Raw genomic sequence first — 144,179 nt, 5'->3', positions numbered from 1 at the left:
TGCTGGCGATGGCAAAGTAATCCAAATTCAAACTTCTACCAAACTTCACTTTGGACAGTGGTACATATCCATTCATAAATCAGAGCTGGCAAACCATTTTTATGGTAGGGGGCATTGTCTACCTAAAACTGTGTAACTGGGTGCTGGGGGAGGGGGGGTAGCAGTTCAGGTATAAAAGATAGATCTCAGCAATGGATATTTTTGTCGATGTCATAGATTTGACCAGGTTATTTTTCACTGTTGAGCATTAGCACTATTTTCGTTCACTTGTTTTTCTCTGAAAGGCCCATGAGCATGCTGGAAAATCATGTGACCAATTAATTTGGGATTATTTGATGGAAGGATCAATCAGCAAGAAACAACTCTTGGAGCTTAGGAAAGATATGGGAATTTTCCCAAAAAAGCACTGGAATGTAAGGGTTTCACAAGATTATCCACTGTGAAAAATAGGCTTTTCATCATGCCAGATTGGCTAATTGTGCAATCATTCTGTTTTTCTGCATGTAATTCAGTATTATAATGGCAATAAATCAAAAAAGTTTCATTGAATTCATCTTTTGTACTTTGACACCAGAGCAAGACCACTAACGGGGGATTTTTTGGCGACCATCTTGAAAAAATGGCCACCATATTGAATTTTTTGGGGGGCTAGCACTTTTAGCTGATAACATGACCTACACAGAACATTATTGCCAAATTTCATGTTCATATCATAATTTGCACTGTGTTTTTTTAGCAAAACCACAAAACAGGGACACGTCTGGCGGCCATCTTGAAAAAATGGCCGCCATATTGAATTTTTTTCGTGGCTAGCACTTTTTTCTGAAAAAGTGACCTATCAGCAACAATCGTGCCAAATTTCATGCTTATATCACAAAGTGCACGATTTGGAGCAAAATCTGCCTTAACCTGCTCCACTAATAGAAAACATTTGGCGCATCATAAAACAGAAGATACGACAAAAAAGACCTAATACAGTTGAGCAACTAGAATCCTACATTAGACAAGAATGGGTTAACATTCCTATCCCTAAACTTGAGCAACTTGTCTCCTCAGTCCCCAGATGTTTACAGACTGTTGTAAAGAGAAAAGGGGATGTCTCACAGTGGTAAACATGGCCTTGTCCCAACTTTTTTGAGATGTGTTGTTGTCATGAAATTCAAAATCACCTAATTTTTCCCTTTAAATGATACATTTTCTCAGTTTAAACATTTGATATGTCATCTATGTTCTATTCTGAATAAAATATGGAATTTTGAAACGTCCACATCATTGCATTCCATTTTTATTTACAATTTGTACTTTGTCCCAACTTTTTTGGAATCAGGGTTGTAATTCAGAATTCATTGTTCCATCAATAATGCCAAGCTGTCCTGGCCCAGATGCACCAAAACAGGCCCAAACCATGATACTACCATCACCATGTTTCACAGATGGGATAAGGTTCTTATGCTGGAATGCAGTGTTTTCTTCAAACATAATGCTTCTTATTTAAACCAAAAAGTTCTATTTTGGTCTCATCCATCCATAAAACATTTTTCCAATAGCCTTTTGACTTGTCCACGTGATCTTTAGCAAACTGCAGACAAGCAGCAATTTTCTTTTTGGAGAGCAGTGGCTTTCTCCTTGCAACCCTGCCATGCACATGAATGTTGTTCAGTGTTCTCCTGATGGTGGAATCATGAACATTGGCTAATGTTAACGTGAGAGAGGCCCTCAATTGCTTAGAAGTTACCCTGGGGTCCTTTGTGACTTGCTGACTATTCCACGCCTTGCTATTGGAGTGATCTTTGTTGTCGACCACTCCTGGGGAGGGCCCGGTCTTGAATTTTCTCCATTTGTACACAATCTGTCTGACTGTGGATTGGTGGAGTCCAAACACTTTAGAGATGGTTTTGTAACCTTTTCCAGCCTGATGAGCATCAACAAAACTTTCTCTGAGGTCCTCGGAAATCTCCTTTGTTCATGCCATGATCCACTTCCACAAATGTGTTGTGAAGATCAGACTTTGATAGATCCCTCTTCTTTAAATAAAACAGGGTGCCCACTCACACCTGATTGTCATCCCATTGATTGAAAACACCTGACTCTAAATTCACCTTCAAATTAACTACTAATCCTAGAGGTTCACATACTTTTGCCATTCACAGATATGTAATATTGGATCATTTTCCTCAATAAATAAATGACCAAGTATAATACTTTTGTCTCATTTGTTTAACTGGGTTCTCTTTATCTAGGTCAAGGATTACTCCTGAGGAGTTTAATCACGTATGAACTTACTTGGAACTTCTGTGGCAGCACGCATACAACAACTGCATCTCTGTCTGTTAATCTCCCTCTAGTGTTCACCCCCCGTATGCATCACAGTATATGTGCACACACATTTCAACTACCGTACATGACATCTCCCACTTAAAATAGGGTTTCCCCCTTGACACAAACCAACCTCAACACAGTTGTGTCATGACATCTCCCCCTTCTACACAGAGCATGTATACTTAACACACATCACCTGACCTTTATATAAATCTGGCCAATAAACTTTCTTTTACAACATAAATCAGCATTGTCAACATTAATGCCATTTCAATACATTTCTTTTTTTTTCACATTTCTTACTTCCCCCCCCTTTTTTATTATTCCCCCCAAAGGCCATATGCTCAATCTACAGGTCAAGCCTGTTGACTGGATCGCACACCCGTCCAGATCTGGTCACAGTCTGACTGGGCATAGGGCTTGCTGATGTAGCCTCTCTCTGACTGGTGGGAACAGTTTCTAACGTATCAGAGTTTGTCCCTGTGTTCTCGCTGGTTGCTGCTGAGGAAGACTGAGGAACCTGATCAGGTTGAAGGTGACGGCGATTCCGCCGAAGCTCAGCTCCCTGCTGTGTCTTGATGATGAAAGATCTCAGAGTGATGCTTTCACTTGATATTACCACTGGTAATGACCATGATTTCTCATGGTCCAACTTGGACCTCACCACATCACCTGGCTGCAGGACAAGTAAGAGTCATGCTCTGTGGCGGCGACTGTAGTAGTAGGCCTGCTTAGCCTTCTCTCTCATCCTTCTCCTTCACTGCTGATCTGCTGGGCCATTTCGGTTGAAGATTCTTCTCCAAGGTAGGGAGTGTTGTCCTAATCTTTCTCCCCATTAACAGCTCTGCAGGGCTGTAGCCAGTGGAGGAGCACGAGGTGGACCTATAAATCATTAGGGCCATCACAGGATCAGCTTGCTTGAGGATCTTCTTGGCCATCTGAACAGCTTTTTCTGGATGCCCATTACCCTGCGGATGATGGGGGCTGGACGTGCAGTGCCTGAAGTCAAGCTGCCTCGCAAACTCCTGAAACTCAGAGCTAGAAAACTGCGGCCTGTTATCAGTCACCACCTCGTCTGGAATGCCAAACCTGGCGAAAATGGCCTTCAGCTTGAGTATGATATGTGCACTAGTTGTTGAGGGCATGTGCAGTATTTCTATAAATCTGGAGTAATAGTCTGAGATAACCAGGTAGTTTTGGTGATTGTACTCACAGAGATCCATTGCGATTCTCTTCCAGGGACGATCAGGGAGTGGCGTAGGAATAAGAGGCTCTTTTTGTTGTGTTCTTTTCAGTTCAAGGCACACCTGGCATGAGGTCACGAGGTTGCTTATCTCTGTAGAGAGTCCAGGCCATCACACTGATGAGCGTGCCCTTTCCCTACATTTAGCTAGGCCTTGGTGACCTTCGTGGATTTTCTGGAGAATCTCATTTCTCATTGGCTGTGGAACTACAATTCTGTATCCTCTGAGGACAAGGCCATTGTGCTCTGACAGCTCTGCTTTAACCTGAACATATTCTCTTATACTCACAGGCACTTTGCTGATGTGTTCTGGCCATCCAGTGTGTATGAACTTAATGACTGACTGCAGATTGGCATCCAACGCAGTAGCCATTTTGAGCTCATCCATTCTGCTCTGGCTAGCAGGGATTCCCCCCACTACACTAGTAACATAACATGCCACATCGCTCTGAGTGTCCGTCTCAGTACACGTGTTGGACAGTGGACTACGGGACAGGGTGTCTGCGACAATCAGAGTTTTCCCAGGAGCATACTCTGCCATGGGGTTGAATCTCATCAGCCTCATGAGAGGACGCTGACACCGCAGTGGTACATTGTCCAGGCTACGGCTGTTGATGAGCGGCACTAGAGGCTTGTGGTCAGTTATCAGTTTAAACTGCTCCAGTCCAGTGAGATCTGTCAAACTTCTCACATGCCCACACACCCGCCAGACATTCTTTTTCAATCTGGGCGTAACGTGTTTCAGCTTTGGTGAGGCGTCTGGAGCAATATGGGTTTCCATTGTAGCCAATGGAGCTGAAGGAGTACACCCCCCCAGTCCATAACTACCAGCGTCTGCTGACACGGCTGTAGGCTTGCCCACGTCGTAGTAAGCAAGGACTGGTGCTGTCGTCAGTAGCTCTTTTGTGTGTCTGAAAGCTTCTTGTTGTGCATGACCCCATGTCCATATGTTCTTTTGTTTCAGGAGCTCGTACAGTGGCTGTCCCACCGTGGACAGGTTGGGGATACATCTTCCCAGATAATTCACCATTCCCAGAATCCTTTTCAGTTCCTGTACATTTGTTGGTGGTGGTAGCTGCTGTATAGCTTGAACTTTGTTGAGGTCGGGCCAAATCCCATCCTTATCGATGAGGTGCCCTAGGAATCGCAGCTGGTTTTGCCTGATGGAGCACTTTTCACGGTTGAGCTTCAATCCAGCTGTCTCATGCGCTGCATGGCTTTCTCTAGCCGCTGGTCGTGTTCGCCCACTGTGGCGCCATACACAAGCACATCGTCCATAAAGATCTCTACCCCTTCAAGCCCCTGCATGGTCTCCATCATCTTTCTCTGAAAAATTTCAGGAGCGCTCATTATCCCAAACGAGAGTCTCTTGAAGTTAAATCTGCCAAACGGCATAATAAAGGTAGTGAGCTTACAACTGTTTGGGTGGAGTGGTATTTGGAAAAACCCACTGGCCGCATTGAGTGACCAGAAGACTGTGGCCCCACTTAGCTTTGCTATTATCTCATCAGTGGTCGGCAGGATGTACTGTTCTCTCTTAACAGCCTCGTTCAGCCTTTTAAGGTCTACACAGATGCGAGCTTTACCTGTGCTCTTCTTTAAGACTGGCACCATGGGTGCACACCAGTCAGTGGGCTGTGTCACCCTCTCAATGATGCCATTTCGCTCCATTCTCTGGAGTTCCTCTTGAACCTTTTGCAGCATGGGGAGTGGCACGCATCTAGCTGTGTGGATGGCGTACGGCTGAGCATTATCTTTCAGCTGTATTCTTACAGGTTCAGTCTTTAGTGTCCCCATGCTCACCATATGCCTGTAGGTGTCCTTTGCTGCACACTGTTTCCTCCACTCTCCTCACTAGGTTCATCTTCACTGACAGTGGCCTGCTGAGAAGATTGCTGACTGAGCGCCCACGAATAACGTAAGCTGTGAGTGGATGTGTCTTTCCTTTGTAGGCTACAGTGCTCTGGAACTGCAACTCTCCACCAGGGCTATCCAATGGGATGTCTGCAGGCTCCAGTGGTGTTTTGGGTCTGAGTGAGTGGTAGGTTTCCTCCCGGATGATGTTCACGTCAGCCCCTGTGTCGATTTTGAACTCAACCGGAGTGGAGCCTACCAGCAGCTTGACAGCCCATTGCTCTGATGAACTGTCTGCGGCTTTACTCACTGCCCCTAGGAAGTATGATGGTTGCTGCTCAGTAACCTCACTCACTGCTTTCTTATTCCTGCACACTCTACTCCAATGCCCAACTTTGTTGCATGTGGATTCACGCGCAGGGCAGTTTTCGTCCTTGTTATGACGTACTTTCCTGCACTTTCCACACTTTTCATTTACATTATTCCTTTTCCCCCCTTTTTGCTTACCGTGGTATTTCGCGTTCTTGTTGAACTTGTGACTAACTTCGTGCACAACTCGAGTTGCCTCTCCTTGCATGCTAACTTGTGAAGCGACCTCCTCCAACTGCCTGACTGTTTCTATGGTAACGGCCAGTGTCAGATCCTTCATTAGCTGGAGTTTTCGTGAAAGCTCTTTGTCGAGTATTCCAACAACGATTTGGTCGCGAATATTTTCTTCTCGATTCGCACCGAAGTCATAATGTTCTGAAAGTTCATACAAAGCCCTGATAAAAGTCTCTGCTTTTTCTTCTGGTCTTTGCAGACGTTGGTGAAAACATGCTCGTTCATGAATCACATTCCTCCGCAGCACAAAGTACTCATCAAAATTTGCCAGTACGATATCAAAATCATCCATGTCTTCATTCTCCGCAAACAAGAATGAATGAAAAACATTCTCTGACTCACTTCCCATTGCATAAATCAGACTGCTCACCTGCACCGCGCCTTCTTCTTTATTAAGTTCGGTAGCAGTTCTGAACCTCACAAAACGCTGCTTCCAATCTGGCCACTCTGCAGGTTCATTGAATGAAAAGTTCGTCGGGGGGTTGAATTTCGCCATGACTCTCTTAGTCTTGCGCTTCTGACACCATGTCAAGGATTACTCCTGAGGCGTTTAATCACGTATGAACTTTACTCGGAACTTCTGTGGCAGCACACATACAACAACTGCATCTCTGTCTGTTAATCTCCCTCTAGTGTTCACCCCCCGTATACATCGCAGTATATGTGCACACACATTTCAACTACCGTACATGACAATCTACTTTTAGGACTTGTGTGAAAATCTGATGTTGTTTTAGGTCATATTTATGCAGAAATATAGAAAATTCTAAAGGGTTCACAAACTTTCAAGCACCACTGTATTTAATAATTAACTTGATGTACTTGCATTGTACAAGAAAAATAAATGAACAAGGACAGCAGATTCAACACCAGTTTCCGCCTGTTGACTGTGAGAGCCCCTCGGAGGCGCAGCGAATTCTGTGTATTCAGCTGTGAGCAAGTTGCTCTTTGTTTTAAACCAGTGGTCCAGGTCTTTTGTAAATTCTGAGCAAACTAATGCCGCTTTTCCACTACAAACGCGGCTGAGTCGGGCTGAGCCGTGCCGTGCTGAGTCGGGCTGAGCGGGGCTGTTGGAGTTGCATTTCGACTACAACCGCGCTGAACCGTGCTGGCTGGAAGTGGGTGGACACATTGGGTGGAGTTAGCGAAAGTGGGTGGACGTCAGGCGATGTCGTTAAGCAGCGCAAACAGTGACATCAGTGAGCTTTTAAGCAGTAGTCTCACGACCCGAATAGTAAACAATAAACATGGAGGACATGGAGTCGTTAGTGTTGCTGGTCTTGGTGCTGTGGCTTGTTGTCACCGACAACGCGGACAGATACTGGCAAGAGCGTATAGATGAGGCGAGGCGCATAAGGCTTCAGAAATTCTCGTAATTCTTCTTCTTCCGGGTTTACGGTGTTTACAGATCCCAGCGCGCTCGCGGGGCGTGTGTGGGCATGTGAGGACACTCCTCCAAACCAATCAGTGCACAGGGGAGTGTCTGCTCATGCCCCCAACCTCACTTGGCTCGCTTTGGCTCGCTTCAGCCCCACTCCAAAATGGTGCGAGTTTTAGGGGCTAAGCAGGGCTGAAGCGAGCCGAGTCGTGCTGGTTTTTGGTAGTCGAAACGCGAGCCGTGTCGGGCTGAAGTGAGCTGAAGCGAGCTGAAGTGAGCTGAAAAAAGGTAGTGGAAAAGGGCCATAAATGACTACTTGGGCTACGATGTTTTTCGTGAAAACCATGTTAGCTTGACGATGGATCTTAAGAAGTAATTTAAGACTCCCTTGGCCTTAAGAAGCTTTTGGGAAACCCACCCCTACTCAATGTTCCAATTCCAGGAACACTAGGTGTGAGGCGGGAATACACCCCAGATGGAAAACCAGTGAACTGCAGAGCATTGAGGACACACCTATTTACACAATAATTCATGCCTAGGTGCAATTTGGAACAGGCATTCCACTATGTTTTAGGAGGTCAGAGGAAACCAGAAAACCAAAAGGAAACCCATGCAGACCTGGGGAGAACATAGGGTCTGTTTTCAGTCCAGATGAATTCTTGATTGAAAATAAATCCTTTTCACTGCAGTACTGCGTTTCATCTTTTTTTTTCAAGAGGTTGAGGAGGTATAGAAGTACATACTGTACATAAATAAAATCCTTATTTGTGTTTGTTTTATGATGGACACATACACACTTCCTCTATCTTTATTTATAGGAAACCATTACTTTTTTCTGAACATTTGTTTTCTGAATTAACTGGATTAATTTAATGAAAGCCACATTTCTTTGGTAAATACTCATGTGAACAATACATTAATTCATATCCAGCTTGATAATAACAGGGTACTTTTTCATAATTCTGTTCTTAAATCTGCATTGCTCATGACACAACAGTATCTCATTATGTTCCTCTGCTTGTTTTTTGGTGTCTGGGCTTCTGGGTGAACATGTTTTTGTCTGAAACGCACAGGAATGCAGTCCAGTCTCATGTGGCATGACAGTCTTGTTCCATCTGCTCTATTTCCTCTGCTTTTGGTTTTTGTGTTCTGGGTGAAACTTGCTTCTCTTTTGAAAAGCTTCTCTGAGATGTTTCTTTTCTGGCTGGCACAATTGCACCCCAGTGGTGTGGAAACCCCAGTGGTTTTCTACCATAAGATGGTAGAAAATAAAACAAATAAATTATACATGAAGATAAAAAATAAAAATATTTAAATTTTGTACATATCTTAACTCTATTATATGGAAAAATCATGTGCAATAAAAGGTTGATATAAAGTTTAATGTATTTTCATAAGCAATAACAATATACGAATGTATTCTGCCTCATGCTAATAATGTTATGAATGTGTTCATTACAGCCTTCATCAAAATTGCAAACTGGCACATATGTAATGATCTGTTGCTTCATATGCTTATTTGATCAATATTTCACTGATATAATGCAAGCAAATATACTACTTCACATGTGTTAACTGACTTTCAATATTTAAAGCTGAATCCATGCCTGTTAACCCTACCCATCACTCCAACCTTAAACATTCATGCTATATGTCTGAATTAGATGCATGTAGATTTGTTTCTAATGATTTTAACAATTTCAAATGCACAGAAAGAGTCCTGCACACATGGGGTTATGGCAGAACACCCATAAAAGGTGTAGACATGTGCAGCATGATCATTCTCCCCAGAGATTTAGCTAATAAAGGGACAGTATTTATAGAAGGTCTTTTCAATGCATCCTGTTAATCTATGACTATCCAACTCTACGCCTGGACACCACACACACTCCACATAGTGCAAGACCAACTCTGAACATTACTGAAGGTATGGTGTCATCAATATCTGTTCTTTATTATCAAATCATTGTGTTGCACTAGGCATCTACACATAACTAACCTGCTTGCAATAGCATGCAACTAATTTATTGCACTTTGCTGAATATACTTAGAAGTAATGATTTTCCTGCCTCTCTTTTCACAAACAGCAATGTCTACAGAACGATTTGATTGCCATTACTGCAAAGATTCACTGCTTGGAAAAAAATACATCCTAAAAGAAGACACGCAGTACTGCACCAAGTGTTATGAAAACCTCTTTGCTAACTGTTGCGAGAGTTGCTCCTTACCAATTGGGTGCAACAACAAGGTATGAAAGGGATTTCCATTTGTATTTCCCATTTTAGCACTTTATGTTTCCCAAAGTTGAGCAAAATTTCACTCATCTTCACAGATGTCAGATTTTTACCAGGACATTTGCAAAATTTTTCCATTTACAAACAGTATTACCATGAATAAATGAGTTAGTAAGAGTTATGCAGGACGTCATAAAATACATTTAAACCACTATATCTATCATAGTCTGATAAGCAAATTAACACAAGAAGCCAACATACATGCTAACCTATCTCGAAACTACCCTGTTGACTAACTTGGCTAATAAGAGTTACACAAAATTTTTGTTGATAGGGTGACATTATACAGTATTTTGACAGGCTGCTCATGAATGTTAAATGAATATGTCAAAATCTGGTAATGCAATTTAAGACTCAGTTACTGCATGAAACATTTGTGAGCTAGTGCACTAGAAGTTAACTAGATTGTCTGTCTGCTGTGTGCCAACATTGCACAACATACAATGGCTAATCTTTTGTCTCTACATGGCAGGATCTCTCCTACAAGGATCGCCACTGGCATGAGAACTGTTTTAAGTGCGGCAAATGCGGCCGCTCCTTAGCGGAGAAAGCATTTGCTGCTAAAGATGACCTTCTGCTCTGCACCGAGTGCTACTCCAATGAGTACTCAGCCAAGTGCACTAACTGCACAAAAACTATCCTGCCAGGTAAGACACAAAACAAGTTTCCACAACATTAAATGCAACTATAAAAAGTACACATTGTTCCTTAATAAATTAAAGACTGTAATCTTTGGCAATTTGTTGTGTTATAAGAGAGGGAAATAAACTCACTTTTTTTTTTAGAACATACTGTTTTTGGAAAATCATCAATTTCAAGGTGGTAGGGGGTAACTCCAGTTCACTTTGGGCAACACCACACTGTTGTTTATTATCCTATAACAGAATGCCCCAAGTGTTTTATTCCTTATGAAGGTGCCTGACTATATAGTTCCACATTAAATTACATAATTGACAAACTAGGGACAAGTACATACATATTCAGGAAAATACCATTTTATTCCAGTGTTACTGCAATGCTGGGGTCTCCTGAAGCAGAAACAGATGCACATTTTGGATCCAAATTCCTACTCAGTTAGTGGATTTTGAATGTCACGTCATGCCCACTTTTGCACAGCTCAATAACTGATGTGAAAAAATTGGTGAACCAAAATAGCACAATGCTGACTTCACCCAGCAAATTGTGAATCCAATACACATAATTAAACAGATGGTATTTGTGTGAAAGGACAACTTCAATTACAATACAGTAATCACTCGAGGCATTATGGGTAATGACAGATGATGCACTAACTTTAAAGAACAGCAGGAACAGTATCAAAATAAACCAAAAAGAGAGCAAAAAGCAAGCACATTTATGGCTGACTATACTGTAAAAAGCAAGTGTGTCCTATCTGCTGGTAAAAATATCTCTTCTGTTTGTCTTTGCATTAGGCTCACGGAAAATGGAGTACAAGGGGAACAGCTGGCACGAGACCTGCTTTCTGTGTCAGCGCTGCCAGCAGCCGATAGGAACCAAGTCCTTCATCCCCAAAGATAATAGCTACTTCTGTGTCCCCTGTTTCGAGAAGCAGTTCGCCTATCAGTGCTGCTCCTGCAAGAAAGTGAGTCATACAACTTTATAGACACTAAGATCATCCTCTTTCTTTTCAGTGGCTTTCACTGGAATTGGATATCAGTGTTTAAAGTCATATTACAGGACATTATGAGGAATGCACTTTAGATAACAGGTATTCCTGGACACCACTTTCACACATTCTACTATTTGAAAAATAATTACCATAAAGTCACAACCCCAAAATGAAAAGTTACTATTTGACAGATTATAAGCCAATGTTCAATTGACTTGCTTGCCTTTCCAGGATTTTCACTATCCCCAATTTACAGTGGTGCTTGAAAGTTTGTGAACCCTTTAGAATTTTTTATATTTCTGCATAAATATGACCTAAAACGTCATCAGATTTTCACACAAGTCCTAAAAGTAGATAAAGAGAACCCAGTTAAACAAATGAGACAAAAATATTATACTTGGTCATTTATTTATTGAGGAAAATGATCCAATATTACATATCTGTGAGTGGCAAAAGTATGTGAACCTTTGCTTTCAGTATCTGGTGTGACCCCCTTGTGCAGCAATAACTGCAACTAAACGCTTCCAGTAACTGTTGATCAGTCCTGCACACCGGCTTGGAGGAATTTTAGCCCATTCCTCTGTACAGAACAGCTTCAACTCTGGGATGTTGGTGGGTTTTCTCACATGAACTGCTCGCTTCAGGTCCTTCCACAACATTTCGATTGGATTAAGGTCAGGACTTTGACTTGGCCATTCCAAAACATTTACTTTATTCTTCTTTAACCATTCTTTGGTAGAACGAACTGTGTGCTTAGGATCGTTGTCTTGCTGCATGACCTGGCTTATCTTGAGACTCAGTTCATGGACAGATGTCCTGACATTTTCCTTTAGAATTCGTTGGTATAGTTCAGAATTCATTGTTCCATCAATGATGGCAAGCCGTCCTGGCCCAGATTCAGCAAAACAGTCCCAAACCATGATACTACCACAATCATGTTTCACAGATGGGATAAGGTTCTTATGCTGGAATGCAGTGTTTTCCTTTCTCCAAACATAACGCTTCTCATTTAAACCAAAAATTCTATTTTGGTCTCATCCATCCACAAAACATTTTCCAATAGCCTTCTGGCTTGTCCACGTGATCTTTAGCAAACTGCAAACGTGCAGCAATGTTCTGTTTGGAGAGCAGTGGCTTTCTCCTTGCAACCCTGCCATGCACACCATTGTTGTTCAGTGTTCTCCTGATGGTGGACTCATGAACATTAACATTAGCCAATGTGAGAGAGGCCTTCAGTTGCTTACAAGTTACCCTGGGGTCCTTTGTGACCTCGCCGACGATTATACACCTTGCTCTTGGAGTGATCTTTGTTGGTCGACCACTCCTGGGGAGGGTAACAATGGTCTTGAATTTTCTCCATTTGTACACAATCTGTCTGACTGTGGATTGGTGGAGTCCAAACTCTTTAGAGATGGTTTTGTAACCTTTTCCAGGCTGATGAGCATCAACAACACTTTTTCTGAGGTCCTCAGAAATCTCCTTTCTTCATGCCATGATACACTTCCACAAACATGTGTTGTGAAGATCAGACTTTGATAGATCCCTGTTCCTTACATAAAACAGGGTGCCCACTCACACCTGATTGTCATCCCACTGATTGAAAACACCTGACTCTAATTTCACCTTCAAATTAACTGCTAATCCTAGAGGTTCACATACTTTTGCCCCGTGGCCGGCGAGGGCCTTTCTGTGCGGAGTTTGCATGTTCTCCCCGTGTCCGCGTGGGTTTCCTCCGGGTGCTCCGGTTTCCCCCACAGTCCAAAGACATGCAGGTTAGGTTAACTGGTGACTCTAAATTGACCGTAGGTGTGAATGTGAGTGTGAATGGTTGTCTGTGTCTATGTGTCAGCCCTGTGATGACCTGGCGACTTGTCCAGGGTGTACCCCACCTTTCGCCCGTAGTCAGCTGGGATAGGCTCCAGCTTGCCTGCGACCCTGTAGAACAGGATAAAGCGGCTAGAGATAATGAGATGAGATGAGATGAATAAATGACCAAGTATAATATTTTTGTCTCATTTGTTTAACTGGGTTCTTTTTATCTACTTTTAGGACTTGTGTGAAAATCTGATGATGTTTTAGGTCATATTTATGCAGAAATATAGAAAATTCTAAAGGGTTCACAAACTTTCAAGCACCACTGTATCTCCAGTCATTATTGAACCTAGTGGTCAGAAATGGGCACTGCAGCATGCATTAATAAAGACCCATTTGGACAAGAATCATGTTGCCCCAATGCTCACTCTATGAATATTTTTAGTAGAGGAGGAGCAACAAACAGGATAATTAATAACAGGGTTGCCAGGTTTGTATTTTTAATGCTGAATTGGAAAAATTTAAAAGTACTATAGGGTTGCGAAGAACTTGGATTTATAGCAAATAATCTGAATTAAATCTTGTGAATGTCCACAAAAAGCACACGTTTATTGTAGGGATGCAACGATACCACTTTTTTTCAAACCAATACGATACCGATACTTGGATGAGTACTTGCCGATACCGAGTACTGATGCCGATACTTCTACCACAAAAAAATGCAATGAATTGGAAGACAGGTTTTATTTTCTTCTCTGCTTGTTACAACAAACGATGATGAATTAGATAAAAAATAAAATATTAATAAAAATGACTATAAAACTAAAATTTAAAGTGAAAAACATTTTCTGTGAAATTATTGCAGAGTTTCCACATTTTTCTCATCTCATCTCATCTCATCTCATCTCATCTCATCTCATCTCATCTCATTATCTCTTGCCGCTTTATCCTTCTACAGGGTCGCAGGCAAGCTGGAGCCTATCCCAGCTGACTACGGGCGAAAGGCGGGGTACACCCTGGACAAGTCGCCAGGTCATCACAGGGCTGACACATAGACACAGACAACCATTCACACTCACATTCACACCTACGGTCAATTTAGAGTCACCAGTTAACCTAACCTGCATGTCTTTGGGCTGTGGGGGAAACCGGAGCACCCGGAGGAAACCCACGCGGACACGGGGAGAACATGCAAACTCCACACAGAAAGGCCCTCGCCGGCCACGGGGCTCGAATCCAGGACCTTCTTGCTGTGAGGCGACAGCGCTAACCACTACACCACCGTGCCGCCTCCACATTTTTATCAAACAAAATATCAATTAACTATTTGGCACTGTCTCCACCTTTCAGATTGACAAAACATTAATGAACCTATTGCAGTGTCCACATTTGAATCAAACAAAATATCAAACTTCAGTCAGCATGCAATGGTGTGGTCTCTGAGGTCTCTCTAAGCTTTTTTTGGGAAAGTGAGATGCAGGTTCTTTTTGATGAAAAGAATCATCTCTGCATGATCAGCTGTGAGGTTGTTTCTGCTTTCACTCACAATGTGTGACACTGAGCTGAACAGCCTTTCACGGTCAACACTAGTGCAAGGTGCTGAAAGGTATCTGCCCGCCAGTTTAGCCAGAGTTGGGAACCACACTTTAACCATCCAGTATTGTATTGGTTTGTCTTCTCGTGAAATTGCGGCCTCTCCAAGATACGTCTCTAACTGCACACTAGAACCTACTGCAGTTCTGCCCGCTGATGCTGATGCAATTTCATCAAATATGCTGTCTAGACTACTAGTGGGCTGGTCACTGCATGGTTTTCTTGAAGGTGGTTCATTCAGGTCATCATCCTCCTGCTTGTCCGCTTCTCCAGGCAACCTTAGCAGCTCAAGTTTCAGCATCTCTTTGGCATTTGCAGCAGTGGTGGTGCTGGAGGAAAAAAAAAAGATTTGTATACCTAAAAAACAGAGAAAGAAAAGATGTAGCTGACAATAAGCATGCTTGCCATTTTAACTCAGTCACACACAGTCACAGTCACACACACAGTCACAGTCACACAGTCACAGAGTTACAGTCACAGTTACACACACCTGGGATCGAGTAGTGTGGCGATGCTGTAGAGTGGGTTTTCCTCCACATCAGTGAATCGCTTCCTGACAGCTGCAGCCAAGGTTCCCTTCATTGCTTTGATCCCATGGTCCTCATCAGTCTCCCTTGTTAGAAATCTGTGCAGCACAGTGACTGCTGGAATGACGTCTGCGGCCATGGCATCCGAAGAGCTAACTTTGAGTTAAGTCCTCGAACGGATCCAGAACAGATAGCACCTTCTACAGCAGTATCCGCTGGTGAGCCGTGAGAGTATCAGGGAGTCCATATTCAGACACGAATATTCCCAGAGGCTGTTTCTGCTCAAATCAATGACTGTATCATATAAAAAGTGCTATTCCAGCGGGTCTGTATGTCTTGCTGGAGCCGCTTTGCAGGCTGATTGATCTCTAATTGAATGTCCTCGAGGCGGGAGTTGGCCAGAGCAGAATGTTTAAAATGCTCAACTATTTTGCAGCCGACTGCCACCGCATCAGCAACACTCCTCCGTGACAGAAGGCCCTCATGAACCACCAGCTGGAGAGTGTGAGCAGTGCAAGGTAGGCTGGGCAGCTCAGCATCACTCATGGCCTTTATCATATTTCTTGCGTTGTCTCGGAGCACTACATGGACAGACGTCTTCGGTATGTCCCAGGTCTGGAGCATGCTATCGAAAGCACCTGCGATGGTTTGGCTGGTGTGCGAGCCCCGGAATGACTTTGCATGTAGTGTGACTTGATGACAAACAAACTCCATCAATCCACTGCGCCGTTAAACTGAGCAGTGACATCGGGCACACACTGCTTGTCCAAATGTCCGTAGTGAAACTTAAGGCTGAAACTTCATTCACCAGGTTGCGCACGTGTTTTTTTACCACGTCAAAAAGTTTTGGCACCATAACGTCCGTGATGTAGGTGTGGCTGGGAATCTCATACCGCGGCTCAAGTGTGCTGAGAAGATGGCGAAATCCTACGTTTTCCACAACCGACAGTGGCTGGTCATCCAGACCAATAAAATAAGTCAGAGCCTCTGTTATTTTAACTGCCCGTGGATTTTCTCTTGACATTTTTTCTTGCTTTTCCAAAACCTGAGCTAAAAGTTGGCTGTTGTGGTTTTGCATTAGCCTTAATAAACTCAGTGTACTCAGGGTTATGATGTGTCCTCAGATGTTTTATCAAATTGCTCGTATTGAACGATGTACTCTCCTTCCCTCCCCTGGACACCTTACCAGTACACAATTTGCACTCTGCCTTGCGTCTGTCATTGTCGCATATTTTGAAGTGAGTCCACACTGCTGACATGCTGTTTAGCCTACTGCAGCCGGTCTCACTTGCCTAACTACACTGTTCCTGATTAGCTCGACATCTCCCCTAGCCGCCAATCTAAAAAAATACAACAAAATGACAAGCCACGCTCTGATCGCAGTGTTCATGCAAAGCAATTGCATGCAATAAATTGGTATCGGTTTATGGTATCGATTAACTTTAATGAGCACGAGTATATTAGAATAGTATCGGCCCGATACCAGTATCGGTGTATCCCTAGTTTATTGTAAAATAAGTAGGAATGGGGAGGGAAAGGGGGAATATAGAGTGGATGATGTGCATACTGAAATGCATGTGCACCACCAAAAAGGAGACACTTCATTTCTATTTTTCCTCTGTTCCAATTTTCTGGGATAGTTTCAGGTGTTTTGTGTGGTTTTTGTGATGGCGCTGGGTTGGAAATTGCGCTGAAACCTGGCAACCCTGATTAATGATCTTACCTCTAACACAGTTGAACAAAAGGTACATCTAAACAAGTTGCTACACTGTATGTTCCATGACTGTATGGTATCAAATCTCAACCAGGCTACTCGAAAATTAACTAGTAGTCAATAGCATAAGTCTATAGCAGGAGTCTTCAGTCTTATCCACAAAGGGCTGGCATGGCTGCAGACTTTCATTCACACCATGCAGAAGCCTTGAATTAAGAACCTGCTTCTACATGCTTAATCAGTTCATCTTGGTCTCCAATCAAGTATCAAGTGTGCCTCTTATTTTGCTGTAATAAAAGTGGGTTTCCTCCGGGTGCTCCAGTTTTCTGCACAGTTCAAACACATGCAAATTTGGTAAAATACCCAGCCACTGGGGTTGTACAAGCCAGTGCATTCTTAGTGCCGGTCCCAAGCCTGGAAAGATTGGGGAGGGTTGTGTCAGGAAGGGCATCCGGTGTAAAAACCTATGCCAAATCAAATATGCAGAATAGATCCTCTGTGGTGACCCCTAATGGGAGCAGCTGAAAGAAGAAGCAGAAAATCTGCAGCTACACCGGCCCTTTGCAGATAAGACTGAAGACCCCAGGTCTACAGCACAAGTCATGTGTTTTATTATCATATTCAGAAATATGACAGAATCCAAAAACAGTAAAAAGTGGCTTAGTATTGCAGTGGTAAAAAAGGGCAAGAAGGTGCTTCAGTAACAGTAACCTCTGGTGGTGGGGGAGTGTAATTTGTTTTGAGTAAAAAAAAAAAAAATTCTGTTTTCTGAAGGCCATCACCACTGGTGGGGTGACCTACAATGATAAGCCATGGCACCGCGAATGTTTTACTTGCATCGGCTGTAAGAAACAGCTGGCAGGGCAACGCTTCACCTCCCGAGAGAACTACCCCTACTGTCTGGAGTGCTTCAGCAACCTGTATGCTAAGAAATGTGTTGGCTGCACCAAAACTATAACAAGTAAGTCTGAAAAATATAGTATATATGTACTACTGTATTATTTATAGTAAAATACCTAATATATATTTCTCATCTCAGTTATGCGAAATAAGTATATGGAAATGGATCCCCAAAGCCCTCCCTATTTCCTATGTTCCATCATTTTTGTATTCTCTACTTACCATGATTTCTAGTTCCCATGTTCTCCATGTCCTACCTTCAGTAGTCCCAGTGAGACCTCATGCCTGTTTCCTTATTGATTTTTCCCCTTCTTATATACCCTGGTTTTCTTTGCATGAGCTCTAGTTTCTACCTTGTTTATTCTCAGATTCCCTACCTCCTGTGTTCCTAGCTCACAAATTCCTAGAATCCTAGTTTCCACATTTCATGTGTTCCTTCATTTCATGTCTTGTAGGTCGCATGGTTCCTAATTGTGATCTTCTCCATAGTTCCATCATTCCCAAATTGTTTCATATTACCTAGTTCCTGCATCTCCTAGCAACCTAGTTTCCTAGAACCCATGTTTCGTCATTCCTTGCTGCCAAATTTTTGTTGTGCTCAATATACAGAATATATCCAGTGTTTCCCACAGAAATTTTGGAGACTATGGGGGCAGCCCATGGGTGGGGTGTGTGTGTGTGTGGGGGGGGGTGCATGGGCGTGGCGTGCGTGTCCAGTTGAATTGCAGGGGTGCGCGGGGGGTTGTTTAGCGCGTGGCCGGTTGAATTGCAGGGGTGCGCAGGGGGTTGTTTAGCCTACTAATACTACTAAACTAAGACTAACAAAGAACAAATTCATTGGTATTGGTTATGCACCTTGTATTTTATTTTAGCATGTTGCTACAGAGGGCAGTCCTACAAGAAGAACATATTACAGATAGCAACCAAACCAAACATCCTATTATACTTCACACCCTGAACTCCTACAAAAAGTCCTACAAAACAAGGACTTCTAGCTCTGCTGCTTAACGCCGTTAAGGCTACTAGCACTAATTCTCAAAAGTGGCATCAAAGTTCGCGCTCTGTTAGAATAGACTACTTTTCCCTTTTAACATGTACATGCAGACCTAGATTAGTTTATCACTGCTGTCACTTCATGTCTCCATCACTTGGATAGACTGCGCACATACAATGTCAAGCAGGAAGCACTTCGCCGGTGAATTTGGAAACGACCTGATCCTGGTAGGATGATAAAGTTAATTTGACGAATTAGATAACTATGTAGGGCTAACTAATATTGCCTCAAAATAGCCTACTATTGCCTTACAGAAAAGGTAGGTTTGCCAGTACGAAATGGACAAAGTAATTTTACTGAAACAATGCACTTAACGTCATCCATCAATGCGCTGTCCATACGCCTATAAAGCACAATAGACCCCTTTCACATGACGTCACCGCGCCGCGAGATTTTGTTAGGCGCCATATTGGAAGACCAAGTACATGCACTCACAATATAAAACAAAGTACGAGCGAGAGTAAAGTGACACGATGGATGATAATTCTGGTTATGTGAGTACATTACCAGTTGCAGAAAGGGCACGGTATGTGGAGAAACTGGCTGTGATTGATGGGTTTGACCCATATGATAAGACTTGGGGCAAGGGAGAATGGAAACATAAGGAGGACCGGACACCAATTCTGCCATCTGTTTGCTACCCAGACATTGTAAACTATTTGTTGTTTACACCCAGTGCCTACACTCAGTGTTCGAACTATGCCAATATTTTCGGGGGGCCCCTTTTTTTCCCTTGGGGGTGTGTGTGCTTGCGCTTGTCTTGGAGCGCGGATCTCCAAACACATGAGAAGCCTATCTTACGCACATATCACGCGGACTCCACACCTCCACACACGCATCGCGTCTGAAGTCATAACTCATCAGGGGAAATCGTGTCCGCATTGGCATGTTCAAAAAACAACCTCACGTCAACAATGATACCACATGCAAGAAAAAAAAAACAGTCAGGCTACTCAACAACCAACCTGGCAGCAGCGAGCAAGCCCCAAACCATCCTAAATTATTATTATTATTATTAAATTGTAGAAGTCTGGGAGGCTTGCTCCTCATACAGTTATCAACTTGGGGCCAATTTAGCATGTTTTAAATCTGAATTTCTTGCGTTTGCTTACCTCAAAGTGTCCGCAGATCATGCACAGACTTATCCATTATATCCACAGTTTTTTGCCAAGTCTCACACAGGTTTCTTTCAAGTCTACTGTTGGGCCAATAAATCATAAATAAAACAGCTCAGATTTGTTTGTTTAAGTCGTTTGCCACTCCACTTTATTCTCGTGGGTTCACATACCGCTGCTGTTATTATCCCCTTATCACGAGTTTGTTGGTCTTCCAAAATGGCGCAGGGTCTGTTTACTTCCGGTTTCGGGTGACGTCAGTGAAAGGGGTCTATAGCGTAGCCTAAATGTCACCTTCTCAATTGTGTCAAAGGCTACATAAAGTTGTATAAACTTACCTTAACATGTAGATGCAGGCAGGATGTAGCTTATCAGAGTTGTCTCCTCACGCTGTCTCAAATAGGCAACGCAAGCAATGTCAGGCCAGGTGCGTCAGTGTCGCCGTGCGTGCGTGTGGGCGGGCACAGACTGAGACTATGGCGGCCCAAATTAGACTGTGGCGGGGCGCCATAGTCTCGTCAATGTGTGGGAAACACTGATATCATCATATTAATTTTTTTTCACATTCATGAGGAAGAAACCCAAGCACATACTGTAAGGGTTGATACTGGAGAACGCATTATGGTTAATAATGAGAGCAAATTTATTTGTCACATGGTGATAGGGAAAGAATACAGGGCAAAGCCCCATTTGATTTTCAACTCCTTTGGTATAGTTTTTTTTTTTTTTAAACACCAGATGCCCTTCCTGATGCAACCCTCACCAATCTTTCGAGGCTTGGGACCAGCACTATTTATACACTGGCTTATACAACCCCAGTGGCTGGGTATTTTTACCTAATCTGCATGTCTTTGAGCTATGGGGGAAACTAGAACAAACCCACACAGACATGGGGTGGACATGCAAACTCCACACAGAAAGGCCCCCATCAGCCATGGGGTTCAAACCCAGAACCTTCTTGTTGTGAGACACCAGTGTTAACCACTACACCACCATGCTGCCCAACAATTCTGTGAATAAGTGGTGTGTTTATGTGTTTTAGGTTTGGCAGGAGCGAAGTATGTGTCATTTGAGGAGCGTCAGTGGCACAGTGAGTGTTTCACATGCATGCAGTGCTCCGTGTCACTCGTGGGCCGTGGTTTCCTCACACAGCGTGACGACATTCTGTGCACCGACTGTGGACGTGAGAAGTGAAGTCGCGAATGGGGAAAAAAAAAAACAGATTTTGATCGGTGATGTGTTCTTATATTATTCTTTGTCTGCATGTCTTCATTATTTGCATATGGTTGAATTCCAGTGCCATTTTAAGCCCTATTTGGATGGGATTTGTTTTACAGATGGAGGAGGGAGAAAATGCATGCATAACATTTCTCACAGATTCATCACAGTAAAAATCACTCTTGCTCATTCTACTTCATAAAAAATACAGTATACTGTGATCAATTCTTTCATCAGATCAAGGGTTTATGGTTATTTAGCACAAAAGTATTTTAGTACAAGTCTTTTAGAACAAATTCTAAAGTCTCTTAGCACAACTCTAAGTTCTTCAGCACAAGAGCCAAGAACACTTACTTCCACACTATGGTGGATATTCTAGGATACATCCATTTATGTTCATCGAGTGCTCAATTAAAAGAAAACAATAGGATTATCCATAGCCAATTATCCTGTGCAGGGTAGCAGGCAAGCTGGGCCTATCCCAGCTGACTACAGGCAAGAGGCAGGGTACACCCTGGATAAGTCACCAGGTCATTGCAGGGCTGACACATACAGTAGAGACAAACAAACATTCACACCTATGGTCAATTTAGCCTAACCTGCATATCTTTGGAATGTGAGGGAAACCAGAGCACCTGGAGGAAACCCACGCAGACATGGGAGAACATGTAAACTCCACATAGAAAGGCTCTTGTCGGCCACTGGGCTCAAACCCAGGACATTCTTGCTGTGAGGTGACAGTGCTAACCACTACACCACCATGCCACCCCAATAGGATTAGAGAAGTGAAAATTTTTGCCATCTATCCAGAGACTCAGGCTACATCCACACAACAACGGCAACAAGATGTTATTTTAAAAAATATTGCGTCCACATGGGCAACGATCAGTAAAATATCAGGTCCATATGGCAACGCAATGCTTGCTGAAAACGATGCAATACACATGCCACACCTCTAGGGGCGCTGTAAGACGATCCCTTCGGAGACACCAGAACAATAGAAGAAGTAAGGACGCATGCGCATAAACTATTATGCGCGAGACTTCATATTAGCCACAAAGTCAGAAAAATCTGTTCATAAAATTACATTATAATGACCAAATACAATGAAAAGTATTTTTCCAGTCTCACCTGTGAAAGGTAATCCCATGTGATCTCGTTTGGACGGTAAACCTGTTGGTACAGTTAAACGCAGCACATGAATGAGGCATCTTTATTCTCCGCTTTGACCCATCCAATATGGCGGCGAGGATGACGTATGATTCTACGCGGAAGGCGGCGTCTTTAATGGTCCGGAATAAATTGAATGCTACACGTTGATGGATTAATTTGTTCTTCTACGCCCTTTTTGAGGAATGTATTGTAGGACTTAAACCAACATCTGAAGAGGTGAGATCGCTCCTTTTTTTCCTCATTTTTGCTTGCGGGATTGACTCTGCCCTAAGGGCTATTCTCTCTCTCTCTCTCTCTCTCTCTCTCTCTCTCTCTCTCTCTCACTTTGCACCATTGCAGAATAAATATTCACAGTGAAAATATTTTGTAAGCGCGTTTCATGAACCAAGTTATAGGATTTGTTGACAACTCGCATCGAGTTCGTTACACTTCTACCCGGCGTGAAGCACTCACAGTCATGTGGTTGTGACGTCATTGTAAACAAATCCGTTCTACTCATCCAGACGACTTCGCAATGGCAACGTTGCCAGATCTTTCCACTCTGGAACCCGTTCTCAAAAGATTGCGTTTTGGGGCACCCAAAACGCCGGTGCCGTGTGGATGCCAGGCCTAAACGATAAACAATTGTATCGGATTCACCTGAATCCGTTGTCTTGTGGACAGGGCCTCAGATTGTTTTGCAGATCAAGGGGCCCACAGGGCCCCTCCTGGGAAAACACAGGGGGCCATTTCTACAATGGGGGGGCCCAGTGATTATCCTTCAGTTGAAGCGAACCTAGTGAGCAAAGCGAGCCCAATGAACAGCTGGGGCAGCCCAGGGGCTGTTTTTTTCTTTTCAATTCTGTTTTTTTTTTTGTTATTAGAAGCCATATGAAGGAATGTAGATGACAAAAATCAATGCTTCAACCAAATATATTGAGATATTGTTTAATCAGTGGCAATATTTTGGAATTCAACCACAGGCCACTATATCACATCTATATTATCTCTTCCTTGTAAATTATAATTCATTTTATTAACTTGTTTTCAGTTTGGTGTAGGTCTATAGTAGTAGTAGTAGTAGTCACCAGTGGTAGTGGCAGTGGTAGTAGTGGTTGCTGTTGTAGTAGTTGATGTTGCAGTAGTTGTTGTAAATCTAGTATGACTAATTACCTTGGGCATCAGTTTTTTCAGGTGAATGTACTCTCTTTCTGCCGAAGAATGACAAAATAGATGTATTTTTCTTTTTTTTCTTATCCACGTTTTCTTGTCTCTTTTGAATATTCGTACATAGACCATAAGATGCCACCTAACAAAAGACTTGGATCAGGTTTTACTCGCTTGGGATGCTACAAATGGGCCGGCATAGATACACGAACGGGTCCGACATATATCAATATGGCGGCAGTCAAAACAAATTCATCCGATGCTGAAATCTGTTGAATATCCAGATAATTATGTTGGAAGTTGCATATTTGTGCAAGATTTTCGATATTGAGACCATGAAGTCAATTAATACCAGTCCCCCCAGGATTCCACGGGCCTTTTTTGTGATTGTTGTGGGCTAAAATGTCTGATGTTGCGGGGGGTTTTCCAAAAAATTGCGATGAAAGTTGCGGTGTTTTTTAGGTTTTTGTTGCGATTACATTGCAGGAGGAAGTGAAAGTTGCGAGAAATTGTTGTGATTTTCTCTTTTTGTGATTAAAATTGAGTGACATGTTAAATATTAAGTTATTACTGAAAAACTATTGATTAAAAAAAAACAAAGACACTGAGAAATGGTCCTATAAGCAACTTTACCAATATAAAAGATTACCAGGAATACAAAAATGCAGAAAAATAGGCTTTACTTATCCAAATGCACCTGTTGGTTCAAAAGTTAAAGTGCATAGAACCTCACAGCACAACATGAAGTTACCTTAAAATATAATATAAATGCCTCAGCTTTCATGTAAGAAAAAAACCCTATTAATACTAGTACTGTGTGTAGACAGTCTCTCCTGAAGACTAAAACAATAATTATAAACTAATAAAATAAATGGCTCAGGCTTCATAGAAGGAAAAATACAATTTGAACAGAATCTCACAGTATGATGCTGAAGCTGCCTAAACAATGGAAAATAAACTAGCATTTTGGCAAAAATGTTGGCATCCATTAATTTCTTGTATTAAGTAAAAAAAATAATGTAAAGTGCACACAGTCCTTCACTGTAAACATAACACACTTTCAGTAACAGAATTTAAGCCTATATAAACACTGACTCGCACATGCTGCTTCTCTTGAACGGAAACACGGAAGTAAGCAGTGTTGCCAGATACTGCTGACGTTTTCCAGCCCAAAATATGTTCAAAACCTGCCAAAATGCACTTGAAACCCCCCAACTGGGCGGGAAACCGCCCAAGCTGGCAACACTGGAAGTAAGGCGGAAGGTAGTTTGTCGACGTCACCTCAAGACGACACCAACGATTGGTCAAATTTGCGGGAAAGTTGCGGTGATTGGATATAATTGCAAACAACGCCCTGAATTCGCGGGGATTGGTTGAATTTGCATTGAAGTTGCAAATCGCAACATCGTGAAATCCTGGAGGGTCCGTAATATACCACGAAATGGTCCAAATAAGGTATAAAATGCTCGCGTCCATATTGGCCCCTGCCCCTCTCAACAATGCTTTCATTATTCAAAATAGTGCGTCTTAGATGCAGGCGTGCCAACAATCTGAGGCTACGTTTACACTAGACCGTATCTGTCTCGTTTTCTTCGCGGATGCACTGTCCGTTTACATTAACCCCCCTGAAAAAGCGGGGAAACGGGAATCCGCCAGCGTCCACGTATTCAATCTAGATCGTATCAGCTCCGGTGCTGTGTAAACATTGAGAATACACGAATACGCTGTGCTGAGCTCTAGCTGGCGTCTCATTGGACAACGTCACTGTGACATCCACCTTCCTGATTCGCTGGCGTTGGTCATGTGACGCGACTGCTGAAAAATGGCGCAGACTTCCGCCTTGTATCACCTTTCATTAAAGAGTATAAAAGTATGAAAATACTGCAAATACTGATGCAAATACTGCCCATTGTGTAGTTATGATTGTCTTTAGGCTTGCCATCCTTCCACTTGCAAGTAATAAGTGATATGCGCTGGGATCTCACACACAGCGGCTCAGTCCCGAATCGTGGCTTGTTCACTTCACTCGCGCGCTCTGTGAGCTGCGCAGGGCCGGAGTGCGCACCCTCCAGAGGGCACTCGCTGTTCAGGGCGGAGTGATTTGGAGCGCAGGATGCCTGCGGAGCCGAGCGTATCCGCGTATTGGTGTTGCTGTGTGCACGGCTAACGGTTTTAGTGTAAACGCGAATCGTTTTAAGAACGTTAATCTGATGATCCGCTGATTCGACGTAATGTAAACGTAGCCTGAGTCTCTGTCTATCCCATTGTTATTTCAACGACAGGTTTAAAAGAATGACGCAAAAACACAATAGACTTTATTATTATTCAAATAAAGTGTAAGCTGTTCTTGATCTGATTGACTTGTGTAAATTGTCTAATCTGTGCACTGCAGTTTTTTCATACAATCTACAAATGAGTGTTTGTGGTTTGATTTGATAATTGAGTGTGAAATAAAATTTTTAGTGGTTGATAGCATTGAACAAAAAAAAATTGAAATCAAATATAAACATGCTGCAACAAAGTGAATTTCCCTGTAAACTAGCCACGGCTTTGAGACTTGTCTTGATGATCAAACAACCCTTACATCTTAGCGGAATCTCTTCTTTATCTTCTTCTTGCTTCATGATTGCTGTATTATAAACAATTGATATATTAACTTTAGTTATTTTGTCATTCCTGAACGTTTATATTGCACTTTTATTTAATTGCCATTTATTCTAGGATGCTTTAGTGGAAGTTTCTTTCATTTGTTTACATATCGCAACTGTTCATTACTAAGGAGACATGATTCTCATTTTTCTCATTGAAATTGGTCTTTTTTCAATTAAAGACTTTGTAGCTTTTAGTCAAATACATATGAAAACAGTAATGTGTGATATCAAATGGACTTTTAATAATTTGAATAAGTTTTTAGGGATAGATTCTGTTCTTAGTCAGCAAAACACATGATGTCAAGCAGGGCAAGAGACATAATCCCCTGGTTAATTAATTTGGCAAACGCGTCATTATTGACAGTCAGTTGAATTTGTGATATGATCAGAAGTGACTGAAGTTATCTATGAAGGTGCCCACAATTCAAGATTTGTTATGACTTAACTACAAATATCCAAAGACTCAAAAGAATCTGATTTTCAGTCCATGTTTCAGGGATCAACAACCGATCCTTAACGTGCACAGCAGCAGAAATTCCGGCTTCTAGTCCCCAAGCAATTATAATAAACCCCTTCCTATATCAAGATGAGTATTTTTTTTTCAATTATTGTGACCATAATCCAGAGTTGTGCTAAAGAACAGAGTTGTGCTAAGAGACTTTAGAACTTGTGCTAAAAGACTTGTGTGCTAAATAACCAGATACCAGATCAAGTGAAGCTCATTAGCTAGATGTTAGATGAGGGATGAAATCAGCATCTCTCTCACCCTAAAATCAGTGAGCAAAGAGTCTTACAAACATCTGAATTTCATAAACATTGAAATTTCCTTAAATGGGAAGTAGAGCTGTTTTGAAATATTTGTAAGTAAAATAACTGCATGTTCATGTGTTTTAACTGGGTTAGGAATGAACGGGAGATAATATTAATATGTCACGATAAACTCTGATTGAGCCTGGGCCTAAATAACATCCACAAATCAGTGTTAGTTTGATGTTTGTTTTTATGGTACAGTTTTAACAGAAATGGCTTAATAGGTTAAAAATCTTAACCAAATAGTGATATTCGATCTTATGTGACAATAAATGGAAACTAAATGTGAACAACAGTTGATGTGTATTCTATACTCATAGAAATATTCATATGCAGAAGCAGTTTTTTTTCTCACATTAAGCCACATTGTAGTTCTGCTCTGTAGCTTTTGGATGCACAATATTTCCACTCCTGTGTCACAAGTACAGTTGTGATGAGTATGTTCTGAAAGATTTGCACAATAAAAAAAAAAAAATCTGCTGAATTGATGAGTGATTATTTGATCAGTGTCAAAAACATCATTCTGGAGAAAAAAAACAAGCTATACAAGAAAGCATGTGTGTGGCAGCAGGGGTGTGGCCGAGCGTCAGTTTGTGAATGGAGGGCAGGGCCAGGGAAGGTGAGTGGCAAAGTCAATGCACCTACTGTATGTCTAATTAATGTGTGTTTGTGTTGCAGTGACAGAGGATAGAAAAGGAGGGAGAGCGCAGAGAGAGGGGAGCTCTCCCGACCAGAACACGTGTGTGTGTGTGTGTGTGTGTGTGTGTGTGTGTGTGTGTGTGTGTGTGTGTGAGAGAGAGAGAGAGAGAGAGTGTGTGACTGGGAGAGTGTGAGTGTGTGATGCTGAAAAGCGGAAAATAAATGAAAATAAAAAAAGGTGTGTGTACATCAATTCCTGCCTGCCATGCTTCTGTACTCCACCCTCATCAAGGAACTATTACAGTGGTGCTGAAACCTGGGACGTACAGAAGGGAACCACCACATGGAGTCCTCCCCATTCCAAGAGCTCATCCATGCCCTCCCTACCACCCAGCAGAACCAGCATCAAGTGCTGATCGCCCTCCGGAAGGAGCAACACTTCGAAGCCTTGATGCTGGCCCAGCAGGAAGATCGCCAGGCATTCCAGCATCTGCTCACATCAGCGGGGGCTTTGACCAGTACCATGGCAGACCCTCATGCCACCCTCACGAAGATGGGCCCGCAGGATGATCCGGAAGCTTTCCTCACTCTTTTCGAGCAAACGGCAGAAACATGGGGGTGGCCGTTCGAGCAGTGCGTGGTGTGGCTCCTCCCGCTTCAGACTGGTGACCTGCTGACAGCTGGCTTAGGTACACTGACCTGAAGAGAGCCATCCTGCAGCGTTCGCACTTGGCCAGCAACTCCAGGACGCCTGCTGGCGGTGGCCAAGGGCAGAAGACTGCGAGGCTGACAGGATCATCGATCTGGTGGCACTGGAACAGTTTATCTCTCAACTTCTGGAAGGAATGGTGGAATGGGTCCAGTGTCAGTGGAACGAGCCATCGAGTTGGTGGAGGGCCATCTGAAGGCGGTTCCGATGGCAGGTGGATGAGGAACCTCTCCTCATGTTCTTTCTCTCCCTCTCCTTTGTCCCTCCTATCCCCCCCTCCCTCTCACCCGGTTCCCCTACCGTGGAGGTAACCCTAACCCTCCCCAGCTGGCCCGTTGCACCTGTGGAGTCCTCCCATCTCCCTCTTCCATGTCTGTGTCTTCTCCCCCTCAGGTGAGTGATGCCCATAACGCCAGTGCAGAGGGAAAGCCTGGGCCAGTGTGCTGGCGTGGCGGGGAGCATCTCTCGAGCCCGGGCTCTGCAACGGAGGTGGGAGCTGTGATCTGCATCCCCAATGCACCAGAGACCGCCCCCAATTGGGCCGGAACGTATCGCATACCGGTAAGTATTCAAGGGGATACATATCACGCGTTGGTGGATTCTGGTTGTAATCAGACCTCAATCCACCAAAGCCTGGTGCAAGGTGAAGCACTGGGGAGAGCACAAGCGGTGAAGGTGTGTGTGCATGGGGATGTTCAGAACTACCCTCTAGTGTCTGTCCATATTCTATTTTGGGGCCAAAAACAGAGTTAAGGCAGCAGTTAATCCCTGTCTCATCCACTCACTGATTTGGGGAACAGATTGGCCAGGGTTTCAAATGCTATTGGAACACATAGTAGGGAGTGTGTCCTGCCATAAAATGTCATGGGGGGGATCCTGGTGTGGCATTGACTGGAGAAGCTGTCACAGAGCTGTCCATGTCATAACTGCATCAGGACGATACGAGGAGTGAAGAGCAGCTCTCCCCTCCTCCCGCCCTTGGGGATTCCCTCGGGGATTTCCCCTTAGAGCAGTCACATGATGAGACTCTGTGGCATGCGTTTGACCAAGTGAAAGTAATCAATGGTCAAACTCTCCAGCCAAATGTGGCACCCGTCTTCCCGTACTTTGCAATTAAAGATAGACTGTATCGAGTGATGCAGGACACTCAAACTGGTGAACAAATAACCCAGTTGTTAATCCCTAAGAGCCGCAGGGAACTAGTCTTCCATGCAGCTCACTTTAATCCCATGGCCAGACACTTAGGGCAGGATAAAACACTAGCCCGAATAATGGCCCGGTTCTATTGGCCAGAGATTCACGGAGATGTTTGTCTGTGGTGTGCGGCGTGCCATGAATGCCAATTAGTAAATCCCGCAGCTACTCCAAAAGCGCCTTTGTGCCCTCTCCCTTTAATCAAGACCCCATTTGAAAGAGTTGGTATAGATCTCGTCGGGCCATTAGTTCGGTCAGCACGAGGATATCGCTTTATTTTAGTTCTGGTGGACTATGCAACACGATATCCAGAAGCAGTGCTTCTCCGCAATATCTCAGCATGCAGTATTGAGGAAGCGCTCTTCCGTATTATCTCCCGGGTCAGGATTCCTAAAGAAATCCTGACAGACCAAGGCACTTCGTTTATGTCACGCACACTGCACGAGCTGTATGGGTTATTGGGGATTAAATCCATCCACACCAGCATTTATTACCCACAAAACAGATGGTTTAATAGAGAGATTTAATCAACCTCTTAAAAATCTCATTCGGAAATCTGTAAGTGAAGACGGACGTAACTGGGATAAATGGCTCGAGCCCGTTATTTGCAGTACGAGAGGTCCTGCTAGCCTCCATGGGATTTTCTCCATTTGAATTATTATATGGGTGAAAGCCACGTGGCATCTTGGATGTGCTACGGGAAAATTGGGAGGAGGGACCTTCACCTAGTAAAAATGAAATTCAATACATTCTCGACCTGCGCACCAAACTCCACACACTCACGCACTTAACCCAGGAGAATTTACGGCAGGCACAAGAACATCAAGCCTGGCTGTACGACAGGGGCACATGCCTTAGAGAGCTCACTCCGGGAGACAAAGTACTTGTATTATTGCACACATCGAGTTCCAAATTAGTCGCCAAGTGGCAAGGGCCCTTCAAGGTCACACGGCGAGTTGGGGACGTTGACTACGAGGTGAGGTGAATGGATAGGGGCGAGGCTCTACAAATATACCACCTCAACCTAGTAAGTGTTGGAATGAAGGGGTCCCTGTGGCATTGGCGTCGGTAGTTCCAGAGGAGGCAGAGCTGGGGCCAGAGGTAAAAATAACCAAAACCACAACCCGAACCACTCCGGTCCCTTGTGGAGACCACCTCTCACCAGCTCAACTCACGGAGGTAGCCAAGTTGCAGGAGGAATTTTCTGATGTGTTCTCGCCCCTTCCCGCCAGCCCCCACCTCATAGAACACCATATTCAAATGCCCCAGGGGAGGTGGTGCGTAGCCACCCATACTGCTTACCCGAACACACAAAAAAAAGGTGGTTCGGGACGAACTCAAGGCCATGCTTGATATGGGCATAATCAAGAAGTCACACAGTGACTGGAGCAGCCCGGTGGTCCTGGTACCCAAGGCCGACTGGTCGGTCCGGTTCTGAGTGGACTATCGAAAAGTCAACGTGGTGTCTAAATTTGATGCATACCCAATGCCTCACATTGAGGAGTTGCTTGATCGGTTAGGCGCGGCTCGCTTTTATTTTACACTGGATTTGATGAAGGGATATTGGCAGATCCCCTTGACTCCTCTATCCCAAGAGAAAATGGCTTTTTCCACACCGTTTGAATTACACCAGTTTGTCAAACTTCCTTTTGGGTTGTTTGGGGCTCCTGCTATGTTCCAGTGGCTCATGGGCAAGATCCTTCGCCCTCACGCCACCTATGCGGCAGCCTATTTAGATGACAATTATATACAGCAGTGTAGGTGCATTTGGGTAATTGAGTGATCAATCTCATTAAATCTGAAGGTTAATAATTAAAATTGAATCAGTCTCATTTGAATCGTTTTCAGTGAATCATTTTCATTGAATCAGTCTCATATCATTAAATCACTCATGGAATCAGTCTCATTAAATAATACCATTAATTTTGGTGCTTAATAATAAATTACCAAACAGCTAAATTATAGTATATTCCAAATTATTATGATCACTTACCATATTACATAAATCATATGCACCTTTTAGAATTCTTTGGAGATTGGGGACTTCAAAGATATTGGAACACAAATAAACACACAGTTTCAATAATAAATGAATTTATTATAACAAAGATAAAAATGGATAATGGCAGTTGAAATATATACAAACAGTGAGATGTGTGTGGGTGTGAGATGTGTGTGTGTGTGTGTGTGTGAGTGAAAGGCCCTATGGCCTGAGCAGAAGGCTAGCGTGGGATGCTAGCTAGGTATGTTCGTGTGTGTCCACGTGGTGTAGGGATCACCATGTGGGATTTGAGGAGAACAAAGGAATTAGCCTTGTATGGCTAAGCTAAGACAAAGGGAAGCTAGCTAAGGTGTGTTTGTGTGTGGGGGGAGAGAGAGGCCTTGTGTGTGGCCTACAAAAAGGATTAGCTCTGGTAGCTAACTCCACGTGTGTTTGTGGGGGAGGAGTTGACCACGTGGTAAGGCCTATGGCCTAGCAAAAGAAAGAAGCTAGCATGGGATGCTAACTGAGGTGTATTTGTGAGGCCAGGTGAGGCCGGTGACCACATGTTTGTGTGTGTGTGTCAGGCCTGGTGACCAAGTGTTCGTGTAGGCCTAGATTCAAATCAAATCAAATCAAATCAAGTTTATTTGTACAGCGCTTTTAACAATAAACATTGTCGCAAAGCAGCTTTACAGAATTTGAACGACTTAAAACATGAGCTAATTTTATCCCTAATCTATCCCCAATGAGCAAGCCTGTGGCGACGGTGGCAAGGAAAAACTCCCTCAGACGACATGAGGAAGAAACCTCGAGAGGAACCAGACTCAAAAGGGAACCCATCCTCATTTGGGCAACAACAGACAGCCTGACTATAATATTAACAGTTTTAACAGGTATAACCCTCAACTGTCCTCATGGGGCCGTCCTTCACAGGAGTGGGGCGATAAAACTCCGACCAGACACAGGGCACCAGGATGGATCAAGCAGGTCCGAGGGGCAGAAGAGGCCAGCATCTCAATCCCAGGATCAACATGTAACTCAGAGGGACAGATGGGGGGGGGGGGGGGGGGAGAGAGAGAGAGAGAAAGAAAACACGTTGTTAGGTATGCCCTAAAAATGACAAGTATTAAATCTGTGTGGTAGGCTCGCAGAGACGAGAGTCTTTACATCAGGCATGACGCACAATGGCATGTTAATATGGTAAAAAATATATCATGACCTGCTCTGGCTGGATGCTTGATTGGGTGATGGGAGCACACTCCTCAGCAATGATGAGATGCAGATGGGACCCTTAGGCCTGGCCAAGACAATTCAGTTACATTTCACCGGGTCTGGGACATGCGACAGAATGTCTGACGGCCGATTCCCTGCAGGCTACGATAGCCAGTCGAGGTCCCCACCGTCTCCACCAAAAGATTTCCTGTTGACTCCATGTAACTCAGAGGGACAGATTTGGGGTGGGGGGGTGGGGGGGGGAGAGAAAGAAAACACAGGTGGTTAGGTATGCCCAATGTCACCTGAATAAGTAGGAACAGTATACATATTGCACCGAGTACAAGCAGGGACTCCGGCAACTAACTATGACAGCATAACTAAAAGGAGAGAGCCAGAAGGTAACACAGGCATGAGGGAGCCCCGGGACATAAAGCAGCCAGCCACTGCACCGTCAACAAACTCGAGTGAGCAAGCGAGTGGGGACTGACAGCATCCATACATCCCAGTTTACCAAAACACTCTATGTCTGAGGACCCTCCAGATCTACTCCTTTACCTCATAAACACCATTAACAAAAGGCTTGACTAAACAGATATGTTTTCAGCCTAGACTTAAATGCTGAGACTGTGTCTGATTCCCGAACATTACTTGGAAGGCTGTTCCATAACAGTGGGGCTTTGTAAGAAAAGGCTCTGCCCCCTGATGTAGCCTTCACTATACGAGGTACCAGCAGATAGCCTGCACCTTTTGATCTAAGTAGGCGTGGCGGGTCATAGAGGAGCAGAAGTTCACTCAGGTACTGTGGTGCGAGACCATTTAGTGCTTTAAAGGTCAATAGTAGTATTTTATAATCAATACGAAATTTGATTGGGAGCCAATGCAGTGTGGATAAGACAGGCGTGATGTGGTCATATTTTCTAGTTCTAGTAAGGACTCTTGCTGCGGCATTTTGAACTAACTGGAGCTTGTTTATGCACTTATTGGAACATCCAGACAGTAAGGCATTACAATAATCCAACCTGGAGGTAACGAAAGCATGGACTAGTTTTTCTGCATCATGCAATGACATTAAATTTCTTATCTTTGCAATATTTCTGAGATGAAAGAAAGCTATCCGGGTGATGTTATCAATGTGAGTTTCGAATGAAAGACTGGGGTCAATAATCACTCCGAGGTCTTTTACTGCTGCACGTGAAGAAACAGAAAGGCCATCCAGAGTTACTGTGTAATCAGAAAACTTACTTCTAGCTGTATGTGGTCCTAGCACAAGTACTTCAGTCTTGTCAGAGTTAAGCAGAAGGAAATTTATAAGCATCCAGTGTCTAATGTCCTTAACACATTCCTCAATTTTATTAAGCTGGTGTCTCTCATCAGGTTTTGCAGAGACATACAACTGTGTGTCATCAGCATAACAGTGGAAACTAATACAATGTTTACGAATAATATCGCCCAGAGGTAACATATATAGAGAAAAAAGCAGTGGACCCAAGACAGAACCTTGTGGAACACCAAACTTTACCTCGGTACGTCTAGAAATATCACCATTTATATCGACATACTGATAACGATCAGTTAGATAAGACCTGAGCCAGGAGAGGGCCATTCCCTTAACTCCCACAACATTTTCTAGTCTATCCAGAAGAATGGAATGATCAATGGTATCAAATGCTGCACTAAGGTCAAGCAACACAAGTAGCGAGACACAGCCCTGATCAGACGCCAACAGTAGGTCGTTTACTACTTTAACCAGTGCTATCTCTGTGCTATGATGAGGTCTAAATCCTGACTGATACATTTCATGGATGTTATTCCTATGTAAATATGAGCATAACTGCTGTGCCACAGCTTTTTCAAGGATCTTGGAGATAAAGGGGAGGTTTGATATTGGCCGATAATTGGACAGCTGACAGGGATCAAGGTCAGGTTTTTTAATCAGGGGTTTGATAACTGCTAGTTTAAAGGATTTGGGTACATAGCCAATCATAAGAGAAGAATTTATTATTTTTAGAAGCGGTTCAATTACTCCAGGCATTATCTGTTTGAATAGATGTGTCGGTAAGGGATCTAGTATGCAAGTTGAGGCTTTTGATGTAGAGATTAATGAAAGTAATTCAGTTTCTTTTAGGGGAGTAAAACATTCTAACTGATGATCTGATACAGTTATATTGTTAACTACAAGGTCACTTTCATTGTCTAACCTTAAATTAGTAGTTTGAATTTTTTGTCGGATATTCTCAATTTTGTCATTAAAAAAATTCATGAAGTCGTTGCTACTACATACTGCAGGTGTGCATGTGTTGATAGTGGACTTATTCGTGGTTAATTTTGCTACAGTATTAAATAGGAATCTAGGATTATTTTTGTTATCTTCTATTAGGGAGGAGAGATATGTTGATCTCGCAGCACTAAGAGCTTTTCTATACTTCAGGAAGCTCTCCTTCCACGCCAATTTGAACACTACCAATTTTGTTTGACGCCATTTACGTTCCAATTTTCGAGTGGTCTGTTTTAATGTGCGAGTGTCATCATTATACCAGGGTGCTAATTTTTTGTCTCTGACCATTTTCCTTTTTAGAGGAGCTACATTATCTAAAGTATGGCGGAATGTTGACTCTAAGCATTCAGTTGCCTGATCGAGTTCTGCAGGGGCTGACAGTGACCCAATCAAAGTTGACAGCTCTGGGAGATCATTTATAAAGCTCTGTGCAGTAGTTGACGTGAAAGTACGTTTAATACAGTAGCGTGGTGAGGTGCATATATTATTACTCAGACATATTTTGAATGAGATGAGACAATGATCTGAGATAACTTCAGACTGTGGAAGTATGACTATATTGTCTACGTTTAATCTGAATGTTAGTATTAGATCAAGGGTGTGACCACCATTATGGGTCGGTCCTATGACATTCTGCTTAATCCCAACTGAATCTAAGATGGACACAAACGCTGTTTTTAAAGGGTCTTCTGGGTTATCAAAGTGAATATTAAAATCTCCGACAACTAAAGCTTTGTCTAAGGAAATAACCAGATCTGAGATAAAATCTGCAAATTCAGAAAGAAACTCAGAATACGGCCCCGGGGGCCTGTAAATAATAAGCACTGGAATTAACTGGGTAGACTTATTTTTCGAGGCTACATACATTATATGAGTATGAAGAACTTCAAATGTATTAAATTTATAACCAGGTTTGTGTGTTACACCTAGATAATCGTTATAAATAACCGCGACGCCTCCTCCTCTGCCAGTTAGACGAGGCTGGTGTATATAACTGTATCCAGGAGGACTCGCTTCATTTAATGCTATATATTCATTTGGCTTAATCCATGTTTCTGTTAAACACAGTACATTAAACTCCTGATCAGTAATGAGTTCATTAACCATTAGCGCTTTAGATGTAAGAGATCTAATATTTAATAGCCCCACCTTTAGATCAAAGGTGCTGGCAGCAGCTGTACAGTCAGTCTGATCTAATTTTATATTGATTAGGTTACTGGAACAAACTCTCTGAAAATTTCTACCTTTTTGTTGAGCTCGGGGAACAGACACAGTCTCGATGTAGTGGGCCCTGAGTGACGACTCTGTGCAGCTAGCAGACAGTCGGTTTAGCCTGTTCGTCTGCTCCCTGGCCTTGGCTCTGGATTGTCAGAAATTAACTAGGCCTGTTCTGAGACTATGACCTATGCTGCAGGAAATGAGAGCAGCACCTTCCCGAGTGGGATGGATACCGTCCCGCCCTAACAGGCCAGCAGTGCCCTCAAAATTAGCCCAATTATCTATAAAGCCCACACTGTTTTCAGAGCACCACCTGGACAGCCAGCAGTTCAGCGACCATAACCTGCTGTAAGCTACATCGCCACGCCGCATTGGGATGGGGCCAGAGCATACTACAGCATCGGACATCGCCTTCGCTAATTTAAACACCTCTACAAAGTTACTCTTAGTAACCTCAGACTGACGAAGGCGTATATCATTAGCTCCTGCATGGATAACTATCTTTGAGAACCTGTGCTTGCCTAGGACCCTAAGATTACCTGCTATGTCCGGCGCCCTGGCTCCCGGTATACACCTGACTAAAGCTGCTGGTGCCCCTAAAGGCTGAGCTAATTTCACATGCCGTATGATAGAGTCCCCTATAACCAGAGCTCTTTCAGGTTTTTCAGTGGGTGCATCACTAAGGAGAGCAAACCTGTTCGACACGTGACGCGGAGAGGAGTGGTGCTCCCGTGGGCGAGCCTCAGCGGTAGCTTTGGCTCTACGCTTATGCCGCCGAGCCGTCACCCATTCGCCCCGCTGTAAGGGCTCTAATGCCGGAGTTGGGGGATTGCTAACTCCACCTAGGGCGTCCAGACTTTCCCTAACAGAAACTACACTGTTCTCACGCTCACTAACCTGCTCTAAAGCCTGGACACGCGCTTCTAGCACTGAAATCTTCTCCGTCAGAGAGCTAACTAATCTGCACTTATCACAAGTAAAGCTAATAGAGCTATCGCTAGTGACGGAGGAAGAATGACTAAACATCCTGCACTCGGCACACTGAACAGGCTGAAGGTGTGCCATGATGAAAAGATTCACGTACCTTAAATGAAGATCTGTTGATATTAAAGCAGATCAGATGGCCTCCGCTTGTGGACTTTACACAGGAGGAGAAAAAAAGAAAGCTTCCGGTCTCGGCGTTCTTCCGAAAAAAGAAAGAGAAAAAACCGGGAAAAAAAACCGGAAAAAGGAAAGCGAAAGTGAAAAGTACAAAAATGAAAGCGACAGTATAATAAAAATGAAGACGATACTGGAAATTTATTTATAGAAAAAAAAGTTAAAAAAGGATTAGTAATTAACGCCGGCACTCGCGGGAAAAAGGACTCGGCGCGAACAACTCAGGAAACAGATTAACCTCGTGTGGCTAAGCTAAGACAAAGGGAAGCTAGCTAAGGTGTGTTTGTGTGTGGGGGAGGACCGCTACGTGTTTCTAAGACAATACACTTAGCTTTGGATGCTAATGGGACAAAAGGAATTAGCCGTAGGCTAATTTCACTAGCTTATAACAGTACTGAATCCACTGAAACCTTAATAAGGTCAAAATGTGTGATAAGGAAATTAAAGTGTTAGTCAGGAATAAAGAGAAGCATGCACAGCCTATCTATTAAAACAACTGAGAGATTAAAACAAAACAATAAATAATTTCAACATGCTGCGTGTTTACAGTGTAACAAACCGTTCCTGAGGTAAATTCACATTACTTCAATAAAAGCTAATTCCTAAGACTAGGTTTTTGATTATGCCCCAAAATGCCAGTCTTACACGAGATTATGAGAAGATGTCCCGAAACTTTTGGAGTTTTTCACCGTGGTGGAGATCTCCGTGAAGCACAGGGGATTTCTGGGAGAGGTTGAGTTCACAGGAGCCCATAGAGACTTCTGTAGAAAAACAAAGAATCCTTGATCCGATGCTTCGTAGCGTGTGGGAAGAAAATCTTTGTAGAACAATGTGCACAGAGCTTCAGTTAAAAAAGGGGTCCAGCCGCTCTCTTAACTTTGAAATAAACTGCTTTTGGGTGGTAGTCGTGACGTCACTTCTAATACGAATAAAACCGGTTGTAACTCAAGCTGAGTTTAAAAATCGTGTGACTCTGGAGTCTACCTTGGCCAAGGGTAAGAAAGAAATCGCGCTAAATCGTGGATCTTGCAAGAAAGAGTTTTTTTCTGGTTTGCTCGGGTGGAGCGAGCAATTCCTCCTTGTGTCCAGGTGGCTGCTCTGGACGGAAACAGGAGGAAGCGGAAGCGTGTTCCGTTACTTATGCTTTCCTGTAGGATGTGACGTTGGTGATCCCGCCCCCGCATGACGCAGGTCAATGCGGAAGTTGGCTGATGGGAAATGTAGTTTCTTAAAAGGGACTGTACCTACAGCAGTGACTGGCCATGGCACATAGAACACCTTAGGGCTGTTCTGGAGTCACTGAGGCAGGTGGATCTCACAGCCAACCCCAAAAATTGTGTAATTGGGAGGGTGGAAATATGGTATCTGGGTTTCCACTTGGGTGCAGGTGCATCCCCAAATTGACAAGACAGCAGCGATTGCGGCCTGCCAGAGGCCTAAGACCAAAAGGGGGTGAGACAGTTCCAGGGGCTGGCTGGCTACTATCGTAATAAGTTAAATTTATATAGCACCTTTCACAAACCCAAGGACACTTTACACAGGAGTTACCAAAAAAAAAAGTCACACTAGGAAGAGTAGTCTGAGGTAAAGAGAAAAACTTTTCAAGTTAACTTTGAAGAAAGAGAGAGTGGAACCATCACGAAGTGATTGTGGTAACGAATTCCAAAGTTTAAGAGCAGCAACACTGAATGATCTGCCACCTATAGATGCCAGTTTAAAATGTGGAACAGTCAGAAGTCCACAAAAGAGAAGATCTGAGGGAGTGGGAGGGACAGTACAAAGGAATTAGCTCACAGAGATAGGAAGGGGTGAAACCATGAAGAGCTTTATAGGTTAAAAGCAAGATTTTGTATTTGATCCAAGAAATAACTGGCAACCAATGCAGTTGCTTTAAAACAGGAGTAATATGAGCAGTGCGCTTGGTGAGTGTGAGGACTTTAACTGCTGAGTTTTGGATGTACTGCAGGTGATTGAGCAATGTGGCAAGGAGACCATAAATGTTTACAGAGATTTCTCCAGATTCTCTGAATCCTTTAATGATATTATGGACCATAGATGATTTGATCCCCAAATTCTTTGCAATTTTACATTGAGGAACGTTATTCTTAAATTGTTGCACTGTTTGCCCATGCAGTCCTTCACAGAGAGGTGAACCCCTCCCTGTCTTTACTTCTGAGAGACTCAGCCTCTCTGGGATGCTCTATTTATACCCAATCATGTTACTGACCTGTTGCCAATTAACCAAATTTGTTTTTTTTTTTAGCATTACACAACTTTTTCAGTCATCTGTTGCCCCTGTCCCAGCTTTTCTGAAACATGTTGCTGACATCAAATTCAAAATGAGCATATATTTTTCAAAACCAATAAAATCTCAGTTTCAACATTTGATATGTTGTTCTTGTACTATTTTCAAAGAAATATAGGGTTTCCATGATTTACAAATCTTCACATTCTGTTTTTATGTACAGTTTACACAGTGTCCCAACTTTTTTGGAATTGGGGTTATATGTGAACCTCGAAGATTAGCAGTTAATTTGAAGGTGAAATTAGAGTCAGGTGTTTTCAATCAATGAGATGACAATCAGGTGTGAGTGGGCACCCGGTTTTATTTAAAGAACAGGGATCTATCAAAGTCTGATCTTCACAACACGTTTGTGGAAGTGTATCATGGCACGAACAAAGGAGATTTCTGAGGACCTCAGAAAAAGCGTTGTTGATGCTCATCAGGCTGGAAAACATTACAAAACCATCTCTAAAGAGTTTGGACTCCACCAATCCACAGTCAGACAGATTGTGTACAAATGGAGGAAATTCAAGACCATTGTTACCCTCCTGTGGTCGACCAACAAAGATCACTCCAAGAGCAAGGCATGTAATAGTCGGCGAGGTCACAAAGGAGCCCAGGGTAACTTCTAAGCAACTGAAGGCCTCCCTCACATTGGCTAATGTTCATGAGTCCACCATCAGGAGAACACTGAACAACAATGGTGTGCATGGCAGGGTTGCAAGGAGAAAACCACTGCTCTCCAAAAAGAACATTGCTGCTCATCTGCAGTTTGCTAAAGATCACATGGACAAGCCAAAAGGCTATTGTAAAAATGTTTTGTGGATGGATGAGACCAAAATAGAATCTGATGATGTTTTATGTCATATTTATGCAGAAATATAGAAAATTCTAAAGGGTTCACAAACTTTCAAGCACCAGGTGCTTGAAAGTTTGTGAACCCTTTAGAATTTTCTATATTTCTGTATAAATAAGACCTAAAACATCATCAGATTTTCACACAAGTCCTAAAAGTAGATAAAGAGAACCCACTTAAACAAATGAGACAAAAATATTATACTTGGTCATTTATTTATTGAGGAAAATGATCCAATATTATATATCTGTGAGTGGCAAAAGTATGTGAACCTTTGCTTTCAGTATCTGGTGTGATCCCCTTGTGCAGCAATAACTGCAACTAAACGTTTGCGGTAACTGTTGATCAGTCCTGCACACCGGCTTGGAGGAATTTTAGCCCATTCCTCTGTACAGAACAGCTTCAACTCTGGGATGTTGGTGGGTTTCCTCACATGAACTGCTCGCTTCAGGTCCTTCCACAACATTCCGATTGGATTAAGGTCAGGACTTTGACTTGGCCATTCCAAAACATTAACTTTATTCTTCTTTAACCATTCTTTGGTAGAACGACTTGTGTGCTTAGGGTCGTTGTCTTGCTGCATGACACACCTTCTCTTGAGATTCAGTTCATGGACAGATGTCCTGACATTTTCCTTTAGAATTTGCTGGTATAATTCAGAATTCATTGTTCCATCAATGATGGCAAGCCGTCCTGGCCCAGATGCAGCAAAACAGGCCCAAACCATGATACTACCACCACCATATTTCACAGATGGGATAAGGTTCTTATGCTGGAATGCAGCATTTTCCTTTCTCCAAACATAACGCTTCTCATTTAAACCAAAAAGTTCTATTTTGGTCTCATCCATCCACAAAACATGTTTCCAATAGCCTTCTGGCTTGTCCACGTGATCTTTAACAAACTGCAGACGAGCAGCAATGTTCTTTTTGGAGAGCAGTGGCTTTCTCCTTGCAGCCCTGCCATGCACACCATTGTTGTTCAGTGTTCTCCTGATGGTGGACTCATGAACATTAACATTAGCCAATGTGAGAGAGGCCTTCAGTTGCTTAGAAGTTACCCTGGCGTCCTTTGTGACCTCGCTGACTATTACACGCCTTGCTCTTGGAGTGATCTTTGTTGGTCGACCACTCCTGGGGAGGGTAACAATGGTCTTGAATTTCCTCCATTTATACACAATCTGTCTGACTGTGGATTGGTGGAGTCTAAACTCTTTAGAGATGGTTTTGTAACCTTTCCCAGCCTGATGAGCATCAGCAACGCTTTTTCTGAGGTCCTCAGAAATCTCCTTTGTTCGTGCCATGATACACTTCCACAAACATGTGTTGTGAAGATCAGACTTTGATAGATCCCTGTTCTTTAAATAAAACAGGGTGCCCACTCACACCTGATTGTCACCCAATTGATTAAAAACACCTGACTCTAATTTCACCTTCAAATTAACTGCTAATCCTAGAGATTCACATACTTTTGCCACTCACAGATATGTAATATTGGATCATTTTCCTCAATAAATAAATGACCAAGTATAATATTTTTGTCTCATTTGTTTAACTGGGTTCTCTTTATCTACTTTTAGGACTTGTGTGAAAATCTGATGATGTTTAAGGTCATATTTATGCAGAAATATAGAAAATTCTAAAGGGTTCACAAACTTTCAAGCACCACTGTACATGATACAATAGATGGTCCAAAAACAATCATATTCATTGGCTGAAATCAATGACATCAAGCAAAATATAAGGATGTTGTGGTTAGATTATACAGAAGTGCGGGCTGCAGGCTGATTTGAAAACCATTTCCCGAAGTTAATGAACACACAGTTGACTTTGTGCAGCTTTCTACTTTGAGAGTGAGTAAAGTGCTGACACTAGCTTCCTCTCAGGATGAGTCACATGGCAGGGTCAAAATACACTCACAGAAGAGTGAGATACTGCTGCAGAGGTTTGAGAATTACTTATCAAATCATTCAAGCTGAAACTTTATATTTAATGTGTTAAAGGGGATACACTCAAGGCGTTTCTGCATTCAAGGCATTTATCATCTGAATTTCCTGTCAAAAAAAACAAACAAACAAAAAAACAACAGACAATTATGAACATCTTTAGTTCCACAGTGGTCTTTGAAAAGGTGCCGGTTACCAAAGGCAAAGATAAATCTCTTATTCAGTGTATGGAATGTTCCTGTGATAACTTCTACATTGGAAGTAAAGATGGAGTCATCCAGCATTTCATTACAAGCTCAAAGAATGGGATCGGAGAACATCAGACACTTCGAGAGGTAACGAAAAGACAGATGGGCCGAGGTGGAGAAATCAGCCAGCTGAAGGCAGTCCCAGTCCTGAACCACCTTCTTGTGCTTTGGGACAACTCCATCACAGCGTTAAACATGTTCTGCCTGGAGCCCATAGCAGCCCTGAAGAAGATCCAGAACATTTCTTTGTTTTGCCTCGGTGAACCCGCAGTTCACACACAGCAGGTTTTCGTAGAGCTCTTCGCCGCCTCCACCAAAAGGAAAGCAGTGAGCATATACAAGGTGTGTGTGGACAGATGGGAGTATGTAGGGAACGTGGCTCTGACTCAGGACCCTGTGGCTTTGGCTGTGCATGAGACTTGCTTGTGTGTGGCTACAAGTGACAGATATATTCTCCATGATTACCAGACTCAGAGTGAGCTTGAGCTCTTCACACACAACCTGGGAAAGCAAAATGTTCTCGCAAAGGGAAGTGTGAAAGGAGAGTTTCTTCTCAGCGGCCCAGGGAACTTGGGTGAGGCTCTGATTGCACAATGTTCAAAAGTCTAACTTAAATGACATCCATTTATAGTGTAAAAAAAAAAGTGGCCCTATTTAAACTACAATGTATAATAATAATAATAATAATAATAATAATAATAATAATAATAAAAGTGAATATAAGATAACTGAATCAAATACAAACATTATTAATTCATAATATTTAATTAATAAAATAGCATTCATATTTTATTAAATCAGATAAATATTAAACACAAATTAACTCTTACAAAATTTTAATATATGTACAGTTGTGGTCAGAAGTTTACATACAATGACATGAATGTCATTTTGGATATGAATGTCATGCCAGTATTTGGGTTTTCAGTAATTTCTTTGAACTGTTCTTTTTCTGTGGCAGAATGTACAGCATACATCTTTAACTTAAAGGTCTCCTTGCATCATTTTTTTCATTAATTGTGCGGTGGTCTCTAGTATGAATGAATGCTCTGTAAGCCGGTTTTGGTGAAAAAATGCTGTGGTTCTCCTGTTTCAGGCTGTTCTAGTTTGCTGGAGGAGTGGGTGGCAGGAGAACGACAGGATTTCAGCTCTTACTCATTAATATTCATGACATGTAAATGTTTTACCTCTGATTGGCTAACAGCACTGTGACGCTACCTCCAGTGAGTCAGAACAAGCGGATATGGGTGTCTTGCTATGGCGAGAGAGAAGGAACAAACCGCGAAGGGAAAAATACCGCGCGCTGATGTCATTGAGGTGCGACGCGAGGAAATAAGAAAAATTCAACAAATGTTTGGGTTTTTACTGAACAAACGAATAAAATGAACGAGTGACTTAAAAAAAGAATGTGGGTGTCTTTGTAAAAACTGTTTTGATTGGCTATTATGGTCTTGACGTCGATGTTTTGACCAATAACGATGTAGATAACACGAATTTTACATCACATTCAATGAGGTTTAAACGAGACTAAAGATGCCGACTTACAAATAATGTGTAAACATCGTTGGAGTTAATAAAGTTTGAACAGCATGAAGGAACATACCTCAACCCCCCCCCCCCGAAATTAATAAAAAAAATTCTCAACGGATTTGGCATAATATAAAAAGGTCGTTTTTTACTCAGAAAAAGCGGAAAACTCTCAGCCCTGCCTAGCTTGTGATCATGTCATGCATGCTAACGTGGAGAATATGAACATGCTATTTTGTAACAAAAACCTTCAAACAAAAAGTTCATGTTTTACTTACAGCTTGTGAGCTGGTGGTCGATCGTCTTGACAGCACAGATCCAGGGATTAAATGCAACCTCGAAGCAAAACCACTACTGAAGGCACCGAAGTTTGAAAAGTTACTGTGATTGAAATGATCAGAACACAGTACTAACGCTGCATTATACTTCGCTGGTGGTGTTCCAAAGATAAATTCCAACCATTTATTCTTCACCTCTTCTATCTTGGGCAAGAAATGCAACGTTGATGTCTTACTGCCACAAATAACACAGGCAGGAACTTGTTCAGACATGTTTTCAACTTGCTGTTAGGTCCTCTTCGTTAGCTACTAACGAAATGAGCTCTGCTCAGTGTTGTCAGATACTGCTGACGTTTTCCAGCCCAAAATATGTTCAAATCCGCCAAAATACACTTAAAACCGCCCAACCTAGCAACACTGGCTCTGCTATCTCTCCTCGCGCTTAAATCCGAACTTTCTTCCCGTGGGTGGTCGCAAGCCAAAGTGGGCGAGGCCATGAATACTAATTTACGCAGTGATGTAAGATCGTATGGCTTTTTCAGATCCGCTCGTTTTTCCGACTGTTTTCTTTTATAAGCTAATACAGGGAATGGGGGTAGAACGCTGGTTACAAATGTAACCATGGTTCTATGACTAAATGGAAGACCACCAGGGCGGTGCTGAAAGCACTAGTGGAAGGATCTTTGTGTCCGTGCGTTTCGAGAGTCGCATACAAAAGTTGTCATCTCATGACGTATGACGTGCCTGCCTATATAAGGCAACATCCCACGTCATTTGGCCTCAAGATCATTCTCGCGCAATCCAAGTGACCAAAGACCCTGGCGGTCTTCCACTTAGTCATAGAACCACGGTTACATTCGTAACCAGTGTTCTATTTCCTTCACTCCAGACCGCCAGGGTGGTGCTGAAAGCACTAGTGGAAGACGAATACCAACCCAGTCACGAGGAATTCAGAAGAGCATCACCACCTTCTGGAAGAACAGCTGCACACAGCAATGGCATGGATGTAACATTTAGCCTGTAGTACCGGGCAAATGTACATGTATTGGACCAAGTTGCAGCAGCACAAATGTCAGAGAGTGGTACACCCCAGAGAGCTGCCCATGATGTTGCCTGAGCATGCGTTGAATGGCAGCAAACAGGAGAGGGCACAGTACGTCCCATAGATTCATAGGCATGGGTGATTGCCTCCACAACCCAACGGGTGAGCCGCTGCTTGGACAGAGGCCTTCCTCTTGGAGCGCCACCAAAACAAACAAACAATTGGTCTGTCGTACGAAAGGCTGGCGTCCTATCAAAATAAAACCTCAGAGCCCTGACAGGGCACAACTCAGCACGCAAGTCCGTCCTGTCCGCCGGTATAGCAGTCAGCAAAATCAGCTGGTTGCTAAACTGGGGAGATAAGACTTTTGGGAGGAAAGCTGGGTTAGGCCACAATGAAACACTGTCAAACATAGGGCCCCAACAAAAACAAGCAGTACTCACTGAGAGGGCATTTAGCTCACTCACACACCGGGCTGTTGTGATGGCAAGGAGAAAAGCTGTTTTAACAGATAGCCACTTAATGTCAGCTGCTGCCAGGGGCTCATAAGGAGGCAAGCAAAGGGATTTGAGCATCCATGACGGACTCTGCACAAAATGAGGAGGATTAAAATGAACTGCCCCTCTCAAAAAGGCTACCACCAGCCGGTGGGACCCAAGTGAAACACCTCCAACCTCTGAACGGTGGGCTGTTAGTGCTGCAACATACACCTTAAGTGTAGATGCAGCCCTGCCAAGCTCTAAAAGGTGCTGCAGGAAATCTAAAATCTGTGGAACAAAGCAGCTTAGGGGGTCGATGTTGCGTTCTGCACACCAATCACAGAACACCTTCCACTTGCCTGCATACAAGCGTCGGGTAGATTCTGCACGTGCGTTCACCACAGTGTTCCTGGTCCCTTCTGAACACTCCAGTAATAGCCCCAGGGCCCCAAGGGCCACACCCAGAGCTTCAGGCATTCGGGACATGGGTGTTGAATCCTGCCCTCGATCTGCGTCAGCAAGTCGGGCCTGCTGGGCAGCTGACAAGGGGGTCCCACTAGTAGTGACAGCAGGAGCTGGAACCATGGCCTGGATGGCCAATGAGGAGCTATCAATAGAACATGGTGACCATAATCGTGCACACGGCAGAGAGTCCTCCACAACAGTGGTAGAGGGGGAAAGGCATAAAGGATGGACCTCAGCCAGTCATGGGCCAGAGCATCCTGGCCCAATGCTGCCGTTTCTTCTCCCAGGGAAAACCATGTCGGACAATGAGTTGTCTGACTGCTCGCAAACAGGTCCACAGTTGCTCTCCCATAGGTTTTCCAGATCTGTTCCACCATGTCTGGATGCAGTTTCCAATCCCCTTGAGACACCTTGCCGCGTGACAGAGCATCTGCCACACTGTTTAGGCATCCAGGTAGATAAGATGCCCTTATGGAAAGGAGGTTGTCCTGAGCCCATACTAGGAGACTGTGAGCCACCTGAAGCGCAGCTACAGACCCCCCGATGATTGATATAGAAAACAGTTGCCACATTGTCTGCATGTACCAATACATGTTTGCCCTGCAGCACTTCCTGAAAGTGGCGCAACATCAGAAACACCGCCATCAACTCCAGTGTGTTGATGTGGGACGTGCGCCACGGAGCAGACCAGGTGCCGTTCACACCTTGCCGATGCCAGACTCCACCGCAACCCATGAGGGAAGCATCTGTCCGGATAACCTCCCACCGTCCCGGTGGGGGACCAAGTGGAACTCCACGAGTGAGAAAGTGTGCCTGGGACCAAGGTCTTAGCGTGAGCATGCAACGGTGTGTTATTCTCACCCTCATGTGCCTGTCTCACACTGGACACAGACACAGTTGAAGAAGCCATCTCTGAAAAGCCCTTAGCCACAGAAGACCCAGAGAAATGACTACTGAGGCCGCTGTGAGTTTCCCCAACAGCTGAAGGAGAGAAACATAACGCTGAGTTCCCCCGACACGAAGGTGGTTCACGCCAGTGAGAATTGAACTTATTCTGTCTGGTGTGGGACTGGCCAGCATAGTGTTCAAATCCAGGGCAAGGCCGATGAAACGTGTTGCCTGGACTGGGACCAGTTTGCACTTCCTCTGGTTCACCCTGAACCCCAGAGCCGTAATGTGTAGTAGCAACCGGTGAGCATGTTCCCTGGCCTGTTCGGGCAATGCCGCACAAAGAAGCCAGTCGTCCCAAGTAAGGGAGCACTCTTATGCCCTCCTTCTGAAGGGGTTCTAGTGCTACTTGGACGCATTTCGAGAACACCCTTGGCGCCAGAGAAAGTCCAAAGGGGAGAACTCTGAACTGAAAAATCTTTCCCATGAATGAAAAACGAAGGAAATGAAAAACGAAGGAAGTGCCTGTGGTCCACGGCAATGGGTATGTGAAAATAGGCGTCCTCGAGATCTACGGTCACAAACCAGTCCTGGTTTATGACCACTTGCAGTACATCTGTTGTTCGTAGCATTCGAAAAGGAAGCACCTTCAAGAAACAGTTTAACCTTCTTAAATCTAAAATTAGAAGGGATGGGGGGGCAACGATGGCGGGGAGGACCTGTCTGTCAAAAAGGGTGACAACTCACGTGTGGCTGAGTGCCACCCTGCCTGGCCGAGGGAGATGGGGAATTGAGGGCCTGCTGCTGGGGTCGATGGGGAGACCTTTGTGCAGCTCTAGGGGTCACATGCCTAAAGCGTGAGGCAGAAGGGTTTGGCGGAGCTCTGAAGGTGGGTGCTATGCCCACATGACGGGAGCGAGACTCTGTAACAGACACACGTCTGTCAAAGGCCTCTTGTGCTGCTGGCCCAAAGACCTGTCCAGGTGCCAGTGGGAGGTGCCTCAGGTTGTTCCTGCATACTTCTGGCACAGGCGATTGAGCCAGCCACACTTGTCGACGGGCTTGCAGCAAGGTGCCCAAGGTAGTGCCACACTGGTTGGCAATGACACCCATAGCCTGCAGTGCAAGTTCCAATACCTCAGCCACCAGTGGGTCTGCCGATGATGTGTTGAGTGTTGAGTGCAGCATATCAAGTATGTGTGCCAGCGAGTTAGACACCCTGCCAAGAAAGGCAGTAGAGTTGTAAGCACAAGAAAGTAGTTCGTCTGTGCGGCGGCACTCAGCGTTAGGGCAATGCACCTGCTCCCGAAGTGCTTCATTGGGAGACACAATGAGCAAAGCAATGCTTGATTCGACTACTGGCATGCTACCCAAGCCAACAGCACTGGGGTACTGCATCGCCACAAGCATGCGAGACATCTGGTCTGGACGGGCAGGTTTCGTAGCAGCCTCCAGGGCAGAGGCCACCACAGAAGTAAAGTCACGATACTGTGGAATTACCAGAGAGGCACGCTGAACATGGTGCAGGAACATGTTCTCAGATCCGGTAGGAGGAGCTGGGGTGTCCAACTGCAAACGTGCAAGCAAAGCCTTCAGTGTGGCCTCCACTGAACCCACCACTGAGGCAGACTCCCCAGATCACCCAGAGGTAACATCACTGCCCGAATCACGGGGCTCAACACCTGGCAGGACTTCGCTTGGTGGCTGCACCGAGGAAGAAGGCTGACTGAAAAAGGTGTCTGAGGCAGCCACAGACATCACTTCCTCTTGGTCAGGTGGCTGAGAACATGAGCCAATGGGTGACAAGGAGGCAGGCGGTGCAGGCTGTTCCTCTACAGTACCTACCTGTGCCCCTGCTGTGTGGGGGGGGGGCCTTGCAAGCAGAGGCAGCAGACACTCCACTGTAGATGAGAGCAGTTCCACTTTACACTCTAACTCAGAAGACTTAGATTTTTTGTGCTGTTTTGCATGCACTGGTGGTGAAAGCTTACGCTTACACTGTGTCTGAGAATCCGAGAGCAGAAAACTGCTAGACGCACGTTCCACACCAGCCAACCGCGCCTGTCTAACAGTAAGCGGCATTAACGCACAGGAAGGGCATGGATCAGACATTGCCTCCCTTAGATGTTGCATGCCAAGGCACTCCACGCAGCGATCATGTGCATCCAGCACCTCCATTAGATTGGGGCAAGTGGAACACCTCACTGAATCCATCTCAGTGTCTACTCACCCATGATTTTTTTTTTTTTTAGAAAAGAAGCAAGGTGTAGCACTGCTTGTTAGCCTGGCAACCAAAGCTAGTGAGTTTGCAAGCGCAACTTTACCGCTACAGACAACGATTTACTAGCAACCAGAAAACCGATGCTCACGTAAAGTTGTAAGTACACATTAACGTTATTGGCAACCAATTCGCTAACTCACTCAACACTGATAAACCTGCCAGCAACCGAGCAGTTTGTGACAAGACCGATATAATAGCCGCCCCTGAAAACTTGGCAGCCAAGATTCAGTGACGATCGATGCATAAAACAAGTTACCTTAGCGACCAAACAGCTTGCGTGGACTCGAGTCCCACTGGAGTCCTCTTCAGTCACGAGCTGCACTGTAGATTGTCGCAGGTATTCCCACAGTTAACTGATAGCACACACACAATTCCAATAGAAAAGATGCGATTCCAATGCGAGAAAAAAAGAAGAGGCCAAATGACGTGGGATGTTGCCTTATATAGGCAGGCACGTCATACGTCATGAGATGACAACTTTTGTATGCGACTCTCGAAACGCGCGGATGCAAAGATCCTTCCATGAGTGCTTTCAGCACCGCCCTGGCGGTCTGGAGTGAAGGAAATAGAATTACATTTTCACATGCAGCATGCATATGCAACTCGAAGTGAACTATGGTATTTCAAAAAGAGCCAGTATTAAACGTTTTTGGTGGAAGGGCACCTTTAAATAAAAACACTAGAATTTGGTGCACAAGTTTTAATTTTCTTTGGGTTTTCTGAAATCAACACAGGGTCAAAATTATACAAACAGAGTCAAAAATATACATACAGCACACCTAATATTTGAGTAAAGCGTTTCTTCGCAAGATTCACCTTGACCAAACATTTTTGTTTGCCATGAACAAGCTTCTGGCAGAATTCTGGTTGGATATTTCACAACTCTTCATGATAGAATTGGTAGAGTTCGATCAGATTTGTTTTTTTGTTTTTTTTCTTGGCATGGACTCGACTTATAAGCACGGTCCATATATTTTCAATAGGGTTGAAGTCAGGACTTGTTTTAAGCTTAATATTAGCCTGCTTTATCCTCCACAACCAGCTCTGATGTGTGTTTGGGTTCATTGTCCTGTTGTAACTCTCAAGTCGTCTTCAAGTTTCTGATGGTTTATGCTGAAGAATTCTGAGGTAGTCCTCCTTCATTATTCCATTCACTTTGTGCATTGAACCAGTTCCACTGACAGCAAAACAGGCCCAGAGCATGATTATCCTACCACCACCACCAGCTGGTACAGTGTCCCTCTGTACATGGTGGTCATTGTGCCCATTGTGCCCAAACAACTTGATCTTTGTATCATCTGGCCATACAACTATCCTCCAGAAGGCTTTTTCCATGTGGTCAGCTTTAAACTTTAGTTAAACTTGAAGGTGTCAGTTTTGGAGCAGGGGGTTATTTCTTGGAAAGCAGCCTCTTAGTCTATGGTGATCTGAACTGTAGACAGTGATCCATCAGCTTCTAGTTCATGGCAGGGCTGTGCCATGGTGGTTCCCAGATTGCTCCTGACCATCCAAACCAATTTCCTTTCAGCTGAGGGTGACAGTTTGGGTTTTCTTGAAGCAAAGTGGCTTGGCAAAGTGACTTCACCTCACAGTAACTTGGATACAATTGCTTGAACTGATCTTGGAATTTGCAGTTGTTTAGAAATGGCTCCCAGAGACATTCTGGAGTTGTGTATATCTGCGATCCTCTTTCTCAGATCTGCACTGAGCTCCTTGGACTTTCCCATTCTAATGTGTGTTGGTTAATCCAATGATTGCTGTAAACAAACCCTTTTTATAAAGGCACAGAGAAGCTACCAGCTGCAGTCAATCATGATCACTAACAGGATGTTAAGAGACCTCGACCTTGGCAAGATAAGAGACATTTTGGAAGTTTCAGCAACTTTGAATTAATAATCTAAGTGAGCGTATGTAAATTTTTGGCCCTGTATGTATAATTTTGACCCTGTGTTGTTTTCAGAAAACCCAAAGAAAATTAAAATTTTTGCACCAAATTCTAGTGTTTTTTTAATTAAAGATGTATGCTGTACAATCATTCTGCCATAGAAAAAGAACAGTTCAAAGAAATTACAGAAAGCCCAAATATTACCATGATATTCATATCCAAGATGGCATTCAATGCCACTGTATGTAAACTTCTGACCACATGTAAAAATATGAATAAATCTATTTAATTTATAAGTAAAATGAATAAAACATAATTCTCTTTTCATGATTGTATGTTTGCATGTGTAGGCATGTTTGTGATGAATAGTGGTATATCCCAGCGCCCTCCTGTGCCATGGCCTGATACAGTGTTGGATGCAGGAGTGCACTTCCCCTACGTGTTGGTGCTGCAGAATAAAGTGCTCCATGTGTACAGTATGCTGGACCAGCAGCTAAAACAGACCATTCTCTTCAATAGTGGCAAATCACTTCTCACAACCACAGGTGAGACATAAATGAAACACTTTTCAGGGCTCATCTCATCTCATCTCATTATCTCTAGCTGCTTTATCCTTCTACAGGGTCGCAGGCAAGCTGGAGCCTATCCCAGCTGACTATGGGCGAAAGGCGGGGCACACCCTGGACAAGTCGCCAGGTCATCACAGGGCTGACACACTTTTCAGGGCTATTACTGGGAAATAATAAACCGACCAATCAATGATAAACTTTATATTGACTATCCTTTGGCATGTTTCCTCCACCAATAATTTAGTTTTTAATTTTTCTAAATCTTCCAAATTGTCAGAAGTGGCAAGCTGAGGTGAAGTGAGGACCAAAGAGCAGACTCAAGACAGGCAGTGTACAGAGAAAGGCTTCTTTAATGAAGTAGAGGGCAGAGGTACAGTAGGGCTCAGGCAAAAATCAGTGGTCAAAAAACGGGCCAGGAGGTCAAAAACACAGAGGAGCAGGTAGGCATGGTCAGGGACAAAAACAGGACAGAAAAATCTTAACAAGAATCGAAGAACACAGAGACAAGGGAAATCCAGGAAGAGGAAACAAAAACACAATCGAAAGGAACAAGCAGGTAAAACAGGGACAAAAAACTGGACAGAAAACTAGACAAAAAACAAGGAATGATTCAGGCAGGGGGAATCGAGAAGACAATACCAAAGTGTTGTAGCAAGGCAAGGAAAGTCTACAAGAGACAGTCTGGCAACTGGAGTAGCTCCAAACAGTTCTTAAGAAGGCCCTGGCTGATGGGAGAGGAGTGGTAGCAGGTGTGGGAGTGCTGCTTCAGGGAAAATGGCCTTCAGCAGGGCAGGACTGAATTCCTGTCCTGGATCCGGCCTGGAGCTGGCATGGAAGTCCCACAAACTCAGGCATGGATGGACTGGACTGTGACAGTAAACCCCCCCCCCCCAACAGGTGCCTCTGGGCGCCTTAGGAAGTGCCTCAGGGTGGTGTTGGTGGAAGTTCGTGATGATAGTGGGATCCATGATGAACCTGGCAGGAACCCAGCTCCTCTCCTCAGGAACATACTCCTCCCAATCAGCCAGGTACTGGAGTCCTCTGCCTCGGCATCGTACCTTCAGCAACCTCCTGACCATGAAGGCCTCACCACCATCTATGAACCTGGGAGGAGGAGGGGGGTTGGAGGGTGGGGATAGGGAACTGGAAACAAGGGGTTTGACTTGGGAGACATGGAAAGTTGGGTGAATATGGTGCATGGGTACAGGCAGAGAGTCTTACAGAGCAGGGATGAATTACCTTGGAGACGGGGTAAGGTCCTATGAACCTGGGAGCCAATTTGCGGGAGACTGTCTTGAGGAGCAGGTGGCAAGTAGAGAGCATTACCTGCTGCCCCACCTGATAGATGGGAGCTGCTGAGCAGTGTTTGTCGGCTTCCTCTTTAAACATCTTGACAGAATGTAGGAGCTTTTTCCTGGTCAATGCCCACGTTCTCCTGAAGCGGTGCACAAACAACTGGGCAGAGGGCATGGCAACAACTTCTTCTTGGACAGGAAAGAGTGGTGGCTAGTAACCCAGAGAGCACTGGAAGGGGGAAAGACCTGTAGCAGAGGTGGGTAAAGAGTTGTGAGCATACTCTATCCAAGGAAGGGTCTTGCTCCAGGAGGCAGCATCCTTGGATACCATGCACCTGAGAGCCACTTCTAGCTCCTGGTTAGCCCGTTCCATCTGTCCATTGGTCTGAGGGTGAAAACCTGAAGACAGACTGTGAGAAGCACCAATGAGTTTACAGAAAGCCTTCCAGAATTGAGAAGAGAACTGGGGTCCGTGGTCTGATACGATGTCTGAGGGGAGTCCGTGTAGACGGAAAACATGGAGTATCAGCATGTGACAGTTCGTGTAGGTGGGTGGAGCACAGAAGGACGGCAGGCCAGAACTGAGTTCACAAAACTCTCTTTTATTCAGCTTTTCAGCTTCTATATATACTCTCTCACACACTCAGACACACGCACACACATCAGTCATCTGGTTGGGGAGAGAGCTCCCTCTGCTCTTTCTCTCTCTCCTTAAATAGGGCGTGGTCACTGGGGAAGACACACAAACACATTAATTAACGTCAGGTGCAGTGATTCTGCCACTTACCTTCCATGACTCCGCCCTCTGGTCACAGACCGATGCTTGACCATGCCCCCGCTGCCACATACCCCCACCACCCGACTCAGGCCGGGTGGCTGTCCGGCCTGCAGCCAACTCCCCTCCCCCTTGACAGGAGAGGAAGACCGCCACGACCATCTGCGCCCCCGGCCTGTGGATCACCTTGAAGTTAAAGGGTTGGAGTGCCAGATACCAACGGGTGATCCGCGCGTTGGCATCCTTCATGCGGTGGAGCCACTGGAGGGGGGCGTGGTCCGAACAGAGGGTGAAAGGGCGTCCCAGCAGGTAGTAACGGAGGGGGAGGACCAGGCACTCTTTCTCAATGGTGCTGTAGCGCCCCTCATGCACCGACAGCTTCCGACTGATATACAGCATGGGGCGATCCTCCCCCTCCACCTCCTGGGACAAAACAGCCCCCAGCCCTCTGTCCGACGCATCCGTCTGTAACATAAAGGGGAGAGAAAAGTCAGGGGAGTGTAAAAGTGGCCCCCCACACAGTGCAGCCTTTACCTCAGAAAAAGCCCGCTGACATTGCTCTGTCCACTGGACCGGATCTGGTGCCCCCTTTTTAGTCAGATCAGTCAGCGGGCTGGTGATGTCCAAATAATTAGGTATAAACCTACGATAATAGCCAGCCAGCCCCAGGAACTGTCTCACCCCTTTTTGGTCTTGGGCCTCGGGCAGGCCGCAATTGCTGCTGTCTTGTTAATTTGGGGACACACCTGCTCGTTGCCCAAGTGGAAGCCCAGATACCGTACTTCCACCCGCCCAATCACACACTTCTTCGGGTTGGCTGTGAGACCCGCTCACCTTAGCGACCTAAGGATGGCCCTCAGATGTTCAAGGTGCCTCGGCCAGTCATTACTATAGATAATAATGTCATCAAGGTAGGCAGCCACATAGGTGGCGTGGGGGTGGAGGACCCTATCCATCAGCCACTGAAACGTAGCAGGAGCGCCAAACAGCCCAAAAGGAAGTGTGACAAATTGGTGTAAGCCAAACGGTGTGGAAAAGGCCATTTTTTTCTCGGGATAATGGAGTCAAGGGGATCTGCCAATAACCCTTTGTTAAATCCAGTGTCGAGTAAAAACGAGCCGTGCCTAGCCGATCGAGCAAGTCATAAATACGAGGCATTGGGTACGCATCAAATTTAGACACCACGTTGACTTTTCTATAGTCCACACAGAACCGGACCGGCCCGTCGGCCTTGGGTACCAAGACCACCGGGCTGCTCCAGTCACTATGGGACTCCTCGACGATGCCCATTTCGAGCATGGCCTCGAGTTCTTCCCGAACCACTTTTTTCTTGTGCTCGGGTAACCTGTAAGGGCGGCTATGCACTACCACCCCCGGGGGCGTCTCAATGTGGTGCTCTATGAGGTCGGTGCGGGTGGGCAGGGGCGAGAACATGTCCGAAAACTCGGTCTGCAACTGGGCAACCTCCGCAAGTTGGGTCGGGGAGAGGTGGTCTCCACAGGGGACCGGAGAGGTACATGATGCCAATGTTCCCTTTTGCACCTCCGGCCCCAGCTCCGCCTTCTCCGGAACCACCGACACCAACGCCACGAGGACCTCCTTGTTCCAGAGTTTGAGCAGGTTGAGGTGGTAAATCTGTAGTGCCCCACCCCTATCCGTTCGCCTCACCTCACAGTCAACATCCCCGACTCGCCGTGTGACCTCAAAGGGTTCTTGCCACTTGGTGACCAATTTGGAGCTCGATGTGGGCAACAGTACGAGTACTTTATCTCCCGGTGCGAACTCCCTAAGGCGCATACCCTTGTCGTACAGGCGGGTTTGTCATTCTTGGGTCTGCCGCAAATTCTCCTGAGTTAGGTGCGTGAGTGTGTGGAGTTTTGCGCACAGGTCAATAACGTATTGGATTTAATTTTTACTTGGTGAAGGTCCCTCCTCCCAATTTTCCCGCAGCACATCTAGAATGCCGTGCAGCTTACGCCCGTATAACAATTCAAACGGGGAGAACCCCGTGCAGGCTTGGGAGACCTCTCGCACTGCAAATCGCAAAGGGTCGAGCCATTTATCCCAATTATGTGTGTCCTCACTTACGAATTTTTTAATTATATTCTTGAGGGTGCGACTGAACCGTTCAACTAAACCGTCCATTTGTGGGTGATACACGCTGGTGCAGATCGGCTTAATACCCAACAACCCATACAGTTCGTTCAGTGTACGTGACATAAACGAGGTGCCTTGGTCAGTCAGAATCTCTTTCGGGATTCCAACTCGGGAACGTGGAAGAGCGCCTCCGCAATACTGCATGCTGAGATATTGCGAAGAGGCACGGCTTCCGGGTATCGCGTTGCATAGTCCACCAGAACTAATATAAAGCGGTACCCTCGTGTTGACCGATCTAATGGCCCGACGAGATCCATCCCAATTCTTTCGAACGGGGTCTCGATTAACAGTAGAGGGCGCAAAGGCGCTTTTGGGATGGCCGCTGGATTTACTAACTGGCATTCGCAGCACGCTGTACACCACCTACGGACATCGCCGCGAATTCCTGGCCAATAGAACCGGGCCATTATTTGGGCTAGTGCTTTATCCTGCCCTAAGTGTCCAGCCATGGGATTAAAGTGAGCCGCCTGGAATACCAATTCCCGGCGGCTCTTCGGAATCAAAAGCTGCGTGACTCACTCTTTAGTTTGAGTGTCCTGCGTCACTCGGTATTATCTAGCCTTCATAATCACGAAGTAGGGGAAGGACGGGGTGGCGTTTGGCTGGAGCGTTTGACCATCGATTACTCTCACTTGGTCAAACGCATGCCGCAGAGTTTCGTCTAAAAACTGCTCTAATGGAAAATCCGCAAGGGATTCTCCAACAGAGAGAGGAGGAACTGGCGGCTCCTCACTCTGACGCGGAGCTGACGTAGACGGCTCTGTGACAGCTGCTCCCTCCAACATGACACCGGGACCTCCCCCTGTTAAACTATGGCAGGACCCACTCTTCACTAAGTGTGTCATTAAATCCCGAAATCCTGGCCAATCAGTCCCCAATTATCGAGTGGGTAAGGCGAGGATTAACCGCCACCTTCACTATAAATTTCTCCCCTCAGAAAAGAATGTGAACTGACACTAAAGGGTAGTTGTGAACATCCCTGTGCACACACAACACCTTCACCAATTGTGCTCCCCCCAATGCCTCGTCTTGCACCAGGCTTTGGTGGATTGAGGTCTGATTACAGCCAGAATCCACCAACGCCTGATATGTATCCCCTTGGATACTCACCGGTATGCGATACGCTCCGGCCCGATCGAGGGCGGCTCCTGGCGCGTCGGGGATCCGAACCACCACGCCCACCTTCATTACCAAGCACTGCTGTTGGAGGTGGCCTGGCTCCCCGCAGCGCCAGCAAACTGGCCCGGGCTTCTTCTCTGCACTAGTGCTCTGGGGCTCACTCACCTGAGGGGGGGGAGAGACAGACACAGCAGGGAGAAACGGGAGGGCACCGCGGGTGCGGCGGGCCAGCTGGGGTGGCACCGGCCCCCGCCTCCACGGTGGGGGAATGGGGCAAGGAGGAGACACAGGAGGAGGGGGGAGCGAGAGAGAGGGGAGAGAAGAGAAGAGGTCGTCTGCTGTCCTGCCATCGAGACAGCCGCCAAATGGTCCTCCGCCAGCTCAATTGCCTAATCCAGCGACGCCGGGCGGTGGCACTGGACCCACTCTGCAGTTCTTGCTGGTAAACACGCGACGAACTGCTCCAGTACCACCTGGTCGATGAGTCCCTCGGCGTCGCGGTTGTCCGCCCTCAAATACTGCCAGCAGGCGTCCCGGAGTTGCTGGCCAAACGCGAACGGCCAGCCGACTTCCTCCAAGCACAAAGCGCGGAAGCGCTGATGTTGTTGCTCGGGGGTGCGCCCCACCCGCTGGAGGACGGCCCGGCGAAGGTCCGCGTAGGCCAGCCGGCGGTCGGCGGGGAGCTGTAGTGCGGCCAGATGCACCTCTCCCATTAGCAGGGGGAGGAGGCGCACTGTGTGCTGTTCCACCGGCCACCCCGAGGTCTCTGCTACCTGCTCAAAGAGCATGAAGAAGGCCTCGGGGTCGTCCTGCAGGCCCATCTTCGTGAGGGTGGGGGGGGGAAGGGCCCGCGGCGGTGGAGATGGTGGACCCCGCCACGCAAGGAGGTGCCGGAACGCCCGATGATCTTCCTGTTGCGCCAGCACCAGGGCCTCGAACCATTGTTCTTGCTCCTTTTGGAGAGCGAGCAGCGCCTGGTGCTGGCTCTGTTGGGCTGTGGTGAGGGCGTGAATCAGGTCTGCGAAAGGGGAGGACTCCATGGGGCTGTTCTCTTCTGTGCTCGTCCCGGGTTTCGGCACCACTGTGACAGTTCGTGTAGGTGGGTGGAGCACAGAAGGACGGCAGGCCAGAACTAAGTTCACAAAACTCTCTTTTATTTAGCTTTTCAGTTTCTATATACACTCTCTCACACACTCAGACACACGCACATACATCAGTCATCTGGTTGGGGAGAGAGCTCCCTCTGCTCTTGTTCTCTCTCCTTAAATAGGGCCCAGTCACTGGGGAAGACACACAAACACATTAATTAACGTCAGGTGCAGTGATTCTGCCACTTACCTTCCCTGACTCTGCCCTCTGGTCACAGAACGATGCTTGACCACGCCCCCGCTGCCACACAGCAATTCGGTGGTCTCCTTGGCTGTGGGAAGCTTGGGCAGAGGGATAAAATGAACAGCTTTAGAAAAACGGTCAACAACAGTGAGGATACAAGTATTGCTACCTGAATTAGGGAGACCTGTGATGAAATCCAGGGCTATGTGTGACCAGGGCCAGTGGGGAACAGGAAGGGGTCTCAGCAGGCCAGCAGGGGGTCTGTTGCCAGTCTTGTTCCTGGCGCAGATGTCGCAAGCTGCCACAAACCTCTGGACGTCCTCCTTGATGGATGGCCATCAAAAACATTGTTGGATGAGTGCCAGATTCCGGGCTGCTCCTGGGTGGCACGCCATTCTGGAACCATGACCCCACTGCAACACCTGTGCCTGCACAGAAACAGGAACAAAAGGATGGTTAGGAGGTGCATTACTGGGCCCTGGGTCCTGCTCATGGGCCTTCTGGACCAGGGTTTCCACCTCTAACAGAGCGGCCCCCACCAGGCACCGTGGAGGAAGGATGGTCTCGGGGGAGGTCGATTCCTCCTGGAGGGGAGAAAACATTCTGGACAAGGCATCGGGCTTACCATTCTTAGGCCCAATCCCAATTCTAATTTCTACCCCTACCCCTCTCCCTTCCCCTTGGCCTTTCCCCTTGGCCCTTCCCCTTGAAACTGAGCTACAAGGGATAGGGCTTGAAATTCAACTCTTACGTATTGGGATAGCCCTTCAACGATCGCATACGTCATCGCGTACCTCCGTCAGCGTTTACGTTAGCAAAACGCGACCAAATGCGTCATTGGCTGCGACCAGCCGCTACAGTCAGAGCCAGAGGCAGAACCAGAAATCTCTGCTGGCAGGGTGTGATTTGTTAACTAACACCACTGAATGGGATATCTTTGGCGCTTCGTGCACCACATCCGACAGAATGAGGTGTCAGAACACTCATGTAAACAATAAAAGCGAGAATAACAGAACAAAATGTACGCAGTCAAGCAACCGAAAACAATACTCACTCCCAAAGCTTTTTAGCAGCAGCTTGGATTTCAGAAATCGCTGCTCATTCTCAGCTCGAAAGCGAATCAAGCGGCGTGTTTCCTCTGGATAACAACTTAAAACACGTAAATAATGCAGAAAATACATTTATGACAATCTTTCGCCGTGGGAACCGCCATCTTTCTGAAATCCGCATGAAATCTCGCTGAAATCCGCATGGCATTGTGGGAAATCACTCAAACCCCTTCGTTCGGAGTCAGCTCCAGGAAAATCTCCGTTTGGAGGGGTACAGAAGCCCTACCCCTTCCCCTACCCCTCCACGTTAACTGGGATTGGGATACCCCTACCCCTTCACGTGAACACGCAAAATGGAGGGGAAGGGCCAAGGGGTTGGTCCAAGGGGTGAAATGGGATTCGGCCTTAGAGCCTGGGTGGAAGGAAAATGTGAACTTGAAGCGAGGAAAGAAGAGAGACCATCGGACCTGACGAGAATTGAGGCGCTTGGCAGTCCTGAGGTATTCAAGGTTCTTGTGATCTGTCCACACGATGAAAGGAAGGTCTGACCCCTCCAACCAATGTCTCCATTCTTCCAAGGCCAGTTTAATGGCCAGCATTTCCCTATTGCCTACATCATAGTTTCTCTCAGAGGAGGAAAGCCGACGAGAGAAGAAGGAGCAAGGATGAAGCTTGTTGTCACTAGCCGATCTTTATTGCCCAAATGAGGATGGGTTCCCTTTTGAGTCTGGTTCCTCTCGAGGTTTCCTCATGTTGTCTGAGGGAGTTTTTCCTTGCCACCATCGCCGCAGGCTTGCTCATTGGAGATAGATTAGGGATAAAATTAGCTCATGTTTTAAGTCGTTCAAATTCTGTAAAGCTGCTTTGTGACAATGTTTATTGTTAAAAGTGCTACACAAATAAACTTGACTTGACTTGGCAATATGGCCCCAACCCCTGACTCCAAAGCATTGACCTCAACTACAAACTGCCGGGACGGATCTAGAATGGTGAGTATAGGTGCTGACGTGAACCTTCGTTTGAGCTTGGAGAATGCCTTCTTGGCCCCTTCCCCCCAACTGAAAGAGACCTTGGTGGAAGTTAGAGCCGTGAGGGGCCCAGCCACCATACTAAAGTTCCTGATGAATCGCCTGTAGAAATTCGCAAACCCAAGAAACCGCTGGAGTTCTCGCTGAGAGGACAGGGCGGGCCAGTCAGCAACTGCCTTGAGTTTCAGGGGGTCCATCTGAATCTGTGCGGGGGAGATAATGAAACCCAGAAAGGAGACAGAACTTCTATGGAACTCACATTTCTCAGCCTTAACAAAGAGTTTATTTTCCAGGAGTCATTGAAGGACCTGCCTGACGTGGATGCGGTGTTCATCAAGGGAGTGGGGGAAAAAATCAATATGTCGTCCAGATATACAAAAACAAAAAGATTAAGGTAGTCCCTCAGGACATCATTAACAAGGGCTCCTCACAAGGTGGTAAGCATTACGCAGGTCTAGTTTGGTGAAAATCTGGGCTCCCTGGAGTAACTCAAACACTATAGATATGAGAGGTAGGGGGTAACGGTTCTTGATGGTGATGTCATTTAGCCCCCAGTAATCAATACAAGGGCGCAAGGATTCATCCTTCTTCTCCACAAAAAAAAAGAATCCTGCCCCTGCAGGAGAAGAGGAGGGACGAATAATTCCAGCTGCTAAGGACTCAGTGATGTATTTATCCATGGCTTGCCTTTCAGAAGGAGAGAGTAAAGTCGCCCCTTAGGTGGTGCAGTCCCAGGGAGAAGGTCAATTCCACAGACATAGGGCTGATGGGGAGGAAGGAAAACAGCTTGAGACTTGCTGAACATGGGTTTTAAGTCATTATACTGGGGAGGCACGTTAGAGAGGTCAGGATGTTTACCAATGATGGGCTGGAGCAGCTCTGTGTGAGGGAGGGCAGATCTCAGGCATGACGATAAACAGAACTGACTCCATCCTAAAATGGTGTTGTTAGTCCAGTTGACATGGGGGTTATGTAGAGTTAGCCAGGGCAGACCAAGAACTATGGGCACATGGGGTTTACTCATGACAAAAAACTGGATGGATTCAGAATGGTTGCCAGAAATTCTTAAGGTGACCGGGGCTGTTTTATGGGTGATAGTGGTCAGACCAGTAACATTAAGGGTCAGGACAGTGAGGGACGGGTTCAGAGCCAGTAGTGGAATCCCCAGGCGCTTGGCGTTGGTCGAGCAGATCAGGTTTCTGTCAGCCCCTGAATCAATGAGTGCCTGGAGGTTGTGGGGCTGATTGCCATGGATAATGACCACTGGGAGTAGCAGTCAACCGGTAGGGGGCTGATTCTGGACATTGCCCACCAGGGCCTCTAAACTCACTGGTGGGCTCTTCCTTTTAGAGGGCAAGATTGGCAGAAGTGCACCAGCTGTCCGCAATAAAAACATGCCCTCATATCCTGATGGTGCTGTCGTTCCTCAGGTGAGATGCAGGCTCGGTCTACCTGCATTGGCTCAGCAGAAGGAATGGGGGGACTGAGGGGGAGCAAGACTAGTCTGAGTTCTCTCTTTCACCCGCTGTCTGATCCAGGAGTCAATATGACTGGTGAGGTCCATGAGACCGGGGAGATCAGGTGGCAGTTCTCGTGAGACCAGCTCATCCTTGATGGAGTCTGACAGCCCGTTCAAAAATGCGTCAAACAAGGCACTCTCATTCCAGCCACAAGATGCCGCCAAAGTGCAAAACTCAATTGCATAGTCAAAAGCAGACCAGGCACCCTGCTGCAGCCCCATGATTTCTCTTGCTGCCTCTCTGCCAGACAGGGAGCGACTGAAGGTTCGCCTCATCTCCTCTGTGAAATCCTTGAAGCTGGCACAGCATGGTGCATTGGCATCCCACATAGCTGTTCCCCACTCCCTAGCTTTGCCAGTGAGGAGAGTGATGGTGTAGGCCACTCAGGAACACTCTGTAGGGAAGGCCAGTGGTTGAAGCTCAAGGGTTAGTGAGCATTGAGATAAAAATTATCTGCAGGTACCTGGTTCTCTGTCGTATGGCTGTGGGGCAGGAAGTCTTGGCTCTCTGAAGAGGGCTGTAGCAGGAGCTGGAGGAGTGGTAGGTGGAGGAGGTTGTGTAGGAGCAGACGTTACTTGAAGCTGTTGTAGCTGAGTGGCAAGAAGATTGAGAGTGTCAGAGATGGTGACAAGGTTTTGATTCACCTGTTGGATGTCCTGTTGGTGGGTCCCAAGGAGAGCTCCCTGTCTCTGTACCATTGCTCTTAGCTGGGCAAAATCTGCTGGGTCCATGTTGGCCAGACTGTGCTGTCAGAAATGGTGAGCTGAGGTGAAGTGAGGACCCAAGAGCAGACTCAAGACAGGCAGTGTACAGAGAAAGGCTTCTTTAATGAAGTAGAGGGCAGAGGTACAGTAGGGCTCGGGCAAAAATCAGTGGTCAAAAAATGGGCCAGGAGGTCAAAAACACAGACGAGCAGGTAGGCATGGTCAGGGACAAAAACAGGACAGAAAAATCTTAACAAAAATTGAAGAACACAGGGACAAGGGAAATCCAGGCAGAGGAAGCAAAAATACAATCCAAACAAACAAGCAGATAAAACAGGGGCAAAAAACTGGACAGAAAACTAGACAAAAAACAAGGAACGATTCAGGAAGGGGGAATCGAGAAGACAATATCAAAGGGTTGTAGTGAGGCGAGGAAAGTCTACGAGAGACAGTCTGGCAACTGGAGTAGCTCCAAATAGTTCTTAAGAAGGCCCTGGCTGATGGGAGAGGAGTGGTAGCAGGTGTGGGAGCGCCTTCAGGGAAAATGGCCTTCAGCAGCGCAGGACTGAATTCCTGTCCCGGATCCGGCCTGGAGCCAGCATGGAAGTCCCACAAACTCAGGCATGGATGGACTGGACCAGACTGTGACACAAATATCATATAATTCATTTTGACATCATATTATATGGTCTGCATGTTCTTAGTTCTCACATTTGTTTTTGTCCTACGTTTTTGTTAAGACACTGAAAAGATTTTCTGTTAAATATGCAATGTTTCAGAATCCTTTTGTGATTTGTACAACATGACTTATTTTCTTCTTTTGTCTTTTTTTCTGTGTAGACAGTGTGTTTGTAGTTGGCGACAGGGAGATTCACCAGCTGTCACAAAGTCCACTGGAGGATCAAATCCAAAAGCTTATTGGATGTGAGCATGTGAACGAAGCCCTCATATTGCTAGATGGAGTCCAGTCTCTTCTGCCTGAAGACTCTTATAAGGTAAAAAAAAAGTGATGACAGAGCCATGAACAGGGTAGCTTTAATCCTCATCCTCTTAGGATATGTAAGTCAGCTATAATCCATTGCAATGCTCATCTTCCTACATTTACTGCAAAAGCTGTGCAGCTAAAATCTCAAATGACCAAACGCATGCAGAATATACTATATGGTATGTTTAATGAAAAAAAAAGATCTGACAAAATGGTCACCTCATATGAGCCTAGGTGCAAGACCTTACTCATCATCATCATCAGCAGCAGCAGCAGCAGTTAAAGGGAGGATTAGCACAGACAGTCATGTAGAATATACGCAATATTTAATAGCAATCCATGTTAACCAGCTTGGTGTCTTGAGCTGCTTATAAATACAATCGAGGAAATAGGAAATGCAGAGATTTAATTCCCACCAAGGATGTCTTAAAGTAATGGAACAAATTTGGATTTCAGGATTACAGGACTAAATTAATCAGCCTTTACTTTTTAAATCTTCTTTGATAACATGTCACATGGATGAGGGAGCACAACAGATAAGATGGGCAGGATGGCAGCTATAGCAGGATAAGCAGGCACCCACGTCATTGTTTCAATGAGCAAAAAAAGAGAAAGGATGAATGAATAGAAATATTCTTATAGGAACATGGTTGTCAGTCATAAGACAGTCATAAATGTGTCACAAAACCCTCTTAATTAATGAAGGGACTTATATACTAACTGGCCAGTTTATTAGGTACACCCATCCACCTGCTGTTTTATGCAGTTCTCTAATCAGCCGATCCCTTGACAGCAGCATGATGCATAAACTCATGCTGATACAAATAAAGAGCTTCAGTTAATGTTCACTTCAAACATCAGAATGGGAAAAATTGGGATCTCAAAGTGTGACTTTCACTGTGGCATGGGTGTTGGTTTGAGCCAGATGGACTGGTTTGAGTATTTCAGAAACTGCTGATCTCCTGGGGTTTTCACACACAACAGTCTCTAGAGTTTACACAGAATGGTGCGAAAAAAAAATTGAGTGAATGACAGTTCTGTGGGTGGAAACAAACACCTTGTTGATAACAGAGGTCAGAGTAAAATGGCCAGATTGGTTTGAGCTGCCAGGAAGGATATAGCAACTCACAGCAACTCTTTACAACCATGGTGAGTAGAAAAACATTTCAGCATGCAACAGCAGAAGACCACATTGGTTTCCACTCCTGCCAGCCAAGAACAGGGATCTTAGGATTAAGAACAAGTTCCTATTAAAGTGGCCAGTGAGTGTATGTATGTAGAGTGATATTATTGGTTACATTATATGGTATCTCTAAAGCGTGGAAATGCAAAACAGATGTGTTTGTGAATGTATCACAGGCAAAAATGTTTTCATCCTACTACAGTGGTGCTTAAAAGTTTGTGAACCCTTTAGAATTTTCTATATTTCTGCATAAATATGACCTAAAACATCATCAGATTTTCACACAAGTCTGAAAAGTAGATAAAGAGAACCCAGTTAAACAAATGAGACAAAAATATTATACTCGGTCATTTATTGAGGAAAATGATCCAATATTACATACCTGTGAGTGGCAAAAGTATGCGAACCTTTGCTTTCGGTATCTGGTGTGACCCCCTTGTGCAGAAATAACTGCAACTAAACATTTCCAGTAACTGTTGATCAGTCCTGCACACTGGCTTGGAGGAATTTTAGCCTATTCCTCCGTACAGAACAGCTTCAACTCTGGGATGTTGGTGGGTTTCCTCACATGAACTGGTCCTTCCACAACATTTCGATTGGATTAAGGTCAGGACTTTGACTTGGCCATTCCAAAACATTAACTTTATTCTTCTTTAACCATTCTTTAGTAGAACGACTTGTGTGCTTACTGTCATTGCCTTCCCGCATGACCCACCTTCTCTTGAGATTCAGTTCATGGACAGATGTCCTGACATTTTCCTTTAGAATTCACTGATATAATTCAGAATTCATTGTTCCATCAATGATGGCAAGCTGTCCTGGCCCAGATGCAGCAAAACAGGCCCAAACCATGATATTACCACCACCATATTTCACAGATGGGATAAGGTTCTTATGCTGGAATGCAGTGCTTTCCTTTCTCCAAACATAACACTTCTCATTTAGAAAGGCCCTCGTCGGCTGCCAGGCTTGAACCCAGGACCTTCCCACTGTGAGGTGACAGTGCTAACCACCACACTACCGTGCCACCCCCCCCATGTGTATGTATTACTAATATTTGGATGGAGCTGCATGCTTGGGTAGTAACATTAGTTGATCATGAAGGGAAACAAACATCTTAAAAGGATGATCTTAACAGTGGCAATGGCATTATCCCCTTTACATTTTACGTCAAGCTATCTAGCAATCTTTTTAGCCAGTTTTTGTCCATTTCATTATTGGAATGTCTATATGGATGATATCAGCTAAAATTGTACTTGCTTGCTATAGCTAGCTGCTCACATGGGTAATGCAGCATAAATACTAAAAATCGGTCTGCATGAGCCTTAACCCCATGCAGACTCTTTATTCACAGATTGCTCTGTAAATACATTATCAACAAAATACTGCTCACCTCATTCTGCTTTTCTTTTTTTTGGGGGGGGGGTGGGGGGGTGTTGTTGAAGCAGGGTTACCTAATCCTGAGGCTGCATCTGTGCATGTTGAGGGCAGATCTCATTAGTGAGCAAGCTAGATATTAGCATGCATCTTACCCTAGCTGGTGCACTAGCTGTATCATGGATCTCCAAATTCACTGAGCTTTTTGTAGACCAAAATTACATTCATCTCATATAATTTCATTGCATCATCATCTCAATTACGCATGTCATTTTCAGTGGCAGTAAAGGTAACCTATGAAGTATTTAAGTAAAATGACACTGCATTGTAAATTAAGTTGTTTGCTTGATCATCCAAGCAGTGTTATAGCCACCATAATAATCTTCTGTAGCATTAATGTTAGCATGTTAACAGCCACTGAAGGAAGATCAGTGAATAAATGCAAACAAACAAACAAAAAAACCAGGGTGACGAACTGTCGGCCCTTTCTCTCTCTCAGCTTTCTGCTGCCTCTCTTTACATTTCTGGTAACCCAACTTCTTCATAATTGTGTCAATCTACTGATGGTTCACCATCAATTCTGTTTCTACCATGTGCAGCTAACGTTTGTGCTGGATTAGAAAGCAACAAATTGAATGCGGTGTCATGCTCTGGTTCTGCCTATGCAAGACTGTACCATGTAATGAATAGGGAGAAGGGTGAAATTTAAAGACTTTCTATTCTAATAATTTTGCAGAAAATGGAAAACCAAACCAAAAGGTTGTTGTATTTGCTCAATATGAGAAAAAATTATTAAAAAAATATTTTTATTAAATTAACTTACACATAGTAATAATATTAATATTGTCGTCTGAGGACCCTCTGTCAATGCTGGGCCCTTAGAATCATCCTAACTCCCCCCACCCCAAACGATGCTCCTGGCAAAAGCTCATAGTAAAAGAGTTCATTATAGCAGGTTTGCAGTGTAGTTCCTTTTAACACGTATGTTATAGCAGCTACAAACGATCATTCCTTCACCAGCCTCTCTCTCTTTCATGAGAATGAAAAGCCAAATAAAATAATAAAATGCAATTTAATATGTGAGAGAGAAACTGCAACGTGCTCTGCATTGAAGACTTTCCTATGTCACAGAACTTATTTACAGCTTCCGTTCATCTGCTCATTAATGAAAGCCATTCATTCATTATTGAAGGTACCGATACCCCTTATGTGTTGGATGCAATAGCAGTTGAAAGCTAGCCTTTCTGGTGCTTCTTTTAGCTAGCTAGCTATAACACAATGCTAAATATGCCAGATTTGAAAGCTAAGCAAGAATTCCGCACATTTATGACAATGAATGTCTTAAACCACAAAGTGTCCAATCAGCATCAATCACTTTTAACTTAAGGCAAGCTAGTTGTCAAGCTACACCTGAGCCACCTAGGATATTGTCAGTTCTAGCGAAGGGGCTAATGTTTTAGCCACATTACTTGGTGTCATTTTGTTTTTCAGCAATGTTTTAGACAGAAATTAACAGTTCACATTAAAAGAAATGTGTATTTGTTCAGGTTGTGATCAGACATTTATATACACAGACATGAATGTCATCATGGACATGAATGCCATAGCAATGTTGGGCTTTAAATTATTTCTTTGAACTGTTCTTCTGCCACAGAATGATTGTACAACAGGAAAGAAAGAAAAAAAAACCTCCTGAGCACAAGCTTAGCTTTGTTTTTGTGATATTGCTGACAATACTATATAATTACTCCTGTGTTTTTCTGGCAGTAGAACTTTCAGTGACCTTCACAATACAACCCAAAATCTGAAAAAGTTGGAACAGTATGGAAAATGAAAATAAACAAGAAAGCAGTGATTTCTAAATGTACTTTGATTTGTATTTCATTGCAGACAGTATGAGCTCAAGGTATTTCATGTTTTGTTGGTCAACTTCATTTCATCTATTATACCCTGTCCACACCAGGGATTTTGTACTGATACGATACTACTTTCATACCGCAACACCTGTCCACACTAGCAACTATACCGGCACTGTAGCGGTATAACTGTATCGGTACGAAACCCACAAATGTATTGCTGTGTTCACACTTATACTGGTACGAAAGTGGTATAACTGTATCGATACAAAGTATACCGGTACAGTTTAGTGCATCTGTCCACACTAGCAAGAAATGTTTGCGGTTTTCTTTCACAGTAGTTGAAATGCGCGTGCGCGAAATGTTTCCGTGGTTACCGAGTAACTTCCTTCCGAGAATATATGGCATCCGTTATTTCGAGATCTTGAGAAAACAAAACAATTATTTCATGATCTCAGCTGGATCACTGTATCTCCGTCGGTAGAGACGAAGCCGGGCCAGTCTTCTGCGGAGGTGCCGCAGACTAATTTTGAAATTATCCCTTATTAAAAGACTTAATGCAATCTCTCCCTGTGTCAACCCCTGATCAAAATATTGCCTTATTAGGTGATCGATTATTCCAGACATTCTGATGACCAAAGTTGCGTCTATACAGAATGAGAAATAGCCCCAAAGTCAGCATATCACAAGTCTCTTGGTGCACCTGAATGAACCATTTCTCAGCTGTTTACTCAAGATCATGAAATAATTGTTTTGTTTTCTCGAGATCACGGAATAATTGTTTTGTTTTCTCGAGATCTTGAATTAGTTGTTTTGTTTTCTCGAGATCCTGAATTAATTATGTCGTTATCTCGGGAAAACAAGGTGAATAAAAAAAAGGATTATATGAAGGGCCTCTCTCGGCTTCCATACGGATGAAACAATGTGTGTGTGCTTTTTGTTGTCAATGTACAGTCTGTATTTCTGGTGGTCATTTATTCAGTCGAATCGTATAAAGCGCGCGAGGCAGTTGAGAAAGAAAGAAACGAATCTCCGTTCTTCACTATTTTATTCAGCGAAGACATCAATTGAGGTGTGTGACTTTGCGCATGCACATTATATTTGTATTGATACAGAGCCTCTTCATCTGTCCACACTACAGCGAAGCGCTACAGTACCGATACTGTACCGGTATGAAACCCATACATTTGTGGGTTTCGTACCGATACAGTTATACCGCTACAGTACCGGTATAGTTGCTAGTGTGGACAGGTGTTGCGGTACGAAAGTAGTTTCGTATCGGTACAAAATCCCTAGTGTGGACAGGGTATATGGGTTTCGTACCGGTACAGTATCGGTACTGTAGCACTTCGCTGTAGTGTGGACAGATGAAGAGGCTCTGTATTGATACAAATATAATATAATGCGCAAAGTCACACACCTCAATCGATGTCTTCGCTGAATAAAATAGTGAAGAACGGAGATTCGTTTGTTTCTTTCTCAACTGCCTCGCGCGTTTTATACAATTCGACTGAATAAATGACCACCAGAAATACAGACTGTACATTGACAACAAAAAGCACACACACGTTGTTTCATCCGTACGGAAGCCGAGAGAGGCCCTTCATATAATCCTTTTTTTTATTCACCTTGTTATCCCGAGATAATGACATAATTAATTATATAATTAAATAATAATTTAATAATCTCAAGAAAACAAAACAATTATTCCGTGATCTCGAGAAAACAAAACCGTTATTTCGAGAGCTCGAGAAAACAAAACCGTTATTTCGAGATCTCGAGAAAATAAAACTATTTCGTGATCTCGAGAAAACAAAACAATTATTTCATGATCTCGAGTAAACAGCTGAGAAATAGTTCATTCAGGTGCGCCAAGAGACTTGTGATATGCTGACTTTGGGGCTATTTCTCATTTTGTATAGACGCAACTTTGGTCATTAGACTGTCTGGAATAATCGATCACCTAATAAGGCAATATTTTGATCAGGGGTTGACACAGGGAGAGATTGCATTAAGTCTTTTAATAAGGGATAATTTCAAAATTAGTCTGCGGCACCTCCGCAGAAGACTGGCCCGGCTTCGTCTCTACCGACAGAGATACAGTGATCCAGCTGAGATCATGAAATAATTGTTTTGTTTTCTCGAGATCACGGAATAATTGTCAGTGTTGTGCAAGTTCACACTTTTTTTGAACTAGTTCAAGTTCAGTTCAAACATGTTAAAAGTGAACTGTTCACGTTCATAGTTCACAGTTTTAATTCTGAACTAGTTCAAAGTTCAGTTCATTTTACTTTTAGGTGGGATATGAAAATAAAGACTAAAATCATATGCTACATTCTAGCTCAAAACTACTCACATATTATAGATATTATATTCTATCACACAAAATGGAAGTTATTGTACATACTATATATGGAAAAAAGGATAAAATATTTTGATTTCTTCACTGACTCAACCACTGCTACCAAAACGTTACACGTGACTTCAAACAAATGCTTTCAATTTCAACTAACAGTAACTTCTAATAAACGACAACTAGACTTCCTCATAAATGTGTGTGTTTCTAAAAAGATGACTGCCAATATGTATATACACTGAAGGAGTGCTATTTTAAGATCCATATCAACAGCATTGACCATATCAACCATATTGATCAGACAGAGGGATGCATGCTCAAGGGCTTTTAATTTCTCAAAATACAAAACAGGAAAACTTCAGATAGCCTCATTCTTCAGTACACATCTGTGTATGCACACAACAATCAAATTTCTAAAATTATTTGGCATTGTACTCATCTGTGTTCTCCGTGCCGCTACTTGAACTTTCACTGGCCATGTTGCTGTGAGTGTGCGCCGGCTGTGATGTGCGCGCTGTCTGTTGCCTGTAGCTAGGGAACGCTGGGTTACGCCTACTCTCCTCTGCTGCATCATGGGTAACGTAGTATGGAGCCAAATCATAGAGCCATCCACTATCTCCGGCTTCACACTACGTTATCCATGATGCATTGCACACACGCGGCACCTCAGGGCAGTGAGTGACAACAATATCAGACTGACAGTGAAGTAGTAGAACGTAAAATATCTTGCAGGTAGACGTGCCACTCGAATCATCAGGTTTCATGTTTCGTTCATCTTCATGTTTGTCGTTCATGTCGCATAATTTGAATGAATTCACGTTCAAGTTCTTTCATTACAAAGTTGTTGCGTTCAGTTCAAAGTTCATGGAAAAACGAGCGTGTTCAGTGAACGCGTTCTTTTGAACGCGTTCATGCACAACACTGATAATTGTTTTGTTTTCTTGAGATCTCGAAATAACGGATGTCATATATTCTCGGAAGGAAGTTACTCGGTAACCACGGAAACATTTCGCGCATGCGCATTTCAACTACCGTGAAAGAAAACCGCAAACATTTCTCACTAGTGTGGACAGATGCACTAAACTGTACCGGTATACTTTGTATCCATACAGTTATACCACTTTCGTACCGGTATAAGTGTGAACACAGCATTAATATACATCCATTCCTGCATTTCAGGCCTGTAACACCTTCCAAAAAAAGTTGGGACAGGGGCAATTTAGGTCTAGTAATGAGGTAAAAGCAATTAAATAACGATGTGATTTGAAACAGGTGATGTCAAAAGGTGAATGTAAACATGATTTGGTACAAAATCAGTGTCCAAGAAAGGCCTAGTTTTTGAGGAGCAGAGATGGGCCAAGGATCTCTAGTTTGTCAAAAAAGGCGTGAAAAAAATTATTGAAAGTTTAAAAACAATGTTCTTCAATAAAAGATGAGAAGGGATTTGAATATTTCACCCTCTGTGGTGCATATTACTAAACTATTCAAGGAATATGGAGGAATTTCGGTGCATAAAGGACAAGGGCGCAAGCCTAAACTGAACACAAGATTTCTTTTGTTGTTCTATTTGGCACTGTTTTTTCAGGCATTTATTTCTTGCACATTTTTAATTACTTTTTTTTACCTCCAACTTGGACTGTTGTATTTTGACTTATACTGTATTGTTATAGAGCAACTTCTGGCACAAGAATTTCCCTCGGGATTAATAAAGTTTTATCTTAACACCTGTGATCTCTGATCCCTCCGATGGCGCTGCATCAAGAACCATCATTCATCTATAGCTGACATAACCACATGGGCTTGGGATTACTTTGGAAAAACTTTGTCAAGCACTACAATATAGAGTTACATCCACAAATGCCAGTTAAAACTTTTCTGTGCAAAAAGGAAGCCTTATATTAACTGTGTCCAGAAGCACTGTTGACTTCTCTGGGCTCCTCTGGGCTTGGGATGGACCATCACAGTGGAAACGTATATTGTGGTCAGATGAATCAGTATTCCAGGACTTTTTTGGAAGAAATGGACGTCATGTGCTCCAGACCAAAGATGAAAAGGACCACCCAGACTGTTACTAGCAATAAGTCCAAAAGCCAGGATGTGTCATGGTATGAGGTTGTGTTAGTACCCTTGGCAAAGGTAACTTACACTTCTGCAGCGTTAATGCAGAAAAGTACACTGAGATTATGGAGCAACATATGCTGTCTTCAAAACAAGATCTTTTCCAGGAATATTTCAACAAGACAATTCAAAACCACATTCTGCACACATTACAAAGGCATGGCTGTGAAAGAAGAGGGTGCCTGTCTCCTCTGTCCCCAATAGAGAATGTGTGGTGAATTTTCAAATTAAAATATAACAACGATGACCCTGTATTGTTGCATAACTTAAGACCTTTGCAGGAAGAATGGGACAAAAATAACACCTGAAACATTTCATGACTCAATGTCTTCAGTCTGTCAACATCTTTTAAGTGTTGTGGGAAGGAATGGCAACATTACTAATGCCGCTTTTCCACTACCAACGCGGCTGAGTTGGGCTGAGCCGTGCCGTGCTGAGTTGGGCTGAGTCGAGCTGAATGGGGCTGTTGGAGTTGCATTTCGACTACAACTGCGCTGAACCGTGCTGGCTGGAAGTGGGTGGACACATTGGGTGGAGTTAGCGAAAGTGGGTGGACGTCACATGATGTCGTTAGGCAGCGCAAACAGTGACATCAGTGACCTTTTAAGCGGTAGTCTCACGACCCGGAGAGTAAACAATAAACATGGAGTCGTTAGTGTTGCTGGTCTTGGTGCTGTGGCTTGTTGTCACCGACAATGCCAACAGATACTAGCAAGAGCGTATAGATGAGGCGAGGCGCATAAGGCTTCAGAAATTCTCATAATTCGTAATTCTTCTTCTTCCGGGTTTACGGTGTTTACAGATCCCAGCGTGCTCGCGGGGCGTGTGTGGGCATGTGAGGACACTCCTCCTCACCAATCAGTGCACAGGGGAGTGTCTCCTCACGCCCCTAGCCCCACTCGGCTCGGTTTGGCTCGCTTCAGCCCTACTCCAAAACTGTGTGAGTTTTGGGTGCTGGGTAGGGCTGAAGTGAGCTGAGTCGCGCCGCTCTGAGGTAGTCGAAACGTGAGCCGTGTCAGGCTGAAGTGAGCTGAAGTGAGCTGAAAAAGGGTAGTGGAAAAGGGCCAAAAGTGGTAAATGCTTTACTGTCCCAACTTTTTTTGAAATATGTTGCAAGAATCAAAATTGAAATGTGTTTATTTTGAGGGAAAAAAAACACAATAAAATTTGCAAGGTAAAGCAGCAAATAATGGGTTTGAGTGCAATACAGGTCAAAGATTATTTACAAATAAGTCAAACTTTTAATTTCAGTTTCAGCATACCATCCCAACTTTGTCTGATTTGGGGTTGTATATTCTACAGCAATTCAAATCCCAGCAATGCTTGACCTGATCAGAATTGATTCTGACTCAGAACCTGCTATGTGACAGGAATGGATCCAAGTGCAGGGTTTTATTGAATGACAAATCCAAAATGGCAGACCAAAATCCAAGGTAAATCAGCAGATACAGTTAACTTTGCTCAATAAATGAAATATACCAGGTCAATACTGGAAATACCTGTCTACATACAAAATGTGCAGTCCCGTCACTTGGGATATGTTTTGAGTGAGATGTCACAAAGACGCCCTGAAAGTCCCTGCTATTTATGGGGAGTCCAGGAGAACAAGAATGAGGTAATAAGTCATGTGATGGGCCATGTGACTGGGCATGTGGTTGTTTGTTGGGCTGAATATTCTGAGAAATAATAGTATTTGGTATGTGTTGTGAAGATGATGTGTGACCTTTTGAGGAACTGTAGTTCTCAAATTTGTGGGTCTGTCAGAGTGCAGGCACTTATGGATGTAAATGCAGAGGAGAGCGGGGAAGCAGACTGTCGATGTGCCAAAATGATAGACATGAATCGAGGTCAGGAAACAAGTGAGGGTTGGTCGATCAGCAAACAATGTAGAGGAGACGAAACAAAGAGTACAAACAAAGGAAGGCTAACAAAGGCCAGAAACTAGAGAGGCAGATAGCGCAATACAAGGCTTGGTATGAACTGGGTAGATACAGAATGATACTTCACGTTGGAGTGGAGTGTGAGAGTGGTTTATATAGGAGAGGGGCTAATTGAGGAAATGAGTGACAGCTGTAGTTAATATTTGGGAGACAGAGGGTGCTGTGAGTCTTGGGGATTGTAGTCTTGAATGTCCATGTTTGTAGTTTAAGTGTCGACAGCAGGTTTACTGACAGAGGCCCCCCCGAGGAGCTCCCTCTGGGAGCTGAATTTTTCCTAGGGTGCCCTCTACTTCATGGTGCTGGTTTGTGTGGATGTTGAGCATGAAATTCTTGTTTGAGAAGAGGGTCTAGGATGTCCTTGGCAGAGACCCAGCTTTGTTCCTCAGGTCCATAGCCTGCCCAATCTACCAGGTACTCGACATGTCCTTTTCTGTGTCTGGAGTCAAGAATCTTATTTACCTGGTAGATGGGTTCTCCCTCTAGAAGGTGTTCAGGATGTTCCTGGACTGGAGTGTTCTTGGCCAGGGGGCCCAGAACTGCTGGTTTGAGGTTGGAGACATGAAACATGGGTGATAGTCTGCTGTGAGGGGGGAGTTCTAAGTGGTAGGAGACTTCATTAATGCATTGCAAAATCTTGAATTGCCCAATATATTATGGCTGAAGTTTTTTGCAGGTGTTGGGCTCTCTCTCAGGTTCTTTGTAGCCACCCATACTCTGTCGCCTGGGGAGAAGTTTGGGTTTTCTCCTCTATGTCTGTCTGCATATTCCTTATACTTCATGTTGATTGTTTCGAGGCATTGGTGAACCTCCTCCCATAATGCTTGACTGCATGTAAACCATTTGTCTACCGCCTGTATCTGGCTTGGTGCATCGTCCCAAGGGAACAAGTTTGGTTGGTAGCCGAGTATGCACTGAAATGGTGTTAGCTGTGTAGTGGGGTGTCTGAGGGAGTTCTCTGCATACTCGACCCATGGGAGAAAGCGTGCCCAGTCCCCCTGGTTGCACATGCAGAAGATTCTCAGGAAGCAACCGATTTCCTGGTTGGCTTTCTCAACTTGGTCATTGGACTGAGGGTGGTAACCTGATGTGAGACTTACAGCCACCCCTAACCTCTCCATAAAGCAGGTCCAGAAGTGAGAAATTAATTGTGATCCTCTGTCGCTGACTATATCTTCTGGGGTACCACAGTACCTGAACACATATTGAAAGAGGATTTCTGCTGTCTGGGATGCCGTTGGGATGCCTGGTAGGGAGATGAGTTTGAGAGCCTTTGAGAAGTGGTCCACTGTCACCATAATGGTGGTGTTCTCCTCAGAGGGTGGGAGGTCCGTGATGAAGTCAATGGCTATATGGGACCAGGGTCTCTGAGAAATGGGAAAGGGGCACAATTTGCCAGTGGGAGGGGCTCGAGGAACTTTGGCCTGAGCACAAGTGGAACAAGAGGCTATGAACTGGTTAATTTCTGTCAGCATGTTTTACCACCAATACTTATTCTTTAACATAGGATGAGTGCAGTGGTTGCCAGGATGCCCTGTGGCAGGTGACGCATTGGTCCATGTGATGAGTTGCCCTCAAAACTGCTTGGGCATGTAGAATAGACCAGGAGGGAGGTTATGGGGAAGATTTTGTGGTTGAGCCCTTCTTATTTCTCTGTCCAAATCCCAGGTGATTGGGAAGCATGAAGCATGCATGCACCAAGCATGAAGCACTGAGTTGGGAGAATGGGATGGGTTACAGGATCTTGGTGCATAGGACACCTTGGTGGAGGACATTGAAGACATCTACCTATTCGGAACCATGATTACAGGACTTTTGCTGATTGGATTAGGCATTGCCCTGGTTTGTCGAGGAAATCAGAAAACAGTGGCAGCTGTTCAAAGCCCCATAAAGCTGCCCGACATGATTGAAGCGGTGGGCAGAGCTGTCGGCACTCAGACTGTGGCTATTCAGAACTTGAATCTCACTGTGGATAATATCTTGTAGAAGCTTTCGGATTTGCAATGGAAAGTAGATTGTTCTGGAGACCAAGATGGACATGGATATGTGGTGTAGGCATGCAAAAGAATGCGTCTGCTCGCTAAGACCAAACAAATTCCAATCTTATCTATTTCGGTTCCCTAGCCAGTACTGGCCTTGGCCAAGGTCGTTGCAGGGGAAACAGTTCCCCTGGAGAACACTGCTGTTAGACTCTCTCTCATAATTCCTTCCCCCATTTCCCGTGGTCGCCGCTTTCACCCCCAGTGTGACAAGCGGGTGCGTGACCAGTGCCCTCATGGCTGCAGGAGCGGACGGCTGCTTGCTTGCGCTGGGTTACCTTTACCCACTCCCCTCCCCTGCTACCCCTCTTACCACCCCTGATCGCCCCCCTTTTCCCCCCTTCCCCCCCAAGTCTCGGGTCATGTTGTAAAGTGTACTTCTGTTTTTTTTGTGCTTATGTGCTGAGGTTTTTTTTTAATGTTCCCACACTGTACTCTCGCAGGAGCATAGAGTGGGTGTGTGTTTTTTCTCCTCTCCTTTCCTTTCCTCATGTTCTCTGCAATTTCTTTTTTCCCTGTCTTCCTGTCCTGTCTACTCCCCCTATGTAAGGACATGTTGATGGTCAATTTCACTGGTACAGTAATAATAAAGGGTTCATTCATTCATTCATTCATTCATTCATAGACCCAAAACTGTGAGATAGGGCATCAGCTTTGGTGTTCTTGGAACCGGGGCAGAATGAAATGATGAAATTGAACCTCATGAAGAATAATGCCCACCTGGCCTGATGAGGGTTTAGTCTCTTTGCTTTCTTGAGGTATTCCAGGTTCTTATGGTCTATGAGAATAACAAAAGGGTGAGTGGACTCCTCCAGCCAATGCTGCCATTCTTTGAGAGCTAGCTTAATGGCCCGTAGTTCCCTGTCACTGACATCATAGTTCTTCTCTGCCAAAGAAAGTTTTTTCGAGAAGAAGGCTATTGGATGTAGTTTCTGTTTCTCACTAAACTGCTGGGATAAGATTGCCCCTACACCTGTGTCTGATGCATCCACTTCTACCGTAAACGGTTTGGTGGGGTCTGGATGTTGGAAGATTGGAGCAGATGTGAAGGCTTGCTTGAGATGCTGAAAAGTTTCTTTGGCCTCAGGGTTCCACTGGCGGCGTTTTGGGCCTTTCTTCAGTAGCATTGTTAAGGGGTTAGCGATAGTGCTGAAACCCCTGCTGAATTGACGATAGAAGTTAGCAAACCCAAAAAAACATTGAAGTTCCTTTACAGAAGTGGGTGTGGGCCAGGATGTAACTGCAGAGACCTTGGAGGAATCCATGCTAACTCCTTCAGTGCTTATAAATTATCCTCGGAAAGAGATTTGAACCTGATGAAACTTGTATTTCTCGGCTTTGATGTAGAGGTGGTTTTCAAGTAGACACTTCAGGACGGCTCTGACATGCTTCTTGTGATTCTCTTCATCTGTGGAGTAGATCAGGATGTTGTCAATGTATGCGATAGCAAATCTGCCTAGCATGTCCCGTAGCACATCATTGATCAGGCATTGGAACATGCTAGGCGCTGAAGAAAGGCCATATGGCATCACCCGGTACTCAAAATGGCTGGCAGTTGTGCTAAAGGCAGTCTTCCGTTCATTGCCTCTTTTGATCCTGATCAAGTTGTATGCACTTCTTAGATCCAACTTTGAAAATATCTTAGCTGATCGATGTTGTTCTAGAGCCACAGGGACTAGAGGAAGGGGATAAGGGTATTTTACTGATACCTGGTTCAACCATCTATAATCAATACAGGGTTGGAGTCCACCGCCTCGTTTTTCCATGAAAAAGAACCCTGCAGAAGCGGGAAACTTCGGTGGGCAGGTATATCCTTGCTTCAGGACCTCTTGGATGTACTCCTCCATGGCGGCATGTTCTTTCTGGGAAAGGGGGCAGATGCGCCCCTGTGGAGGTGACATGCCTGGCAGGAGATCAATAGTGCAGTCATAGGGCCGATGTGGTGGTAGCCTGCATGCCTTTCCCTTGCTAAAGGCCTCCTGCAAATCCATATAGCACTCCAGGATGCTCTCCAAGGAGTCAGGCTGAGGACTCTCAACTGTGGTGGAGGAGAGCTTAACTTGTAGATGAGAGATGCAGTTAGTGAAACAAGTTGTAGACCACTGAAGAATTTCCTTGCTCTGCCATGAGATCAAGGGATCATGAAGCTGTAGCCATGGATAGCCAAGAATAAGGTCATGACTTACTGTATTTGTGACATATAGCGAGATTTGCTCTGAATGCAGAATGCCCACTTGAAGGTGAAGTGGTGTGGTCCATGAAGTGACAAGACTGTCTCCTATTGGTCCTCCGTCAATGGATCTAATGCTGAGTGTGCTTTGCAATGGGACCATGGGCAAGTTGAGTTTCTGCATGATGGAACAGCTGATAAAGTTTCCTTCTGCTCTGAATCAATGAAAGCACACAGGATGTGTGTGGAATTGGTCAACTTCAATAATACTGGGATTTTGAAAGACTTGGATGTAAATTTTCTCACCAGACTCACAGAGCATGTAGAACCTTCTGCTAGAGCTGCACAGGACAGACAAATGGGACAGTGGTTGAGCTGATGTTTGGAGCTCCCACAGTAGAAGCACAAACCTTCCTTCCTCCGTCTCTCATGCTCAAAACATGACAGCCTGGTGCATGAAACCTCCATAGGAGAGCTGTCTTCAGTAGCCATGATAGGCTGAATGCCTTCTTGGATGGAAGGGCAGTGAATCAACAGATGGTCAAGCTGGATGGCCAAATCGATCAGCAAGTCCAGTGTGAGTTGTTCATCTCGGCATGCTAGCTTGCTGAGAATAGCAGGACGTAGACCCTGATGGAAGATAGCCTTCAAAGCAGGCTCGTTCCATCCACTAGCTGCTTCCAGGGTTCTAAAGTCTAGAGCATATTCCGCCACACTTCGAGAACCCTGTGAGATGGTAAGCAAACTTTCACCAATTTCAATACCTTCCGGTTCATGGTCGAATATCCTCTTGAACATCGCGAGAAACTGCTCATATGATGTGGTTTGTTCTTGGTCTTTGCCCCATACTGTGCTTGCCCAGCGTAGCGCTTTGCCGGAGAGAAAAGAAAGGAATTTAGCGATTTTATGCTTATCAGATAAATTCGGCATGGTGGCGAAATACATAGAGCATTGAAGCAAGAAACCCTTACAGGTGAGGGCATCTCCAGCAAACTTCTCGGGTGCAGGGAGTTGTAGCATGGGGCTAAGACAGTGGCGCCACCAGGGGGTGGCCAGGGGGGGCTGTGGCCACCCCTACAAATTTACTGGCCACCCCACTGGCCAGTATAGATTGTAGTAGCCTCAGTTATGCAGTTCATCCCAAATGCACAGCCAGCCAGGCAAGACGCTCTTGATCTTCGGTGAGTGAGGGAAGATCATCTTCCCTCACTCACAGCAGCCCCTCCCCCCCGCCGCTTTTGCGCACTCCTACAGCAATGGCTCAGCGTGTGCGCGTGACCACCGCTTGTACCTACACAGGTAAATAATGACCTCAAAAGGAGTTAAGAGAGAAGACGGAGAAGACTACCAGTAAGTAAATAAGTCAAAATATTCTTTAGTAAAAGAAGAGGGGGAAGTATGCGTCGTAACGTGTGCTTTTTAAGTGCTAAATAGTGCTGTTACAGCAGCTTTTTGATGGATTTTTGACATGTATAACTGAGTTACGTAGCTAACGTTAGCTGCTGATTGTATGCTATGTCAGTCATTTTCAGACAATGAAGAGAAAGTCCACAGACATCTCTTCTTATTTTAAGAAGAATATTAGAACAGGAGAGAAAGAGACGGCAGGGGAGCAACAGAGGCTTAGTGAGGAGGAGAAGGAGGAGGAGGAGGACGGAATAGAGGAAAAGACAGAGCAGGATACACAGCCAGCATCAATAACAGAGCCAGAAGCCAGGCAGGACTCAACAAAAGCAGCTGTTCGACCTGTTCCTGGACCAACAGGTGAAATTATGACTGTACTGCATTAACTGTACTGTTATTAGTTTGTGCACATTAGATCATTAGTAACATTAAATATAACACAATAAACCAAAGTATATCAGTAGGCATTTCCTTAAGTCTTTCTGATAGTTTTCTACTGGCCGGTTTACTACAACAGTATAATGATATCCTGAAATTATGGCTTTTAGTTTTGGTGTGCCACCCCAAGATTTTAAGTGTCCCCATCTGGCCACCCCTATGAAATATTTCTGGAGGCGCCACTGGGCTAAGAAGAGACTCAGGACGCCATTGGAGGGCCTGCGACATCACAGTGGTCAGCTGCGTTAAGCGGGTGTTGAGGTCCGCTAGCATCTGTTGATGTTCTCCCAGTAGGTCACCCTGAGCATTCAAAGCAGTCCGCTTTGCTTCTTCCGCTACATCCATGATGGCAAAGTATCCTGTCAGAGTGCAGGCACTTATGGATGTAAATGTAGAGAAGAACGGGGAAGCAGACTGTCGACAAAGCCAAAACGATAGACAGGAATCGAGGTCAGGAAAAAAAGCAATGGTCAGTCGATCAGCAAACAACATAGAGGAGATGAGACGAAGAGTGTAAACGAAGGAAGGCCAGCAAAGGTCAGAAACTAGAGAGGCAGATAGATAAATACAAGGCTTGGTATGAACTGGGTAGATACAGAACAATACTTCACGTTGGACTGGAGTGTGAGAGTGGTTTATATAGGAGAGGGGCTAATTGAGGAAATGAGTGTCAGCTGTAGTTAATATTCGGGAGACAGAGGGTGCTGTGTCTTGGGGATTGTAGTCTTGAATGTCCATGTTTGTAGTTTGAGTGTCGACAGCAGGTTTACTGACAGGGTCATATTGATACCAAGGGGGAAGCAATTATACAACATGATTATATTACTACGACAGAAAAGTGAGCACTTAAAATAATGTGTAAAAATTTAGTGTGCACATACATTTAATTTACACGTGGAATGCCCAATCTTCCTTTTTTAGTCTGCAAACCTTGTGAAAAAGAAAAAGAAAATTGAAAAAAGTCCCTGGTTTGAACACTGGATGTCGCTGTCACATAAAACAAAATATTTCCAGTGAGTGAACTCTGTAAAAACATTATTTACTCAGTATTGTACGTGTATGCCCTGCGATGACTTGGCGACTTGTCCAGGATGTACCCCGCCTCTCACCCATAGTCAGCTGGGATAGGCTTCAGCTTGCCTGCGTCCCTGTACAGGATAAGTGGCTACAGATAATGGATGGATGGATGTACACATGTATAGTAGGAAGTGCTTACATTTTCACATTTGGTCAGTTACATTTTAAAAGCAGTGTAATGGTGGCAATCAAGCTGCTACATTATTTATTAGTTTTTGTCTTCATTTTAATCATTACAGATATCCTGTGGTCCATAACTAGACAACATTACCATTTTTTAAGGGTAGACTGCCTTTCAGATTTTTCAAGTGTAGGTCATAAAAAGAATTTTACCTGACACCCAATTATTTTTGTTTAGTGGACTGAAAACTACTGAATTTGAATAACAGACTTCTAATTTTATTAGTTTTTTTTTTTTTAACAGAACAATTCATGAATTTAGGGCCATGTGAATTTAGGGCCATGTATTTTTTCCTGCTTCACCATGACCAAATTCAAGATACTATGTCATGCATCACGTGATGGGCTTTCCCCTTTCGTGCAAGGCATTGTGGGATACAAATTTGAAACAGGAGAGAAAAATGGAGGATGTGAGTGTGCGAATGAAATGTGAAAGACCAACTATAGTAATGGAAAGTGAGAAGAAAAGATGTTATGTTGCAAAGGAAAGGAAATGCAGGACAAAACTAATAAATATTGGTGTTCAGTGAGCACCTCTGTGTGATCAGCTGTTCGGTTAGCGACAGAATTATATAACTGTCAGTGCACGGTCAAGGTAAACCTGCAGATGGCAGAAATGCAACACTGTAGATGCCAGCTGCCGTAAAACCCAGAAGAAGAAGAAGGTAAACCTGTGCCTGCGCACAAGGACTTCCTCTGTCTGCTTGACTGCACGAAGCAAGCGATTTTATGCACATTATTTGCTAGGGAATCCCCTCAAATTAAATAACTCCCAGCCACAGAATGGCCAGATATTTTGTGAGATATTACAAAAATGAACATATATCACAATGATCAAATTTCAGAGGGAACTAAATTTTGCCTATTTTATGAAATCAAAAGGCTATCTAGCTTTAATGAAACAGCATTTTTTAAAATTACATAAATGTGGCATCTAATGTAGAGAGTTAACTTGTAATATTCAGATAATCACTTCAGATAATTAATTTATTAATGAAATGTATTCAGAATATGTTTAATTGTTTATTTTTATTTCTGCTTATTTATTTATTTTTCTAATATTTTACTTGTAGAATCTGCATAAGAGTATTGTTTGCACCTCTGGATGGATTCATTTCTACAAAGAAGCTTTTCTTGATGCCAAAGAACTTTTCATGTAATATTACTTTAAAAAAAAACAATTATTATTTTCATAGTTTATGATTCATAATTTCTAAATTACTCTTAAACATGTTGCACTGTTTTTCTCAGGAAAGGTGACTTGGACCCAAGAGAACTCATTAGCCTTTACCCAGGCATGACTGTCATCAGTGAAGACTTTAAACCTCAGCCTCCTACTGTGATCAATGCTAAAGACCTGAGGAAGCTAAATAATGAAGCCCAGCCAGAGTTTCTTAAGTATTTGAGATTCCTCTGCCTTTATTTAAGAGAGATCCGCAAGACTGATCTGGGCCAAATCTTCCCTCAGGATATCGATACTGCCCTGTTTAAAGTGTACTTAGGGCTTGGATATTATGATAAGCTGAATCAACTTGTGTCTTCTCGTAATGATTGTGTGCTAGATGTGTGCGTGCCAGATCTGGAGCATCATAAGAGGTTAGAATCATAAAAGTTTCACTGGGTATAGCATCTCAGGACTAAGCACATCTTTTTAAGTACCACTGTGTTTTTGCATTTTAGATTTTTCACGATTGGACTGCTCTATCAAAGCCATGGTCAACATTTCAATGCAATTCAGGTCTGTTTTTCCAATAATCTGATGATTCTTAATAATACATCAGTGCTGGTCCTAGCCTTTTGGGGTCCTAAAGAATATTGTGGATGGGTGTCTCCTACCTGTGTATTTGTATTTGTATTAGTAAAGGTGCACAGTATATACCTTTTTTGCACTCTCACTAATATGAATATGCTTTGCAGGGGTGCAGTTTTGACTGTTAATTAGTAAGGAATGAGACATTTAACTATGACTAGATACAGGATTCAGCATCTATTTCATAAATGATCAGACACTACTTTGTGAAAATAGGTAACTTACTACAAGTAGTTATGAGCTAACTAAGAACATGCAACATCCCCTTATCTAGCTTCACATCTCTACTGTTAAACTAGCTAGACAGAACATTTTGGACTTAATATGAGAACTGAGGAAACTCAGTGATAAAATGTATAGCTTCACTGTATACCCTTGACACTGGACAAAGAATGCAACTTCAATGACATCTATGGTGTGACCCATAGAGAAGATTGTTGTTCATGCTTGTTAGTTAAGGAAAAGCCAGAAAAAAAGCCTTGCATCGTGTGCGAGGTCACTGGAGAAGGGTGGACAAGGGCACTGGGAAGAGTGTGTTAGGGCGATTGTAACACGGCTGTAACAAACCGGACGCTCACAGATTATGAACAAACTCAAGGTTTTAATGAGCACAATGGAAAAAGACAATGTACAAAAGCCAGGCCAGGTCAATAGAGATCTTGCAGTCACGTGACCGGAAAGTACACAGCCGCCATCTTGTCGGTAAAAAACACAGCTGAATACTGCTGCACTCGTGTACAGAATGGATCAATTTCAACCGATGGACTACACGGCTCATTTGTGGCAGATCACAGAATCCAGGGACACATGTCTGCCCGGGGGCATTTTGAGTTATTGACAGATTCAGAAAGTACAGTTTCTAAGCTTTCCAATGATGCCTTCAATGTGGAGATCTGACAATATTTGAAGAATGTGTGGCCTTTTGAAAATGTATACCTCTTAAAACAGAAAAGGGAGAAAATCGCCCTCAAAGTTTTCCATCTCAGCTACTCTGGGTGTAGGGCGGGCACATAATGGTGCTCATTTGCATGACATTAAGGAAAGCCCTACCCCCTACGAGCTAGCACGATACTACTTTCATGTAAACAAAGATCACCACGTCAATTTTCCTTCCATGCAAAGTATGCCCAACACAATTATGAAGTACAAAAATAAGTCCTAAAGTATATTTTAACATTTTGTGGTTGAAAAATTACTCACATCGTAAGAAAGAAAGATAGCACGATGATGACACAACTAACACAACACTAGTTTCATGTAAAGCCTTGGTCACAACCGGCCGTACAGTACCGTGCTCCTACGGCCGGTCTACACGCAAAAAACGCAAGAAACGCACGAGAGCGCGCATGAAACGCACGAGAGCGCGTGTGTGATGTGCTGATTTTCGAGCCGTAGACCGGCCGCAGAGGTTCTTTGTCATGTCAAACAAACTCTACGGGCGCTTACGTTTTTTTCAGGTTGCAAGACAAACTTACGGCCAACACACGTCTTTCTCCATGAAGAAAAAAAAAAACCAAAAAACGCAGCGATTTGGGAAACGCCAAAAATCACATGGCCAAAATATTGTACATCCGGTTGTGACCTAGGCTTAACCAAACCACAACACTCTCCGTTACATGCAAAAATAACCACACAGCCTTAGATTAATAAACTTACCCCATCAGAAAGAGAAACGGGGGGCGTCGTGGCTCAGGTGGCTAAGGCGCCATACCATAAATCCGGGGACCTGGGTTCGATTCCGACCTGAGGTCATTTCCCGATCCCTCCCCGTCTCTCTCTCTCCCAATCATTTCCTGTCCTGTCTCTACACTGTCCTATCCAATAAAGGTAAAAAAGCCAAAAAAAAAGAAAGAGAAACGGCACCTTGCACACACCAATGCCTCCGATGGAATGTAATTCTAGAACGGTCCGTGTATCATCCGATCATTCAAGTATTCCATTCAATCTGGAAAACGAGGTTGCGGTTTTTTTTGCTAAAAACGGTCATCTCCGATGTAAATACCGTGTGTCTGTTTGCTTCGCGGTGTGTCAGGTCCTCTGCGCTCTGTTTAGTAACTCATTCCATAGTGAAATCACACGCCTGTATGCAGTTAATTAGCCATGCGCGCAACCCGTATCATACAGCTGATTCGCGGAAAAAAAAACCCAAAAGACTTAAATCATCATGTGAATGGCCCATATGGTAATTTACCCACACCCCCCAGCAGGCTACAGTCCTGATAAAAACGAGACAATTTGCAACAAAAAATGTATGCTTTTCCAACAAAACAATCTATTATCTGAAATACTGATTGGATTATTCAAGATCTCAACTTGCACATGATGGAAAAAAAACAAAAATCACAAATTTCGAAAAAAAATGCTTCTTTTGTGATTATCTCGGATTCGTTTCGGCCGACATGTGTCCCTAGATTCGGTGAGGGGTCACATTTTTCTAATGAACAGATAACTAGATATCAGTGGTGGCTCCTGAATTTTTTTTCAGGGGGGGCAATTTTCCCCCGTTATGTCTACACGGACCATAAATGTCCACAGGACTGAAGTAAATTGACCTAGGTAGTAAATCAATTGGCCGAACTTGTTTTTGCCTGGTAAATTCAGATATCAATTTCGACGATATCTCTTCTCTCCACTAGGTGGCAACACTGAACAAGTTAAAGGTGGCAAACTAAGGTAGCCTAGTAAACTAGATCCACCCGCCTAGCGGCCAAAAATATTTTTGCCTACGAGTGGCAAATATTCACATTGAGTCTGGCTTGCCAGGCTAAAACTAAGGAAGATTCATTGTGAAGCCTTCAAAGCAAAACATTTGGCATCACAATCAATTAATATTACATTACTCATTTATTTTCTCATATTTTTCCAGTATTCTATAATAAGTAGACACAAATTCTTAATTATAAGCATATTCTAATTTCTTCATTCTAAAGAATGCAATTAAAGTGGCAGGATATAAATCCAAAACAAGTGTTTATTTAAGTTTTGAAAAAGATGAAAAGCATAACCATCAAACAAACGTGCAGCTTAATTATGTGTTTTTTTATATGGAATTGCACCATTTTAACAACAAATAATAATTCTAAATAAATTCTGCAGGTTTTTTTTCCCCAAGAATTCCTCCAGAAAGCCATGCCTTAAAAGGAAATTTAAAGTATTACAAGCATGTCAATGAGCACAAAAGGCTTTAGTTATTTAGCTATATACACACAAGGTTACACAAGGTTTTGTAGTCAGTGCAACTTGGCTTAACAAGTTGGAAAAAAGGTAAGGTGCTGCTGGCTCCAATGAACACATACTGTACAATATATAAAAACTGAAAATATGCTTAATTTACACCAAGTCAGAGAGAACTTGAGGCTACTGAAATATTCCAAGCATGGCAATGTTAAACTGCCATTGGTAAAACAAAAACATGGCAATGTTAAACTGCCATTGGTAACACACACACACACACACACACACAAAAAAAAAAAAAAACCTTTTGCCTAGTAAATTCAAATATCAGATATCACTGTGCCGTCTGCTGTGCTACTTCCAGGGTGGAAGAGAACGCAAGGGTAGCAAAAACGAGCATTGACTACATCACAGCCAGCTAGCCAAGTTTTCCGGTGGTACCAGTTCTTGTTAAAACCTCTTGAGTAGGTCTTCTCCCCCTTTGTAGACACTTGCTTGATGTTTAAATTCGGTCTAGGAGGTCCTAGCTGTTTGATTGCCGTTTTCTCCTCATTGGTACGACGACTAAAGGGAACTTCTTTCAGAGACGCTATCGTATTGTTGCACTCAACACTCACCATCTTCTTCATAGAATGTTCACACATTTCCCGCGCAAGTTGCGTTTTCCAGCCCAAAATTATGTTCAAAATCCGCTAAAATGCACTTAAAACCGCCCAATCTGGCAACACTTGCGCGGCGCAACAGGCGTATGACGTAAGCACGCTGCTTGTGCGAGCACATAAAACCTAATAGAAAATGCATTGGGAGCATGATTTTCGAAAAAAAACGTACGTACCATTAGTGTCAATGGGAGATTTTGGGGCAAATCTGAACCTGACAGAAATCGCCCGAAAAGGGCGTGGCTACACCAGGCGCGACCTTAGCCTGTTGGACAATGACATTACTGTTGCCATGGTAGTAGGAGTGATGAAAAAAAATCTCCCTCCCTGTTTGGGAGTGCGTCACCCAAATCGCCCCATTAACGAGCCGCCAGTGCTAGATATATGTCTAAAATAAACGATCTACAGATTAGTGACCCTTATGGCTTACCGGACGGAGTTTTCATGACCGTGTCAGTAGATGTTGAACTGCCAGCGGAATACCCAGACATGTATAATTACCTCATTAACTTTCCCTCACTGTTCAGTGGTGAAGCACTGCGTGCTTATAAATCTCTGGACAGTTATCTTTACAGAAATTCAGGATTTGTCAGCGACTCAAATGTGGCATCTTGTAAACAAGAAAATAATCCTCATTGGACGGGTAAGTCACTTAAGTATTGAGTATAGCACTGACCAGCCGATTATAGAATAGAATAAGGTAATTCCAGCTGTAATTCCAAATCATCCATCTTGTTTACCATGGATCTGGCATTGGAGAGGTAGAGGCTTAGCAGTGGAGATTTGAGTGGCTGTTTTCTGAGCTTAGTCAACAGGCCGGCTCTGCCTGCAGCCTCGCTTTTGCTTCCGCTCCCGGCGCCGCCTCCTTCGCTTTGCTTCCAATAACAATCCACGGAGACCCCGCTGGTCTCGCTATCTCGTCCGGAATGTTGTGCATGCGATGGAAATCGCTACAAACCGTCATTTTCTGCTGGAAACCAATGTCCAGTAAGTCCATACGGTTGTAGTGGATGTTGAAGTCCGGTACAGACGAACAACACGCAAAAATACACACAAAAAACATAAAAACCGTGCGCAGGTAGGGAGAGCTTGTAGCCGCAGCCGTTGTAGTAGAATTGTATATAGTAGGGTTTTCCAGAAGAAAAGGTAGAAGCAGAAGTAGAAGTAGAAGGCGGAAAATGGCGTTTGACCGACAAGATGGCATCTGTCACAATCTGGATCGGCTGTGACGTCACATGGAAGTGCTCCATACCAAGAGATCCAAAACAGTAACAAGGGCTAGACAAATCGTGGTCAGGAAACGGGCAATAGTCCAAGAACCGGGAATCAGAAAAACACAAGCAATCTAAACATAAGTGCTAGGCAAATCGTAATCAGAAAACAGGCGAGGCTCGAGAAACCGGGAAGCAAGAGAAACGAGCAAACAAACAAACACAAGGGCTAGGTGAAACGGGGAAAAAGCGGAAGGCAAAAAGGGTCATACACAGGAATACAATCAGAATGATAACGCTCAGTAGGCTCATGAAATGTAGAGGCAATACTATGCAATGAACAAAACAAACAAAGGGGTATAAATACAAATGGAAACAAAAAGGTACAGGTGAAGGTGATTAGAACTCGGGGGAGCCACTCCTAGGAAGTGGCTCTGGGTTGGCTGACGGAATGCACGTGGTAGTGACTGGTGTGTGAGGGGGATTGTGGGAAATGTAGTCCTGAGTGTTGGGTGAGCCTGGGAGCATGACAGTACCCCTCCCCCTCCAGGAGGCCAAGGAGGCCAAGGGACGAGGACGACCACCACCCACACTGCTGGGAACACTCCTGAGCGAGCCATCAGAACTGCCGCGGTGCTGGACAGAGGGCCGTCACCGCAGACGACCTCTGGAACTACTTCTGTGCAGACTTCCAGGAGGGCTGGACCCCTGGCTCATGGGACGGCCCCTAGGCTGAGGCACGGGCTTCTCTGGATGATGCTGATGGAACTCCTCCACCAGCCCTGGATCCAGGATATCTCATGCGGGGACCCAGCTATGTTCCTCGGGCCCATACCCCTCCCAGTCCACAAGGTACTGCAGAGTCCCTCCTCTCCTTCTGGAGTCCAGCATCCAGCAGACAGCGTACACCAGGGTACCTTCTACGTACACCAGAGGTGGGGGTGTGACATCAGGTGTGGCCTCGTCCAACGAACCTGAGACAACAGGTTTCAAGAGGGATACATGAAATGAGTTAGAAACACAGTATTGCACAGGCAGATCTAATTTGTAAGTAACCTCATTAATTCGCTGGAGAATTTTAAATGGATCAATGTATTTGGGTAATAATTTTCTACCTCCCTCAGGAACCCTTTAGTCCTGGGTTGACAGCCACACTCAGTCCCCAGGGAGGTAGGTAGGTGTGTCACCTCTATGACGATCCACTAGCCTCTTGTGTCAACGGAGGACGTTCTCGATCTGCTGGTGGGTCTGTTCCCAGACCTGCTTGTGCCATTGCATCCAGCTGTCAATGGCTGGGTTATCAGGGGCGTGGGGGGTTGGTAACCCAGCATACATTGAAAGGTTGTGAGACCCATAGCAGAGCTAATTAACGAGTTTTGGGCCATTTCTGCCCAGGGCAAATAGTTTGACCAGTTGGCTTGATTTTCGTGACAGTATATTCTCAAAAAAATTCCCAGTTCTTGGTTGACCCTTTCACATTGACCATTAGACTGGGGGTGGTAAACGGAGGTGAGACTGATGTTAACTCTCAGTCTCTCAAAGAATGCTGCCCACACATGAGATGTGAGTTGAGGCCCTTGATCAGATACTATATCCTCTGGAACACCAAACATACAGAACACATAGTTAAAAAGGGCTTCAGCTGTCTGAAAGACGGTAGGTAGGCTAACTAAGGGAATAAATCTAACTCCTCGTGAGAACCTATCAACAATGGTTAGAATGACTGTGTAGTTCTGTGAGGGGGGCAGGTCAGTAACAAAGTCTACCGCTAAATGTGACCATGGATGAGAAGGGACAGGCAAAGACATGAGTTTACCGTCAGGGAGAGTTTTGGGTGTTTTGCACTTGGAACAGGTGGAGCATGAGGAGACAAACCTATGGATATCTGCCAGCATATCTTCCCCTATGGATATCTGCCAGACAATAACTGGTGCATACATGTCTCTCCCAGATGGCCAGAAGTCAAAGAGGATTGAGCCCACGTAATTAATTTGTCCCTGTATTGAGTGGGTACATACTTCCTTCCTATGGGGCAAGATTCAGGGGCAGGAGTGACAGATAGCTCTTGGTTGATCTCTTCGTCTATTTCCCATCTAATGGAGGTGACCACAACTTATGGGGGTAGTACATTAACTATCTCAGGGGAGGACTCGGGACTGGGATATATACGAGAAAGGGCATCTGCTTTGGTATTACGGGAACCGGGACAATAAGAAACGGAAAAATTAAAACGAGAAAAGAATAGGGACCACCGAGCCTGACGGGAGTTGAGCTGTTTAGCTGACCGCAAATATTCAAGGTTTTTATGATCTGTTATCATGAGGAAGGGATGGGTAGCTCCCTCTAGCCAATAGCACCATTCTTTGAAAACTAGTTTTATGGCCAGCAATTCCCTATCTCCTATTGACCCATCCCACGTGACGTCACGACAAATGCGGCTGCCATTTTGGACATGAACTACCAGTAGTCTACCACAGCCAACAACGAGGAACGACGGCAAAGCATCGAAAGGAATATAGCCATCAAAGAAAGTTTTTACTTTCAGCAAGACTTCCATCATGCCATTATATTGTTGTGCACCTGGATGTAGTAACCATCAACACACAAGGCAAGCTTTATCATTTTATCGGATCCCGACAGATGCTGACCGACGGAGAAGATGGATGGTCTCTAAAATATTGGCAAAATGATGTTTATTGACATAGCAATCGTGTGTAATGGGAAGCATTTGCATATCCGAAGTGTTGTGTTTACATCAAAGATAAAATAAACCGATATGACAACGACTGCTGCTGCCAGGTTGGGGACACAAACTAGTAGAAAGGAAGTGTGCCAACAGTGCCAACACACTTCCTTTGTGGTCGATTCTGCTTTAAGGTAAGATGCATTTAATTATTCGTCTGCTGTGGGTTTGGAATCAGTAGCCTGACCGATTCGTTCATGTTTGTGGTGCCATTTGTTTGTTGACGCGTGTTGAAATGGAAGATTGGTTGTTGACATGATTTCCAGTGGTGCTTTGGTGCTGCTGTGGATCAGATGTGTTGAGTAGCCTGACTGTTTATTTTTCTTGCGTGTGGTATCATCGTTGACGCAAGGTTGTTTTTTGAACATGCCAATGTGGACACGATTTCCCCTGATGAGTTATGACTTCAGACGCGATGCGTGTGTGGAGGTGTGGAGTCCGCGTGATATGTGCGTAAGATAGGCTTCTCATGTGTTTGGAGATCCGCGCTCTGAGACAAGCGCAAGCACCCCCCCCCCCCCAAGGGAAAAAAAGGGACCCCCGAAAATATTGGCATAGTTCAAACACTGGGTTGGAGAAAGTAATGGCAAATAGTGAGTGCACAAACCATAGAAGGTAAACTGTACACAGCGCCAGGGCAGTGTGATGGTATGTCTACTTTTAGATTGTGTTAGCTTATCAATGAACACACTCGTCACTCGACAAGTTTCACATCTTTATGACGGATACTTAAATGTGTGTTAGGTATTATTGTTGCAGTCTAAGCAGTCATTGTAGCAGCTAGATGAGCGAGAACCGAAAGGGTCTGTTCCATAAACCGTTATTTCTTCATGTCCAAAATGGCAGTCGCGTTTACGAAGGTCACGTGAGTGGGAAGGGCCAATACTGTAATTACATTTGGCAGGGGTCAGCTTATGGGAGTAAAAGGCTATCGAATGTAATTTACTGGGGTAACCTATGCACTGGGACAGCACAGCTCCAGTGCCTACTTTGGAGGCATCCACCTCCACTACAAAAGACTGAGTTGGATCAGGATGCTTTAGAATGGGGGCAGAGGTGAAAGCTACCTTGAGGGATTCGAATGCTTCCTGCGCCTGGAGATTCCATGAGAGTTTTTTGGCATTTCCTTTCAATAAGGTGGTAAGAGGAGCTGCTAGACTACTGAAATTGCAAATGAAACGACGGTAGAAATTAGCAAACCCAAGAAATTGCTGGAGTTCCTTTATGGAAGAAGGGACAGGCCAATTAATTACAGCTTCTATTTTCTTATCGTCCATCATGACACCCTCCAGACTAATGACATAGCCTAGGAAAGAAGTAGAAGGGAGATGAAATTCACACTTCTCCCCTTTAACATACAGCTGGTTCTCAAGCAGACATGTAAGGACAGAATGAACATGATGAATATAAGTTTTGAGATTAGGGGAATAAATCAAGATGTCATTGATGTAGCCAATAACATATTTGCCAAGCATATCCCTGAGGACATCATTTATAAACACTTGAAATACAGACAGGGCATTACACAACCCGAAGGGCATTACTAATACTCATAGTGCCCCATAGTGGTAAGAAATGCAGTTTTCCATTTGTCACCTTCCTTTATACGGACTAAATTGTATGCACTTCTGAAGTCAAGTTTTGTAAATATAGACACTCCATGAAGTTGTTCTAGCACTATGGGGACTAAAGGCAGTGGGTAAGGATAGGGTTTAGTAATCTGATTTAACCCACGATAATCAAATGGGCAATAGTCCAAGAACCGGGAATCAGAAAAACACAAGCAATCTAAACATAAGTGCTAGGCAAATCGTAATCAGAAAACAGGCGAGGCTCGAGAAACTGGGAAGCAAGAGAAACGAGCAAACAAACAAACACAAGGGCTAGGCGAAACGGGGAAAAAACGGAAGGCAAAAAGGGTCATACACAGGAATACAATCAGAATGATAACGCTCAGTAGGCTTATGAAATGTAGAGGCAATACTGTGCGATGAACAAAACAAACAAAGGGGTATAAATACAAATGGAAACAAAAAGGTACAGGTGATGGTGACTAGAACTTGGGGGAGCCACTCCTAGGAAGTGGCTCTGGGTTGGCTGACAGAGTGCACGTGGTAGTGACTGGTGTGTGAGGGGGATTGTGGGAAATGTAGTCCTGAGTGTTGGGTGAGCCCGGGAGCATGACAGCAATGGGGAAGGGTGGACCAGGGCAGTTGCGAATGGGTATAGAACAGTGGGTGAGTGGGCCAGGATTGTAGGGTTGGAACAGGGTAGTCGGGAAAAGTGGCCCAAGGCAGGTGAAATGGTCAAATAGATCAGTGGGGAAAGGTGGACCAAGGCAGTGGGTAGGACATGGCAGTGAAAATAGTGGGCCAGGTAGTGTGGAAGAATGAACCAGCATTGTGGAGAAAGGTGCACCAGGGTAGTGGGAAAGGGTGGGGCAGGGCAGTGGGGAAAATTGGGCCAGCATAACAAGAATGGGGGATCCATGGAAGTGGGGAATGGTGAAGCAAGGCACTTGGGATAATGTAACCTAAACAGTAGGAAAATGTGAACCAGGGCAGTGGGGAGGGGTGACCATGGCAGTGGGCAGGGTTAGGACAAAGCAGTCTGGAAGAGTGGACCAGGACAGTGAAAATGTGTATAGTGCAGTGGGTGAGTGGGCCAGGATTGTAGGGGTGGAACAGGGCAGTGGGGAAGAGTGGACCAGGGCATTGGACAAGGGTGGAACAGGGCAGTGAGAAAGAATGGACTAGGGTAGTAGGGAAGAGTGGACCAAGGCAGGGGGAATGGTGAAACAGGTCAGTGGGAAAAGGTGGACCAGGGTAGTGGGTGGGACAGGGCATTGAAAATAGTGGACCAGGTAGTGGGGAAGAGTGAACCAGCATAGTGGAGAAAAGTGGACCAGGGTAGTGGGAAAGGGTGTGGCAGGGCAGTGGGGAAAATTGGGCCAGGATAACAAGGATGAGGGATCCAGGGAAGTGGGGAATGGTGAAGCAAGGCACTTGGGAAGGTGTAACATAGGCAGTAGGAAGATGTGGACCAATGCAGGAAAAGGTGGACCAGGACAGTGGGGAGGGGTGACCATGGCAGTGGGACGGGGTGGGCCAAGGAGGTGCACTTGGCAATGGAAATGGGTGTACTAAGGCAGAGCAGAGAGGTGGGCCAGGGCAGTTGATTCATGCAGTGGATTCGGGTAGTGAAGGGGTGGAGCAGGGCATTGTGGGGTAGTGGGGGTGGGCCAAAAGAGTTTGCAAGAATAGGTCAGGATAGTGAGGGGTGGATCAGGTCAGTTAAGGGGCTGCATTTGCATAATTTGCATATAAGAATGACTGGCACTGATGCATGAAATGAATAAAATATTTTTTTTAAAAATGTATTGGAATTATACTAAATGTAATGCAGAACATACTGAAATAATGATAATTAAAAAAAAAAAAAACAAGCCTGTAATTTTGCCAGACTTGGGTGTGGATGGTGGATGATGAGAGTGTGGACTCCTCTGAGCCAAGTGTTCTGCTGCACATTGTAAAAACTCTCTCTCAGTTGAAAGAGAAATCTATCATCATGACATTTATAGACTGGGCTCTTCAAAAAGACCAAAAGGCAAGTATATTCTAAACACACACACACACACAAGTTGGAATGCCAAGGGCAGTTATAATGTGAGGTTGACTTTCATGTACTGCCTTGACACAAAAGAAGGATTCAACATTATTTTCTTTCTTTCTTTCTTTCTTTCTTTCTTTCTTTCTTTCTTTCTTTCTTTCTTTCTTTCTTTCTTTTTAGCAGAAGCAGTACTATTTTAGTAATAAAATTGTTTTAGTATAAACAAGATAAAGCACTTCTGGTGAGACATATTTTTATTCCTGTTTTTACTATACAGGTTGGGGTATTAATCTTGACTGAGAGAGATCCAGGTGACCAAAGCACGTTTGAACCACAAGAAGTGCTTTCCATTTTAACAAACTACCCAATTGCTTTAGTCTCCTATTTGGAATTTTTGGTCAATGAACAGCAAAGTGAGGTTAGTGCATTATCGCATACACAAACTATGAGACACATTAAGTAATACTGTGAATAGAAATTTAATGCTAGCTCAGTAGTTGCATTAGGGGTGTATGACAAGGTACTGCGATAGTGAATGTCAATATGGTACTATGTTGTATTAATATAGACCAATATAATATAACATAATACATACCAAAAATTATTTATAGGTGAATTAAACATCAGAGATGCTTTTGCTACAAGCAGGAACTGCTTGGGCTACTAGAATGATGTTGCTGAGGGATAACAAGAACTCTATACTGGTGTTCCCTAACGAGGATGGTCTGCGTTCCCAACACATTGAGAACCCTTCTGCATCGTCAGCAGGTATCTCAGGTTCACCAGCGTTTCGCCCCTTAACCTATACGCTTCGCCTGAGTGGGGCAGCAAAGGGTGATTAGCCTTCACCTGCAGAAGGGTTCCAACTGTGGGCTCTCCTTAACCACAGCCATCTTGAGCTGGTCTCAGCTACCTGTCCTATTTCCCTAATGGCCTTCTTCAAGTGCTTTGGTTCCAGACCTAGCTTCTGTAAGAAGTAACGCACCGATGTTGCTGGGAAACCTCTGCATCCTACTTCCATGGGAAAAATGCTGGCGTGCCATCCTTTGAGGACTGCCTCGTCGATCAAGTCCTGGTATTTTGCCGCTTTCTGTTGGTGTGAGATGGCAAGCCTATCTTCCCAAGGTACAGGGAGTTCCGCTACTAATATGGTCCTGGTGCTCCTAGACATCAGTACCACATCAGGGCGGAGCAAGGTCACTGCTACCTCTTGTGGGAAGATTAACTTCCTTTTCAGATCGGCTCGCAACTCCCAGTCTGAGGCATGCTGCAGGATGGAACGAAGATGCTTGATGGCTGTCTTTGGCCTGGGAGCCTGCTTGCCTTGGAGGTGGAAATGAGTGACCACAGGGGTAGGTGCCTGGTTCTCATTGGCCCTAACTCTCTGGAACTCCACCCATTTGACAATTTCCGTTAGCACCTTGTCGTGCCTCCACCTGTATCGGCCCTCTCCCAGTGCCTTTGGACAGCCTGAGAGGATGTGGTTTAGTGTGCAATGTTCTGCCCCACACTGAGCACACGATGAGTTTTCTTCCTTCCCCCAGATCTTTAAATTACTTGGGGTTGGCAAGAGATCAGCTACGGCATGAAGTAAAAAGGTCAGCTTGCCTTGGTCGGTACTCCACATCTCCTTCCAGGACAGCGATCGATCCAGCGCTTGGTCCCACTGCATCCACTGGCCCTGGGAGGCAAGCCCCACCGTTTTCACTCGTCGGTCTTCCTCTGCTGCCTCTCGCACTCTCTGCACCAGAAGCTTCCTTCTACCTTCCGCGCTGGCCTTGCTCCACTGCTTTGTGGTGTAATTTCCCAGGCCCAAGCGACCCTGGCAGACAATGCCTACAATCTCCTATTACTTCCAGTAGGCTTCTGTTTCGACCACAGCATCTTGTGGCTTCCACTTCCTGCCACATCTGATTGATTTGCTGGCGTGATGGACTTTCCTGTCTTTAGAGAGAAGCAGCATGCTAACTGCTCTCGCCTTGGTGGCTTTGAATTCTTCAACCACAGATGAAACTGGTAGGCGGAGCTTTGAAGTTTTGCTGTACAAGTTCACAGAGCTAAAGGAAGGAGGAACACCCAGCCATTTCCGCAGGAACTTGCTGCACAGCCTTTCCATTGCTTCCACTGCAGACATGGGGAAGTCGTATAGTAGGAATGGCCACTGCAGTCTGGGTATAATGCCATACTGAAAGCACCATACCTTAAACCGGCCCAGCAGTTGGCTGTTGTCAATTGCCCTGAGCCAAGTGTTCAATTGAGCTTTGGTGTCGCTGAGGTTGCCTATGTCCTTCAGAGAGCTGTCGTAGTTCTTGCCGAGACATCGGATCTCTTGATCTTGAATTGTGGGGATCTCTGACCCTTGGATGCTAAAGGTGTTCCTTGTCAGCTTCCCTTTCATATATTACTTCTACAAATATGCTACATAAGGAATAAAAATATTAGTGGCATGCTGTTATAAGAAAATATTAACAACAGTTTGGTGTGCACTGTGATGCAAACCGGAGTTGCTTTTATCACCCTGAAATTGATTATTTTCTTATGCCTCAAAGTGGTTTATTCCTCTTATACCACAGGTGTGTGCCAATATGTATATTCTTCAATAGTTACATGTACATTCATACACAATTGTTCATTCACCGGTGTCTCTTTTTTTCTCTCTCTTTTGAATGTAATAAGGCAAAATCTGTAATAAGACAGCACTGACACTGGAGACTCCTTTCATAACCTCACCATGTCAATGATAATAAAATATTTTTGCTTTGTTAAATAATAACTCATTATTTATCAGTTTATTATGAGACTTAGATTACGTATCATGATCATTTTCGATCACATTAATAGAAAGCTGTGATTTGTCTTGCAATCGCATCTACTGTCCGAGCTGCTGTTCTAGAAATTAATCATCACCTTATAACCAATCAGAATCAAGAATTCAACAGTGCTGTAGTATAAAATATTTGAACATAGTGCATAGTGCTACTTTTTTATAGATGTGCAAATCAGTGAAAAACTTTACTACATTGTTTAGATAAAAACTCAAGGCTATGCACAAGCCTTCTTAACAAGTCTGTGTGAACAAATATTACAGCAGTTTTGAACCAAATCTTTTAATACTATATATAATAGAAACTGTGAAGCTGAAGTTGTGGTTTTCACACCATCACATTATGACTGTGCCTTTGTTTTCATTTAAGCTGTGATAGTTTTGAGCTACAAGAGGAATTTTACACAATTATATCTGTGCTTTGCATGATTTCATTTAATTACACATTCAATAAACTTCCAAAGCAAAGATAAAGCCTCTCACGTTATGAATTGTCACAGACTGTGTGTTCTGGAAATATCTTTAATCCTACATCCAGCTGGCATAGTACATTCTTTTTTTTAAACATGACTACAAGTTACAGTGGATATAAAAAGTGTACACACCCTTTTAAAATGATAGGTTTTTCTGATGAAAAAAAAAGAGACCACCATAAATAATTTCAAAACTTTTCCCATCTTTTATGTGACCTATAACCTGTACAATTCAATTGAAAAACAAATAAATCTATTGGGGGGGAAACCATACAAAAAGTACAATAAGCTGGTTGCATAAGTGTGCACACCCTTAAACTAATACTTTGTTGAAGCACCTTTTGATTTAATTACAGCATTCAGTCTTTTTGGGTAGGAGTCTATCAGTCTGCCACATCTAGACTTGGCAATATTTGCCCACTCTTCCTTCCAAAAGCGCTCCAAATCTGTCAGATTGCGAGGGCATCTCTTGTGCACAGCCCTCTTCAGGTCACCCCACAGATTTTCAATTGGATTTAGGTCTGGGCCATTCTAAAACTTTTTTGGGGTCATTGTCATGTTGAAAGATGAAATTCATCTTCATCTTCAGCTATCTAGCAGACACCTGAAGGTTTTGGGCCAAAATTGACTGGTATTTAGAACTGTTCATAATTCCCTCCACCTTGATTAAAGCCCCTGTTCCAGCTGAAGAAAAACAACCCCAAAACATGATGCTGCCACCACCATGCTTCACCGTGGGTATGGTGTTCTTTTGGTGATGTGCAGTGTTGTTTTTGTGCCAAACATGCCTTTTGGAATTGTGACCAAAAAGTTCAACATTGGTTTCATCAGACTGTAACACATTTTTCCACATGCTTTTGGGAGAGTTGATGCATTTTTTTTTTTTGCAAAATTTAGCCGGGCCTGAATGTTTTTCTTTGACCCTACCTCATAGTCCAGACATATGGAGAATACAGGAGATTGTTGTCACATGTAGTACACAACCAGTAATTGCCAGAAATTCCTGCAGCTCCTTCAGTGGTGCTGTAGGCCTCTTGGCAGCCTCCCTGACCAGTTTTCATCTTGTCTTTTCATCAATTTAGGAGGGACGTCCAGTTCTTGGTAATGTCACTGTTGTCCCATATTTTCTCCACTTCTTGATGACTGTCTTCACTGTGCTCCATGATATATCTAAATGCCATGGAAATTTTTTTGTACCCTTCTCCTGACTGATACCTTTCAACAATGAGATCCTTTTGATGCTTTGTAAGCTCTCTGCGAACCATGGCTTTTGTTGGAGGATGCAACTGAGGAAATGTCTGAAAGTCTAGGTCACATGGGAAAAGTTTAGAAATTATTGTGGTTTCATTTTTTTTTACATCAGAAAAACCTATCATTTTAATGGGGTGTGTACAGATTTTATATGCACAGTAAATGTGTGATGTGAAGTAATAGGAACTATAGTACCTAAGCACTTTGTAAAAATATACACATTTTAATCTAGATTTGAAATATTATTTTTCATCCTGATTTTGTTGATTGTGGACTTGAAATCTAATTTCATAACCGATAATGAATTGGAGGAAGGAAACTGTGCCATTTTTCCATTCCTTATAAGACAAATAAATTTCATTTAAATAATTATTCAATTATTTAAAATTACAAATTTTAAATTATTAAAAGTTAATTTAACATTTTATCAGTTTGCTGAGCTAAAAAATTTAATCATTGAACTGTTGCTATAGTGTGATATGGTATTAAAAATAAATAAATAAATAAATAAATAAAAGCTCAATTTGCTGTAGTATTAAAAGTAAACATACATAAAGCTAGAAAAAATAAATATAAAATTAAAAATATAATAAAAAATAAACATGAAAATGTTTGAAAAATAAATAAAATTAACTCTTGCTGCCACCTGTCATGACTTTGTGACTGCTATTCCTTTTTTTGGCCATGTGGGGACCTCAGTGTATTTTGTTTGGTCTCATTATTGATGTATTGTTTTCACTTGAGTCTTGTTTATGTCTGTTACACCAGAGACCCCATGTGTAACAGACATAAATAAGACTCAGGTGAAAACAATATATCAATAGGTGTAAGCAATACATAAATCCTAGATGAACCTAACAGCAAGACTGAGCCATGGAAGAAGACTCAGCAGAGAAGCACTCTCCCCAGCCCTCAATGATCGACCAGGCATATGCAGCAGTGGTCAGTCATGATGCTACTCGTCACAAACAATGACTGTGTTCTCATGAAGCTGCATTTAGCCAACATGAGCAAATTCTCAACAAAATCGACCAGACTAAGTTCAGTGTCCGCTTCCTTCAACACCTCTGGCTCCATTCCAGCCTTTCTCTGAGCCTAGATTGCTAGCTCCTGAGAGAGTTGAAGGTAACCCAAAAGACTGTTAAGGTTTCTTGGCCCAGTGCTCTCTTATCTTCGAGCTCCAGTCCTCCACCTTCCCTACCAACTGCTCATGGATTTCTTACATCATCATGACTGGGAACATCCATATGGGATTACATTTTCCTGTAACAGCTACCAGAGCTTCACAGATGAGATGCGGTGAATGTTCGACCATCCAGCTGGGGGCAGAGAGGCAGCCAACAGGTTGTTCCAGCTGTGGTAGGGCAACTCCAGTGTGGCTGAATATGCTGTGCACTTCTGCATCCTGGTGGCAGAAAGCAGGTGGAATATGGAAGCGCTCCTTGCTGCATTCCATCATGGTCTGTCTAATTGCATCAAAGATGAATTGGCAATGAGAGAGCCAGCTACTGACCTTACCGAGCCAGACGATCCAGCTTGACAACTGACTGTGTGAGAGGAGGCATGAATGCCAGGCTGAGCTTTGTCTTGGTGGTTCAGCCCTGAGTTCTTTACAGAACCTCCAGAGTTCGTCCCCTGTTCCTGAGGAACCTATGCAGCTTGGGGAACCAGACTCTCTCAAGCTGAATGAAGCCGTAGAACAAGGGAGAAGTGCTGCCCCTATTGCCAGAAGCACTTTCGCTCATCATGCCCTGAGCTTTCAAGGAAAAGTGCAGTCCTGTCCAGGAGGGAGAGTACTGTGATGGGAGTGACCTTTACCCACACAGCCTCTACTGCATGCCTGTGGTCACGATTTCCTGGGGACACCAGCAACACCAGGCTCTACAGGCCCTCATAGACTCTGGTGCAGCTGGTAACTTCATGGATTCCTCCCTAGCCAGTGACTTTCACCTCCCTGTAACCAACCTGGATCACCCTCTCACTATGACCGCCCTTGATGGAAGACCCTTGGGAGAAGGTACTACTGATCACATTACTGCACCTCTTGTTATGTCCACAGAGGGATGTCATCATGAAAATATCCACTTTAACCTTATTCCCTGTAGTGCTTGGCTTCCCCTGATTGTCTCAACATAGTCCCCACATCAATAGGTCTTCAAGAACTGTGGTTGAATGGGGGCCCACTTGCCAAGCTACTTGTCTCCTGTCTAGAGCCTCTGCCCCATCCCCAAGTCTCCTATTCCTCCTGAATTGTCCCGAGTCCCTTCTGAGTACCATGACCTGAATGAGATTTTCAGTAAGAAAAGAGCCACATCACTGCCTCCTCACAGACCTTACGATTGTGCCATTGACTTCCTTCCAGGAACAACTTCTCCAGGGAGTAGAAGATTCTCTCTCTTGCCTGCTGAGACAAAAGCTATGGAGGAGTATATCAGGGACTCCCTAGATGTTGGAATCATTCTTCCTTTATCTTCTCCCATGGGAGCTGGGTTCTTTTTCATTGGCAAAAATGATGGCAGTCTCCAACCCTGTATTGACTACTATGGGCTGAACAAGGTTACCATGAGAAACCATTATCCTTTACCCCTTATGTCTTCAGCTTTCAAGTTGCTTCAGGGAGCGACAGTCTTCACTAACTCCAAGATTGTGGCTCCTGTACATTGGGAAATTGAGACAGCGGTGCAAGAAGCCCAGCAGAGGGAGACAGATCCTGGTAATGGACCATCAGGACAACTTTTTGTCCCCACCTCTGTGTGCTCCCAGGTCTTACAATGGAGGCATCTGTCATGGCTGACTAACCATCCTAGCACAAGCAGGACATTGGAGTTTGTCAAGAGGCAGTTCTGGTGGCCCGAGATGAATGGATATGTCATGTCCTTTATTGTTGCTTGCTCTGTTTGTGCCCAAAACAATATCCCCACACCCTTCCCCATGGTCTCCTTCACCCCTACCTTTACCCAAACAGCCCTGGTCCCACATCTCCCTAGACTTCATGACAAGTCTGCCCCCCTCCCAAGGAAACAGTCATTTTGGTTATTGTGGACCATTTTTCCAAGGCTTGCTGTTTTGTCCCATTTCCCAAACTCCCCTCTGCTCATGAGACTGCTGAGATGGTGTGTCACCAAGTATTCAGAACTTTTGGCCTTCACCTGGATATAGTTTTTAATCGTGGGCCCCAATCCACTTCACAGTTCTGAAAAGCCTTCTGTAAGCTAATTGGGGCCACTGTCAGCCTATCCTCTGGTTTCCACCCAGAGTCTAATGGACAGATGGAAAGGTTTAACCAAGACCTGGAGACCACCTTCTGATGTCTGGCCTCCACTAACCCTTCATCTTGGAGTAGGTATGGCATCTGGGTGGAATATGCTCATAACACCCTATGTTGCTCTTCTACAGGTCTCTCACCTTTTAAATGCCAGTTCAGGTTTCAGCCACCACTGCTCCCAGACCAAGAGCCTGACATCAGGGACCCTTCAGCCCAGAGCTTCATCCAATGGTGCAGTCGTATCTGGCGCAAGGTCTGATCAGCTCTTCAGAGGTCTGCATGACGATACCAGCTCCAGTCAAACTGCTGTCACAGACCTGCTCCACCACTACATCCTAGGCAAAGAGTCTGGTTGTCAACATGAGTTCTTCCCCTGCAGGTGGAATCCTGCAAGCTGGCTCCATGATTCATGGGACCCTTCAAGGTCTTGAGGAGGATTAATCCAGACTGGGTCCTGCTACCAGACTCCCACCACCCCTTAGAATCATTGATGGTGAGCCAGTTTACACAGTTGACCATCTCCTGGGTTCCCATTATGTTCGGGGATGCTTGCGATATCTGGTTGATTGGGAGGGATATGGCCCAGAGGAGTGGTCCTGGGTCCCAATCTGAGAAATTCTGGACCCAGATCTCATCAAGGACTTCCACCAGAGACATCCTGATCACCTCAGAAGGAACGTCAGGAGACATTCTTAGGGATGGGGGTCCTGTCATGACTTTGTGATTGCTATTCCTTTTTTGGCCATGTGGGGTCCTCAGTGTCTTTTGTTTGGTCTCATTATTGCTCTATTGTTTTCACCTGAGTCTTGTTTATGTCCCTATTTAAGCCCCTTGTTTTCTTGAGTCCTTTGCTCAGTCTTGCATTGACGTGCAATGCAAACCCAGTGACTAAGCCTAGTCCTGAGTTTATGCTCTCAGTTTTCTCCTGTTTGTTTTCCTGTCATTGCCTTGCCTGCCTCATTGTTTTTGCCTGCCACTTTGGTTTGTTTGCTGATTCGGACTGACACTGGATATTGACCCTTTACCTGGACTGTACGTCTGGATTTTTGTCGACTTGCTGTTTGGCTTTTCAAGTAAAAACCCTTGATCTGAATAACTTCATCTCTGTCTCTGCACCTATGTCTCATAACACCACTTTGTGGCATGAGGTAGAGCTCTCCTGCTACCCCAGAGACAGAGATTCAATTCTAGGTGAACCTACCACAACTGATCTGATATCCAGTATCCCTATTGAGCTGATACCAGCAAAAGATGGTGATAAGATTTTGGAGAAAACAAATGACAAAAATTGGAGTTGATTTTTTTTTTTTACTATTATTATATTTATATAAGATGTGTTTTTTTTCTGTTAGTTTAACTGTGAAGGTCTTCAGTCAAAGTACATTTTAAAGATTAGTAGTTTTTAAAGAAAACAATAACAGATGGGGATTGATATTGGCCGATACTTAAAGCTTTAGTATCGTTATCAGTATCGATATTGGAAAAAAGTGGTATTGTTCCATCTCTACAATGAACTGAAGTACTAAATCAGAAGAAATGTTTTCAATTAAATGCCAAAGATATGTTTCCAAATGCTTTTAAAAGTGTACAAAGTTTGTCTGTTGAAAACTTTGGCCTCTTTGGATTTTACAGTGTATATAGCGCTGGATAAAATCCCAACTTTTTACTTGTCTTTCTTTTCCAAAATGTGAAGTAAACACACATTATTGCATCGTACAATTGAAGAACTTCTCTTTGCCCAGATGGAGAAACACCACACCTTGCTGGCCAACACGTACACCACTCAGATCCTGCATGCTGAACCACAGATGCAGAAATATGATATAAATATGCAGAAAATGAGGCAAAAACTGCAGGAGTTACTGTGGCAATCCTGTTTCTATGATGCTGATGCTGTATATGGTAAATACACAGGTTGAACTCACCTCTGTAACACAAATGCTGAGAAAAATCTGCTGTTCTGTTCATTATTTACGAAGGGATGTCTCATCGAGCCAGACCATCTCTTTATATTTGAATTGTCAATGTATTTAAATGTAATTACCAATACAATACCAACATGGATAAAGAAAAAAGTTGGTGCATAATGTTACAGGAAAATAATCAATGATTGTTTGGTGTGATGTGGCCCGATATGAAGTGGAGTTACTGTTACCACCTGAAAGTAGATTATTTTTCAGTAATACCATGTCCAGAAGTGTTTTATTCCTCTTATACCACAGCTTTAAAGAAAAAAGTCAGGATGTTTTCCACCACTAGAAAGTCTTCAAGTCAGAGGACTTCCTGGGGTTTTTTGTTTGTTTGTTTATTGTTGTTTTTTTGTAATATCACAAACTGTGTTTTCTGTCTTATTAACATCAACAAAGATAAAAAAAAATAAGAGAAACTGGTGAGGGAACAACTTTTTACAGTTACTTTACCATAAGTAATAACAGAAACTAACTTGTCTCACAGACATTCCACAACATTAAGCATAACTAATAAATAAATTTAGGCACTGTAAAAGTGGAGCCCCCGATGAGTGTAAAATGTGTTTGTTAATTGGCGGCCAGAGCTGCCACTCATTATTCATGTTACGGCCAAAGCTGTCAGCTCAGGAAGCTATATTAGTTATGCTACAGATGCTCACTGCTGTATTTATATTCACCATGTGCCTCTGTCAGAGGTTTAGCATGGTATATTATAAAGCTTTGTTGTCTGTCATCCTGATATGTCATTCATGCACAATGTAAAGTTTGTGTGCACTGTTTATTGAGTGTGTTGTGTTTATGTTGGGTGCATTGGTTGAACTGTGGTTTAGCCCAAGACTTTGAGCACAGAGGCTAATGGTGCACGTTTGGCTAACTTGCAGAGGTTTGAACCCTTGGTTGAGCAGAGCAAGATGTGTAATGTTCAGAGCATAGTCTGTAAACATTACTCTGCAAAATTTTGTATTTGTTTACAACCATGTTACATTAGTTATTTTTGTTTTGTTTCCTTTAGGTTTCATGGTACTCAATAAATGGTGTTTGATGTCCAGTGCTAGATGCTATACTAGTGTTCAAGAGGAATAAAATGCATATGCACCAATCAGCGACACTTTGCTGTTGTTCTTAATGCCAAGAGCCACGGGCGCAGATAGAGGGTGGGACGGGTGGGATTCGTCCCACCCAGATTTAAATTCACCTCGTTCGGTCCCCCCCACTTACAGTGGTGCTTGAAAGTTTGTGAACCCTTTAGAATTTTCTATATTTCTGCATAAATATGACCTAAAACATCATCAGATTTTCACACAAGTCCTAAAAGTAGATAAAGAGAACCCAGTTAAACAAATGAGACAAAAATATTATACTTGGTCATTTATTTATTGAGGAAAATGATCCAATATTACATATCTGTGAGTGGCAAAAGTATGTGAACTTCTAGGATTAGCAATTAATTTGAAGGTGAAATTAGAGTCAGGTGTTTTCAATCAATGGGATGACAATCAGGTGTGAGTGGGCACCCTGTTTTATTTAAAGAAGAGGGATCTATCAAAGTCTGATCTTCACAACACATGTTTGTGGAAGTGTATCATGGCACGAACAAAGGAGATTTCTGAGGACCTCAGAAAAAGCATTGTTGATGCTCCTCAGGCTGGAAAAGGTTACAAAACCATCTCTAAAGAGTTTGGACTCCACCAATCCACAGTCAGACAGATTGTGGACAAATGGAGGAAGGTCAAGACCATTGTTACCCTCCCCAGGAGTGGTAGACCAACAAAGATCACTTCAAGAGCAAGGTGTGTAATAGTCAGCGAGGTCACAAAGGACCCCAGGGTAACTTCTAAGCAACTGAAGGCCTCTCTCACATTGGCTAATGTTAATGTTCATGAGTCCACCATCAGGAGAACACTGAACAACAATGGTGTGCATGGCAGGGTTGCAAGGAGAAAGCCACTGCTCTCCAAAAAGAACATTGCTGCTCGTCTGCAGTTTGCTAAAGATCACGTGGACAAGCCAGAAGGCTATTGGAAAAATGTTTTGTGGATGGATGAGACCAAAATAGAACTTTTTGGTTTAAATGAGAAGCGTTATGTTTGGAGAAAGGAAAACACTGCATTCCAGCATAAGAACCTTATCCCATCTGTGAAACATGGTGGTAGTAGGATCATGATTTGGGTCTGTTTTGCTGCATCTGGGCCAGGACGGCTTGCCATCATTAATGGAACAATGAATTCTGAATTATACCAGCGAATTCTAAATGTCAAGACATCTGTCCATGAACTGAATCTCAAGAGAAGGTGGGTCATGCAGCAAGACAATGACCCGAAGCACACAAGTTGTTCTACCAAAGAATGGTTAAAGAAGAATAAAGTTAATGTTTTGGAATGGCCAAGTCAAAATCCTGACCTTAAAACCCTTTGGTGACTGACCCCTTGAAAATCGTTCCTCCAGGAACGATGACGTTTCAGTTGTCAAGACAACGGAAAAACTAAAATACAAGAGCATTTTGTTTTGTGCACAAGAGCATTGTGACATATCTTCCTGTTTTGTATTTTTGTTTTCCGTTGTCTTGACAACTGAAACGTCATCGTTCCTGGAGGAACCATTTTCAAGGGGTCAGTCACCAAAGGGTTAATCCAATGGAAATGTTGTGGAAGGACCTGAAGCGAGCAGTTCATGTGAGGAAACCCACCAACATCCCAGAGTTGAAGCTGTTCTGTACGGAGGAACAGGCTAAAATTCCTCCAAGCCGGTGTGCAGGACTGATCAACAGTTACCGCAAACGTTTAGTTGCAGTTATTGCTGCACAAGGGGGTCACACCAGATACTGAAAGCAAAGGTTCACATACTTTTGCCACTCACAGATATGTAATATTGGGTCATTTTCCTCAATAAATAAATGACCAAGTACAATATTTTTGTCTCATTTGTTTAACTGGGTTCTCTGTATCTACTTTTAGTACTTGTGTGAAAATCTGATGATGTTTTAGGTCATATTTATGCAGAAATATAGAAAATTCTAAAGGGTTCACAAACTTTCAAGCACCACTGTATAGGGAGGAAAAAACATCTATGCTGTCTTTCTTTGCATAAGGCAAACCTCACGGAAAAATCAAAAGACTAATTACCATTCGGTTTATTGAGGTGCACAGCAGTACATACATACAGTAGTTGCAACAACTCACATAAAACAAAACAAAGACTGATATTCGGTTGGTTGAGCTGTGCAGACTGCACAGGTTGCGAGCTCGAGCTTGGTTGCTATGGTTACCCACAACAAGTTTGCCAGGCATATCGGGGACAGCTCCTAGTTCAGGACCCCAACACGGCATGGTGAAGGGTGCCAAACCGAAAAGGCAGAAAACGATTGCATCGTTTTTTCAAAAAACAACAACTGTAAGTAAACTGTGCCTTGCTTTATCATATCACCTTGCAATTTTTTGATAGTCTGTTCAAAGTAATGTCATAGTGAAAGTAAAATCATACGGAGTAGAGATGCCTTTCTGGTAGCCTCCTTCTTTCGGTGGTAGCCTGTAGATATAGTGCTCAGAAGGCAGTTTTAATGTTTAATCTGGCGTTCCCTGCCATAATTTCAACACATGTTGGGGTTGGTTTGCTGGCAGCTTTGTCCCCCCCCCCAGTTCAAAAAACGTATCTGCGCCCCTGCCAAGAGCTGCTACAGTGTTAGTAAATAATCCCACATTATTTTTTAGAAAGCAAATTAAAACTAAGCACTGGATAAAATCCCATCTATTTTATATAAATAAAGATACAGATTTCGTTGTTGGGTGGCATGGTGGTGTAGTGGTTAGCACTGTTGCCTCACAGCAAGAAGGTCCTGGGTTCGAGCCCAGCGGATGGTGAGGGTCTTTCTGAATAGAGTTTGCATGCTCTCCCTGTGTCTGCATAGGTTTCCTCCGGGTGCTCCGGTTTCCCCCAAAGGCATGCAGGTTAGGTTAATTGGTGGCTCTAAATTGACCATAGGCGTGAATGTGAGTGTGTATAGTTGTTTGTCTCTGTGTCAGCCCTGCGATGACCTGGCGACTTGTCCAGGGCGTCTCTCACCCATAGTCAGCTGGGATAGGCTCCAGCTTGCCTGCAGCCCTATAGAACAGGATAAGCAGCTACAGATAATGGATGGATTTGATGGATTTCATTGTCCGGTGGTCAAGCGTTTATGGGATATGCTGCCTTGCACGTATGATCGAGTTCCCTGAGGTGGTACACAGACGTCATTCCATCAAAAATGAGGAAGATGCATTACCATATTCTCTTAAGTATGGAGCTCCACTCCACTATAACTGATTAAAAAGCATGGCATTTTGTTGTAATTGCTGTGGTATAAGAGGAATAAAACACTTCTGGAAATGCTGTTGTAGGAAAATAAACAACTTTAAGGCGGTAATGGTGTCTCTGCTTTGCATAAGGCTGTATCACACTTCCTCGTTGTTATTTTCCTATAATAGCATGCCCTAAGTATTCTGTACTTCATCAACACCTTCTGATTAATCACTTTAAAGAATTCAACAGCGCTAAACTAAAATAAATTGAGTGTTTTCTACATCTAAGCAACAATACTATTTTTAGTAGAGCTCTGCTTGTGAAAAGGTAAAATGAGTAATCAAGAACCAAACATAATATCAGAACTTAAAGCACATCCCTTTGTGTTCTTTACAGCCATTTACAATAAGTAATGCCATGAGTTATTTTTACTGCAGCCAAACTACAGTCATCTGCTCTCCATGTTGAGAAAGCGATCTTGCTGGGGAGAGTTGGGGAACACAGAAAGGCCCTGCAGCTTCTTGTCGATGAAGAACAAGATGAAAAAGCTGCAGAAAAGTACTGCTGGAGGACCTCTGCTGGACGAGACAGGGAATTCACACAGCAGCTCTTCAGCTGGCTGCTCCAGGCTTACCTCGAGCCTAGACCTCACGTGTCTGCAGCGTTGGATCTCCTGAACCAAAATGCAGTGGCTTTTAATCTGCCCCGGGTTTTGGAAATGCTTCCTGGCTCCTGGTCTCTGCAGCTGGTGATGCGTTTCCTGTGCGAGTCACTGAGAGCAACGACACACAACAGGAGGATGAGAGGCCTGGAGAAGAGCCTGGCCATGGCGGACAACCTCAGACAGAGACACGCCTGGGTGAGGAGAATATTAGTCCTCATTTTATGTTACACTGATTTATAGTCGGTCTTTAAAATTAGTTCATAAAGCCTGCAGAGTATACACTACCGTTCAAAAGTTTGGGGTCACCCAGACAATTTTGTGTTTTCCATGAAAAATCACACTTTTATTTACCACCATAAGTTGTAAAATGATAAGAAAATATAGTCAAGACATTTTTCTGGCCATTTTGAGCATTTAATCGACCCCACAAATGTGATGCTCCAGAAACTCAATCTGCTCAAAGGAAGGTCAGTTTTATAGCTTCTCTAAAGAGCTAAACTGTTTTCAGCTGTGCTAACATGATTGTACAAGGGTTTTCTAATCCATTAGCCTTCTGAGGCAATGAGCAAACACATTGTACCATTAGAACACTGGAGTGATAGTTGCTGGAAATGGGCCTCTATACACCTATGTAGATATTGCACCAAAAACCAGACATTTAGTAGAATTTAGCTAGAATAGTCATTTACCACATTAGCAATGTATAGACTGTATTTCTGATTAGTTTAAAGTGATCTTCATTGAAAAGAACAGTGCTTTTCTTTCAAAAATAAGGAAATTTCAAAGTGACCCCAAACTTTTGAACGGTAGTGTATCTTAATTTCACCTTACGTATTAAAAAAAAAAAAAAAAAAAAAAAATATATATATATATATATATATATATATATATATATATATATATATATATATATATATATAATATGTGTGTGTGTGTGTTTATATCTATCTAGATAGATAGATAGATAGATAGATAGATAGATAGATATTAAATTTTATATAAGTTATTCCTCTTATACCTCAGCAATTCGCCAATGATTACATTCGTTATTAAATAACAATACAATGTATGTTTTATCTGTTTATAGTTATGTTTAAAGTTGTAGAATGTGCAGAAAGCAAGTTTCTGTTAGTTATCACTTATGTTCACCATTATCTCACCAGCCTCATTTTTTAATCTGTCTTGAAGTTCATAAATAAATAAATAAATAAATAAAATAGTCCCAAATCTGACCATCCACAAAGTCTTTCCCATGTAGGAAAATGTACCATTACAGCTGACCCTGAAGGCTGAAGATATAGTTTATGTTTAAAAAAAAACAACCAACCAAAAAAAAAAAACTTATGGAACATATATGGAATTATGTGGTCAACAAAAATGAGTCAAAAATATGTTTGATATTTTAGATTTTTGAAAGTAGCCACAATTTACCTTGATGACGTTGTGCACACTATTGGCATTATCTTAACGAGCTTCATGAGGTAGTCACCTGGAATGCTTTTCAATTAACAGGTGTGCCTCATCAAAAGTCAAGTGGACTAGTTTCTTGACTTCTTAATGTGTTTGAGATCAAACAGTAAATAGTAAATAATAAAAATACAGTAAATTGTCCTATTCCACAACTGTAGTAATCCATATTATGTCAAGAACCGCTCAACTAAGTAAAGAGAAACGACATCCATCATTACTTTAAGCCATGAAATGTCTTTTAATGAATAAAATTAAAGAAAAAAACATGGAATCAGAAGGTGTGTCCAAACTTCTGACTGGTATTAGAACTCTTGCATTAATTAACTACATCTGTGATGGTCATTGCAGCTGGAACTACTTTCAGAGGTTCTGTTAGAGAAATGTAATCAACATCTGAATTCCAAATTCCATCTATTCAACAACATTAATTGTTCTCACCCCGACAGATGAAAGCAACACAAGGAATGGTCAGAATGGATAGAAGCCGGGTGTGTCATTCTTGTCAGAGGCAGTTCACTGGGCCTGAATTCCTGCGCAGGTCTACGGGGGAGCTTGTTCACAAACACTGCTACAGCACAAGCGACAGCCAATGAACACTTCAAATTGTCAATTTTTATCCTTTACTTAACATACACTGCAAATTTAGCACACATGCATATTAATGAATACTTGGAAAAAGAGGAATGTGCTTTTAAGGCTACCGAGTATATACTGTAGCACTTTATAAGCAGTGCAGAAATCAATTATAAAGCTATACTGGAGGATTGTGTCAAAGCAAATACACTTATTGGTCACTTTAATAGGAACTTGTTCTTGATTCTAAGGTTCCTGTTCTTGGCTGGCAGGAGTGGAACCCAATGTCGTCTTCTGCTGTTGCATGCTGAGATGCTTTTCTGCTCACCACAGTTGTAAACAGTGATTATATGAGTTGCTATATCCTTCCTGGCATCTCAAACCAATCTGGCCATTTTCCTCTGACCTCTCTTATCAACAAGACGTTTCCACCCACCCACTGACAGCTGTCGCTCACTCAGTGTTTTTTTTCCACACCATTCTGTGTAAACTCCAGAGATTCTTGTGTGTGAAAACCCCAGGAGATCAACAGTTTCTGAAATACTCAAACCAGACCATCTGGCACCAACACCCATGCCACAGTGAAAGTCACAGAGAGCACAATTTTTCTCATTCTGATGTTTGAAATGAACGTTAACTGAAACTCTTGATTTGTATCTGCATGATTTTATGCATTGTGCTGCAGTCAAGGGATTGGCTGATTAGATAACTGCATAAAACAGCAGGTGGATGGGTGTACATAATAAAGTGGCTGGTGAGTTTATCCACAACTGCTTATCCTGTGTGGGGTTGCAAGCAAGCTGGAGCCTATCCCAGCTGACTATGGGCAAGAGGCAGGGTACACCCTGGACAAGTCACCAGATCATTGCAGGGCTGACACATAGAAACAAACAACCATTCACACCTACAGTCAATTTAGAGCCTCCAATTAGCCTAACCCACATGTCTTTGGGGGAAACCAGAGCACCTGGAGAAAACCCACACATACAGGGAGAACATGCAAACTCCACACAGAAAGGCCCCCATTGACCACTGGGCTCAAACCCAGAACCTTCTTGCTGTGAAGCAACAGTGCTAACCACTACACCACCATGCCACCCCTGGCAAATTTATGTTTCTTTGTTTTTATATGAAAGACAGAAGAACCCAAGCAGGTAGTACTGCTGCCTTGACAGCTCCAGAGTCCTTGATTTGATCCTGATCTTAAGTTACTGTCAGTGTGGAGTTCTGGATGTTCTCCACATGTCAGTGTGGGTTTGCTCAAGGTTTTCTGTTTTCCTCCCACCTCCCAAAAACATGCTATTAGGTAAATTGGCTATGCTAAATTACCTCTAGGTGTGAATTTGTTTGCCCATGGACTGGCGTCACATCCAGGGTAGTATTCACACCCAGTGTTCCCGGGATAGGCTCTGGATCCACTGTGAACTTCCTGAAGATGAATGAATGAATGAATGACTTTTGTATCAGAAGGTATTATTTTGTCTATACTAACAGCTCATTCCTGAAGTATTTACTTCTTTTTCGAGCATGAAATTGAATCTCTTCAGCTGAATTGCAGGTGGTCTGTTTGCTTTCAGATCTACAACAGAGAATCTTCCCAGTACTACTTTAATTATTTTTGAAGCCCATACACAGGCCAGATGAATCATTACAATGCATTTACATCATAGGACACTATTATAAGTAGTTGGCACTCTTTGTACCTTGTATAACTTTCTTAAAGTATCCTGAACGTTCTGAAAGTAAAATCGAATGACTTGCAATATACAGTAAACTGTTGCAAATATCAGAATTTATTCAAAGAATTATATTAAAAGTAGTTTGAGGATGAAACAGTGGTAAAACATTTGACCTGTGGTTGAATGATCACGTATTTGAATTTGTCCTCTGACCAATAATAATAATAATAATAATAATAATAGGGCGGCACGGTGGTGTAGTGGTTAGCGCTGTCGCCTCACAGCAAGAAGGTCCGGGTTCGAGCCCCGTGGCCGACGAGGGCCTTTCTGTGCAGAGTTTGCATGTTCTCCCCGTATCCACGTGGGTTTCCTCCGGGTGCTCCGATTTCCCCCACATGCAGGTTAGGTTAACTGGTGACTCTAAATTGACCGTAGGTGTGAATGTGAGTATGAATGGTTGTCTGTGTCTATGTGTCAGCCCTGTGATGACCTGGCGACTTGTCCAGGGTGTACCCCGCCTTTTGCCCGTAGTCAGCTGGGATAGGCTCCAGCTTGCCTGTGACCCTGTAGAACAGGATAAAGCAGCTAGAGATAATGAGATGAGAATAATAATAATACAGTGAAACATGAGCAGGCATGGTTACTTATTTATAATCACTCAATAATCATACATGATTAGATGGTTACTTTCCAATATAGTTACATAAATAATATGAGGTTTATTGGTTTAAAACTGAGTAATTTTTTTAATATTAGAATTGGTCCAACATGATGAATTAATGTACAAGCCAATTAGAAACAAATATTTTTCATGGTCATGTTATAAGATGCAATAAATACACATAGAATTATGTGCAACTCCACAAGACACACTAAAGCAATAGTGCTTGTTTTTCAAACATTTGTAAGGTCTTAATTCTTCACTGAAATATAACTGGAGATAGATACATGTTTTTATTATTTAGCCCTTCTATCCTGTTTGTAGTCAGTTGTTCCAAAGCAGTGAGTCCTTCTATAAGTGCTAAATCGACAACACCTTACAGAAAACATCACCATGCCAACAAATACATGGTTTTTCTTTTGTTTTGCAATTGGAACTACTATCAGAGCTGATGGAATAAAAAACAAGAAGACAGACTCATCTATATCCCCTGCTCTATATACCAACTATATACCAAGTTTCAAGGTATTATTTGTTGTCACGTTTTTCAAGTTCTGTTGCAGGAAACCAACCCTACCTCTTTACATTGACCTCAGCAGCCCATGGCATAAGCCCACCGGACCTTTGGTCCAGGTGAGCTAAAAATTAAAATTTCTCACATTTCTTAGTATCAAAAGGCACATATACATTACTTAATCAACACATATACCAACTTTCGAGACCATACCACTCATAGGTTTCAAGTTCTGCTCCAGAAACAAAACCTACCCCTAAGACTAACCTGAGAGACTAAGTCTGAAATTGTTTCCATGGAAACATCTCATCTCATTATCTCTAGCCACTTTATCCTGTTCTACAGGGTCGCAGGCAAGCTGGAGCCTATCCCAGCTGACTACGGGCGAAAGGTGGGGTACACCCTGGACAAGTCGCCAGGTCATTACAGGGCTGACACATAGACACAGACAACCATTCACACTCACATTCACACCTACGGTCAATTTAGAGTCACCAGTTAACCTAACCTGCATGTCTTTGGACTGTGGGGGAAACCGGAGCACCCGGAGGAAAGCCACGCGGACAGGGGGAGAACATGCAAACTCCGCACAGAAAGGCCCAAGTTTCAAATCCATATCATGAATAGTTTTGGATATATGCTCCGGAAATGAACTTTGCTCTTAGAAACTAAGTCAAAATCTAATCTTTATATAAAAATTTGAAAAATACTTTTTTTCAAAAATCCAAAATACCAAAAGGCACCAGTTCACATGTTGCCTGATATGTAAACAAAGTTTCATGAAGATATCTTCAGTAGTTTTAAAGATAGGGCCCGGAAATGAAAGCATGACCGGACAGACAGACAGAACCCGTTTCTAAAAGGCACATCTACATCACCTTGTTAACATGTATACCAAGTTTCAAATCCGTATCATGAATAGTTTTGGATATATGCTCCAGAAACAAACATTGCTCTTAAAAACTAGATATAGCAAAAGATATGGCCCGGAAACGAAAATGTGACTGGACGGACAGAACCTGTTTCTATATTACCCGCCAAACTTTGTTCGGGTGGGGAATAAAAATCACCTTCTGAGCAATATGTATCCAGAATTTAAACATTTGTTGGTTTGAACTGAGTGGAGTGATTTGAAGGAAACATTCTGGAGAATACACTGTAGATGTTAATCTGGTAGATGTAGCAGGACATATCTTTACAAGATATTGAATTTCTGGCCATTTCTTCTTCAAGATAAGATTGTAGAATTGTTCCTCAGCCTTGTAAACCTATAACACTGTAGGTGCATTTGGGTAATTGAGTGATCAATCTCATTATATCTGAAGGTTAATAATTAAAATTGAATCAGTCTCATTTGAATCGTTTTCAGTGAATCATTTTCATTGAATCAGTCTCATATTATCATTAAATCACTCATGGAATCAGTCTCATTAATTAATACCATTAATTTTGGTGCTTAATAATAAATTACCAAACAGCTAAATTATGGTATATTCCAAATTATGATCACTTATGACATTACATAAATTATATGCACCTTTTTGAATTCTTTGGGAGATTGTGTGACTTCATAAACATTGGAACACAAATAAAACACACAGTTTCAATCATAATGGAATTTATTATAACAAAGATAAAAATGGATAATAGCAGATGAAATATATACAAACTGAGATATACTTGACGAGCGTGTGTGTGTGCGTGTGGGTGTGTGTTGTGGTGAAAACAAAAGATTAGCTTTGTGTGCTAATTAAGATGTGTTTGTGTGTGTCAGGCCTGGTGAGGCCTAGCTTGGTTGCTACCTAAGACAAAGGAATGTTATCTAAGTAAAACAAAGAATTAGCATGTGTTGCTAATGTGTGCTTGTGTGTGTGGCCTGTGTGTGTGAAAGGCCCTATGGCCTGAGCAGAAGGCTAGCGTGGGATGCTAGCTAGGTATGTCTGTGTGTGTGTGTCAGGCCTGGTGGGGCCTGGTGACCACGTGTTTGTGTGTGCTTAGATTAACCTCGTGTGGCTAAGCTAAGACAAAGGAATGCTAGCTAAGGTGTGTGTCACCACGTGGGGTTTGAGATCAAAGGATTTAGCTCTGGTAGCTAACTCCATGTGTGTTTGTGGGGGAGGAGTTGACCATGTGGCTAGGCCTATGGCCTAGCAAAAGAAAGAAGCTAGTATGGAATGCTAACTGAGGTGTGTTTGAGCATGTGGTGAGGCCTAGATTAGCTTTGTGTAGCTAACTCCACGTGGTGGAGGCCTTGTGATCCCTTGAGACAATACAATTAGCCCTGGAGGCTAATGGAACAAAATAATTAGCCGTGTATTTAGCTAAGGTGTTTGTGAGGCCTGTTGAGGCCTGTAACCACATGTTTCTAAGTAACAAAGGACTAGCCGGTAGTTAACCCACTAGCTCATAACAATACTGAACCCACTGAAATCTTGATGCGGTCAAGATGTATAAGGAAATTAAGTATGTTAGTATGGAATAAAGAGAAGCATGCACAGCCTATCTATTAAACAAATGAGAGATTAAAACAAACAAAAAAAAATCAATTCAACACGCTGCGTGTCTATAGTGTAACAATTAAACGTGAGTTTAAATTCACACTACTTCAATAAAAGCTAATTCCTAAGACTAGGTTTTGCCCAAATGCCAAGTCTTACTCAGTATCTTGCCTCTAGCAAGATTATGAAGAGATGTTCCAAAACTTTTGGAGTTTTGCCATTGTGGAACACGTGAGGCTTCCGTGAGGCGATTCCGTGGAGCAGAGAACTTCTTGATCCGACGACGGTCGCTCGTGATGAAAAGAAAGTCTCTAATTAAATACTGTGCACAGCTTTTGAGTTAAAAAGGATTCAATCACTTCTTAACTTTAAAATAACTGCCTGGTCTGCAGTAGTACGTACTTATAAGGAACAAATGAAAAACCGGTTGTAAGTCAAGCTGAGTTTAAAATCGCGCGATTCTGGATTTTTACCGTGGCCAAAGGTAAACAAAGAAAAGCGCGAAACTCTGATTCTTGCAAGAAAGAAAAGAAAAGACGTCTTTTTGTGTTTGCTCGCGGAGCGAGCGATTCCTCCTTGTGTCCGTGTTGAATCACGGCGCCAAAAGAGAAAGAGCGGAAGCGTTGTTCCATTATTTATGCTTTCATGGAGGATGTGATGTTGGTGATCCCGCCCCGGCGTGATGCAGGTCAACGTGGAAGTGGGCTGATGGGAAATGTAGTTTCTTAAAGAGACGGACTGAATGTACCTACAACACTGTATCAAAATTGACATGCAGCCTCTCTTTGCAACTGAGGTTGCTTATGCCATGCTGTATGCTCTGTTGCATGTGTATTAGGTTGCTCAATTTGAGAACTTCATGGTAGGATTTCATGAATAGCTAGAAGAAGAAGCCTTTATTTGTCACATATATAATACAGTACAACAGTATGACTCTTTTCTTTGTATATCCCAGTATGTGAAGAAGTTGGGGTTGACCATGATGATACTTGTTCAAGGTCCTTAAGCCTGTCTGCTCTGATAGCCTAACAGTGGCATCTTGGTGGTGCTGGGGCTTCATGGAAATGCATGTTTGTGCTCACTCAGATACATAGGTAGTATAAAAAATGCTTTGGAAAAATATGACTTTAAAAACACCTCCTTGTTTCGAAAAGTGTTTTTCAGTTGGCAGAGATGGCTGCAGATGCAAAAGTGGCTTTAATTAAAAAAAAAATACAGAACAGACAAAAAAAATTCAGAATGTGAGCCAAAAATTGTGGCCAAGACAGGCAAGAGGTCAGGCAGCAAGCAGGATAACCAGGAAAAGAACCAGAATAAAAAAAAATAAACAAAAAAACCAGAGGCAAACGTCCGGGTTCGAGCCCCGTGGCTGGCGAGGGCCTTTCTGTGCAGAGTTTGCATGTTCTCCCCGTGTCCGTGTGGGTTTCCTCCGGGTGCTCCGGTTTCCCCCACAGTCCAAAGACATGCAGGTTAGGTTAAATGGTGACTCTAAATTGACCGTAGGTGTGAATGTGAGTGTGAATGGTTGTCTGTGTCTATGTGTCAGCCCTGTGATGACCTGGCGACTTGTTCAGGGTGTACCCCGCCTTTCGCCCATAGTCAGCTGGGATAGGCTCCAGCTTGCCTGAGACCCTGTAGAAGGATAAAGCGGCTAGAGATAATGAGATGAGATACAACCCCGATTCCAAAAAAGTTGGGACAAAGTACAAATTGTAAATAAAAATGGAATGCAATGATGTGGAAGTTTCAAAATTCCATATTTTATTCAGAATAGAACATAGATGACATATCAAATGTTTAAACTGAGAAAATGTATCATTTAAAGAGAAAAATTAGGTGATTTTTAAATTTCATTACAACAACACATCTCAAAAAAGTTGGGACAAGGCCATGTTTACCACTGTGAGACATCCCCTTTTCTCTTTACAACAGTCTGTAAACGTCTGGGGACTGAGGAGACAAGTTGCTCAAGTTTAGGGATAGGAATGTTAACCCATTCTTGTCTAATGTAGGATTCTAGTTGCTCAACTGTCTTAGGTCTTTTTTGTCGTATCTTCCGTTTTATGATGCACCAAATGTTTTCTGTGGGTGAAAGATCTGGACTGCAGGCTGGCCAGTTCAGTACCCGGACCCTTCTTCTACGCAGCCATGATGCTGTAATTGATGCAGTATGTGGTTTGGCATTGTCATGTTGGAAAATGCAAGGTCTTCCCTGAAAGAGACGTCGTCTGGATGGGAGCATATGTTGCTCTAGAACCTGGATATACCTTTCAGCATTGATGGTGTCTTTCCAGATGTGTAAGCTGCCCATGCCACACGCACTAATGCAACCCCATACCATCAGAGATGCAGGCTTCTGAACTGAGCGCTGATAACGACTTGGGTCGTCCTTCTCCTCTTTAGTCCGAATGACACGGCATCCCTGATTTCCATAAAGAACTTCAAATTTTGATTCGTCTGACCACAGAACAGTTTTCCACTTTGCCACAGTCCATTTTAAATGACCCTTGGCCCAGAGAAGACGTTTGCGCTTCTGGATCATGTTTAGATACGGCATCTTCTTTGAACTATAGAGTTTTAGCTGGCAACGGCAGATGGCACGGTGAATTGTGTTCACAGACAATGTTCTCTGGAAATATTCCTGAGCCCATTTTGTGATTTCCAATACAGAAGCATGCCTGTATGTGATGCAGTGCCGTCTAAGGGCCCGAAGTTCACGGGCACCCAGTATGGTTTTCCGGCCTTGACCCTTACGCACAGAGATTCTTCCAGATTCTCTGAATCTTTTGATGATATTATGCACTGTAGATGATGATATGTTCAAACTCTTTGCAATTTTACACTGTCAAACTCCTTTCTGATATTGCTCCACTATTTGTCAGGGCAGAATTAGGGGGATTGGTGATCCTCTTCCCATCTTTACTTCTGAGAGCCGCTGCCACTCCAAGATGCTCTTTTTATACCCAGTCATGTTAATGACCTATTGCCAATTGACCTAATGAGTTGCAATTTGGTCCTCCAGCTGTTCCTTTTTTGTACCTTTAACTTTTCCAGCCTCTTATTGCCCCGTCCCAACTTTTTTGAGATGTGTTGCTGTCATGAAATTTCAAATGAGCCAATATTTGGCATGAAATTTCAAAATGTCTCACTTTCGACATTTGATATGTTGTCTATGTTCTATTGTGAATACAATATCAGTTTTTGAGATTTGTAAATTATTGCATTCCGTTTTTATTTACAATTTGTACTTTGTCCCAACTTTTTTGGAATCGGGGTTGTGTGTGTATATATATATATATATATATATATATAATTAGGGGTGGCACGGTGGTGTAGTGGTTAGCGCTGTTGCCTCACAGCAAGAAGGTCCTGGGTTCAAGCCCCGTGGCTGGCGAGGGCCTTTCTGTGCGAAGTTTGCATGTTCTCCCCATGTCCGCGTGGGTTTGCTCCGGTTTCCCCCACAGTCCAAAGACATGCAGGTTAGGTTAACTGGTGACTCTAAATTGACCTTAGGTGTGAATGGTTGTCTATGTGTCAGCCCTGTGATGACCTGGCGACTTGTCCAGGGTGTACCCTGCCTTTCGCCCGTAGTCAGCTGGGATGGGCTCCAGCTTGCCTGCAACCCTGTAGAACAGGATAAAGCGGCTAAAGATAATGAGATGAGATAAAATTAGAAAGGTACTCGCTAGAGTGCATACCTCTGCCAAGCCACATATTATCAACATCAAATTCAAATCACTTGAATCTAGGATAATACTTTTTGAGTTAAGTTGGGAAAAATCAAAGAAAGTTGGAGGATGGAACCAGATAAGCATACCCAGCAAACAAAGGCTTAGTACATCAGGTGAATACACAACACTGAACAACATTTCACAATGAATTAATGATCAGAGTCTGTACATGCGCATGTGGGGATGTGTTTGTGACTGAAATCAGGTGTACATAATCAGTAATCAGTCAAGGAATGTGTCTGTTGGGTTTCATAGTGTGTGGTGGCCATGTCTGTAGGCTGTAGTACACTCTGAGGAATAGAGCTTAATGCTGGCTTATAGGGTTAAAAATGACCTGATGTAGATAATTTTTTTTTAAGTAAAAAAGCAAAAAACCCACCCTCAAATAAGCACATTTAGTGCAACTATTTAAATTTTCTCTCTCTGCAGTGAACTGGAAAAAAAACTGAAGCTGAGCAGGATAAGTGGTGAGGGAACTAAAATCCGCACTTTTATTTGTTTTTCTTTGCAGCCAGCTCACCATGCCAAGGTGCACAAGCACCAATAAATAAAAGCCCACTGGCGTTTGTACCCTGGTTGTGCTGTATTCTCAGAGTGAGATTGTTGCATAAAATGAATTTACAATATTTGTTCGTATTTGTGTATCCTTGAATTAATGTTTTGATTTTCTATGCTGGGTTTCTGTTTCTATATTTTTATCTTTATGGCTTGAGGGCTCACACCCAGTACGAAATGGCGTGTACCATGGGTCAGTGTGTGGGGATACATCTCATCCAAAGCCACTGAAGCTGTCTGAGCTGGACTAGACGCTAACACACACTAACACCCTAACACACCTTAAATGAATAATATCTCAGTTTGGATCATGTAACTCACTAAAATGGCAAAATAAATCTCTAAATCCCATAAAAAGTCCCTCTTAGGTGTTCAGTGATGTGTGTAGCAATGTTAATGTTATAATTCATCATAGCTATTACAGAAAGCCACATCAGCTACATTCTCTATATTCCTGGCCCTTGCTTGCGCTATATTCCATATAAATCTGTCAAACTCCACCATCCAGGAATTTTCCACTGACCTTGTGGATTCAATAGCGCAACAACCCTAGTGTACACAAATATCAACGTAAACTGGCGGTTTTATTCCAACCCTAGTGTTTCAATTTTATTGTATATCATCCACAGCAGTATATTAAAGACTTAAATAAACTAAATCACAGTTTATTTTGCCAACTGGATCGACAGCCGTTCGCTTGTTTACTGTATCTGTTTCTCCCACAGGTCAGCAACTCGGGCCAATTATAAGCACAGAGGCATTTTTACTGCTTATCTTTCAGATCCCTGCCATTTAAAGTTCCTTCTGGGTTGTTTTTTCCCCTTTGTATCTGATGTGTGTGTGTGTGTGTGTGTGTGTGTGTGTGGTGTAAGGCTTCATGCTGATCTAGTTGTGGTTATGTTGATTTCTGATTTCTGAATGGATAGTCAGTGGGACTCATTTATCAAGACAAACAAATTTATTAATAAATAATTCAAAGCAGCATTTACACAAGAAATGTGCCATTCATGAAAATCCAGTTAGTTTGTATGAGTATAAATTTACATATGAGAAGAATCGCTAGTGTGAATCTTGATTAATCTGCTTTAAATCATATAACCTGCAATGAGTTAATGCAGTTTTATACACAGATTATTTTATTCTGTCGAGTGATGATGTGAAAGAAAGTGTCACAAACTCTTCAAGCGCTGTTTACATGTCATATTTTGGCTTCATGGCATGGAATTTTGTTTACATTTTTCATGTGCTTTTGTTTTTGTCCTGTCTCCACCAATGACCTGGCGTTGTCTGGTTACCCTAATGTGTTCACCTTTTGTGTGTTAAGCCTTGGTCTAGTTTGTCTATTTTTGCTCTGTTGTTTCTATCAGTCATTGTGAAGTCTTTTCATGCACATGTATGTGTTAAGTCCAAGCCTTGTTTCCCTCAAGCACTAGTTTTCCATGTTCCTTGCTCTGTGTCTCTCGTTCTACGTCCTGGTTTTGACCCTCACTTGTGCTTTCATTGTTGCCATTTCCTGTGCTACAAATTTTGAGTATGATTTTTGGATTGCACTGTTTACACACTTTTGTCCTGCCTCATCAAAGCACATGTAAAAGAAACCAATTCAAAAGAAATCCATAAATTTATTTCAAATAAAAATGGCACCAAAAGTAATGGCACCTTATAACAGGAAAAAGAGTTAATATGTGTCTATGGAAGACACAATGGTTGAGCTGGATTGGACACTGAACATAGTTTGGCTGCTTGACCACACAGGAACAAACTGTGTAAATTTTCTTTTTTCCAATCCATTCATTTAAATGTTCTCTTCACCAGGCGTGTCTCTGTCTGAGGTTGTCCATCATGGCCAGCTAGGCTCTTCTTTAGGCCTCTCATCGTCCTTGCATGTATCTTTGTTCTCACTGAGTCACACAGGAAACGCATCACTGGTTGCAGAGACCAGGAGCCAGGAAGCGCTTCCAGAACCCTGAGAAAATTAAAAGCCACTGTATTTTTGTTCGGGTGATCCTCCACCATGCTCACGTGATAATAACATTCCTCAGTATTGTTTCTATTGCAGTTTCCAGCAATGTTTTATATATTTATCATCAGTGGGAGGAAGATTTGGGATTTTAAAGGAAAAATCCACTGTGAAAAATGTGCATATTATTATTTCTAATCAATATGTGATCTTCAGTAGTGCAAGAGATTTATTTTCTGTTTAAATTTTGAGATCACTTTTTTAGTATATATTCCCTTGGCATATTTTCACTCTGGTTAATGGTTTCCTGCATTACCCATAATGCAGTTTGTCTACCTGGTGCCAGTGTGATTCAGCTCATTTTGTCACTACCTTAAGAGAATGATGCAGCAATACTGTAGTCCTTTAGTTTGTCCAGTTCTCTCATGTCCTCATCAGCTTTAACTTTCATGCTCAGACAGCCATCAGTGGCATTGCACTCACCATCTTGTGGATCGCTAACTAGCTGAAATGAGTCTCTGCCATAACTCATTACAACTGCATAGTACACCTGCATTGCAGTCTGGAACTGAGTGTCCATAGCTGTGAGTATTTTTAACACTTATAGGAAAAACCTGACTGTTATTCCTTATGTTTGAAATCACTGAAATGTTCTCTGATATTTTCTCCCATTGTGACTAATATATGTATTAGTGCAAATTCAAAAGATTATTCAAATAAACAAAAATAATACATAAATAAAGAAACACTGAAAGTAGAATCAAAGGAAACTGCGTCTCAGACTTGTGAAGACTTAACCAAGAAGCCTTTATACCAAGTCAAGAAAGCCTTTATTTTTACACATACACTCAAGCAAAGACTTAAGCACACAGTGAAATTCCTCCTCTGCATTTAGCCTTGAAGCAGCAAACACACATGAGCAATGAGCACACACATACAGTGGTGCTTGAAAGTTTGTGAACCCTTTAGAATTTTCTATATTTCTGCATAAATATGACCTAAAGCATCATCAGATTTTCACACAAGTCCTAAAAGTAGATAAAGAGAACCCAGTTAAACAAATGAGACAAAAATATTATACTTGGTCATTTATTCATTGAGGGAAATGAATCAATATTACATATCTGGGAGTGGCAAAAGTATGTGAACATTTGCTTTCTGTATCTGGTGTGACCCCCTTGTGCAGCAATAACTGCGACTAAACGTTTCCAGCAACTGTTGATAAGTCCTGCACACTGGCTTGGAGGAATTTTAGCCCATTCCTCCATACAGAACAACTTCAACTCTGGGATGTTGGTGGGTTTCCTCACATGAACTGCTCGCTTCAGGTCCTTCCACAACATTTTGATTTGATTTTGAAGGTCAGGACTTTGACTTGGCCATTCCAAAACATTAACTTTATTCTTCTTTAACCGTTCTTTGGTAGAACTATTTGTGTGCTTAGGGTCGTTGTCTTGCTGCATGACCCACCTTCTCTTGAGATTCAGTTCATGGACAGATGTCCTGACGTTTTCCTTTAGAATTCGCTGGTGTAATTCAGAATTCATTGCTCCATCAATGATGGCAAGCCATTCTGGCCCAGATGCAGGAAAACAGGCCCAAACCATGATACTACCACCACCATGTTTCACAGATGGGATAAGGTTCTTATGCTGGAATGCAGTGTTTTCCTTTATCCAAACATAACACTTCTCATTTTAACCAAAAAATTCTATTTTGGTCTCATCCGTCCACAAAACATTTTTCCAATAGCCTTCTGGCTTGTCCACGTGATCTTTAGCAAACTACAGATGAGCAGCAATGCTCTTTTTGGACAGCAGTGGCTTTCTCTTTGCAAACTTGCCATACACACCATTGTTGTTCAGTGTTCTCCCGATGGTGGACTCATGAGCATTAACATTAGCCAATGTGAGAGAGGCCTTCAGTTGTTTAGAAGTTACCCTGGGGTCTTTTGTGACCTCACTGACTATTAGGGGCTCATTTCATCGAGTACGATCTGGAAAAATCGCACGCGACCACGTGCAACTATGATCGCAGCTATGTTTTCCCGTAGTCGCGGGCAAAATCCATGCGACCTAAACCCATTATTTTCTGTGTATGCTCTATGTTCGATGTTATCTCGTTCGACCTTCGATGTGTACGCTCTACCTGCGTCCTATACGCTCTGTAGAGAGCATTTTTAAACATAGTTACTGGCCAGATTTGGTCTCCTAGTCAATGCCAAACCAGCTTCACTGGGAGACCAAATTTTAAACCAAGTTATGTCTTATTATTTAGTTCAATCAGTTGCAATTAATTAACCAAGTACCATGTAAGTATACATTTAACAAGGAAAATGAAGATCTATGTTATAAGATATACACACAAGATCATGTTGGTTAAGAAAAACAAAACTAAAATTTGGTTACTGAGATGGCTGATGTCAGAATCCGATGTCATTACTGTGTAACTTTGAGTGTCTTTGACATAACATTTGTGCTTGGTAATTGCTCTTGATAGCTGTGTAGTCACTGTAGTGTGTTTGCCTGTATGGTGATTGGTGAACCATTTTGCATCACAGAATATGCCGCAGCGGTGCAGCCGCATGGACTCTGGTGCCTGTGATTGTATTGCCCAGACCAGTTGGTCTCCTAGTGGAAAATCCTTAAAAAATGCTCTGCAGACGCTTTACATACGCTCTACTTGCGTCTATCCACTCGATCTGATGCGATCTTAACACGACCAAGGCTCGTTCTGTTCGACCAATCTGCGACACACTGTCGATCTCTTGGTGATCTATCCTCGCAAGTGCGCGACCTCGGCCGATCAAGGCTCAATCTTGGCCGATCTAGCTACGTACGAGTTGCAACGTACCCTCAATCAATACGATTTAGCCTGTGATATAAATGTTCTAGCCTCGCTCTGTATGCTCAGTTCTTGAGCTTTTCTAGACAGATTCTCGCCTGAGCTACGCGCAAATTTGTCACGGTCGCCCGGATTTGCGTGCGACCGACTGTGACCATATAAAAAGGCCCGGCAATCAGTGGCTGACCATCAGTTTTTGACCAGCCTCCGAAGGGACAACATGGACCCAATCGCTCTGCATCATGCTATGTTATTACAGCACCGTCAGGGGTGAAAGTAACTTTTATTTCTTGCAGGCGGAAAATACACCTAATTATTTATTATTGTCTACATATCAAACATTCACTAGGACTTCTTATCACTCAGTAGTACTAGTATAGTACTTTTTTATCACACTATCACTCTTTCGTCCACCTGTATCAGTTTTTGATTATAAATAAATTGCAAACACATCATTTCAACAACACAATCGTTTTAATAACATTTTTTTTAGCTGAACAGTTGAAAACTAACTTTTGATTTTGGACATTGGACACAGAACAGCGTAACAGAACAGAAAAGTGAAAGTTGTTAGGTAAAACACTAAAAATAAATTCCAAAGAGGCTTGAAAGTTTGAGAAAGTGCGTGCGTTATACAGTAAGTGCATGTGTTCTCAGTGTGCATGCCATGCATTGGTAGCCTAGTTACTCTGCTTGCTCCAACCAGACAGTAATCTAGAATCTTTGCCCCAACTTCCACTCATCTCATCTCATTATCTCTAGCCGCTTTATCCTGTTCTACAAGCTGGAGCCTATCCCAGCTGACTACAGGCGAAAGGTGGGGTACACCCTGGACAAGTTGCCAGGTCATCACAGGGCTGACACATAGACACAGACAACCATTCACACTCACATTCACACCTACAGTCAATTTAGAGTAATCAGTTAACCTAACCTGCATGTCTTTGGACTGTGGGGGAAACCGGAGCACCCGGAGGAAACCCACGCAGACACGGGGAGAACATGCAAACTCCGCACAGAAAGGCCCTCGCCGGCCACATGGCTCGAACCCGGACCTTCTTGCTATGAGGCAACAGCGCTAACCACTACACCACCGTGCCGCCCCCAACTTCCACTTGATTTACTAATTCTGATCGAAGTAATTTTTAAATAGTCTATCATGAAACATTAACATGTTTCTTTATATGCCTTTTTATTTGGGAGACTTTGCAACTAACATCTGTATGCTAAAACACTTTGATTACCAGCTATTATCATGTTATAACACAAGATCTGGTTAAGCCGTACTGTAACCAGCGCGCGTACGGCTTAATTTTTTTTTTTTAGTTTTTAATTTTTTTTCCAGAGACAGTATATTTTTCTTTACGGTACGGACAAATCTTTTAGTGGTATGCCGGACCGGCCAGGACCGGCTTACTTTCACCCCTGAGCACCGTGCCCTGCAACTGCAGCAAGACTCTCTGGTTATGCTTAATGCACCCTATTTATATGACATTCAGTACGCGTAGCTTTAATAGGATTAGGCGAAGGTAGGTCGCAACTTAAGTGATGGTCGATCTTTATTGGTTGAAGAAGGTCGCACCTTAATCCTCTTTTGAATCCAATCGTGCCCATGGGAAGAATAGGGAGCATACGGGTCTAGGGGAGGTCTGGGACAGGTTGTGCGGAGCGAGGCTTGATCGCAAAAGAGTGAAGCTAGATTGCACAGATCGAGTGAGTGTCGAGGACGGGCCGAGCAGCACAACCATGCACGCAATCAGTTCTCGCTCGAGAAGACTGAGCATCGCTCATCCCCGTTCTAGCCTCAATTGTCTCTCGACCAATATGTCCTTTCCTCGACCTTGTTCGCTCTTTCAATGCTCTCTGTGCGACTTTTAGGTCGAGGCTCAGTTTTTTGACTTGTCAAAAAACCGAGCTACGATCTCTTTGTCGGGGAGACCATTTCTCGACCACGTACAACCACCAGGGCTGCGTTAACCCTTGCCGATGCCCTGGGCAGACACACCCCCGAGGCCCCACCCCACCTGTTGTCAACTGCACTCAGCAAATTCACCCCCTCAGACGTGCCTGTCTAACTAGACACAGAAACTTAAATAATGACAGTGGCACAATTAGAAATACTATTGAATGATAAAACTTTATATCCATCACCTATTTAATCGAGAAAAAGCAATGGTGAAATAGGCAATTGCATGGTGAAAAAATCCATCAGACATCACGGTTAATAAGTCTGGTTAACTAAAGTTTAGCCTCAAGAAGCCTTTGAATGAGTGAGTCAATGAACAACATGTCAAGAACATAACCTAGGCCTACAACAGTTTCTTTAGTATTCAGAACAAGAACATTCATTTGGTATATAACCGTTCGTTTTCATTTTGGAATCCAGGCGACTTTTAACTTGTGAAAACAAAGAGCGATAACAAAGAAAGAAAAATATCTTGCTTCTCAGAAATAAATCTCAAAATGTTAGGCTATGTGAAACATTTCGTCCTTTCACACACGTAATGTCCCAAACAGCAGTAGCACACAGCTTTGCACATTCAGTTTGACAGCCATGGGTCAACTTACAAGGGCACTTTCCTACTTTTCTGGAAAGCGAAGTCATTAATTAAATCACTGAACTCAAGCTGGCATAGTGTGTGAAGACATGGTGGACAATATTGACAATGACGGGTCATTTATGCGACGGGACAAGGTGGGCTTCCTTACGGGTGGCGAAATGCATCAAAAATGTTATCAATATGATCAAAACTTCTGAAAATATAATTTCATATTTTCCGATCTCACTACCTCCGAGGCCCCCTAGTGGCCAAGGCCCTGGGCAGCTACCCATGAAGCCCATTAGGATAACGTGTCCTTGACAATCACGGAAGACCAAGGCATGACCAACCCTCGGTCAACCGTCGACTACGTACGACCTGCGGCGACCAAGCCATGCTCTGAGATCGCAGCTCGGTCTTCCGGTTAGATTTCTCGGTGAAATGACCCCCTTACACGCCTTGCTCTTAGAGTGATCTTTGTTGGTCGACCACGCCTGGGGAGGGTAACAATAGTCTTGATTTTCCTCCATTTGTACACAATCTGTCTAACTGTGGATTGGTGGAGTCCAAACTCTTTAGAGATGGTTTTGTAACCTTTTCCAGCCTGAGGAGCATCAACAAAGTTTTTTCTGAGGTCCTCAGAAATCTCCTTTGTTCGTGCCATGATACACTTCCACTAACATGTGTTGTGAAGATCAGACTTTGATAGATACCTGTTCTTTAAATAAAACAGGGTGCCCACTCACACCTGATTGTCATCCCATTGATTGAAAACACCTGACTCTAATTTCATCTTCAAATTAACTGCTAATCCTAGAGGTTCACATACTTTTGCCACTCACAGATATGTAATATTGGGTCATTTTCCTCAATAAATAAATGACCAAGTATAATATTTTTGTCTCATTTGTTTAACTGGGATCTCTTTATCTACTTTTAGGACTTGTGTGAAAATCTGATGATGTTTTAGGTCATATTTATGCAGAAATATAGAAAATTCTACAGGGTTCACAAGCTTTCAAGCACCACTGTACCCAGAGCAGCAGGCAGCTATGCTACAGTGCTCAGGGAGCAGTTGGGGGTTAGGTGTCTTGCCCCATGTTACCCTAACTGCATGTACAGTATTTGGAATGTGGGGGAAACACAGCACCTACTGGTAGAGGAAATCCATGCAGAGAATGTGCAAACTCCACACAGAAATACCCCATCAGCCACTGGTCTTGAACCCAGAACCTTCTTGCTGTGAGGCCACAGTACTAACCACTACACCACTGTATCACCCATGAACAAACACACATTAGTGTATAAACAGATAAACTAATTGAGGCTCATACAGAACAGATGAACACAATAGGTAATGTACCAGTCAAAGGATAGGGGTGGAGACAGGAGCAAAACAGGAACCAAAACAGAAGCACAGGGCTCTTGTCACCATAGGAAGTGCAAAGTGAAGAGAAGAATATCAAACGTACAATATCAATTAACAAATTACCACTAGACTCACTCAGCACATCTCAAATATTTCAATATAACAATATTTCATGTGCTGCACAATATACTTTTAATTTCCATTAAAAATATTGTGATAACATGTAAAAGATAGCTGGGTAATTGAGACACTACTGAGAAGTTAAAGGTCAGAGCAACAGCAAAACTCATACAGACTGAAATGTTCTTGTTCGTGGGTAATCGTACACTCATTATTAAATCTCCCTGCCTTGTGTGGGCCTGCTAATCTGCTCTCATGAGCGATCAATGTTGATTGAACTGTTTCTCTGAATCTTTAAAAGCTTCTGTACAGATGGTCATTTTACACGTGAGGAAATGGGAAAGAGGCAAAACAAGACAAATTATGGTCGCGGAGCAGACATGCATCCTTTTTTTTATATATATAAATATCTAAGCCACAGACAGAAGCAATGGAAAAACAAGAATGTTCTCTTTGCTAAATATAAAAAGCAGACAAATTGTGAAGTGTTTACTCCTAAGTTTGTTTCAGATTTATTTTAATGTGAGACGAAAGGGGTACTGAAATGGAAATGGTTGTGTTTGCAGACCACAGTGAGGTGCAGTACAAACAGGGGGAGATGAGTACTGTATTAGAGACAGTTTGCATTACTGAAATGTGTGTGGGGCATTTGCAATTCTGAGAGTCACATTTACAGAAAACATGGAGATGGATGGGTGAACGATATGGACCATATGAATCATATGGACATCTCAGGAAATATATTATATTATATTATATTATATTATATTATATTATATTATATTATATTATATTATATTATATTATATTATATTATATTATACAGGGGTGGTCAACTTGGTAACCCAGGCATCAGAAAAAAGCAGATTTCATATCATGTCTCATTAGTTTTTTATTCACAAGACAGGTAGTTTTTTTTTTTTTTGAGAAATAACCAATAACCATAGGGAAGCCTAATGGTTCAAGAAGCAACTTAGCAACTTTGGGACCAAAAGGTCACCAGTTCAGTTCCCTGTACCAGCAGGAATGGCTGAAGCACCCTTGAGCAAGGCACCAAGTCAAGTGTATTTTTACAGTGGTTTTAACAATAGACATTATCGTAAAGCAGCTTTACAGAAATTTAAAGACCTTAAACATGTGCTAATTTTATCCCTAATTTATCCCCAATGAGCAAGCCTGTGGTGACGGTGGCAAGGAAAAACTCCCTCAGATGACATGAGGAAGAAACCTCGAGAGGAACCAGACTCAAAAGGGAACCTATCCTCATTTGGGTGATAAGAGACAACGTGATTATAAATAACTTGCCTCTATAAGTGTCCTATATAGTCACAAAATATAACTGTAAAACCAGGAAATTCATTATAGTTTTTACATGAAGTCTGTTTCGTTGAAGTTATAAACTGTTCATTGATGGAAACTTGAGTGCAAAACTGTTCATGACAACTGCAGTTCTAAAGTTACCAAGTTAACTGTAGTCCTAAGCCATAAAAGCATTACTGTAAGTGTCCAGAGCCACCTTCCAAGTGTGACTTTTGACTGTCCATATGGGGCCGTCCTCCACAGGAGCAATGTGATGAGACTCCAGCCAGATGTAGGGCATCAGGATGGATCAGGCAGGTCTGAGGAGCAGAAGAGGTCAACATCTCAATCTCAGGATTAACATGTAACTCAGAGAGACAGACATGGGGGGAGGGGGAGAGAAAACACAGGTTGTTAGGTCTGCCCAAATGTCATCTGATGAGTAAGAACAGTATACATTTTGCACTGAGTGCAAGCAGGGACTCCAGCAAAACTAACTATGACAGCATAACTAAAAGGGGAGCACCAGAAGGTAACAGACATGAGGGCACCCTGAGACATAAAGCACCCAGCCACTATACCATCAACAAACCTGAGTGAGCGAGTGAGAATGGGGGGGTGACAGCATCCATACATCCTGGTTTACCAAAACACTCTATGCCTGAGGACCCTCCAGATCTACTCCATTACCTAATAAAAACTATTAACAAAAGGCTTGACTAAACAGATATGTTTCCAGCCTAGACTTAAACACTGAGACTGTGTCTGAGTCCCAAACACTGCTTGGAAGGCTGTTCCATAACTGTGGGGCTTTGTAAGAAAAAGCTCTGCCCCCTGATGTAGCCTTCACTATACGAGATACCAGCAGATAGCCTGCACCTTTTGATCTAAGTAGGCATGGCAGGTCATAAAGGACCAAAAGTTCACTCAGGTACTGTGGCGCGAGACAATTCAGTGCCTTAAAGGTCAATAGTAGCATTTTATAATCAATACAAAATTTGATTGGTAGCCAGTGCAGTGTGGATAAGACAGGGGTGATGTAGTCATATCTTCTAGTTCTAGTAAGGACTCTTGCTGCTGCATTTTGAACTAACTGGAGCTTGTTTATGCACTTATTGGAACATCCAGACAGTAAGACATTACAATAATCCAACCTTGAGGTAACAAAAGCATGAACTAGTTTTTCTGCATCATGTAGTGACATTAAATTTCTTATCTTAGCAATATTTCTGAGATGAAAGAAAGCTATCCGGGTAATGTTATCAATATGACTTTCAAATGAAAGACTGGAGTCAATGATCACTCCATGGTCTTTTACTGCTGCACATGAAGAAACAGAAAGGCCATCCAGAGTTACTGTGTAATCAGAAAACCTACTTCTAGCTGCATGTAGTCCTAGTACAAGTACTTCTGTCTTGTCAGAATTAAGCAGAAGGAAGTTAATAAGCATCCAGTGTCTAATGTCTCGTCTCGTCTTCTTCCACTTTATCTGGGACCGGGTCGTGGAGGCAGCAGTCTAAGCAGGGAAGCCCAAACTTCCCTTTCCCCAGACACCTCGGCCAGCTCCTCGGGAAGAACACCGAGGCGTTCCCAGGCCAGCCTAGAGACATAGTCCCTCCAGCGTGTCCTGGGTCTTCCCCGGGGCCTCCTCCCGGGGGGACATGCCTGGAACACCTCCCGAGGGAGGCGTCCAGGAGGCATCCGAAAAAGATGCCCGAGCCACCTCAGCTGATTCCTCTCGATGTGGAGCAGCAGCGGCTCTACTCCGAGCTCCTCCCGAGTGACTGTGCTTCTCACCCTATCTCTAAGGGAGCACCCAGCCACCCTGCGAAGGAAACTCATTTCGGCCGCTTGTATCCGCGATCTTGTCCTTTCGGTCATTACCCAAAGCTCATGACCATAGGTGAGAGTCGGAACGTAGATCGACCGGTAAATTGAGAGCTTCGCCTTTTGGCTCAGCTCCTTCTTCACCACGACGGACCGGTAAAGCGACCGCATCACTGCAGAGGCTGCACCGATCCGCCTGTCAATCTCACGCTCCATCCTTCCCTCACTCGTGAACAAGATCCCGAGATACTTAAACTCCTCCACTTGAGGCAGAACTTCTCCACCAACGTGGAGAGGGCAAGCCACCCTTTTCCGGTCGAGAACCATGGCCTCGGACTTGGAGGTGCTGATTCTCATCCCAGCCGCTTCACACTCGACTGCAAACCGCCCCAGTGCATGCTGAAGGTCCTGGTTTGAAGAAGCCAACAGGACAACATCATCCGCAAAAAGCAGAGATGAAATCCTGTGGTTCCCAAACAGGATTCCTTCTGGCCCCTGGCTGCGCCTAGAAATTCTGTCCATAAAAATTATGAACAGAACCGGTGACAAAGGGCAGCCCTGCCGGAGTCCAACATGCACTGGGAACAGGTCTGACTTACTGCCGGCAATGCGAACCAGACTCCTGCTCCGTTCGTACAGGGACCGGACAGCCCTTAGCAAAGAGCCCCGAACCCCATACTCCCGAAGCACCCCCCACAGAATACTATGGGGGACACGGTCGAATGCCTTCTACAGATCCACAAAGCACATGTGGACTGGTTGGGCAAACTCCCATGAACCCTCGAGCACCCTATGAAGGGTATAGAGCTGGTCCAGTGTTCCGCGACCAGGACGAAAACCGCATTGTTCCTCCTGGATCCGAGGTTCGACTATCGGCCGAATTCTCCTCTCCAGTACCCTGGAGTAAACCTTCCCCGGGAGGCTGAGAAGTGTGATTCCCCTATAATTGGAGCACACTCTCCGGTCCCCTTTCTTAAAAAGAGGGACCACCACCCCAGTCTGCCACTCCAGAGGCACTGTCCCTGACCGCCACGCGATGTTGCAGAGGCGTGTCAACCAAGACAGCCCCACAACATCCAGAGACTTGAGATACTCAGGGCGGATCTCATCCACCCCCGGTGCCTTGCCACCGAGGAGCTTGCAAACCACCTCAGTGACTTCGGCTTGGGTAATGGACGAGTCCACCTCTGAGTCATCAGCCTCAGTCTCCTCATTGGAAGACATTACGGTAGGATTGAGGAGATCCTCAAAGTATTCCTTCCACCGCCCGACAATGTCCCCAGTCGAGGTCAACAGCTCCCCACCCGCACTGTAAACAGTGTTGGCAGAGTACTGCTTCCCCCTCCTGAGGCGCCGGACGGTTTGCCAGAATTTCTTCGAGGCCGACCGATAGTCCTTCTCCATGGCCTCCCCGAACTCCTCCCAGTTCCGAGTTTTTGCCTCCACAACTGCCCGAGCTGCAGCATGCCTGGCCTGCCGATACCCGTCAGCTGCCTCGGGAGTCCTGGAGGTTAACATGGCCCGATAGGACTCCTTCTTCAGCTTGACGGCATCCCTTACTTCTGGTGTCCACCACCGGGTTCGGGGATTGCCGCCACGACAGGCACCGGAGACCTTGTGGCCACAGCTCCGAACAGCTGCGTCCACAATGGAGGTAGAGAACATGGTCCACTCAGACTCAATGTCCCCCGCCTCCCTCGGAAGCTGGGAAAAGCTCTCCCGGAGGTGGGAGTTAAAGACCTCCCCAACAGAGTGCTCGGCCAGACGTTCCCAGCAGACCCTCACCATACGTTTGGGCCTGCCAGGTCTGTCCAGCTTCCTCCTCCACCAGCGGATCCAACTCACCACCAGGTGGTGATCAGTTGACAGCTCAGCCCCTCTCTTCACCCGAGTGTCCAAGACATAGGGCCGGAGATCAGATGAAACGACTACAAAGTCGATCATCGACCTCCGACCTAAGGTGTCCTGGTGCCACGTGCACTTATGGACACCCCTATGCTCGAACATGGTGTTCGTTATGGACAAACCGTGACTAGCACAGAAGTTCAATAACAAAACACCACTCGGGTTCAGATCGGGGAGGCCATTCCTCCCAACCACGCCCCTCCAGGTGTCACTGTCATCGCCCACGTGAGCATTGAAGTCCCCCAGAAGCACAATGGAGTCCCCAGTCTGAGCACTCCTCAGTACCTCTCCCAGGGACTCCAAGAAGGCCGGATACTCTATACTGCTATTTGGGCCGTTGGCACAAACAACAGCAAGAGCCCTCTCCCCAATCCGAAGGCGCAGAGAGGCGACCCTCTTGTTCACTGGGGTAAACTCCAACACATGACGGCTGAGCTGGGGAGCTATAAGCAAGCCCACACCAGCCCGCCGCCACTCACCACGGGCGACTCCAGAGAAGTGGAGAGTCCAGCCCCTCTCAAGGAGCTGGGTTCCAGAGCCCAAGCTGTGCATGGAGGTGAGCCCGACTATCTCTAGCCGGTACCTCTCAACCTCCCGCACAAGCTCAGGCTCCTTCCCCCCCAGCGAAGTGACATTCCATGTCCCAAGAGCCAGCCGCTGTGTCCGGGGATCAGGTCGTCGAGGCCCCTGCCTTCGACTGCCACCCAATCCACATTGCACCAGTCCCCTACTGCTACCTCTGTGGGTGGTGAACCCACAGGAGGTCGGGCCCATGTCACCTCTTCGGGCTGAGCCCGGCCGGGCCCCATGGGCAAAGGCCCGGCCACCAAGCGCTCGCATACGAGCCCCAACCCCGGGCCTGGCTCCAGGGTGGGGCCCCGGCTGCGTCATCCCGGTCCTCAGATTTTTCTCCATAGGGGTTTTGGTGAACTGCTCTTAGTCTGGCCTGTCACCTAGGACCTGTCTGCCTTGGGAAACCCTGACAGGGGCATAATGCCCCCGACAACATAGCTCCTAGGATCATTCAAGCACACAAACCCCTCCACCACAATAAGGTGGCAGTTCTAGGAGGGGCAGTGTCTAATGTCCTTTATACATTCCTCAATTCTATTAAGCTGGTGTCTCTCATCAGGTTTTTCAGAAACATACAACTGTGTATCATCAGCATAACAGTGGAAACTAATACCATACTTATGAATAATATCACTCAGAGGTAACATACTGGTATATAAAGAAAAAAGCAGTGGGCCTAAGACAGAACCTTGTGGAACACCAAATTTTACCTCAGTACTTCTAGAAAAATCACCATTTACATCAACATACTGATAGCAATCAGTTAAATAAGAGCTGAGCCAGGAGAGGGCCATTCCATTAACTCCCACAGCATTTTCTAGTCTATCCAGGAGAAGGGAATGATCAATAGTGTCAAATGCTGCACTAAGGTCAAGCAATACAAGCAGGGAGACACAGCCCTGATCAGACGCCAACAGTAGGTCGTTTACTACTTTAACCAGTGCTGTCTCTGTGCTATGATGAGGTCTAAATCCTGACTGATACATTTCATGGATGTTATTCCTATGTAAATATGAGCATAACTGCTGTGCCACGGCATTTTCTAAGATTTTGGAGATAAAGGGGAGGTTTGATATTGGCCGATAATTGGACAGCTGATGGGGTCAAGGTCAGGTTTTTTAATCAGGGGTTTGATATTTGCTAGTTTAAAGGATTTGGGTACATAGCCAATTCTAAGAGAAGACTTTATTATTTTAAGAAGGGATTTAATGACTTCTGGTATTATCCGTTTGAAGAGTCAACACAAGTTGAGGATTTTGATACAGAGATTAATGAAATTAGTTCAATTTCTCTAAGGGGAGTAAAACATTCTAATTGCTGATCTGATACAGTTATATTGTTTGTCATGGTCCTACCTGTGGGCTTCTCTCTTCAGGTAACATCTCCACTCAGCATTACCGGCCATGCCCGCTCTCACTTCCTCTTATTAACTTTCAGTGACTGTCATTGGCTGTTGCCGATCACCTGCTTCCCCCCTGTGTGTATTTAAGCTGCAGTTCTCCCAAGCCTCAGTGTCAGATCGTCTGCAACTTCCAGCGTGATAACCTGCTCTGTGTTCCTACTACTCTGACTCCTGACGATATTCTGTTCTGTCTGACTCTGTCTGCTCTCCAGCCCCGGTAACCTGATCTGCCTTCTGTCCTGTCGACTCTGCCTCTTGCCTGCCTCTCCTGTACCTTCGCCTGATCTCCAGCTTGCTGAGGGACTACTGCTGGGAGACTGCCTGAAACCCATGTGCTGTCAGCCTACAGCCACACCTCTCTGACAATGCCTGATCCGATCTGCTCTCAGAAGCTAAGCAGGGTTGGGCCTGGTCAGTACTTGGATGGGAGACCTCAGATATCACCACCACGCTCCCACCAGCCATCCCTGCCTCTCAGTCCTCCTGCCGCTGAACTTCACACACATTCTCCCAACTCCCTTTTCCCCTGTTATTATTAAACTGTGGTTTGAGTGCATTTGATCTCCTCTCCTGCATGGTCCTTGACAGAACGATCTGACCAAGACATGGAGTCAGCGCCCAAACCCTCTGCCCTAGACCGGCTGCAGCGCACAGAAGGAGATGTCAGTCGGATGTCTGCCAACGTTGCAGCCCTGATCCAGCTTGGTCAGCAACAGCTCCAGCAACAACGACTGGACCCAGCTGCTCACCGCCCTCGCACCCCCTGCTCCTCCGAGTCAACCATCGCAGCCCCTGTCATACCCGCCGCTGACTGGCCAGCTACAGGAGGTGCTCCTGCTGCACTCGATGCCCCGGAACCCAAGGTCGGCAGTCCGGAGCGTTTTGACAGTGACCCCTCCCAAGTCCGTGCTTTCCTGATCAGCTGCCGGTTGCTGTTCGACCTGCAGCCCAGAACCTTCACGTTGGCGGCAGCGAAGGTGGCCTTCGTCATCACTCGTCTGACTGGCCATGCCCACCTGTGGGGGACTGCTGAGTATGAACACCGGACACCAGCGTGTGCCTCCTTCTCCCTGTTTGCAGCGGAGATGATCAAGGTCTTTGACCTGGGCTCGTCGGCGGTAGAGGCATCCGGAGGACTGATGAGTATTCGCCAAGGCAGACGAACAGTGGCTGACTACTCAATCGATTTCCAGACCTTGGCCCAGCGCAGCAAGTGGAACATGCAGGCGCTGGTGGACGCCTTTCTGCACAGCCTGGCCGACTACATGAAGGACGAATTGGTCTCGTACGAACAACCGTCGACACTCGATGAGGCCATCGCCCTGGCCGTTCGCATTGACCGCCGGGTCCAGACCCATCAATGAGAGAGGGCCCACCAAACTCAGTCAGTCATCAGCACACGGAGAAGCCCGAGCTCATCAGACATAGGAGGGGCCCGGCTGAGCTCAATGATCATCCAATCCTCCACCAGCCAGAAACCTATGCTCCAAGTTTGCCTTCATCTGTCTGATTCCACCCACACCCTGGCCGCCCTGGTTGACTCTGGCGCCGAGGCTAACATCATGGACACCGAGCTTGCACGCCAATTGGGTCTGCAAAGCCATCGCTTATCCTCTCCCATTCCAGCCAGGGCACTGGATGGCCATCTCCTTGGCACCGTCACCCGCCTCACTACCCCTGTCCCAATGACTCTGTCAGGCAACCACCACGAAACCATCCAGTTTCACCTGCTCCGTTCCCCTGGCCAACCTCTCATCCTGGGCTATCCATGGCTCTGCCAGCACAGTCCTCACCTCTACTGGGCCACTGGAGCGATAAGAGAATGGGGCAAGGACTGCCACCGGACCTGCTTACGAGCCTCCACTCTAACCCCTCGTACTCCACCTGCCAGCTCTGCCCCAACCTCACTAATGTCCCAGTGTGTTATCACAGCCTTCGGGAGGTATTCAGCAAAGCCAAGGCCACTTCCTTGCCTCCTCACCGGCCTTATGACTGCGCCATTGATCTCCTCCCAGGCACTGCACCACCCAAGGGCCGTCTCTACTCTCTGTCCGCCCCAGAAAGGAAGGCAATGGAGGCCTACATCAGTGACTCTCTGGCTGCCGGCCTCATCCGTCCATCCTCTTCTCCCGCCGGCGCTGGGTTCTTCTTCATGGGAAAGAAGGATGGATCCCTGCACCCCTGCATCGATTACAGGGGTCTCAACGACATCACCGTCAAGAACCGATACCCTCTCCCACTGCTTACCTCCGCCTTCGAGCTGCTCCAGGGAGCCACGATCTTCACCAAACTCGATCTCCGGAATGCCTACCACCTGGTTCAGATAAGGGAGGGAGACGAGTCGAAGACCGCATTCAACACCCCCACCGGTCACTATGAATACCGGGTGATGCCGTTTGGCCTTACCAATGCACCAGCGGTATTCCAGGCTCTGGTGAATGATGTCCTGCGAGATATGTTGAACAAGTTCGTGTTCATTTTCCTTGACGACATCCTGATCTTCTCAAAAACCCTGTCCGAACACACCCAGCATGTCCAGCAAGTGCTCCGTCGTCTCCTTGAAAACTCCCTCTTCGTCAAGGCAGAGAAGTGTGAGTTTCACGCCAAGTCTGTGATGTTCCTGGGGTACATCGTGGCAGAGGGGAGCATCCAGATGGACCCTGCCAAAGTCTCAGCAGTGACTTCATGGCTAGTACCAGAGAGCAGGAAGAAGCTTCAGCAGTTCCTGGGCTTTGCTAATTTCTACAGGAAATTCATTCATAATTACAGCACCGTTGCGTCACCCCTCACTGCCTTGACCAGCACCAAACAGCCCTTCACCTGGACTCTGGCTGCCAACGAAGCCTTTGCCACCCTCAAGGCTCGGTTCACCACTGCTCCCATCCTCCAGATGCCAGATGCGGAGCGGCAATTAATCGTTGAGGTGGACGCCTCAGATGTGGGAGTTGGAGCAGTACTCTCACAACTCCCTCACCAGCTCAGCCACTGGACTGTCCCCATTCCACTGTGTGTATGGCTACCAACCACCCCTGTTCCCCAGCCAGGAGGGAGAGGTCACCTGCCCATCTGCCCTCACCTATGCACGCCGATGCCGCCACACCTGGTCTCAAGCCCGCACTGCACTCCTCAAGTCAGTCACCAGCTACTCCATTGGAGCCAACCGGCAGAGGACGCCTGCGCCCACCTACCAGGTGGGCCAGAAGGTGTGGTTGTCAGCCAAGAACCTGCCCCTCCAGGTGGAGTCTCGTAAGCTGGCACCTCGGTTCGTCGGACCATTTCTGATCCAGAGGATAATCAGCCAGTCTGCTGTCCGGCTCCGACTGCCCAAGTCTATGAGAGTACACCCCACCTTCCACGTCTCAAAGATTAAGCCAGTGCATGAGAGCCTGCTGGTCCCAGCTGCACCTTCTCCTCCTCCTCCTCGTCTCATCGATGGTGGCCCGGTCTACTCCATCCGGAGACTGCTGAAGTCACGGGGCAGGGGCCTCCAATACCTGGTTGATTGGGAGGGCTATGGTCCTGAGGAGATGATGTGGGTTCCTGCTGGGAGAATTTTAGACCGTACCCTCATCAGCACCTTTCATCGCCTGCATCCGGACCAGCCGGCCAACCGGAGGGGTCGACCAAGGGGTCCTTGTCGGAATGACGATGCGCCAACCGCTACTGTCCCTGAGTCCAATTCTGAACCAGATCCTGAGGCCTTGGACACTGACCAGTCAGAGGAGTTCTGACCCTCCACCGGTATTCCCCCTCCTCCCGCCCGTCTTGGTGGATCTGTGGCTAGGGACTTCTGGAGCCGTCCCTTGGGGGGGGGGGTTCTTTCATGGTCCTACCTGTGGGCTTCTCTCTTCAGGTAACATCTCCACTCAGCATTACTGGCCATGCCCACTCTCACTTCCTCTTATTAACTTTCAGTGACTGTCATTGGCTGTTGCCGATCACCTGCTTCCCCCCTGTGTGTATTTAAGCTGCAGTTCTCCCAAGCCTCAGTGTCAGATCATCTGCAACTTCCAGCGTGATAACCTGCTCTGTGTTCCTACTACTCTGACTTCTGACGATATTCTGTTCCGTCTGACTCTGTCTGCTCTCCAGCCCCGGTAACCTGATCTGCCTTCTGTCCTGTCGACTCTGCCTCTTGCCTGCCTCTCCTGTACCTTCACCTGATCTCCAGCTTGCTGAGGGACTACTGCTGGGAGACTGCCTGAAACCCATGTGCTGTCAGCCTACAGCCACACCTCTCTGACAACGCCTGATCCTGTCTGATCTCAGAAGCTAAGCAGGGCTAGGCCTGGTCAGTACTTGGATGGAAGACCTCAGACGTCACCACCACGCTCCCACCAGCCATCCCTGCCTCTCAGTCCTCCTGCCACTGAACTTCACACACATTCTCCCAATTCCCTTTTCCCCTGTTATTATTAAACTGTGGTTTGAGTGCATTTGATCTCCTCTCCTGTCTGGTCCTTGACAATTGTTAACTACAGGGTTACTTAAATTGTCTGGCCTTAAATTAGTAGTTTGAATTTTTTGTCAGATCGTTTCAATTTTGTCATTGAAAAAATTCATGAAGTCGTTACTACTACATATCGCAGATGTGCATGTGTCTATATTGGGATTGTTTTCCTGGTTAATTTTGCTCCAGTATTAAACAGGAATCAAGGATTATTTTTGTTGTCTTCCATTAGGGTGGAGAGATATGTTGATCTAGCAGCACTAAGAGCTTTTCTATACTTCAGGAAACTCTCCTTCCAAGCTAATTTGAACACTACCAATTTTGTTTGATGCCATTATGTTCCAATTTTTGAGTGGCCTGTTTTAAAGTGCGAGGGTAATCATTATACCAGGGTGCTAATTTTTTCTTACTAATCATTTTCCTGGGTGGCACGGTGGTGTAGTGGTTAGCGCTGTCGCCTCACAGCAAGAAGGTCCGGGTTTGAGCCCCGTGGCCGGCGAGGGCCTTTCTGTGTGGAGTTTGCATGTTCTCCCCATGTCCGCGTGGGTTTCCTCCGGGTGCTCCGGTTTCCCCCACAGTCCAAAGACATGCAGGTTAGGTTAACTGGTGACTCTAAATTGACCGTAGGTGTGAATGTGAGTGTGAATGGTTGTCTGTGTCTATGTGTCAGCCCTGTGATGACCTGGCGACTTGTCCAGGGTGTACCCCGCCTTTCGCCTGTAGTCAGCTGGGATAGGCTCCAGCTTGCCTGCGACCCTGTAGAACAGGATAAAGCGGCTAGAGATAATGAGATGAGATCATTTTCCTTTTAAGTGGAGCTACATTATCTAGAGTACAGCAAAACGTTGACTCTAAGCATTCAGTTGCCTGATCAAGTTTCAGAGCACCACCTGGACAACCAGCAGTTCAGCGACCATAACCTGCATCACCACACCACATTGGGATGGGGCCAGAGCATACTACAGCATCGGACATCATCTTTGCTAATTTAAACACCTCTACAAAGTTACTCTTAGCAACCTCAGACTGACGAAGATGTATGTCATTAGCTCCTATGTGGAAAACTATCTTTGAGAACCAATGCTTGCCTAGCACCCTAAGATTACCTGCTATGTCTGGCGTCCTGGCTCCTGGTATACACCTGACTAAAGCTGCTGGTGCCCCTAAAAGCCTAGCTAATTTCATGTACCATATGATAGAGTCTCCTATAACCAGAGCTCTTTCAGGTTTCTCAGCAGGTGCATCACTGAAGAGAGTGAACCTGTTTGACACGTGAAGTGGAGAGGAGTGATGCTCCCATGAGCGAGCCTCACCTAATCCCCAAATGCTCCCCAGGCTGCTCTGGGTATGCTGTTTGTCACTCTGGATAAGACCATCTGCTAAACACCTGTAATGTAATGTAACCAGAGAAGGAAAATAAATCCTGCTCCATGCTGATTATTGCCATACAAAATATTTTCTACTGAAATGTAGTTAGGTTTAAACTTAATGTGTTTTAAGGTAGTGCGATTGGCTCATAACCTTAACACAAGTGTAGTTTTATTTAAGATAGTCCAGATTATATATTTTCATACCATAATTAATAATTACCATAAGTTTAAAATGGAAACAGTCAAAAACAGAGAACCACAGAACAAGCCTCAGAATTAATAGACAAAAAGCATGATAAGACTTCGCAGAAAGACAGAAACAGTAGAGTGTCATCAGACAAACAGGCACATGAAATAAACTAAAAAGCAAGCAGCGTTCGCCATGTTTGGAACGATGACTCACAACAAGCTGCTAACTTTTTGACATTAACATGTCAATTGCCAAAACCTGGGGATGAGCAACACTTTGGAGCTTGCACTTGCTTGATGTTTCAGTGAATAATTATCTAATTATTTATTTATCTATTTACTTCCAATCCAAAAAAGACATCAAATGAACACTGCGTTTGTGTATATTTAAATCAACAAGACATCATGGGTGTAAAACAAACACTGGCATATCAGTCATATCACTATATA

At 44.1% G+C, this 144,179-nt stretch overlaps 2 protein-coding genes across 2 annotated transcripts; both read left to right on the top strand.

The window, feature by feature from the left end:
* Nucleotides 1–9,486: 9,486 nt before the first annotated feature.
* On the top strand, nt 9,487–21,230 carry fhl5 (four and a half LIM domains 5). The gene is made up of 5 exons (XM_060932926.1): nt 9,487–9,645; nt 10,164–10,338; nt 11,125–11,294; nt 17,742–17,928; nt 21,079–21,230. Exons 1-5 carry the CDS (start codon nt 9,487–9,489, stop codon nt 21,228–21,230), a joined length of 843 nt encoding a protein of 280 aa, XP_060788909.1.
* Nucleotides 21,231–42,660: 21,430 nt separating this feature from the next.
* On the top strand, nt 42,661–112,299 carry si:ch211-266g18.9 (transforming growth factor-beta receptor-associated protein 1). The gene is made up of 11 exons (XM_060932925.1): nt 42,661–43,333; nt 51,955–52,149; nt 63,993–64,147; nt 83,346–83,428; nt 83,524–83,868; nt 83,953–84,010; nt 95,332–95,475; nt 95,756–95,896; nt 105,034–105,193; nt 109,974–110,395; nt 112,117–112,299. The coding sequence occupies exons 1-11, from the start codon at nt 42,661–42,663 to the stop codon at nt 112,261–112,263; spliced, it is 2,523 nt and encodes an 840-aa protein (XP_060788908.1). The 3' UTR covers nt 112,264–112,299.
* The last annotated feature ends 31,880 nt before the right edge of the window (nt 112,300–144,179 follow it).

The sequence above is a fragment of the Neoarius graeffei genome, chromosome 11 (assembly GCF_027579695.1).
Source record: "Neoarius graeffei isolate fNeoGra1 chromosome 11, fNeoGra1.pri, whole genome shotgun sequence".
Lineage (NCBI taxonomy): Eukaryota > Metazoa > Chordata > Actinopteri > Siluriformes > Ariidae > Neoarius > Neoarius graeffei.
This window is presented reverse-complemented; position numbering and strand designations above follow the sequence as displayed.

Coding starts and splice junctions, on each gene's coding strand:
- si:ch211-266g18.9 (XM_060932925.1), top strand. CDS start 42,661: ATGAACATCTTTAGTTCCACAGTGGTCTTTGAAAAGGTGCCGGTTACC. Junction 43,334..51,954: donor CAGCGGCCCAGGGAACTTGG/GTGAGGCTCTGA, acceptor TTGCATGTGTAG/GCATGTTTGTGATGAATAGT. Junction 95,897..105,033: donor TCAATGAACAGCAAAGTGAG/GTTAGTGCATTA, acceptor CTCTTTGCCCAG/ATGGAGAAACACCACACCTT.
- fhl5 (XM_060932926.1), top strand. CDS start 9,487: ATGTCTACAGAACGATTTGATTGCCATTACTGCAAAGATTCACTGCTT. Junction 10,339..11,124: donor CACAAAAACTATCCTGCCAG/GTAAGACACAAA, acceptor TCTTTGCATTAG/GCTCACGGAAAATGGAGTAC. Junction 11,295..17,741: donor AGTGCTGCTCCTGCAAGAAA/GTGAGTCATACA, acceptor TGTTTTCTGAAG/GCCATCACCACTGGTGGGGT.